Source organism: Gymnodraco acuticeps, unplaced genomic scaffold (assembly GCF_902827175.1).
Source record: "Gymnodraco acuticeps unplaced genomic scaffold, fGymAcu1.1, whole genome shotgun sequence".
Lineage (NCBI taxonomy): Eukaryota > Metazoa > Chordata > Actinopteri > Perciformes > Bathydraconidae > Gymnodraco > Gymnodraco acuticeps.
This window is the reverse complement of record NW_022992250.1, coordinates 1,377,722-1,521,900: the sequence shown is the minus strand read 5'-3', so window position 1 is coordinate 1,521,900 and position 144,179 is coordinate 1,377,722. Positions and strand designations below refer to the sequence as shown.

Here is a 144,179-nt window from a genome sequence, read left to right as displayed (position 1 = left end):
TCGTGGTGCTAGGGCCAGGAACAACCAGGCTGAGTCGGGCTGAGTATGCTAAACTAGAGAGAGAATCGCTGGCAAGGGGGCTACAACTACAACAAGATGAACATATTTGACCGTGATTTAATTGTAATACACGTTTCAAAATGATGCCGAAGTAACAACATACTGATACCGGTTAGTAAAAACCATGAATTAATGCTTTGACAAGTCTGCAGACAGACGGCAGGCGAAAAACCCTTTTAAAATGCGTGTTTTCTAAATGTAGCTTGGCTAAGCTAACGTTATATATGCTCCGACCGTCCACACTCACAACAACGGCCTATACAGACATAAACAAAGCGACTGTATTCGCCATGACACAGACAGTCTGTGGTTTGTACTTGTTTAACTTTTGTCTAGTTTCTGAACAGATATGAAGAGCTGTGAGCTCTGAGTGATAAGAGCTAACGGCTGTGTTGTTTTTTGGGGCGCTCATTGAAGAAGAAAAAACTATTATTAAGAATTTTTTGGTATTTTTTTTAAATACATTACGTTTTTTATTAATCGAACAACAGAAAAATAATCGTCCGATTAATCGTTTTCAAAATAATCGTTTCCCCCCAGCACTAGGTTTTACACATATTTCAAAACGCGAAGTGTAATAACTGCAGAATGACAATGCAGCTAATGTCGTCTTAGTGTTGCATGATGTTAAAATTGGTTTGCCATGAATTTAGTGACGGATTGTTAACATTTGAAATGTAGCATTTAAGTGTTTCTCAGTTACAATGTTGCTGTTTTAATCAATCAGACACTGATGGTGCAGCAGCACTGTACCTCTTTATATAGCCTTTTTTCCCCTAACAAATAGTTTTTGCACTGAATATTTGTTTCAAAGGGGGTACATTATTGAAAAAAGTTTGAGAACCACTGCTCTAAAGTACGCAGTCTCTTCTCCTAAATCCTTTTGAATTCTCCTATCCACTATCCCTTAACCCTGTGACGTTTCACTCAGAGGTCAAGGAATAGGAGATAGGGTTAGACGTTAGGAGCTGATATTTGGATTATCCGACCACAACCCCAGAGCGTCCACAGCGGAGAATAAACAGAAGGGCAACCATGCGCGGGAAGTCTTCTTCGCTGCTTTTGTGGCAGACTACAGCGCCACTTACAGGCCTGGCATATGTACTACAGCGTCTCCAGCGCTTCCGAGCGGCCGTGGCCCAACCCCACATTCCCCTGATAGGTGGAGAGTTGCCCATATAGTTGGAGCACCCCGTTTCTGACGTCAGAACCATTTAAAATCTGTATCAGTCTGTATCAGATCCGTTGCAGCCCAGTTTTTAGAGATTTGGGTATGGAGGAAAAGAGAGAGGGTTGTGTTTTCTGACACACCGGGGACACATATTCATGTATAAAAGTGCATTTTGCATGATAGGTCCCCTTTAAGTCAATATGTCGTATACCAATGCATTCATAGATGGCGTACTGAAGCAATTTCAGTGCAAAGACAAAAACTGGCAGCCAAAGAACCAACCTGGATGGAGGTGAGTATGGACGACACATCGTATGTGGGGCTCCAGCGGTTCTGTAGGATGTCTAAACATATACTGCCATCTGCATAAACTGGGGCACAAGAGAAAACACAGATCCACATCACTACAGCAGTTATGTCACCAAGAAAGATCTCTTTACATTTTTGCTGGGTTTGTTTTGTGCTGTACTTTGCCTGTAATAGTATATCCTCTTAATATGTGTATTGCCTATTGTATGCATCAAACACCAAGGCACACTCCTTGTAAGTGAATATTTGTCAAACATGCATAAATATATCTACTTAAGCTGGAGTTTACTGTCAGCTTCACTGACTAAACGTACTAAAGGGATTTCAATAATGGACGGGGGAAGGAGATGAACGGCAGGAAACCGCTTCAGTGAGAAGGAACTTGAGCTTTGAGATAATGGGAGCACAAACTGTGGACATTTAAAAAAAAAATTTCATAGGCAAGAAAAGGAAAATGTTTTTATACAGTTTATTTTATATCCAAAATGCTTTACAGATAACAGGTAAAACCACAAGAAACTAAGCAGGTAAAACTGCACAAAGGCAAATTAAACACTAACAAATAAGTTTGACGTTAAGGAAAATTCATTAACAACAATGGCCTGTATTTCCATTTACAAATCCATTGCATAAAGAGTGTGTGTGTGTGTGTGTGTGTGTGTGTGTTTGACCTCTTACCATTAGGGTGAAACATTCTGGAGACAAACCGGACTGTGGGAGGCTTGTTTGGGTACTCCTCTGAAAACTCTATCAGCAGCTTAAACGTTCCTGCAGAGAGACAGAGGGGGAGAGATGAGGGGGGAGGAGGATGGTGAGAGACACAGCAAGAACAGTGTGAGCGAGAGTCTGTGGGTAGCTTTTTGAGGAGAATACAGATCGAGGTGGTCAAAGAAGGCGAGATAAACAATTACGTTACTAAAAAGAAAGCTGGCTCGACTACAAAGAGAAGCCAATCCCTCACCGAGGCAGAGATGTCGACTCTGCAGGTTAAAGGGGGAATAAAGGAGCGAGAAGTCTCACAGGAGGAAACAATAAAGCATGAGTCAGCACTTCTCTCGCCTGACTTAAGTCATAATTACAGGCTGAGAAGTGTGTGTATGAGGGGAAAAGCGTGTGTATGTGTGCATTTATCATTAGTGTGTGTGTGTTGTGTTTTACATAGCAGAGCTGCAAGTTTGTTACCAACTGAACAATGTAACTGGTACAGCATTTATACACAAATAAAAACATCATTTACAGATCAGGTTTAATAATTGTAAATATAAGGAAATCTGTCTTGACTTATTTCAATAGTGTTTGAAAGCCGTAAAGAAAGTGTAAACATTTTGGAAATATTGTCTTGGATGTTTTTTAGGCTGTGAGACATGTTTTAACTTGAAATAAATCAAAGATTATGAGGTCAAAGAGTAGAACTGTAGCTTTCATTTGATGGTGTTTTGATGGTAGCTTCAAGATAGTTTAAAACCCCTTTCAGATTATTTCATTAAAAACTACCATGATGTCCCCAAGGTTGTAATTTAACCTTTGAAGAACTTCTTAGAAATATCTAGAGGTGTGCTGATGTTTTTGAGAGTCCCAGCGTAACTCCATCACTTTAACAACACACTGGCAGAAAGGCTGTAATAGATGAGGAATTGAACCTCCACAATAATACCAGTGCAGGAAGAAGTTAAATCAAATCCAGAGCTTCTGATGAATGAGAGCCTGCACTAAATGGGACAAAATGGAGAACTTACCGTCTTCAAACGGTGTCCCCACAGGCCTGCAGAAGCCAAACAGAGAGAAATTCAATTATTTCAAAGTTAAAATTATCTCCAATGCTTCCAATAAGGCCTGTAGGATCCTTCAAGGATTTGTTCTGCACTGACACCAGAGCCTTTATTTACTCAGCTCCTCACAGCTTGTGTAAAGGGGGCAAATTAAAACAGCTGCCCCCACGCTGACTTTGAAAGGTAACTTGCTAATAGTTCCTCACCTGATTCAAAGCCAAGTCCCCTGCTCTTGCTTGTTTTGATGCACCTTGTTGCTTCTTGTCGAGTTCTCAATTACTTGCAGTTATTGCTTGGTGATTTGCTCTTGAGGTTTATTGAGTTCCATATGGCTCATGTGCTCACCTTCTTGCTTTTTATTTTAGTCCTTTCAATTGCACATCAAATTCTGTACTGAGCAATGATGGACAGTTACCATGTATATTTAGTCGAGTTCTGTACTAAGGTAGTCTTACTTTGCTTTAGTATTTTATATACTAAATACTTCTACTCTGCTGCATGTATTTGATGATTTTGAAGCTTCAGATTAATAAAACACACTAAACAAAACATTATTATGTGTTTTTAGAGGTTAAGAGAACACTTTATTGATCCCTCAGTGAAATGAATAAGCTACCCTGCAGTAAACATAGCATTTAAAATAAGCTCTTCATTTAACAGCTGCAAAATTAAAGTGATTAATTCATGTATTAATTATGAACATGAATAATTATAATCCTATAATATAACAAACATTATTCTGAAACGGATCCTAATGCACAATGAGTACTTACTCTACTTCTTGTAATGAAAGTACATTTTGATGCTAATCCTGTAGTACTTTTACTTGTAACACTGTATTTCTACAATCTTGCATTTCTACTTATAAGATATTTAGGATCAATCAAAATCTAATTTGAGTACTTTACCTTCCCAGAAATATCCCAAATCTGAAAAAGAGTCAAAGTGTTGCTATAAGGTTTTTAATTCATACTTCTTCATACCCTTTGTTGACCGGTTAACTCCCTCTGAGTCACTACATGCTGTGTGTACAGACTGTTCTGCGCTACAATCAGGGCTGTAATCAGAAATATTGGTATCGTACCAGCAGGAGAAGGCAGAGGGGTGGTTGAGTTTGGGGACTGTGCATCACAAGCACAGCAGCACAGTAACGACAGCATGACTCACCCAAAAATAACTGCGTTCCAAAGCATGATGTTGTTCTCTGATGGTGCTCCGCTCACACCGGTGGGAGGATCTTCTTGAAGTCTGGGTTGATGGAAAAAGACACAGGGAAAGATACATGATTAGAGAGGGACAAAAGTAAAAAGGCAGAAAGAAAGAGAGACACATAAAATGTGCCAAACAGAGGTTTAAGAGTGAGAAAATATGGAATAATAAGAGGATTGAAGCACAGAGGTGAAAAATCAAGGGTGGAGAGAGCGTGAGGATTTTAATTAACACCTTGACTTCAGAATCATTTTCAGTCAAAACACGACCTGCTGTATCAACAGGAGTTCAGAGGCCTTTACTACGAAGCCGGATTTTTGCTTAGCGAGCTAACTTCAGGGCAAACTCTGGGTTTCCGGTCCTACGACGCTGGTTCACTTCTTACCGGGCTAGATCTCCATGGTAACTTATGCTGAACGGCGGTTAGGTTCCAGGATAAGAGATCAACTCAGTGAAAGCACCGCCTGCTGACCAATCAGAGCTCAGTGTGCGGAGTTTAAAGCGATCAAGTCATATTACAGGAGAAAGGAAATACAGTTTAAACTGCCGTTCAGGAAAGACGGCCGGCAAAAATCACCGACTGTGTGAACGTGAACATTAATAGAATATCACCTCCCATCTTCAGAGCAATCTGACTATTATAACATTAGCGTTAAGAAAGCTTACGTAAATATCTACCACAACATAAGTAACCGGATCAGAGTCACATTAAGTACAGTCTGCACTGTGAGTGCAGACGTCAATGTGTCCCATTATCATTCATATCACATCCAGTGTTTCCCCTATCATTGTCTTGGAGGGGCCCTGCGCCCCGCCAACAGAGCCCCGCACCCCCCTGAAATTCAAGGTGTTTTAAAAAATAGATATAGCACTAAATTGCAACTAATCTATATCTACTGTCACTTTTCACATTGAACATGTGCTCTTTTATTAAATAAACTAAACGCTTTCATTTTAAGTTGTGAGTTTAGTGTTTGTGACCCTAAGAAACACTGATGCATTAATCAATAACAATAACCCACATCTCCTCTCTGTGCTCTAGAGGATTAAAAAAAAAGATATCCCATTGCTGCCCCCCCCCCCCCCGCTCAGGCAGCACCCACCCCCCCAAAGCAGTAAACCTAGGGGAAACACTGACATCATAATGTATCATATATTTCCTTATCTGAGTCAGCTGAGCCGTATCGGGCCGTGCAACACTCAGTGTCACATGAACTGTATGCAGAAGTATTATTTTAAGCAACACATTAAGTTGACGAAACACTCGAGTCATAAACCTGTTAATGTACGCATTCAAACACTTTTTCACCTTGCAGGTACAACTATGTGGCTTTTATCCTGGATAAAGTGTTTAAGTCATGGATGTTTAAAGTCTTCATATTTGTCTAATATTATAGTTCACTTTTCATTCAGGAAGTATGACGCTGCGCTGTCAGTACACTTCTCCAAGTTTGTGATTGGTCAAATGTCGCTAACCCCGCCCCTTTCATGTGAACGCGCACTCAGCCGGACAGAGAAACCCTGGCTTGAGTTACCGAGTTGATAACCAGCGTCGTAGGACCGCTTAGCGAGAGCGCGTTTGTTTTGGATTAGGTAAGCCGGGTAACTCAAACATATCCAGGTTACGTTGAACTGGATTCGTCGTACAGGCCTCTCAGTGTGAGAAAAACTTTTTAGAGAGTACTTGTCCATGGACAAGTGAGTTTGGCAATTTACTTGTCCGAATACATTTTTCACTTGTCCAGAATGGACAAAAATTGGGGCCACTGGAATCTTCTTCTTCGCCATCGTATTTTTCCACGTTTTTTACGACACCGCTAACGTAAGTGAGCGGTAAGCTTTTACTGCATCACACAAAGGGTTGGGTATCGTTTGGATTTTAACGATTCCGGTTATGCTTTTCGATTCCGGTTATTTTCGGTTCTCGATTCCGGTTCTTTGAGAGGGTAAACATAAGTCCCATGACAAACTGGGAGAAAAATATATTTATGAAAACATTAAGTCAAATCTGTATTCCTTTGCATTTACAAATCACTTCATACTGTTGAATTTCGTTACGGTTATTGAATAAAATATATAAAAATAATCTCTGCATTGTTTAGTTAGTTCTAAGTGGTGCAGTTTGAGAATGTACAATTGGCCCAGTCTCCTCTGATGTTACACTGCAACCTGCCTGTGAGACAGAGTCCAACCACACATGTCCAACACATAGGCCTAATAATAATACATTAGATGTATAGGCCTAGCGCTTTTCTACAACTAGAAGACGCTTGCATGCTTACACATGTCCTGCAATACACATGCTGCAGCTGCCCAGCTGCTCACTGTTTGTAAAAGTAAATAAATAGTATTTTCATTTCAATAATGTACTTTCTATACCCTGCTTCATAAACAATACTGACATCCCTGTGCTCCTCTGAGTCTGGGGGTCCGGGGATGTGAGGACAGCGCGAGGACACAGACAGGGAGGCTGCTTTACTTCATAAAGGAAATGGTGGTCAATATTAACAACATAGGAGTTAAAACGCTTAATAACCTTCATTACGTGTTAGAGAAAGAACATAAGAAAGTTTGACAAAGATGAGGCTGTTAAATGGGCAGCGAATCTGCTGTGTGTAGATAGAGAGAAAGACGCTGAGCTGCACCGTGCAGCTGATACAGAGCATAGAGAGAGAGAGCTGCAGTCCGCGGGGCTCGGCCTCGCCTCCTGTCCTCACAACTCTTATTAATCCCGGTACTGGACAATTGTTATTTGTTCTTACTCGGAACCGAGTTTTGCTTCCCAACCCTGCCACTGTGCTACACGTCGTCGTTCTTATTATACATCCATGGTCCCGTCCCGCCCCGCCCCCGTCTAACAGTAGGCCTACAGAAAGCGGCGAGATGCATTTCCTGGGGAATCGACAAGCAGAACCGAAACTAACATTTCTAAACGAACAATGGCGGACACGGACAATTTGCGAATGAATTCTGCCTTTTGTAAACTGAATTTATCAATAATTTGTCAATAAATTAGGGCGAAAAACGTCACTTGTCCACCGGACAAGTCAATTGAAAGATCTACTTGTCCGATATCGTAAATAACACGTCCCGGACGGTGGGACGTGTACTTTTTCGCACACTGCCTCTGGAGACAGCCAGGATCAACTGCACTGTGCCCATCCTGCTGTCACATGGCAGTTCATATCATCTGAAACATGAACTCATCTGAAGCCAAAGTGTATCATGACTCCAGCTTAAAAGCCCCGAGAGCTTTGAGGTAACCTCCACATTAAATGCCCTCTGGGTAACATGGTCATGATTCTGCACAAACGGTGGAATAAACAGACCATGGAAGATAATAAGGGGCATCCTGATGTGTTTCTATCAATGAATGTTTGTTTTGCTAACCTCCATTGCAGGCTGATGTTAATGAAACACTGGTGACTGACGTGGAGTCCAGTTCATAAAGCTCTGTGCCTGTTAAACAATCTGCTGCAGAGGAGCTGATGTGTTTTACATTCCCAGCAGCAGCAATGCCGTGTGTTTGGAATAAATAAAAGCAGGATCAAGGACAGAGATTTAAAGAAAGAAATGCAAGCTTAAATAATGTTTTTTTTTTAAAAGGAGAGATGGTGAATAAATGGTTTGTTGATTGATACGTGATTTTTCCATAAATACATTAATAATTGAGTCTATTAAGAAAATAGAGAAAACTGTTAAGAGCCCAAGATAAACTCTTCAAGTTATTTATTTAGTTTAAACAACAGTCCAAAACACTAAGGGCAGCAAATCCTGACATCTAACAACTTCAAACGTGCTAATATTTCTGCATGAGATAAATGGTTATTCTTAAACGATGATCAAAATATAATTAGCTGGCTACAGAAAAGTTTAATATTGGGTTTGAGGATTCTTTTTGGTTCATTGTGTGGTAACCTGGGAACATGACATTTGTATTTTTCTTGAGGCTACAAAATATGTTGTCATTTTAAGGCCCGAGTGAAGATTAATTGGATTAGAAAAACAAAACAATTAGCTGCAGCTCCACAAAGAAAAAAGCCGTAAGCTATTTGACTGACAAGTGAACGCTGTGTGGTGCAAACACCTCTTGGCAACAACTGCCTGGCAACAAGGACGTCAACAAAATAAAAAAAACACAAGGAAGTTGCAAGTCCACATCTGAAATGAAGTTTCCGACATTAGCCTCTCTGGTTCGTTAAGCTATTGATCAGTGAAGGCAGTAAAACAACGGTGTATCTCTTCTAAAGGCAGTGTGTAGAGTAGACATGAGCCCTTAGTGCTCAGAATAGACTAGAATGTACTCTGTCTGCTGTCACTCAGAGTTTATTATCGAGTTAAATATGTTGCTACAGATCACCAAAGCCAAGTGTAGGACATTTAGATCTACAATCCTAATCCTTCTATAAAAGCTGGTTTAATAAGAGCTTACATCTATAAACAAGGTAGGCTGATTTGTGTGTGGATGTAGATCCATGTCCATGTCCCTAGCTGCAGACAGACCCACTGCAATTAACCTCATTTACTGTAATCTGCCTGAGCTGTCTACTGCAGGAGGGATGCTAAACAAGAAGTCACTACTAACACACAGTGACTTCCTTTAGGAAACATGGGATTACTGAGCAGTCCCCAGACAGCAGATTAAGGGACGCAGTGGACAGTGTGTGATGGCTCACTTTCAAAAAACAAGGATGAATCTATTAGTTCAGTAATAGATTGGTAAGCAAGTAATAGCAAGATGTATGTGTTTTTCATGCTGCATGACTTATCGCTAAGACACTTTTGAACACATCTATGGTAAACAGAAACTACGTTTTACAGATCTGTAGATTAAATCAACTAATCAATTTAGTCAACAAATGAGTTGTTGGACCCAATTATAATAGTCCAAGTTGATGTCCTTAAATCTCTCACTTTGTCAGCAAGAGAAAAGCAGGAAATGGGCTGGAAACTGCTATTTTCTATCATTTTAGCATGAAAAAAAAATACAACAATTATTTTGAATAGTTCTGTTTTTCTGCGAAAGAACTAATCGATAAGAAGACCAATTGTTGCAGCTCTAAAGCTGAATATTCAATAAAATACTCGGGGACGCAAAGATTAAAAATAACTAGTAAGAAGCACAATGTATTGTTAGTGTAAGGTGGTTGTTGTTTGTTTCACAATGTCAAGTGCTTCGAGAAAAATCATTTGGATAGGAAATGAAAGTGATTCTTCACTGTATGTTTTTTTTAAAGCAGCTGTTAAACAAGTGCTGCCAACATACCACACTACAGTATTGTTTCCAAACAATTACCTAGCTCAGTTTCAAGACACGTATTGTGCCAAGATTTTGACTTACAGATCAAACAAGGGATGTTAGGCAATATCACACAAGGCTGAGTTTAATCATCCAGCCTTGGTGGATGCAGGAATGTGCCATTGTGTGTTCCTTGCCTCTGTGCTGTACAGTTTACCACCTGGGGACTGGCACAGGCAGCAGAGTAGAGTTACAGGGACACCTTATCCGCCCTGCTTCAACGGCTGTTCTTAGTAGAACAGCTTAAGATCTTTTTTCCACTGACAGGTGTGTGAATAACACACAAACACACATAGTACTGTAGGATGCCATATGGAGCAAGGCAACAGATTGGGGGTGGCAGGTATTACAAGCAGACTCGTGCCAGGTGTTATTCTCCCAGGACACTTTCTTCACAGCAACAGTTCAACAAAACACACAAAAGGAATATTGAGATAAATATTCCAACATTACGGTGAGGAGGCTGGCACATATTATCAAGCCATCTTAAATATTAACATGGAGCAGCCCCTGACACCACACACACTCCCAACAACACCTGTGAGCCACGTTGCTGCCAGGAGGGATTGAACCCATAAATAATGCTGTCTTGGTAGTTGAATTTAGCTACCTTTATAGCAGCAGCATTTTAACCCACAGCCTGCAGACTGCACGGTGTAATATAGATGAATTATGTCACATGTAGGGCTATTTCAGGCAAGACAACGGTTTTTTTTAATCCCTTGTTAGCCATATTCCAGCCACATCAGCTAACAAAAGTTGCACCTGCACTAACAAACAAGGCAGGGAAACATGTAAAGACTAATTCCTTTGAAAGAAAACACTGCATAAAACCTACGTGCCATCGACACGTTTAATTGAAAAAACACACGCATTCCTTTGTCAACCCTACACATTCTATATGCAGAGATAAAACAAATAAATAACACGTTTATTTCCCAGTCAAGATTTATAAACAGTATTTTCTTTGCACCAGCAGCTAAAGCTAAGCTAACAAGGCTAGCTTCATCGGCTAACGCTGCTAGCTACACACACAAACAGAAGAGATGATTGCCAAAACGTTACGGTACCTTTTAAAATCCCTCATAAGCCGTCTCCTTGCCGGGGTGGACATTGTTCAAAATGTATCTTTTTAAAAAAAACTAACGCAGGACCATAAACTGAATACTACCCGACACCAAATCCGGTGTTTCTTCCGCTTGTTACACTTTTCTTCTTCTCCCAAAACAACTGGCTAGCTAGCTGTTTCTGGTGACGTCACGGTTGCTTACAGTGCTTTATACATGAACGGCTGGCAGCAGAGGTACAGCCCCTTGTTATCAAGAAACAACACACATGAGAGACATTTAAGATTAGTGCTGAGTATCCTTACATTTTCTATAAACTAAATCAATCGATCATTTATTTTATCTGTGTGTGTAAACCAGAACATTTGGGGTGGTTGTTCTTAATAACAGCTTTTTTTTTAACAAAGAAATTGACCAACATGCAGAGGTGGAACTACAGTGTAAAATAACTCAGTTACAAGTTAAAGTCATGCATTAAAAAATGTAAAAGTACAACAATATTAAAGTCTACTTTATGAACCTAAAGTAAAAGTACTTGTTATGCAGAATGGCCCATTTATGCACCATATATTTTAGATTACTTTATTATAATTATTGCTTTAATGTGTTCATCATTTCAATGTTGTACTTGGTAAAGGTGAGGTTTATTTGAATTACTTTAATTAGTCATTTAAGTAATTTCAGAGAACATTTAAAACAATGTGTATTCTTTTGAAAAGTCTATGTTATAGAAGATGCAACCTGTTATCCACCGAATTATAAACCTGCCTTGACTTCTGGACGGCTGACAGATGAAAAATGAAAAGGAATGTGCTTCAGTCTAATAATCTACTCAGCAGTAAGTGGTTTACCCAAAATCTACATAATCCATCAGTAGATAATGCACTGTTCCTACATGGTTCTGCAGGTAAAGTGTTTAATATCAAGTAAAAATATGGACTGACTTTTAAAATAAGTACTGTGGCTTGACATGTTGGTGTTATGATGTTCAACCTTTGAAAAAGGTGATTTGACTTGATGAAAAAAAATGAAGCCACAGTGGGAAAAAATCAAGAATGACTCACAAACTAAAAGAAAACATACTGGAAGAAATCAAAACATACCCAATAAAAGTTTCTCAACCTGCCAGTCATTCCAAATGATGTGATGCTAAGGTTTACCAAAGTTAAGGGGATAACAAATGCTCTCTTGGGCTTCATAAAGCTGAACGCAGGTGGAGAAAAACAAATCTCCAAGTTTACTTCGAAATATATAAAGAGAAACTCTGCATCTATAATCAGGAAATAAAAAGGCACGACAGTCTTTCTTTTCTGACATCATTACCAAAAATAAAAACAACTCACGTGCTTTATTTGCTACCGTCGACAGACTAACTATAACTCCTCAGTGTCAGTAGCCTCAGAATTTCTATCCACCAGGGCCTGCAATGATTTTGCCTCCTTCGTCACTGACAAAATCATGCAAATTAGACAGGCAGTCATTGCCTCTGCATCAGGTACAGCAAATATGTTGTCCCTGTGTCCACCTAAAGCCAATCCAGACATCATGTCACAATTCCGTCTGATAAATGCTGGAAGACATTATTCAACATCTGAAATCCTCCTCCTGTAGCCTCGATATTATTCCGACAGGATTTTTCAAAACAGTTTTTCCCTGTATGGCCTCAGATATACTACACATAGTAAACAACTCTCTTCAATCATGTGTATTTCCACAGGCCCTGAAAACTGCAGTAATTAAACCGCTCCTAAAAAAGCATAACTTGGACACAACCTTAATGAATAATTACAGGCCAATATCAAACCTTCCTTTTTTAAGCAAATTGATTGAAAAAGTTATTTTTCAACAGTTGAGTCATTTCATGTTTTTAAATGACGGTTTTAATGTGTTTCAGTCAGGCTTTAGACCTATTCCACAGCACTGAAACTGCTCTTGTTAAGTTCTTAAATAACATTCATTTAAACAAAGACAGTGGCAGAATATCAGTTTTAGTATTATTAGATCTCAGCGCTGCATTTGACACTGTTGACCAAAACATATTGCTAGACCGTCCAGAAAACTGGGTGGGAGTTTCAGGAACAGCTCTAAATTGGTTTAGTAGCCTATACTTAAAGGACAGAAAAAACGTTGTCTCAATAGGCAATTACAAATCAACTTTGACAAATATGTCATGCAGGGGTTCCTCAAGGCTCCATCTGGCCTTTGCTTTTTAACATTTATATGCTACCTCTGGCTGAAATTATTAAAAAGAGCGATCTAAGTTATCACATCTATGCAGACGACACCCAGATTTATTTTTAAAATCACACCAGGAGTGGAGTGCACCAGCTGGGCGTAACTCTACGTCCGACGTAGAACCGAAGGTTAAGACCAAACAAAAGTTATGACTAGTGCACCACTTAGACTTAAGCCCATATGCGTTGCGCCCGGGTATGGAGTATGGAGCATGCGTAAATCGGAAAGACAGACTAGTATCCATAGTAACGTAAAACAGGCAAGAAGGATATTAACGATGGCAGGGCGTCTTGTTTACATGTTTAACAATGAAAGGGCTTTAAGAAGAGAAAGAGTCGTCCGTGATCGAGCAAACCCACTGGACATCTATTCAGACAGTGAACTGATAGAGAGGTTTCGTTTCGACAGACAAGCCCTTTTTGATTTAATCGAGGAGATCTCCCCTCAACTCCAGCACGGATCAGACCGAAACGCTGCGCTCTCCCCAACCTTGCAGGTGCTGATTGCGCTCAGATTCTACGCGAACGGGGCCTTTCAAAATACTGTGGGAGACATGATTAATGTTCATCGCACAACTGCATGTCGGGCTATAAGACAAGTTTCATTGGCCCTCCAGCACCGCCTTAGGAACTATATTCACCTACCCACACAAGAAGAAGCAGCGAAATCCAGGCAAGATTTTTTGTTAAAATCAGGTAGGCTATTGTCGGATGCATCGATGGTACTCATGTTTGCATTCAGGCCCCCTCTGAACATGAGTATTTGTATGTTAATAGAAAGGGTTACCATTCTATAAATGTTCAAATTGTGTGCAACTCGGACATGGGCATTGTCGACCTCGTTGCAAGATGGCCTGGGTCGACCCATGATGCTCGCATCCTGAGAGAGAGCGCCCTTCAACGGGAATTTGAGGCAGGGAGAGTGAATGGTCTTCTTCTCTGAGACAGTGGATACCCTCTGTGAAGCACTGGCTAATGACACCTGTCATCGCAGAGAGAACTGCACAAGAGCGCCGCTATAACGAGAAGCATACACAAACGAGGAACATTGTAGAGCGCTGCATTGGAGTGCTCAAACGTATAGTAAGTCATTTTTATAATATATAAAAGGCCAGCCTTTTAATGTAGCCTAGATATAGGCTAACATTTTTTTTGCTTTTTTTGTAGGTTTCACTGCCTCCACAGTGAAATGCGAATGCACCCTGAGCGCGTCTGCGTGATCATTGCTGCCACTGCGGTGCTGCAGAACATCTGTGTGAAAAAGAGAATCCCCCTTCCGATGCAAGGAGAATTGGTACTGGAGGCGGATGAGAACCCTGTGGCTCCTGCTGGCATCCGTGAAGATATCGGTGGACGACTTACCCGCAATCATATAATAAACAACCTATAATAGACCTATATTTGTAATATGAACGCTGTTTTTTTGCAATTGCATTTCAATAAGCTCCCTTTGTGACCACATATTTTCATTAGGCCTATTTTATTCAAAGAACACACACAAAAACATTAAATAACAACATTTTGGAGAACTATTAACATGAAATTGAGATAAAAAACAAGTAGGCCTACAACATGATTACAGAATGGTGAACACATTGTCTTCTTCAGTGATTAGTACACCGTAAAATGTTTGGCTGTAAAATTACAGTAAATTACTGGCTACTAGTTGCATGGATTTCACAGTAATTTACTGTAAATATTTCACAGTAATTTACTGTAAATATTTCACAGTAATTTACTGTATATATTGTACAGTTAATTGGAATAAAAGTACAACTAAATACTGTGACTTTACAGTTGCCATGCCCATGGAATTACTGTGATATAGCAGTACAGAGTTGTGGTATTATGGTACCTTGCTGTACATAAATTACAGTAATTACCTGTATGTTCACACTATTACTGAGAAGTAATGCAACACAGTAGCCAGTAATTTACTGTAAATATACAAATCTAAATAATACGATAATATATTGTAAATTTGACTGGGATTGTACCATAATTCAATCAGCTCAATCAACAAAGAAAAACAAAGAAAATGCCCATTTTAACTTTTTATTACTCCATTGAAGTGCAAAGTACATTTGACAGTGTCTTGGAAATGTTGTTACGGCCCCAACCTCTACTCCGTGGTAGTGGCTTGTGCTGAGACCCGTAACATGAAAGAATATACGCAATAACCGGTACTTGGTAACGAGCATTTATTGATAATCAGCCGTTTGCTCACACAAGCGAAATGGGAAACAAAAAGAGGTCTGGAGGACTGGCCAAAAGGAACAAACAGAAGGAGGGAACCCGAGCCAGCCACACCACGGGCCGTAGGACCCAGAACATTCCCCCGCCTAACCAAAAATCAAATATAAACCCTAGGGGAACAAAATAAAGCTGCGAAAACTGGACTACCAGGTCCTCCAGGCTAAACATATCTGCAAAAAATATGGCCTACAGCTCAGAATGGCAAAGAGGTATTCTAAGGACAGTGTCTCCGGCATTAGGATAGGCGAGACATCCTTCTCCTCCAGCTTCTCTTTATATATACACACGGCTAAGTGGAATTTGGAACACCTGGGAAGAGGCGGAGCCAGGGGCAAACCAGGTGCACCTGGGCAGAGGCGGAGCCAGGGAGACAGAAAACAAGGAGGGGACCACTTAACACATGTCTGCACAGACATCCACTCAAAGTCAACCATTTTTCTGAAGAATGTGCTGACATGGGGGTTTAAATTGCCATGCCTCTTTTTGGCTTTCGAGTCCGTCTCAGGATTAATGCCCAGGATGCACCTGAAAACACTAAGCGAAGACAACAATTTCAATTTGACATAGATGTATATATGTTGCCTAATTTATTTTTAAGGCACATGCAGCGGTGCCCCTTTCAATTTAAGTAAAACCTGCACCAAAGAAAATAAATTAGTATTTAAAGCCAAGCAAGAGCGATAAAAGCAAGAAAATCACTTAATTTGTTGTGTTATCACAGAGGATGGTCTGAATACAGTATTTTACTATGAAATAATACAGTAACATGTTGTGAAATCCTGGTAATCATTTATCCTGTACATTCACAGTAATGAACTGTGCCTGTATTTATTTCACTGTGAAATTCTAAATTATAGTGTTATATTGTGAACATTACAGGTAAAGACTGTAAAGTGGTAAAACAGTAATTTATTGTAAAATATTACAGCTAAATATTGTGCAATCATGGTAATATTTTACAGTGTAGCTGATTCTTAAGAATGATTATTTGGAGTCTCAATGTCTCCTTCTCCAGCTCAATTTGTTTGTGTTCCGCTCTCAATTTGACGGTCTCCACCTCCACACGAACGATTTCTTTCTCCGTCAGTTCCCGCTGTAGCTCTGACAAATCCCTCTTTCTCTTTTAGGGTTTTTTATTGTCAGTCAAACAAAGCATGCAGTTGCTTGGGCTTTACTAAATTTGAATGGATGCTTTTCACTATTTACTTACAATAGATCTGTATTTTCACTCTTTGTTTATTCATTTTAATTGTCATAAGTTCTAGCTTGAATGTGTTCTGATATGATTTTCATTTCCACTTGAATGAACTTGATGTCTTAAACATAAAAAAGGGCAAAGTAACTTCATATAATGATCTAAGCAGCTTGATCACACTATTTATTGGTTCATTTGGACCTCTCTGACTTTAAAATAGCTGAAATTGCAGCAGGAATGGACCAATACCAGATTCAATTGACACAGCTCATTGTAAACAACAGTCCCACTGCAGGGCCTCAGTGTTATCCCATTTAAAGCTCCAGCAAATATAAATGTCTATATAATCTAGTTTATCCATTCTCTCAACAAGTTTCCTGAGCGAGTCCAGTTCTATCAATATACCCGCTGCCTTCTTAGCATTTCACTATAGAGAATCTAGGTCATGCAGAGACAATTGGGCGTTAGTCTTTTCTGGTCTTCCCAAATGCCAGGAATGGAAAGCATGCTCTTTATGTAATGCAAAAAACATTTACATGATGTGTTGCAATCTGGGATCTAGGGGGAGGAATCAGGTTTATTTATGAGCTTTTAGAAAACTTGATTTTATCAGCTGGGAAAGGTTGATGAGGACAGAAGAAAGTAAAGGTTTTAATCAGCTATGGCAGTGTTTTTCAATCGTTTTTGAGCTGCGGTAAAAAAATTATATTAGAAAAACCCCGCAGAACAAACAAACAAGAAAGGTTACAAAATTACACATTTTTGCTAAATAAATGTAACGTTCTAAAATGTTGAATTACAATTCTAGAATGTTAAGTTACAGTTCTAGAATGTTCGATTACCATTATAGAATACTCATTTAAAGTTCTAGAATGTTGAAATACAATTCTAGAATGTTAAATTACATTTCTAGAATTTTAATTCAAATTCTAAAATGTTAATTTAAAGTTCTAGAATGTTGAATTACAACTAGAAAATGCATTTCCTGCGGAAAATGCGTGCGAATGCTGTAAGCTGCGTACATTTGTTGCTGAACTCAGCTGAAAATGCAGAAAAAGCAGTTTTTTTCATTAGTTGAATGGTGTCCGTAGCTGATTTTTGCAGCAGAAACCAAGTGTTGCTGAATTTAGCAGAAAAATGCAGAAAGGTGAAAATATTTGATTCAAAATTGTTAAAGCTCAAATGCATTGCACTGACTTTGAAAACTTGAAGGTGAAATGTTAAACTGGAATAGTAGGACAAATTGTGATTTAGCTTAATATATATATATATATATATATATATATATATATATTCAAAGAAAGTTTAAAAAAGGTATAACAACAAACTGTATAGCCTCAATGACCTGAAATAGCTGAATAATTGAATAATTAAATGGTTGCTGTATAGCTGAATAGGCTGAAGGAGTTAGATATCAGATATACACTAAACAAAAATATAAATGCAACACTTTTGTTTTTGCTCCCATTTTTCATGAGATGAACTCAAAGATCTAAAACATTTTCTATATACACAAAATAACAATTTATCTCAAATATTGTTCACAAATCTGAAAAAATCTGTGATAGTGAGCACTTCTCCTTTGCCGAGATAATCCATCCCACCTCACAGGTGTGGCATATCAAGATGCTGATTAGACAGCATGATTATTGCACAGGTGTGTCTTAGGCTGGCCACAATAAAAGGCCACTCTGAAACGTGCAGTTTTGCTTTATTGGGGAGGTCAGTATCTGGTGTGACCACCATTTGCCTCACGCAGTGCAACACATCTCCTTTGAATAGATTCTGGGTAGTGTAGTGTCTTCTGCCATCCTTTACTCCGAAAAAATATTTGTTTCTCCGAATCGAAGGGGAAAAATACAAAAGCATTGCACACAATTTAAACCAATCAATGTTGTGTAATTAACAAGGATAATCTGGTGTTTTTAGTCGATGAGTAGTGCAGATATCACTGTAAAATCAATCGACAGTAAGGGGAATACTTACTTCCGGGTGTACAATTCTCCGTTATCCGATGGGAATGGACGCTCACATTGCCTTTAAGGGCAGCCGACAGAAACGAATGCCGTGCTTCCATGAGCGTCAAATCCCGCCGCAGATGGGAATACATTGCAATCAGTTGAAAGCTATTTGCGTCACTTTAAGAAGCTGAAGGAGCCTAGGAGCGTCACAACTGCACGCCACAGGACCCTGACCAAACGTCGCTCCTGGACGATTATGGAGTGAGAGTGTGTTGTCCCTCCATGCTTCTCTGGTGGGAGGGACTAAACGCAGGGAAAAGACGCAAGTGAGGGAAGCAAGGATTTAATTTAACCGACATGAGACGGGCCCTAGATGATAGGAAAGGAGGTTTCAAACTTCCTTTATAACCTCCTTTAGCTTAGGAACCACTGGACCTCCCTTGACGAAAGGAGAGGAGAAAATGCTGCCCCACAATGCCTTGCGGCCGCAGCATTTGCCGTCACACAACAGTCGGCCGTTCACGGAAACAACCGATTATGACCGAGAAATGATATCATGAAAGTCACGGTGCTTATTAAGCATTTTAAAATGTATGTGGTAAGTTGGCAAAGTGCTTTGTTTTGAACGTTCATCAGTATTATAATCAAAAAGAGAAATATGAACGTTAGTTTTTACTGAAATGATCAAATAAAGTCAACATTTCACAGTCTTTACTGAGCTGTGTGGGGTTTGTTCAACTTTTAAAAGATGTTTAAATGGTGATATACACTGATAGATGTGAAGGACTTACGTTTATAATAAGTACATCTGTATTGATTTTAAGATATTTTCATAGTTCATACGATCATTTGTATTAATGTAGACCGAAGGGAGAGGGTGACGAGCATACATTTCACTTTCCTTTTTTATTTCAATTCCAACTTTGGTCATGAAGAATATGTTTCTCTGTTGTCCACGTTCATAAAGCATAAAGCAACAGCATCAGAGCACGGTGCAGAGTCTCTAGATGAGTTTACAGTAATAATAATAATGTATTTTATTTATATAGCGCTTTTCACAACTCAAAGACGCTTTACAGTATGAGGGAGGGTAGACAAACAAGGACAGGCAAACAAGTAAGTAAAAAATAAAAAGGCAGTCAAGAGGAAGTTGATTGAGACGGGGGGGGGGGGGGCTTATGGGTAGACAGAGTTGAAAAGATGTGTTTTGAGGCGGGACTGAAAGACTGTGAGGGACTCAGAGTCACGGAGATCTTGGGGGAGGGAATTCCAGAGCCTAGGAGCTGCCACTGAGAAGGCTCTGTCCCCAAAGCTGCAGTGTGGATGTGGGAATGGATAGGAGTCCGGCTGCGGTGGATCTGAGGGACCGTGGAGGTTGATAAGGAGTGAGAAGGTTTGTGAGATAAGGGGGGGCCAGATGGTGGAGGGCTTTATAGGTGAGGACCAGAATTTTGTAGTTGATGCGATGGGAGACAGGAAGCCAGTGGAGGTCTTTGAGGACTGGGGTGATGTGATGCCATGATTTGGTATGCGTGAAGAGACGTGCAGCTGCATTTTGAACCCGTTGGAGTCTGTTGAGGGATGTAGTGCTGATGCCGTAAAGAAGTGAGTTGCAGTAGTCGAGGCGGGAGGAAATGAAGGCATGGATTAGTCGTTCGGCTTCGGGGCGGGTGAGAGAGGGTAGGATTTTTGCAATATTGCGGAGGTGGAAAAATGAGGTTTTGACTGTTTGGCGGATGTGAGGTTCGAGGGAGAGGGTGGGGTCAAAGATTACGCCAAGGTTGCGTGCCTGATTGGAGGGGGAAACAATGGTGCCATCGATGGTGAGAGTTATGTTAGTGACCTTGCTGAGGGTGGATTTGGAGCCGATTAGGAGGAGTTCTGTTTTGTTGCTGTTCAGTTTGAGGAGGTTATGTTGCATCTAAGTTTTAATAGCTGTCAGACAGGAATCGATGTGGGTAAGGGGTGGGTCATGGAGGGATTTGGTGCTGAGGTAGATCTGACTGTCATCAGCATAGCAGTGGAAGTCGAGGTTGAAGTGGCGGAGTATCTGACCGAGGGGGAGGATGTAAATGATGAAGAGGAGGGGGCCAAGTACTGATCCTTGAGGAACGCCTTGGGTGACTGAAGCTGTGGCAGAGGAGTGGTTTGGGAGGGAGATGAAGTGGGATCGTTCAGTGAGGTAGGACTGGAGCCATCTGAGTGCAATACCTTCAATACCAATGTCCCTGAGTCGGGTGAGCAGGATGTTGTGGCTCACGGTATTGAAGGCTGCACTCAGGTCGAGGAGGATGAGAATATTGAGGGAACCAGTGTCAGCAGAGGTGAGGAGGTCATTGAGGACTTTGACGAGTGCAGTTTATGTACTGTGGTAGTAGTAGTAGTCCCTCGTTCTTTTTAAACATCCATGTTGTAGTCCGCTGTATAGAAAACTGCAGTTTCCATAGTTTCCCCACAGCAGCAGACGCACATTTAAGACGTCCGCTGGTGCATCATAAACATGTCGGATAGTGAAAGTGCAGTCGGATTCTCTAAAGTACCGGGTTGCGTTCCGATAATCCAAATATCAGCTCCAAAATTCTAACCCTATCTCCTATTCCTTGACCTCTGAGTGAAACGTCACAGGGTTAAGGGATAGTGGATAGGAGAATTCAAATGGACTTAGGAGAAGAGACCGCAGTACTTTAGAGAATCCGAATGCACTTTCACTATCCGACGTGTTTATGATGCGCCAGCGGACGTCATGAATGTGCGTCTGCTGCTGTGGGGAAACTATGGAAATATTACAGTTTTCTATAGCAGACTACAACATGGATGTTTAATAAGAACGAGGGACTACTGTAAACTCATCTAGAGACTCTGCACCGTGCTCTGATGCTGTTGCTTTATGCTTTATGAACGTGGACAACAGAGAAACATATTCTTCATGACCAAAGTTGGAATTGAAATAAAAAAGGAAAGTGAAACTTATGCTTCACCCTCTCCCTCCGGTCCACATTAATACAAATGATCCCAATACGTATGATTGTATGAACTATGAAAATATCTTAAAATCAATACAAATGTATTTATTATAAACGTTAGTCCTCCTTAACATCTATCACTGTGTATATCACCATTCAAACATCTTTTAAAAGTTGAACAAACCCCACACAGCTCAGTAAAGACTGTGAGATGTTGACTTTATTTGATAATTTCAGTAAAAACTAACGTTCATATTTCTCTTTTTGATTATAATACTGATGAACGTTCAGAAAAAAGCACTTTGGCAACTTACCACATACGTTTTAAAATGCTTAATAAGCACCGTAACTTTCATGATATAATTTCTCGGTCATAATCGGTTGTTTCCGTGAACGGCCGACTGTTGTTTGACGGCAAATGCTGCGGCCGCAAGGCATTGTGGGGCAGCATTTTCTCCTCTCCTTTCGTCAAGGGAGGTCCAGTGGTTCCTAAACTAAAGGAAGTTTGAAACCTCCTTTCTTATCATCTAGAGAATTCGAACGGCACTTATCATGGCTGCCACTGAGGGACTTCCGGGTCATTTCACTCCCTTAGGAAGGTTCCTAAGCTAAATGGACTATTCGACTTCAGCCCGGCTCTTTTTCTCCCTCCCCGAGGCAAGTGTTTGCCCCTGCTGCTGTAATTCAATGCAATCCCTCCCTCGCTGTAATTCTCTCCGGTTTGCCACCAACAGATGACAAACACCCACCTCTCCGCCTCTTCCAAGGGACGAGGGGACCGTGCGACAGAGTTTCAGTTAGATTTTTTTTCGCCGGTCAACATGTCCGTTAAAGTTTAAATCTTCCGGACAAAATTAGAAAAGTGCCAGTCAAAGGTCTTCTTTTTTATTTATTGAGCTTTAAAACAAATGAATAACGACTCTTTATAATCATAAGAATTAAAACACGGAGGGCGGAGCCTCTTTTCTATGAAAATATCTTAAAATCAATACAAATGTATTTATTATAAACGTTAGTCCTCCTTAACATCTATCACTGTGTATATCACCATTCAAACATCTTTTAAAAGTTGAACAAACCCCACACAGCTCAGTAAAGACTGTGAGATGTTGACTTTATTTGATCATTTCAGTAAAAACTAACGTTCATATTTCTCTTTTTGATTATAATACTGATGAACGTTCAGAAAAAAGCACTTTGGCAACTTACCACATACGTTTTAAAATGCTTAATAAGCACCGTAACTTTCATGATATCATTTCTCGGTCATAATCGGTTGTTTCCGTGAACGGCCGACTGTTGTGATGGCAAATGCTGCGGCTGCAATGCATTGTGGGGCAGCATTTTCTCCTCTCCTTTCGGTTAGGGAGGTCCAGTGGTTCCTAAGCTAAAGTAGGTTATAAAGGAAGTTTGAAACCTCCTTTCCTTTCATTTGGAGAATTGGAACGGCACTTATCATGGCTGCCAGTGACGTATTTCCGGGTCATTTCACTTGGTTAGGAAGGTTCCTAAGCTAAATGGACTATTGGAATGCAACCCCGCAGTCTCTTCTCCTAAATCCTTTTGAATTCTCCTATCCACTATCCCTTAACCCCGTGACGTTTCACTCAGAGGTCAAGGAGTAGACGATAGGGTTAGAATTTAGGAGCTGATTTTTGGATTATCCGACCGCAACCTAGATGGCTCAAGGGGGAGTTGCCAGCGTAGTTCACCGGCGGCCATCTTGCCACAGTCAACAACTACTGCTACAGCTGTTGTAAGGTGAGTGATCTGCACAGAAATACTCTTAACTCGCTGAAATCTTGACTGATTTACAAACGGTTTGGTTTATTATAAAAGTTATTAGCATGGAGACAGGAGACAACAAGACGTGTAGAAAAAAAAACTTCATGATTATAATTATAAGTATGCATCATAACTAAAGTATAAAGTATAAGTATCATAACTACATATTTGATGTTTATAACAAACCAAACCGTTTGAAAATTGAGCAATCTACGGTTATTTCAATAGTGCACCATAGACATGTTATGACAACACATCCTCACTCCCAGGTCGGCCTATGTTGACGTTATGTCAAGTCCCCTGTCGGCTTTTTCCAACGCAAGGGGGGGGGGGGGCCTTAGCGTCCATTTTCAACGCAAGGGGGGGGGGGGCCCTTATGAATGAGCGAGCTGCCTGTGGCAAGATGGCCGCCATGTGGCAACGTCGGTCTCCATTGGCCAGCAGCGCGGATGAGTCATCTAGTGTTTATCGTGATCGACCGGTCGATCGCGGGGAGATTCCCAGTCGACTGCGAGATGTGTCTAAAAATAGAACAACATTCTAGAATGTTAATTTAAAGTTCTAGAATGTTGAATTACAATTCTAGAATGTTGAATTACAGTTCTAGATTGTTGAATTATAATTCTAGAATGTTGAATTATAATTATGGGAACGTTTGAACGGGTAATCTTCTTGGAGCAGCAACAGTTTGTTTTGTAATTTTCTGTCTGGCTGCTTCATGTAATAAAATGTGACCCCATGTCTGTCTGTCAGTCAGAGGCTGGACAAAGGCCTGTGTTGCATTCCAATAGTCCATTTAGCTTAAGAACCTTCCTAACGGAGTGAAATGACCCGGAAGTACGTCACTGGCAGCCATGATAAGTGCCATTCCAATTCTCCAAATGAAAGGAAAGGAGGTTTCAAACTTCCTTTATAACCTCATTTAGCTTAGGAACCACTGGACCTCCCTAACCGAAAGGAGAGGAGAAAATGCTGCCCCACAATGCATTGCAGCCGCAGCATTTGCCATCACAACAGTCGGCCGTTCACGGAAACAACCGATTATGACCGAGAAATGATATCATGAAAGTTACGGTGCTTATTAAGCATTTTAAAACGTATGTGGTAAGTGCTTTTTTCTGAACGTTCATCAGTATTATAATCAAAAAGAGAAATATGAACGTTAGTTTTTACTGAAATGATCAAATAAAGTCAACATCTCACAGTCTTTACTGAGCTGTGTGGGGTTTGTTCAACTTCTAAAAGATGTTTGAATGGTGATACACACAGTGATAGATGGTAAGGACTAACGTTTATAATAAATACATTTATTATTTTAAGATATTTTCATACAATCATACGTATTGGGATCATTTGTATTAATGTGGACCGGAGGGAGAGGGTGACGAGCATAAGTTTCACTTTCCTTTTTAATTTCAATTCCAACTTTGGTCATGAAGAATATGTTTCTCTGTTGTCCACGTTCATAAAGCATAAAGCAACAGCATCAGAGCACGGTGCAGAGTCTCTAGATGAGTTTACAGTAGTCCCTCGTTCTTATTAAACATCCATGTTGTAGTCCGCTGTATAGAAAAATGTAGTTTCCATCATGGGCGTCGCCTGGGGTAGGCATCCGGGGCTTTAGCCCCGGATGTTTTTTCTTTAGCCCCGGACAACTTCTCCCTCAATAATATAATACATTAACCTACTTTACCTATAGGACAGACGGCAGGAATGTAATTTCCCATGTTCATTGAATGCAACACAGAGGCAAGACGACGCCACCAGACCAATCAGAGAGTTGCATGGACATAAACGTGTTTTATTGGCTGACAGGTACGTACCTCTCCTCTGTGACAATGTTTAAACTTTAAACTGTCAGCCCCGGACGCGGAGATTCTGAAGATGGACATTAGACATTTCTTTAATAAAAAAGACGGCAATTCTCAGGTGGTGGCTCACAACAACCCCAGAGCCACCACCTGAGCCAGATGAACAAGGTATGTACCTGTCAGTAAACTTACAAGTTATGCGAACATGTAAGCAAAGCATAAATTATAGCTACGTTGACGTTACTTTGAATCGCGCGGGTAAGCTAAACCGTTAGCAAGTAGCTATAGCTAGCCAGATATATTAAATAAACACTTTGTCATACAATCTAAATGTTGTGTTTTTTAGCGTTACCTGGTGATTTCAAAGAAAGCTCTCTGGGAAATGTTGACTTACTGTCAGTGTTCGACATGAAGCTAGAAGCTACCTTACAGTACACAGTTGATCCTGATTCCGGAGTCCTGTCAGTTAAAGTGTTTCATAGTTAGCTTAGCTAAGCATCAACCTAGCACTGAAATATATGGATGTTATGTGACAGTATTTCTGAGAAAAAGTCAGCTGAAATGGTGGCATAGTTGCCACTGCTTTACGTTGACAGCATGTTTGAACGTATTTGCAGCAGTAAATGTGGCTGTCTGGCCACTGACGTTGCCATAACAACACCTGCATTTAAATGTGCAACCTCTTTTTGAGACAGATTTTGCATGAAAATATAATTCTTCTGATTGATATTCCTATTGACAGCTAGTTTCTATGTGAACATTATGAGATGGACAGCCAGCTAACAAGCTTTTTATACAAATATTTCAGATCAAAGCTAATCCAGTGGGGCTCCTGAAAGGGGGAAGGGACACTATGCTCCCAAATATGAAGCCTTGACCCCCATCTTAAAATTGATATGATCAAAAAATGATCTGCATTGTCGGAGGCCTTTTTTCCTCATTATCATGTCAAATTGTACAGCTTTCCTTAGTTTTGAATGCAGAAAGATGACTATATTAGAGTATTAAGTGAAAATGACTATATTAAAGTTTTAAGTAAATATATTAAGTGAATTACTCAAACTGCATTTGTATAGGAATGATTCTGTCCTATTGGCAGACACCTACTCTTAACAGTGATATCTACAAGAGGTTTCCAATGTAAATTTAACTATTTTCAATTGGTTAGTATTACATTTTGTGACAGTGTGGTGACACTCATTTGAATGAAGACACATGTGTGTATCTTGAAATTCATTTATTTGACAGATCTGGAAACTGATTGACTTACATACTTGTTTGTGTTTACCTACACAGTCATCACAGATGAGCCAAACAGAGTAGAGGATGAAGAAAAGGAGAACAGGAGAAAGGGACACACAAGAAGGAGAAACAACAGACAAGAGCGACAATGGAGACAACAATGAACAGGAACACCAGAACAGACAAGAGTCAATGAGTAACATGACTGATTTAGGGACTGCAGATACAGGGCCAAGGCAAGTGAGACATCACTGCTTTCCATCCAGCATGTTTGGCCAGCAAAAGAGATCATTTCAACCACAAGCAGCAAGTGATGAGGGATTATTATTTCCTCCTTCCATCCCTGTTTTCTGTTTAATCTGATTACTAACAACTTCTAATCATTTGACATAGTTTATGATTTAATTGGAAAATGAAGTGTGTTTAAATAATAAACCCGTTTCTGATTCTTTGATTTCTTTTTGACATATGGGTGTTGAGAGATGTATCCATATCTCTTAATGTTGCTCTCAAAGTGCACAAGATTGATGCTTTTGACTTCAGTATTTAAAAAAAAGTCTTCCTGGGGGAGCATGGCCCGGCCCCCCCAGAGGAGGTGAGTTCCCCCCAAAAGAGCACTTTATCTCTGCTTATGTAACTCCGGTGTAGTGTCCCCTCGGCAACAGATCACTCAGAGCTGGTGATTACTTTCCTGCATTTCAATGGACAGCATATAAAAAGGACACGTGAGCTGCATTGCTTAAGAGATCCTCTCATGCTATCTCTTTTACAAAATAACAACAAAACAAAACATCAGTGATCGTATAGTGGTAGTATATTTTTCACAAGCAATGTGAAACATTAAACTTATACAAACTGGTGTACAAAACTCACATACCTGCGTTGATCTCCTGGAGTGTCTCTACTCTTTCTTCTCCACATCTCTTGTCCACCATCAGAGATTGCAAACATTTCAGAAGCAGCTAGAGGTAGGGGACAAACAACTTGTTCGCTGGGCATGTCAAAAACCTCCCTGCTTTGATCAAGACTTTAGGGAGCCTTTAGCCCCTCTAGCAAAGGGACTGGAAAGCAAGCTTTGAAAATGCAGTACCTTCTACATGCTGTCATGTTCCAGACACTGCTCTCAACCACTCAGGGCCTGCACAAATACCTGCAGAAAGAAACAATTGACTTGGTGCAGGCTGTAGATTACAAAACAGCAGTTGAGAACACACTGAAAAGTTACCGAAGTAACGAGAAAGCACATGAGGTCTATGACAAGACCAAGGCCCTGTGCAATGATCTTGATATTCCCGAAACTGTGACACAGAGGAAGAAGCGTAGAAACATGGAAGACTTTGTAGTCGAGGCATCATGTGGAGCAATGTGAAACATTAAACATAAATAAACTGGTGTACAAAACTCACATACCTGCATTTCAATGGACAGCATAAAAGGACACGTGAGCTGGGTTCTGGTGCTCAGATTAGCTATTGATGATCATGTTGATAAATCATATAAAACAAATAGCCAATCACACAAAAAACATGTTGCTGTGACTGTGAGCATTACACAATTAACATTAAACTAAACAAACACAACAGTACGTTATTGTCCTTATAAAATAAAAACATACATTTTGTCCACCGAGATAATACAGGCACCTTACCCTCAAGAGATCCTCACGTGCTCTGAGAATCTCCCACAATCCATTGCTGTAACAAAGCTAATGCAGGCACACGTTTGTGACACCAGATGGCGCAATTGTGTATGTGCGTGTGGGGAGTCTTGCAGTAGAAAATTTGACTGTAGTGCCGCCACTGTGGGCTAAGCCCCGAATGTTTCCAGGTCCAGGCAACGCCCCTGGTTTCCATAGTTTCCCCACAGCAGCAGACGCACATTCATGACGTCCGCTGGCGCATCATAAACATGTCGGATAGTGAAAGTGCATTCGGATTCTCTAAAGTACCGCGGTCTCTTCTCCTAAGTCCTTTTGAATTCTCCTATCCACTATCCCTTAACCCCGTGACGTTTCACTCAGAGGTCAAGGAATAGGAGATAGGGTTAGAATTTAGGAGCTGATTTTTGGATTATCGGAACGCAACCCTGGATCCAGCCAAAAATAGGCAGGAAGAGAGTATCGCTGCTGAGCTCAGGTGCTTTTAATAGAAAGGGCAGATAAATGGTACATGGTGCAGATACTAAGAAAGTGTTTCTCTTTGTCTCTTCCTCTCATTATATACCAACATATTTTATATGAAACACGACTAAATGGTCACTATTCAGGGTTATTTTAAGTGAAGATATAAAACTGTGAAGCTTTTGAAATGATTTAACTACAAGGTTATGATAAATGTTGTATAATAGCTCATTGCAAACACAAGTCCCACTACAGGGCCTCATCTGTGTGTTTGTAAATGTTCAATGAAACTTGCATGGATGTTAAATGCCTACATTTTAAAAGTCAAATTGTTTCATCATGTCTCGCTGCAGCTGAACAGTTTACAAATATCAGTACTTTAACACACTCAGAGTGAGTCTGTTAATGCCCCGGCCACACGAGGACGAAAACGGCCGTTTGCGTTACTGTTTAGTGTCATATAGACCATTCGGCCACACGAGGACGACCGCATACGGCACTAAACGACTGAGGAAACGATAACGGGTCCCAAGGTGGATAGAACGGCATACGCAACGCTCTGGGGGGTCAAACAGCTCCGTGTGTGCGCCCTATACGATCATTTTCTGATAATGATTGCGCAATAGCCCCGCCTCTCCCCACCTCTGCTGCTCACCTCCGCGTACCCCGCGCCATTGCTGATGTGTTTCGCCACCAACAACAACAACAATGGCGGATCGCAGAGTTGCTATCGTGCTCCGGACGCTACTGACCATGCTACAGTTCTTTGTGCAACATCTACAGCAGACTTACACATCCGGGGGGGATCTTACTCGCTGCTTTTGTGGATATGTACTGCAGCTTCAGCGATCATTTTCTGATAATGATTGCGCAATAGCCCCGCCTCTCCCCACCTCTGCTGCTCACCCCCGCGTCAAAGTAAACTGCACACTGAATTCAGATTATTTATCTTTCTCTCGATATGGACATAAACGCGAGTGAAGTCTAATCTGACAGGACGGAGACACCTCTCAAACTACCTAAACTAGTTATAAATATGTTTATTTTTACTGTCGGCCGGGTCACTCACTGGATCAGTTGCTGCATGAAACAGACACTGGCGCTGTCCGAAGAGAGGGAGGAAAAAGAGAGGCTCCGTGTATTTATATTATTATATTATATAGAGTCATTATTCATTTGTTTTAAAGCTCAATAAATAACAAAGAAGACCTTTGACCAGCACTTTTATAATTTTTTCGGAAGATTTCAACTTTAATACACGTTGACTGGCGAAAAACTCTGCCCGGTTCCCTCGGCCCCCACCGCGGAGAATAAACAGAAGGGCAACCATGACAACCATGCTTCTTCGCTGCTTTTGTGGAGGAAGTTACAGCGCCACGTACAGGCTCCTGCATATGTACTGCAGCTTCTCCAGCCGGAAGCTTGTTTGCGTTTTCGTTAATCCTATGCGTTTAGCCGTTTTCGTCCTCGTGTGGCCGGGGTCTAAATGTCATTGTGGCCTAATGTTTCCCTCCCTATCTCTCCCTCATGTTTTGTGGATGGAGAGGTCACTCAGGCCTTTTTGCTTCACTCATCACTCTTACACTCTAATGACCCATTAGTCTCCACAGAAAGCTGAAGGCAGCGGCCAACAGACTCCACTCTGAGTGTTCGGTTGGGGCTGTGATGGTGCCATCACATGTACTGTAGCCATCCGTTCTAATGAGGAGAGAGGCTTTAAGGTGCTGCAAGCTAATTTTCTCATTATACCTGCAATGTCAGGTTACATCTGCATGGTGATGGTGGTCATTAAATTACACAGCTGACTGGTGTTGGGAGTGTTTGGGCAGTCGGTCAAGCCTGCAGTACTTTGGAGCATCTCGGTCAAATGTTAGGATCTGTGAAGGGCAATGGTGCTGTCAGTGACGGTGATGTAGTTCAACGTGATTACAATGGTGCTGTCATAGGATCTGTGCCAAATTAGGCAGAATATTTTCGTGTGATGGTGTGTGAGAGAGACGATGTTCAAACAGGGTTTTTTGGTGCACAAACTGCAATTTTATCAGATTTAACTGTCTCCTACATTTCTGGTTTAAAGGGGAAACAAGTTATCAGTGAGGCCACGATTTTGGTTCAGTCTGAAAAGTATTAACAGCTATGAGATAAGCTGTCATGCAATTTGGTACAAACATTAATGTCCCCCGAGAAATGAAATGCAATAAGTTAGATTATCAGCAAATCCTTCCACAGCAGGTTGTTTTAGGTAGGTAGTCAAGTGTAAAACGATTTCACTTGACTTATTATTATTGAATATGACTACTATGGATGCAGACTCGACAGTCTTGTTATCATGTGTCTTTCAGAATGTCTTGATCTCTGTCGTCCAGTTCAAAACCACAAGAGGAGATTAAGAGATGATACCATTTGATCTCATTGTTGATGTCTGAAATTGGCTTCATCCAGAGTGAAGAGGCAAACCAAAGTATTTTGGTAAGAATAATGACGGACGAAACAAAATTAATAAAATGTCTATTTAGGGTTTTCAAATGCAGTTTTTTGTTAAATCTCCACAAAGACATTGGCCTTCACCTCTTTTGCATTGGTCAGTGTGTTGGCAGCAGTCCAAGAGATGAGGATCGGTCAGGCAAGATACCACCATGTAATTATGTGTTTTTGTGATTTGAGTGAAGTTATCCTTTAAAACACATTCTGATATAGTGTCTCTGTATCTAATGTAGCATATGAGGGTTTTGGATGCTTTTCTTTTAAGTTAAGTGAAGATCATGCAAATTCAATTGTTGGAAGCACTTTGCTTGCAAAACTGAAAAACATGTATTTCAGCTTCTAATTTGCTGAAATCACTGCATCATTACAGAGAGAATAAAACACAAAAGTGTCTGCCAGAGAGATGCAGACAGGGAAAGGCAGCACATTATAAAAAAACGTATTTCATGTGAGACCAGTCATTTTCTCTTCATCAGGGCTGAGTTTGTGCTTTCAGGGCAACCCTCAGACCATGCCCTTGGATCTGATGACTCCCACTAATTCAACCCAAAGTAGACAGTTCCTGTGCATGAAAGTTTATTATTGACTGGGGAAAGTAGTTAGTAAGTGGACTTTGAGTTACAATTATTTTTTCACTCATGCCGACTGATGCTAAGTCAGTAAAATTGCAATCTGTAATGTATGTGTCATTTTCAAAAGCATAACAACAGGTGGTGCAAAGTGCACATTTTCAGTCAAAACACACTCAAGTAAATAAAAAGCACTAGTGGATAAACAAACTGCTTTTCGTCACATTTATAATTGCTAATGCTATACTTTGGTTTATCAAAAACATCAAACTGCATGTTTTGTGGACTCTTTTGTGGACTTTAATAAGTGTAACTGAATTAATCATATACAAATTTTGTTTTTTATATAAGAAGGCTTTAGGCTCCAGTCTTCTCCTCAGTTTTGTCCTCAAAGTGATTGACTTTCCTATTTGCCAACACCAGATGGAGCTCAAGATCTCGCATTGAAGGTAACCTGCTGTTGTCATGGTTTCAGGTGGCCTGGAGACACAATACTGCAAGCTAATTGGTAGAAAGAGAAATAGAGAGGTACTTTTTGGTTTTATATCACTATCTCTATATTTAGTCTGACATCACTTACATTTACTCAAAAAGACAAATTGCTTTTAACACATTTAACCTTAGATTTTTGTCTTATTTATGTTTTTCTTAAATGGATCATGTGTTTAATAGAAGTAAATGTAGACATTCATACTCAAAATGTACTATGTTAATTGTTTGTATCCACAACTGAATAGTTGTATATGTACAATGTCTATGTCCACCTCTTGCCATCAGCTTTTCTTTCCTTATTTTGAGTTGCTGAAGGGGAATCTGAGGGTAATCATCACATGACCATGCAGCACTGATGTAATGTTAATACAAGTCAGATCTTTTGGTGGGGAATGCACATCATCTCTCTGTCCCACCCTGTGTTCATTTTGACTTCTCCTCCTCTCCTCCGACAGCACAAACAGTATCATCAGCTAACTATCCAAAAACAAGCCATTAATCATGATCCTTTCCTCCGCCACATCACAGACAAACACACATCACTGATGTTGTTTACAAGCGAGTTCAGCCGTTTTTATTCCGATAGCTTGGCCTCGGAATCAAGCATGCGGTCTGCATCTGCTTGCCTGGAATTAAAAGGGCTTTTATCCAAACCTTCTTGGCACACACAGAGGATTTAATTTTAGATTTGAACACCAGCAGTAGCCCAAATTGCTTCCATTACTAAATAGGCTCAGAAACAAAGAATAGGCCCACTGATAAACTGCAGTAATTTAAAGGGTGTTGATGAAAGAATCATGTATCCTGGCACATCATTAATGGCATGTTGGGGCTCACTATGGCTCCGTCCCGCCTCAGTGGCGTTGAGAGATGTGTTCATTTGGATTATCTTTTGTATCGTGTTACCTGTCATTGTCTCCTGCCTCTGTATGCAGTAATGGTCCACATGTCAGCACAGCCATATCTACAAACAAACGTTTGGGACACTCCATCAACACTGGAGACATGCACAAGGTTGGGTAAAGCTCATTGCTTGAATGGGACTAACTGTGTAATCCACCCGTTGAAAATATATGTTCCTCTGATTCAGTTGTATTTACATTTTGCCACTTTGCTGTGTAGTGTGAGTCATGAACACACGGATATCACTGGCGTAAATCTGCATAAACTGGAGAAGGACTCAAAAGCAGAGACAGAAAAAAACTTGTATTCTTCTATTACTTTGCACTGGGATATGTGCACGTCATTTCAAGTTGGGAACAATCTAAATGTTTCCATTATGCATCATCAAATGAAATGCAGGCGGGTCCCATGAGGAGGGTGAATGAGTTGCTGGGGTGTGCCAGGTTGGAAGTAGGCCCGTTCCACTGGTTGGGGAACAAGGGCAACAACAATCAGAAGTGATATATGAAATGATAATGTAGTAAACAACAATCCAGATGATGTTTATCATGATCTAAAATAAGCTCTTTTTAAGTTCACTTTTTAAGATAAACGTCAGACAGTTGTGAAGTCTTATTCAGAAATCTGAATCATGGTCCAGATTGTTTTAAGAATAATGAATACAAACCTAACTGAGAGAATGAAGATAAATCAACTGCAGTTCAAAGCTGAAACTGATTATCATGATCAAGTGAGTGTAAGGTTTTCTAATTCAATGTTGTTTCTAGTCTGTGCAAAGCAGAAAAAGGGTTGCCTGTTTTCACTGTGAACCAGCAAACAAAGATGTTCAATTATGAGAAGAGCACTCTTGAAAATATGGATGATTACATGGTTTATTTTTGCAGAAGAGGCTTAATCAGGAATAAGGAAAAAGTGCAGCAGCGCCTGGTATATTTCAATCTGTTTTTCAATAAAGAACTGTGAGAGGTGTCAAAACAGCACACACACGCACCTCAGTGGGTCTGTGTGATGGCTGCAGAAAGAAAATATATTGGATATATTTTTTAAATAGAGCTAATCCAAAGATATTGATGCATTTATTTCTATTTCAGAGGGATAATTTCATCATCGATTACAAAAATGATTACTGTAATATTCAGGAAAATGGTGGTTGAAACTCAAGTTTACACTGTTTTAAAGATATTCTTATTTGTTGAGCTAATTATTGATGTTTGTTAATGATAACAAGATGACTTTTCAAATAAATGTTCTGCACACTTTAAGAGCTTCCTATCTTAGGGTCAGCAGTAGAACATTGAGAGAAAGCGACCTTCCATCTTATTAAATGTAGGCATATTGCCTCCTCCATTTGTCCCTCTCTTTGATCTTGCCTGCATGGTGTTTCATCGTATTTGCAAAGGGTCCTTACAAGTTTAATTTAAGTCACGATAAACATTAATTAACATGATACATGTCTCTTTGCTTCAGTGATGGGCTCTGAAAGGCAGAACAGATTCAGTCTTTGATCGCTGCTTTTGTTTGATGTGTGGTGTATTTTGTGGCAGAGACCGAGGATTGCTATTTCAATGGTGGGCCAAATTGATTAAGAAATATATGCTTAGCTGGACACACACACACACACACACACACACACACACACACACACACACACACACACACACACACACACACACACACGATTATATAGAGATGTGTTCTTACTGTCTGTGACAGCTTATTTTGAATAAATGGAAAGGGTTTAAGGGCTTCTGTCAACCTCTACTTACCCTGACAAGTCTAATTATGTCAAATTTGATTAGCTCTAAAACTCAAGCCCATTAGTTCCCTCTGATATCAATATTTACAAATCTGTCAAAAAGTAGTGTCATTTAAAAAAAGAGTTTTAACATCTAGAATTTGTACGTTTTTAGCTAAAGTCCCCCAAGCTGTACTCAATAGTGCAATTATAAGGACTATTTTAAGAAAATAAACTACAACGCTCGTGTGAATAACAGAAGAAACATGTCACCTGGGTGTGGCTCAATGATGTCTAATAGTGTATAGTAATAGTTTTTGGACAACAATAAAGGTCTAGGCACAGTGGAATTAACTGCATCACTTATTGGATATAATGACAACATTTCAGACATTTATCTAATCTATTCAAATCATGGCTTCTTCTGAATGAATTTCAAGCTAAGGAATAAATATGACTGGGCATTATGATTATTGGGTAACTGAATGTTATCAATGAATAACACACTAAAAATAAAAAAATAATAGGCTACATCTACTAATGAGAGTGTGTGGAGTGGGGATTGAATAACTTATATTTAGAAATAAACTGAACCTTGTAGACACAATTGTATCAGAGGGGAAAGGTTTTTTCTGTCTTATGGTTTGTTTACCCAGTCTCCCTGTAAAATCTCTGACATCATTGCCGCACCAAAAATTCACACCATGCTTCCCTGGAGCGATGATGTATTCTCTCTGTTGTGTGTTGGCAACTTTTCTATGAAACCAAGAGCCAATACAACTGCAGAGAAAGTAACCATGATAGCCAATGAACATGTTACCATCACCGGTTGCTATTTGCGGCCGGGCGTCGCTGTGTTGTAAAGCTGAACATGACCAACCATAGTGAAAGCGGAAGTAGAGTTATATAATGGCGGGAAACTTTACCACATGAATACATAATCTGTTATGGCTGCAGGGGCGCCGTAAGGGGGTGAAAAGTTAGGACGATTCTAAGGGCCCGTGACTGACAGGGGCCCCAAAATGTTCAGAACATTAAGAAAAAAAATGTAAGTAACCTTTTATCAATCCTCAATAATTAACATTAATAGAACGTTATATTGATAAATTACTCACTAAACTTACGATTCATTTAACTTATTTTCTTCCAAAAGTTAATTACCCAAAGCCTCTGTACACCCCCTTCTATGTACATGTAATGGTTTGGTCCTGCCTCCAAACGCAGTGCGGCACCTGCACTTGCAGAGAGTGATTGATTGATTGAAAAGTTTATTAACAGCTTGTATATTGGGTACAGTACAGTACAGCTCAAAACATACAATTGTTAAGGGGATGCAGACCAGAGAAAGACTTTCGTCTTGTTTACATCAGGGTCCCCCATTTCCAATTCATCATATCATTTAAGACATATAAGACATATTTGACATACAGATGGCTTATTTACAATTTACATACAGGTGGTTTTTTACATACAGATTGCTTATTTACAATTTTCATTTTAGATTTCGTTCTAATACATCCTAACCGGACATTTAAGACATACCTTGGGACGGGTGGCGCAGTGATCTGTGCATCCGATCATCAGATCAAGGGGGAGTGCTGGGGAACTCCAGTTCGAAACCCGCTCCTGCCGCCACTGCATCAGGCCGTTGTGTCCTTGGGCAAGACACTTCACCCGGATTTGCTCCTGTGGGTAATGTCCACAGTACATGTATAATACCAATGTGTACTTGTAAAAGTGCCTCGATGACCTCGAGGCGTGAAGATGGACGGTGTGGCGCAGTGCGCTGTGCAATGATCAAGGGGTGAAACCCGCCGCTGCTGCGTCTGTAAAGCCGGTGTGTCCTTGGGCAAGACACTTCACCTGAACTTGCTCCTGTGGGTATTGTCCACAGTATCTGACCATTGCATGTATGATATATGTGTAATGTGTGTATATGTAAAGTGCTTTGAGTCATTGAAAAAGCGCTATAATAAATGTAAGGAATTATTATTAATTATTATACCAAGTCTACAGATATACAGTTAGTAACAGAGTCTAAAATGCGAGTATATACATAGATGGGGGGGGGGGAAGCTGTCCATTGAACGACAGGTTGAGATTTGTACCATTACCGGGGCCAGTTTTGCAATGCTCTCCCCCGAAGGTGCTCTTTAAGAGAGGTTTTGAAGGTAAGTATAGTTTTACTTTCCTTTACAGTTGTGGGAAGAGCGTTCCACCTTGATGTGGCATAATTGCGAAACGTGTATTCCCCCTTTTTTGTGCCAAATCTGGGTTTCACATGATTTGTGGAGCTCCCTCTGGTGTTATGATCATGGTATTCCTTGACCTTTGGGAATAATTTTGACATGTACATGGGTACCATAGAGGTGTAGTGGATCTTATAGACCAGGCCCATTGCAAGTAGCTGTACTCTGTCGTCTACTCTAAGCCATCCTAGGTTGTCAAAGTGGGCAGAGGTGAGGTGGGTTCTAGATGAAAGGTCAAGTAGTAGTCTGACCAGTTTATTTTGCGATGTTTGAAGTTTTATTTTTAGCGCCTTGGAGGTGCTATGGTACCATGACGTGCAAGCATAGTCATAGTACCCTTGAATGAGTGCTCCTGCCAGAGTTTTCAGGGTGTTTTTGTTTACCAGAGAGGAGATCCGGTATAGGAATCTAGTTCTTTGATTGATTTTTTGTATTACATTGGATGCCATTTTGTCACAGGAGAGGTTGGCCTCAAGAATAGATCCTAGGTATGTAATTTCCTTCTTACTTGTGACAATAATGTCACCCACTGCAACTGAGAAGTCGTCGGATTTGCTGAGATTATGTTTCGAACCGAAGAGAATGGACTCTGTTTTACCCAGGTGTAATGATAATTTATTATCGACGAGCCAGGTGCAGATTCTGCCGAGCTCGGAGCTGAGGGTTTTTTCAACCTGCAACCTGTTCCTGTCAGAGACCAGCAGGGCTGAGTCATCCGCGAACAGGAACAAGTTGCAGTCACATGCTGATGACATGTCATTTACATAAATTAGGAACAGTAACGGACCTAATATGCTCCCTTGTGGAACACCACAGCTCACTGGGAGGGGGGGGGGGACAGAGTACCGTTTACCTCCACCATCTGTTCTCTCCCCTCCAGGTAGGATTGCATCCAGCTCACCGATATGACCAATGAGGGCACGAGATAAGTTTGTGCACAGATGGAAGGCTGACAGGCAGGTAGGCCATCCAGTTATTTAGCCGGGCCGGCTAAAATGATTGGTCGTGCTTTTTACAGTAGGCTACTACGCGGCTTCCACAGATGACATTTTGTTATGGATTTTTTGTCAAAGCACTTAAGATATTCATTGCTATCGGGATGTTAAGAGCATTCCATGGAATATAACAAAAAGTGTATCTCGAGCCGGTTTCTCAAACTTACCTACCCCACCTTTAAGTCATAGTAGAAGTACCAGAGTGTAGGAATACTCTTCAAAATAAGTAAAAGTACAAAAGTATCAGCATCAAAATATACTATAATATAGTAACAAACAAAAAGCGCTCATTAAGCATTTGGCCCATTTCAGAATGACATTATGTGTTTGATTATAATTATTCATTGCTATCGGGATCTTAAGAGCATTCCATGGAATATAACAAAAAGTGTATCTCGAGCCGGTTTCTCAAACTTAACTACCCCCCAACTAAAGTCACATCTGCAAATCTGCAAAGTAACTAAAGGTAAGAAGATGGAGTAAAAGTACCACATTTACTACAGTGTGGTAGAATTACAAAGTAGCAAGCAATTGAAATACTCAAGTAAAGTACAAGTCACTCAAAATTGTACTTAAGTATAGTTCATGAGAAAATGTACTTAGTTACTTAACATCACACAGCAAATTGATTGTACCTGTGAGTAGGGCGTCTGAATACTTCCTACATCGGTGCTCAGTATCAATGCTTTTGTTTTGAAGGTCAAACACGGAAATGCTGTGCATTATTTTGAAGAGCTCGACACAAACACATTTTCAGGGTGGATCACAAACTGACGTCTCTCCCTCCTCCCTCTACTTACAATTCAGTGAAATTATAGCGATCGGACGAAGTACATGCGTCTTAACAAGAGAGTAGCAGGCACCCTGTGTGAGCTCCGGAAGACACCATAACATCTGGGGGAGTCGTCTCTTAACTGAAATTAACTAACCCCAAATACCGACAGAAATGGACGAAAAGGCTTTTACGAAAGAAATTGATCTGTGGATCGAGCAGCTCAACGAGTGCAAGCAGCTATCGGAGGGACAAGTGAAGTCACTTTGTGAAAAGGTGAGATATTTAAATAAAATTCCTCTCATATGTGAGGTCACGTAACCGTTAACGTCTTCTGTCTCCTTAACGACGCCTTCTAGACATTCTAAAATGGCGTCTATAGGGTACATTTCACTCCGCGGTGCCTGTATTTCTCTATCATTCTAAAAGTACTTTTGTTTTTGGGAGTTTGAATCGTAGCTTGTCTGAAATGTCTGGAAAACAACACATTACAAGCACATGTTGTCGTGTAGCTGTGGCTCTCCTAATCCAGCCATGCTGTGGATTCAAGTCACATACCACATTTACAGCCCCCTAATTCAGACTGTCAGTGTGACCTGTAGCATCTCTTTTAGCTAGCTTAGCATGGGCAGAAAAAATACCCTCACGTTTAAATTACAGTGTGTGACATACTACTTAATGTTGTCTGCATATAAGCAAGTACATGGGAGGAAATCAATGAGTAGGTGAATTGCAGTGTTGGAAGAAGTACTCAGAACAAATCTAAGTGCTGCATTATAAATGTTACTTGAGTAAAAGTTCAAAAGTATTAGCATCATAATATACTTAAATTACAAAAAGCAAAAGTACTCATTCTGCACAATGGCCAATTTCAGAATAATATAAAGTAAATAAGTATTATCAGCTAGATGTACTTCAAGAGTAGAAGTACTTGTTTTGATAAATGGATATCTTCACATTACTATGCTTTTATGGTTATTAATTTATCCTGTTTGTATTACTAACAAATATATGTAAGAGCATTTCAGCCTTGATACAGTAGGCTACTGCATTGGAATGTTATATGAATGTAGCAGAGTAAAAAGTACGATATTTGCCTATGAAATTGCTGGAGTAAAGTTGGTTTATCCTACTTTATGTTTGTATGCCATGGAATTTCTCTATTTTAATGTACAGGTAGTCAAACAAATTGCATTTATCCTCTGACCCCTGCCCTTCATCTAGCTTCTTATTCACTTCTCTAGTCAATAAGTAGTGAGACTGACTTGTTTTAGGGCAATTTTCAAACTAACATGAGATTATATGGCTTAATTGGTCATAGGTTTGGTGGGAACTTTAAATATTAACCCTCACCTCTTGTATGTTTACTCGTGTTTTAGTACAGTTGGTGAACATGTTCTGACTTGTACAGGGAAACTTAGTTCATGCAAACAAAAGATGGGGGGGGACTGAGCTAATTTCAGATACTCTTTAGTAGGGCTTTGACCTTATAGCCACTTAACAGGTAATTGCTTGATGCTGAGCCAGGTATTTAATCTTATTTAAATGTAATGTAATGATGCACATGTATAGATGTACAATGTATAGATGTACAATGTTATTTAAGTATCCCCATGTTCCTGCTCCTGCCTTGCCTGACAACTGGCCATTCACTTTGCAGACTTTTGGGATCTGAGCTTAACACCACTTTCTCTTCAAAATCCTTCTGCTCCGACCACCTGCTGATTTCCAGCTCTGTATTTCAGGGCTAAACGAAAACTATTTACACTTACAGTTAAACAATTAATTTTCTATCATCCCTCCAGTGTTTATTATGAGAAGGTGTGCTTTGAAATTAAATGAAATGTATTAGTTGAGTTTTTCTTTTTTATATACTTAATGAAAACACAATATTTGTTGATCTTCCTAAACCATTAAAAAAAAAAAAAAAAACTTTTTTCAATGAGTCACACTAATAGTTTGTGGTGGTTAAATTAGCTGTTATCTTTCTGGTGGCCTGGTTTTCTTCAAGTTTGCCGTTAAGCTTATCCCTGATAAAGAGCATACATTTGGACCAATGTTTTTTTTTCTTTTTGAGTGCCATTCGCTAAATCATTCTTCAGTGCAGCTCTGTCCCTCTCAGCTCGTAAAAGGACTTGAAAACTACCATGTTTGGAGTTCTGTGCGCTGGAGGTAATGGCATGCTATTTTCGAATGGCTTGTTAATCCCAGCAATTTTATTGTTTTCCTGTTAATATTGATAACGTCAGTTCCAGTATTTTAAAATGCCCTGTTTTCTGCTCTGTGGTTCAAAATTGTGGATGAAAACTGAAAATGTCAGTTCTTATTGGATTTATTTTTGACTTTACAGCAAACAACAGATCCGAACAGGACAGCAAATGACAGATAAAAGCAGGAACTGCAAAAATAAGTGTTTTTTCTTTCCTGCTGCCCCCTCACTGTTTCCTTCCAAATGCTGAAACTATGCCATAAAAAGAGTGGAGAGGAAAAAGGAAACGTACACAGTTTCCTCACCCTGAGGCTGTTTCATTGTCACAACTCATGAACTCAACTTCTCCAAACTGCTGTCTACCTGCACCTATCCCCCCACCGCACTGTGACTTCTGTTATATAATCTGCAGATTGCTCCCACTCAACCTCCTCGCTGATTTAAAAATAGCAGAGGATGATTGATTTTGAGTTGCATCAATATCACTGTGAAACCCATTGTTAGTGTGTGTGTGACTCAGGATAATACGGTTCATTGTGACTCAGAGCGGCCGTCTCTGTTTTGGGATGCACGGGGGTGTGGAGGAATGTTATGTGCTGTGTAATCCGACTTTAGTCTTTCATTCCTGCTTTCCAGCTTTCTCAGAAAAGCCAGAACAGAACAGACCAGAATTTCTGGTGTGTGTATATAAAGGCAGGAATACTTAAGAGCTTAAACATTTTTATCAAAATCAAAGCACATGTTTTACTATTCCCCCTCTTAGGGCTGTAGATGTGGTGTTTGTTTACAGAGTAGCGATGTCATCTGCTTAATTTACATTACATTACATTTAGCTGACGCTTTTATCCAAAGCGACTTACAATAAGTGCGTTCGACCAACAAAATACAAACTTGAAGAAAACAGAATCATATAAGTACATCAGGCTTCATAGAGCAAAAACATTTCAAGTTCTACTCAACTGGCTTTAGGTAAGCCAGCCCTTTATTAGTATATAAGTGCATTGATACAGAGTACACACACTGAAACAGAGAAGTCTAAAAACAGAATGTTACTCACACAATTCTAGAAGTCTCCAGTTGCTTTCCTGTCAAAATCGAGTTGCACACTTAATAATTTAATTGTGTTTAAACAAGTTACCATGTTTAAATTAAGTCAGTGGAGAGACAATGCTCTGTTCACTGGAAATTGGTTTTGTGTTCCTGTCAATTAACTGAGTCAATTTAATTAAACGTACAACGCAGACATTTCTCTGACCTTGTCAGTTCAAAAATAACCCTTCAGAGAGTTGCACAAAAATTCAGACATCCCCTATGGAGCAGTGTTTGCTAACCATTAAGCTAGATCCAGTTCACTTTTCTATTAAGCCAAGCAAAGGGCTTTGTATACAAAAGATCCATATCTAGTGCTAAGAGATAAGCAACAAAATAACAGCGTCTATATGAAATGTGCTTAATAAACGTAAGAAGATTTATGCAATATGACATATAAGTATGTCAGAATTATGTAATTATTTTTGTCACGCTGCGATGCACTTCCTGCAGCTAAAGTGTACTGACCTCTGTCTATGTTGAAACCAGTCTAATGCAGTTAGCTCTGCAGCTGAGGTCACTGTTTTTACACAATGAGTCATGAGAGAGAGAGACTGCTCCACGTGATGGTTTGTTTTCATACACCAACGTCTGATATAGTAAATTAAATTGGCATAATCTATTCATCAACAGAAATCTCATGATGGTGTTCTAAAGATATCCTCAAAGCTGTACAAATGGATATCAAAAACACAGATGATAAAAATGCAAAAATACAGCTGTCCCTGTGAACACACTCCAACCAAAAACACTGACGGTGACTAAAGGTTGTTAAATGTATCTCAGCAAACACATAAACCTTCATAGTAAAAACACTCGTGCTGCTGTCAGGGAGATGATTGTCTTCCATCTTGAGAGAGGTCATTGTTTGTGGTTGTAGTTGTGCCTAGTCGTCAAGCTTAATGACCACATGGAAACCTTTGATGGGATTATAAAGCAGCAGCTCTTAAAAGGCTGACATCACTCCTCAGTACTTGACTAAGCAGTTTGTTGAATGTGTGACGTCTGACTTCTTGGCACGGCCGTAATATAGGCAGAGTTCCCTCCCTGTGGCATTTCTGCTTCAGGTGTGGTCTCTACTTTTCCCGGAGTGCTGACGCCAGCTCTGCCGTCATCCTGTTTCATTTACAGCTGGACTGGCATCCACAATGTGAGCTGCTGTCTCACAGGTCTCTCTCACAGGTTATCGCTAAATCCAAGCTTAAATATGCTATAAAGGCAAATCAAATCAGTTGTTTAATACATTATACAATGAGAGAGATAACTCGTATAAGTTGTCAGTGCTCTTCACACAAAGTGCATGCTAACGGAGTTAAAATCGGCTGAGCAAATTTAGGACACAGATGATATTTGATGCGTCACTTAACACATTACTCATACAGTTCAGTGTGAGGGTTACAGAGCTATAGGCCATTAAGCACTGTGTATAATGCACTGGCAAAGAAACTTAGTTGTGGACTTGGCAGTACTTGGTCATTCTACTTTTGCTTTTTTAATCCTGAACTAATCCAAAAATAGCCCAAAATAAATATGGACCATGATGAAAACATGTCAGGGTTCAACGCCCTACCCAAATTAGATTTAATAAAATGATGTTGCAATTGAATCAGTTTCTTAATGAGGTTAAGTAAGAAGGAGCGCAGACGGACTGTCTTAGTCCAAATAAAATGCAGATTGGTTCATTTGTCCAAAGTAATCAGGAGGGGCGAGGCCAAAAATATATTTCTGTTCTACCATAATGCAGGCATAAACAGTCAAGAGGCCCTGATCAATCTGTCCTCTACAGCCCAGTCATTGGAAGGCCTCCTGCCCCCCCCCCCCCCCCCCCCCCCCCCCCCCCCCCCCCCCCCGCACTATGGGCATGTGGAGTGTAATGTAGGTCAGCTTTGTGCAGTGCTGCAGTCCTCTCCACAGGTCACTCTGGGTCTGTCTCTCTCTGTCCAATCTGCCAGGATGACAGGCCAACTCTAGCACTCTGTCCATGTCAATTATCTCTTTCACTCACTGAGGACGCATTTGTTGAGGAAACGGTATGAAAAAAGCTGATGAGAAAGTCAAACACCAGGCATTTATTCTGGAGCAGATAACCCCCACTCTGTTTCACCCTACTTTCATTTTGTACACGCCTTACTCTGTCTTTTTTCTCCAGCACATCAGACATGTCTGGTGGTCTTTCGGGTCAGACCCTTTTTACTTTCAGCCTGAGGATTTGTTCAAAGCTCCTTTTTTTTTAAAGAGCTCATCCAGCTGATTGAGCCCTTGTCTGACCAGCCTCTAAAGCTACACTCAGTACAGAGTTATGGCCTTGTTGTGTGTCTGCAGTTGTTGTATTAGTGTGGTTTAAAGCTTTCCCATAATTTTAAAGGGCTAAATACAAGAAACAATTTATTTAACCTGAGAAATGCTTGTTTTGAAATTCTATTCTGAGGTATAACTCCTATAAGCTTGCTATACAACTCCATACATAACCTAAGGAGAGTCTGGCGGTGGATTTCAATTAAGCCAATTTATGCCAGGTACACTTTCCTGCAACAGCAAAAGACAATCCACAGTTTTAATCCGTGTGACCTGTTTGGGTTGAGTCAGCAGACAACAGTAACCAAGTGTTTTCTTTACAAACAATTGACTGAGTCATACCCTGCTGCGGCAACTTTAAGACCACGCCAAAAAGAGTCTCTAGGAAAAACATTTTCTTGACAGTTCCACTTTTAGTCTTTTAATAACTGACTGTTGTGTTGCCTTAGCCCTCCTAGCTTTAACAGTGCTCTCAGTAATAATTTGAAAAAATATTTCATCCACAGACACCAGGCCCCGGTTTCCACTCATAACTCACTCTGTTATCGACTTCTAGGGCATCCCAAAAATTTATTTTAAGATGAGATGGTACTTTATTTATCCCCTTGGGGAAATTCGGGTGTTTAATATAATTAATAATAATAATTCCTTACATTTATTATAGCGCTTTTTCAATGACTCAAAGCGCTTTACATATACACACATTACACATATATCATACATGCAATGGTCACTGTGGACAATACCCACTGGAGCAAGTTCAGGTGAAGTGTCTTGCCCAAGGACACACCGGCTTTACAGACGCAGCAGCGGCGGGTTTCACCCCTTGATCATTGCACAGCGCACTGCGCCACACCGTCCATCTTCACGCCTCGAGGTCATCAAGGCGCTTTTACAAGTACACATTGGTATCATACATGTACTGTGGACAATACCCACAGGAGCAAATCCGGGTGAAGTGTCTTGCCCAAGGACACAACGGCCTGACGCAGTGGCGGCAGGAGCGGGTTTCGAACTGGAGTTCCCCAGCACTCCCCCTTGATCTGATGATCGGATGCACAGACCACTGCGCCACCCGTCCCAATATAGCAGCAGCAGGGTCAGAGTGAAAAACAGGATTCACACAAGTAAAAATAAAGATAACTTTTAAAATTAAAATAATAATACAAAAATAAAGTAACTGTTAAAACAAGACATTTTGCATTGCAACAACAGCCGTCATTTGAAGCTCTGCAAGCCGCGACAACAGGAATCTAGACATCTAGACTCTGAAGGGGGCTTATTCCCTTGAAGAGATAATGTCAGAGATGTCTGGGATTGAGTTGTAATCACTGAAGCATCTTAATTTAAGACCCACTAGAGGCTGATGTGAAAATTGAGACTTTGGCAGGAAATTGTCTGTTCCGGAAATAAAGTCCTCGTTGGTTTTAACCTCACCTGCAATTTCTTTGTTTTTCACTCTATGAACAACAGCTTAATGTTTTTTTCTTTCTACAGGCAAAAGAGATCCTGACCAAGGAGTCAAATGTCCAGGAGGTGAGATGTCCGGTGACGGTGTGCGGCGACGTGCACGGCCAGTTCCACGACCTCATGGAGCTGTTTAAGATCGGAGGGAAATCTCCAGACACAAACTATTTGTTCATGGGAGACTACGTAGACCGAGGGTACTACTCTGTAGAAACCGTCAGTTTACTAGTAGCACTTAAGGTTAGCATTGATTTTGAAAAGACCAATCATTTGCTCCATAACTGACAACTCTTTAAGGAATATAGTTAATTTATAGCTCTGTTTTTTCCTTGTGTTTCAGGTACGCTATCGTGAGCGCATCACAATCCTGAGAGGGAACCACGAGAGCAGACAGATCACACAAGTTTACGGCTTCTATGATGAGTGTCTAAGGAAATATGGAAACGCCAACGTGTGGAAGTCCTTCACAGACCTTTTCGATTATCTCCCCCTCACTGCCTTGGTAGACTCTCAGGTGAGAATCTGCGTTGGTTGGTGTTAGATAAATGTACAGTTTGTTGTAGAATGAAATGCATAATGTTGCTAGTATGGGAAACAATATTTTGATGATGTAATGGAAACGGAAGCTGAAGGTCCTTGATGTCGTTGTTTTAATACTGAAAATGTTGTTTCATTCTCCCAGATTTTCTGCCTTCATGGAGGCCTTTCCCCGTCCATAGATACTTTGGATCACATCAGAGCACTGGACCGTTTACAGGAAGTGCCGCACGAGGTAAATATAAAAGTTTATTTTTATGTTCCTGTACATGAGTCCAAAAAAACAACATATAGAACAGAAAACGATCAATAATTGTCTGTCAGTACAATTAACCTGATCATGACCAATACTAAAAGCAGAAAGGAAGCAATGTGTTTATATTCTCTTTTCTCCATAATTCAGTTTATTTGCAATTAAAATGTTAATGTCTATTGCACTACAGCCCTGTATTGACTGTATATGATTGCTTTCTTGACATGTGTGTTGGTGTTTCCTCTCTAAAACGCTCCTCTTCCTCATGTCTCCTTCAGGGTCCCATGTGCGACCTGCTGTGGTCGGACCCTGACGATCGCGGCGGCTGGGGCATCTCCCCCCGAGGAGCCGGCTACACTTTTGGCCAGGACATCTCTGAGACCTTCAACCACGCCAACCGCCTCACTCTGGTGTCCCGAGCCCACCAGCTGGTTATGGAGGTGCGTGTCTGTCATTTTACCAGACAAACGCACCCTTTTTGGTTTGAACCAGGGTTATGGCTGTTACAATAAATAGACCTCCTAGATGCAGTCAAGAATGACCTACAATGTTTATTTATTCAAGTAATGCTTAAAGGGGAATTATTAGGTTATTTTTAGGTTCATACTTGTGTTAAGGGTTACTACTAGAACATGTTTTCATGCATTCATGTTAAAAAAACACATGGTTGTTTTCATACTGTCCATCTGAAGACACCTGTATAGACCCTTTCTCCTTACATTTGGATAAGTTCCAAATGAAATGGGTTCTGCCTTGGCCCGAGCTACATCCTTCTACCATGTTAGAGGAAAATCAGGCTAGTGATTTAACATAATCCTGTAACATAAAACAGACAACTAAACAAACCAAACCTAACTGAAAAACTAAAGAAATATACCAACCACTGCTGCTACAGAACACAACAGCACACATGGATATACCAACAGCTAGCACTCTAGTTTAAAAAATGTACATTAGCATGACAGTAGCACTTTAACTCTGGTAATTAATACATCTGCTTCTTTCAGGGTTACAACTGGTGCCATGAGAGGAATGTGGTGACAATATTTAGTGCTCCTAACTACTGCTACCGCTGTGGCAACCAGGCAGCTATCATGGAACTAGACGACACCCTCAAATACTCATTGTAAGTATAACAAAAAACACCTTAATTGTGTACAATGTACAACTTGTCTTATTTATTATATTTACAACACTTTTGTTTCAATTTAATGATGAATTGACAAATCTATTTGTTTTGTTATTTTCCTAACCAGCTTGCAGTTTGACCCTGCGCCTCGCAGAGGAGAGCCTCATGTCACTCGCCGCACCCCCGATTACTTCCTGTAAACTCGCTGGCCTTTCACGCTTGTACAGTCAGTTCCAGTATTGCCATGACTTTCACTGAAAAGAATAAGAATAAGGAAGGGGAGGGTTGGAGTCTGACGGGCTACACAGCAGTGCACATTGTATATCAACACAAAGATCTATTTAAGCATTTATCAAAAAAACAATGTCTGTTTATTTAGGCATTAAGCAAAAGTTGGGTGTCATAATCGTCTCAATATTCATTGCTGAGGACTTGTATTTAAAAAAAAAAAACAACAACCTTGCTATGTAAAACAGTTTAAATTCCTCATTCTCTACCTGGTGTAGCTGGACTGAAGATGAAACTTTGCTACTGTTTGAACCCCACATGCCATGGCTGACATTTAGAGATCTGAACATTATCTATTTGCACTTTTGTAAATCTCAACAAATGTAACATATGTCAAAAGATGAAAATTATTTCACACTACAGATGTTCTTGTTTTTTTCCCCTTTTTTGATTTTTGTAAATGACAACTAAAGCCCCCATCATTCAACTTTTACAAACGTTTTCTGTCCTGTGTAACTTCTAAAATAAACCGTCATTATGCAGTCACACAGCTTGGTTTATAAGATGTTTCAGATGATCCACATCAACCCACTGACTCCCTCTGAACGGCAGTCTGTTCACCAAAACATTTGAATAATAAAGACATGAAGGTGGCTCCTTGATTGTGTTTGAATTTCCTTTTTTGTATTTTTACGATACTATTTCTTGACATTGTTTTTGACATACTATACAATGACTTTTTTGTGAATTTATTTTTTAAACACCATGTCATTAAGAAATGAGGTCAGCATTGAACTGGTTGTTTGGATGACCTTAGGTTCTTTACTAAGCCATAAGATTAAGGTGTATGTAACAAACACACCTAATTTTAGAGCAACCCTTTTGTAAATAAATAAATGTACTCTTTAATCTAATCACAAGTGACTGTCTGATTTTCTTTTACTGATTTTTTTATAAATATTATACTAGGAATATTTCCTTTCATCACATTTTATAACATACTTTACTACTAGCCTACTTTTAATGACTTTTTATAAACATAGGCTACTGTTTATAGTAATGAGTATAGTACAATACTCCCAGACAAATATTTCCAATTAATTAAATAACGTGAAGTTCATCCAACAAAATGTGCTAGATCTAATGCAAGTTTAAAAAAAATAAAGACCAAATTAATAAAACGTATGCCAAAACGGACAGAAAACCTGTGCCTTGTTATTTAACATGCTTTGCACCTAATCAAATCAAGTGAATACGAGGAATAAAAACACATTTTAACACAATTAATGTTCACTTCCATAGACAACATTTTACATTTTGTTATTTATAAGTAGGCCTATTAGCAATTAAAATGTATTTGAATAATTATGATAATCGTATAATGACAGCATTGGTCTCATAGTTTGTGTCGATTTATATTTTGTATTAACCTAAATCTGTAACTAGTATATACATATCTAAAATAAATGTAGTCTATTAAAAAGTTTAAAGTAGCATAAAGCGAAAGTACTCAAGTAAAGTACAAGTACCTACATACAGAATTTGAGTAAATGGGTGGTTATCACTTGTGGTTACTAAAGGTCGGATACATCTCGGAATCTTTATTTTTGTGTGTACATTTAAACATATTTGGAACAGAGTTAGACCATAGACTGTATAAAGAGTTAGACCAACAGGAAAAGCAGCATCCCCCCTCGCTCCCCCGCTCTCTGACAAAGCGCTCCACAGCCGCCGGGAGCAGCAGACTCATAAACCAAACAGCCCCGCGTCTGTCAGGCCCTGCTGATCAACACAGAGGAACCTTACCTCTGGATCTGAGGAAAAACATTTACGGTACGTAGCTTCCCAACGCGAAATGTGATTTTAGTTTTACACGTTGTTTATCTTTGAAAATTGAAGTCAAACCGCCACTCAGGTTTTGTTTACATCTTTGTTTCAGTAGCATCGGTGTTGGTTGCTAAGAGGCCTCACTTCATCGCAGGGCGCTAGCTTACTGTCAAGCTAAATGCTAGCATAGTGCATGGTAATGCTAGCTCATATTTATTTAACCTTAGCTATTGGGCAATTGTTTTGGTTGTACTAACATACAAGTCGGGGTTTGTTGCTTAAAATGTGGATCTAATACTTAATGCAGTAACAATGCATCTATTTAATGTAAGTTGATTATCCACCTTATAGCAACTAGCTATTTGGTTAGCATTACCGTCGTTTAGCCTGTGTTAACAGTTGACTAGCGTTAGCTTAATGTGTCGTTTGTTAGGTTGAAAAGTATCGCTATAGAGCTACATATTTATACTTAGAAATGCTAATAACATCACCCTCACAGGTAAGGTTGAAGTATATTAATCCCTGTAGCAGTTTTAACCTCACTAATATAGCAAGCTGATCATTAACGATGTAAACTGACAAGCTAGCAGTCACGTAAATACAGGATTAGCTAGCTGCAGAGTTAGCAGACCAGACGGGACATTTTTGGGAAAACTGTGACTGTTGTTACTTTTTTGAACAGTTGGTTATATTTATTTACTTAATAATGTCATTGTTTGTCTTTACAGATAATGCCCACGATAAAATTACAGAGCTCTGATGGGGAAATCTTCGAGGTGGATGTGGAGATCGCCAAACAGTCTGTCACCATCAAGACTATGTTAGAAGGTATCTCAAATCATTGCACTCTTTTGAGTCCATTTCAACTTGATGCTAACTTTGTGTAATAAGTTGTCTTCTTTGCCCTATTTATATCGTTGTATTGTAATATTTGCAATTGTTTGTAGATATAACTGACTAATGTAAGTCACTCATTGATTCTTTGACAGATTTGGGAATGGATGATGAAGGAGACGATGACCCAGTTCCTCTCCCTAATGTTAACGCTGCCATCCTCAAGAAGGTACAGAACACACACACACAAAGAAAAACAAACACACACACATGTTATAGGTGTGTTGATTGAACTTTTCCCTGGTTAAATGTCTAATGGCCAGTTAATCACATTGTGTGAAAGTTGCTTATTTCTGCCTCTTCAATGGTATGCTTGTGCACCAGAGCTGCAGTTATTTCAAACAAGGTTTTTCCTGCAGTATGTTGGTTAAAGTGGTATGTGTGTGTTCCCCTCAGGTGATTCAGTGGTGCACCCACCACAAAGATGACCCTCCTCCTCCTGAGGACGATGAGAACAAGGAGAAGAGGACAGATGACATTCCTGTATGGGACCAAGAGTTCCTCAAAGTGGACCAAGGCACCTTGTTTGAACTCATTCTGGTAAATACAGTTGACATTATATTACACTCACTTGCATTCATAGAGGTTGAAAATCATTTAAACTACAACCATTAACCTGCTAAACCACTGAACTTCAACCACATCAAATAAGACAGTCAAACCAACGTCATGTGACCAGCGTTAGAAATGTTTATTGGTTACATATTTGATTAAGCATGCAGTCAGTAACTAAACCTTTTTGGTATTCTATAATTTGATTTCTCTAGAGATTTACTTTGAAAGCTTTGTCATTGCAGGAGTTCTCTTTTACTTTTAGCCTCTTATTGACATATTTGTTATATTTGAATGTGCATATTTAGTTTGAAATGTCCTTCCCTGCTCTGATGCAGTGGTGAGCGGTTTCATTTGGTTGCCAGAGATGCTAAACTTGCTTAGCAACAGCTAGAAGATAGATGGTTGGCTGTTTTTAAGGATTTAAAACGATACCGTTTTTAAAGTTATAACCCACATGAAGGGATCTTTGGCTTACATGCATTTACTCTGTGGACGATCTGAAGGAAAACAAGAGAGCATGTGACAGGTAACACAGGCAGTTCCTGGGAAAGATTAGGAAATAAGTGTTGGACAAGCTGTGGGCTTCCAGGAAGTGAAACCCAAGTGGAGTGTCGTCATTTGAGTTTATAAGAATGTGTTTACAAGCACACGGTTACTTCATGCTTTAGGTCCAATCCCAAACCACTCCCTCGACCCTACCCCTCCGTGACGGAGTGAACTCCGTCTGTAGCCACACTCGCAGCTCAACGAGGCTCCTCCTGTCATATGGAGGGAGTAAATACAGCAGCAAGCTTTAGGACGGCCTCCCCTCTCTCCGGCAGAAACAGGAAATGCCGTAACTGTATGTAACAACGGTTTCAAATCAGCTTCTCTTTGACAAAAAGTTTAAATTAATAACTCAACTAAAACTCTAAACATCTTTCATTGTGTTTCAAAGCTCTTTTTAGTTTTAAACCTGATGTTTATAAGCTTCTTAGTTTTTGCAACGGTCTGTAAATATACACAACTTTATAATAAAATGCAGACATTTATCTTTTTCTAGACTAAACACAGGTATGATCCTAAGTTAAAAACATATGAGGTTATCATGAGGTTGTTAACATCGCAGTTTATCAGTGGATGTTTGCTGGAACTACTTGTAAACAGCGTGTTTCCTGACGGACACACACAGCGTTGAGACGGGTCAGGTAGAGACCGGTCTCAAGTCAGCACCGCTGCAGACTCGCTGTTTGAGGGCTTGATAGCCCACTCCCCCTCCACACTCGTTGCTTTGGAACAGCCCTCAATATGGCGAACACGCAAACGGAGGGGTAGTGTGTAGAGGGCGGTTTGGGAATGGGCCGATGTGAGGAGTGCGAGGCTTTTTCAGTGACCACCACATGGCTTATGTGAGGTTTAACCGGTATTATGGGATTTGTTATCTGAACACAGCAGGCTTTGATCAATCTGATCAGTGTTTACTTCTAGTTGCAAATGATCTGATCAGATTTGTGTGTCCAAAAATCCCTGTGTCCAGATTTTCATTTAAAAAAATCTTGATTTTCCTGGGCTGGTCTTAACAAGGCCGTACTAATTTATACTGCTTTACTTTGGCTTATATCTAATAAGCATTCAAATTGCCTGGCCTTCTTGGTTATAACACACAATACATTTACACTTTGTGTTCTGTATCTGAATACAATCTCTGAAAGACGAATGATTTTTCGTCTTTTGCTTTTTCATTGTCTCGATTTGGCCTACAATGTAATCAAATCTCAATATGCACAAGGACTGTCCGATAACAAGAAGACGATCACTGCTACTATTTGTAGCTTTCTTAAGTTAGCAGCTGTTTGCATTTACACCAGAGCTTTTTTCTAACATGCTTATAATTCTCAGTGGCATTAACCTTGACGACATCAGTGCAAATCCTTAGCTTCAAGCATTGTAGTCCCTGACATAAACTGAAAACAAAATAGAATTGGCTCACTGTTAATATACCTTGATGTGTAGCTTGAAATGCTAAAGTCTAACAATAATCTCCTTCCTCTCTCTGTTGTGTTTCCTTCCAGGCCGCTAACTATTTGGACATCAAAGGTCTGTTAGACGTCACCTGCAAGACGGTTGCCAACATGATTAAAGGCAAAACCCCGGAGGAGATCAGGAAGACTTTTAACATCAAGAACGATTTCACAGAGGAGGAAGAAGCCCAGGTAGTGAATCCACCCATCAGTCATAACACAAGAAGAAAAGCCTTAATTGTTTAGGAAATGATGTCACTTTTGAGTGATGCTGAAGGTGAACAGCTTTGAGAGTTGACCTGTTACTCATCCCGTTTCTCCTGTCTGTCGTCCACAGGTACGCAAAGAGAACCAGTGGTGTGAAGAGAAGTAAAGGGGAGGGTCCGGCCAACACTACCACCCTGAAAAGGAATCGTCCCGCTAACTGGTTGCACTGGCGTTGTTCATACTTGTCAATATTTACAATTTAGTATATTTAGAGCTACACACTCCCCCTCCTCTCAAGTTCTGTATTCCAATAGCATGACCATTTTAATCTGCCTGTGTGTTGTTAATAATTTAAACAAAAAAAGCTTTTTTCTGTTTCCACACACGTTGTGTATTCACTAGAACCAGGTGTCATGGCTTTCTATCCTTAAAGATTAGACGTCTCCCCGTTATAATTGCTATGGTTGTCTTTTTTACTGGACATGTTTGTTTTTCATTTAGATTAAATAAATTGCTTTTTTTTTTGACAATGGAGATGAACGGGTGGATATTTTATTTTTGCTCTGTAAATGCAACCGTTCTGTGAAAGTGCTTTCAGAGAGGACGGCTTGTTTTTAAAGGAAAAGTTCGAGTTGGAAAGTTGTTTGTTTTGCGCGATGTCCTTTATGCATCGAGTATCTCTAATTCCTAATTCATGTTGTTTTGAATTGGAAACTTTTCTCAGATAAAGCTCTGATGCTGTTTTTTGGGATGATCAATCGTATATTGAAGGAGTAAATAAAACTCATAAAAAGGCTGCCGTCTGTTTTTGTGTTTCTCTTTAAAAGGAAAAGTCTCACTGGAATCATTTTTGAAATATTCAAAACACTTTAATACATCAAACGAAAACAAGTAATACATCAGAGGTGTAAAAAATACAGAAGACATCTTTGAGGTGTTCCCACTACTGATGTAGACATCCTCAAAATCAAACAAGCTATTTCTAGCACAAGAGCTCTCTCTGCTGGAGGAAAACAGTTTTGCTGTACAAAGTTTAGTTTGTCCGTTGAAGCGGCAAGCAGAGCGGTAACTTAAAGCCTTTTCAGTCAGAAATCAATTATTGTTACACTGAAGTTGGAACATGCACAGATTGAGAAGGTATCATTTGAACGCTGCTGCAGTAACACTTGATCAAAACAAAACGCATAACGCTGCACAAGAGGACAAAATGTATTGCTTTAAGAAATGGTAGAAACTAAAAGAATCTTCTTTTTTTTGTTATGTATTTTTTTTTTTTACATAAAAACATATAAAAGTTTAATTATAATAGGGAATTCCAACATTTATAAAACTTTACAACACAATATAATAGTACCCATTTGGTCTCAGATTAGTTTATGGAGCTGCAAAAATATTGAGTCAAAGGAAAACAACCAAAGGGTTTCCCCACCAGCTTCTGACCTTTTAAAGATCACAACCTCATACAAAAATATCAAAAACAGGAGAAAAATGTAACGGTTGATATAGTGAGAGACTGAAAGTGCCTAAAAATGTAACTTGCAGGTGGGGAGGCTGTCATGTGAGACCTTTTTTAAACTGTTTAAAAGGTAGCTTTAAAATGTTTGGAAATTGAATGAAAATGAAGTCGAGTTGATTAAAAATAAATGAACACTCTTTCGAGGTTCTGCTGGTGTTTGTCTCCCCTCGGCTGGTCTGAGTCATGGTGATGGATGATGTGTCCAAGAGACGGATCTGATTTGAAGGAAAGTGTAAATGTCCTGTAAAGACATTTAGTTTGTGATTGTCATTTAGGTCAAAGCACAGGGTAAGAAGAAAGCACTGAGTGGGGCTTAGGATTTGTATTTCTAAAATCAACAGGTATCCTAAAAGGAAGTATTTTAGTTTAGCTGCAGCAGATGGAGCCAAACAACTCCAGAATAACTGCCTCCACTGCAGGCCTGCCTCTTTATAACGGGAACTGTTTTGGTACGTGGCGGAGAGCCCAATCGGGCGGGATCCTCCAACAACGAGGCTCTAAAGCCGAGCTCTTCTTCCAGAGCTTAGCATCAGACTCTGTAACACTTGTGGGTTCAACACACGTGTAAAACAACTCAGGTAATGACCGTGAAGTCACGCATTTACAGTTGTGGTCAAAAGTTTACATACATTTGTAAAGAACATGTATTTCATGACAGTCTTGACTTTTCAATCATTTCTACAACTCTTATTTTTCTGTGATAGAGTGATTGGAGCACATACCACTTAAAAATCACAAAAATAAAAGAACCAAACTTCATGATTTTGTTTTGTGACACAGTAGTATGTGCTCCAATCACTATCACAGAAAAATAAGAGTTGTAGAAATTATTGAAAAGTCAAACTTTTGACCAAACTGTAAATTATGATAAGGTTAGTAGTTAAGCTAACTAACATGTGCAGGCTGGTATGATTTACCACACATCTGACCAATAATAAGATCAGATAACCTTTTATTATCCCAAATGTCCAGACTTTTAGCTTGCCTGGATGCTTGATTGTATAATTGATCATTTAAAGAAGATTAGTAAAAGGCCTCAGTGATCTGTTACTGATGTATTTTGTCTTGAAACGGGTGTGGAGAAACCCCTGAACTGAGACACAGCCAGTAATTTTACTCCATGGCTTCCTCTTCTTCGCTGCACCACCCTCAGTCTTCTTCTTTAGTTTTATTTAACAAAAAGGAGCACATAATATAGTTAAAAATGAGATGATTGGAGAGATGATGCTCTTGGTGGCTCTGGAGGAATCACTGCGACTCTGTTAGCACTTTGAGAGAAAGTCCTGCTGCCTTGGCGACGGACAGCGTTGCCGTGTCTCCGTGTGAGGCCCTGCCGCTCAGGTCCAGGTGTGTGTAGGTGTGTGTAGAGGTGTGTGTGTAGCTGTGTTTGGGCTGACGGGGGTCTCCGCGCTTGCTGGCGGTCTGCAGCGGGGGTAAGCGCGTATGTGAGCGTGTGTGTGTCGGCGGAGACAGTGGGAGGTGTGTTGATGGAGAGCCGGGGGGCGGCGGCGGGGGGGAGCAGCCCGGGGAGGGGGGGAGCTGGTGCTGCTGGTACAGGTGGTGGCGGGTGGGGGAGGGGGAGTGGGAGGGGGGAGAGTCTATGGCACTTAAATCTGAAGAAGTTGGACTGGGACAGCCTCCTCCTTGAAGGTAGCGAATGCACTTCTTTTTCCTCCTAGGGACAGTCAGAGAGAGTTATCTGTGAATAGAGTGTGGATGGTAAACGTCAGCAGGCTGTAATGAAGATGCAGCATTCACACTGATGTCACAAACAGGAACACACACTGATGTCACAAACAGGAACACACACGGTCGTCACGAACAACACACACATATTAGTGACGAGCTCTGTACACTATGTCAATGAAGATACAAAAACACACAACAATATATTTATGGAGTTTTAGGATCCTGACTATTTTATAGATTCAAAATACATTAAATGGAAATATCAGTGGACTTCTACGTCTTTTAGTAGGGTAAAATAAAAGTAATACTGGTGTCAATCTAAAGAAAATACAACATTTTGTGAAATTTACTTTGATTTCTTGCTGAGAACATATTCATATTCATGTCTATGCCAAATTTGTGTTATTAAACTAGGGCCAGAAGGTTTAGCTTAGCTTAGCATAAAGACTGGAGTCAGGGACATCTAGCCTAACCTGTCCAAAGTACAAAATGGCACCCATCAACACCTTCACAAACTGACCGGTTAACATGTTGAATCTTGTTGGATTGAGAGAGATGTTAAAGCAACCTTTTTGGTTTTAAGGATTTCAACACGATAGAAGTAATCTAGGCGAACAACATTGGGACCTCCTGGAGTTGTGTGAATTCTTTACATTAATGCTTGTGTTCCAGCTAAACAATTAAAAAAACTAAATAATAAGTGAGCTTTCGAGATGTTAGAAGGTGCATTTTTGAACTTTGGAAAGAGTCAGGCTAGCTGTTTCCAGGCGTCATGCTATGAGGATTGCTTTAAAGGTCCCATGTCATGCTTTTCCGGTTATTACCCGTCCCCTTGTGTGTTATGTAGCTTTTTCTGCATGTAAACGGTCTGAGTCAAAAACCCTCAAAGTACATCCTGTAGCGAGTAAAACTCTAACACAGAAAATACCTGTCTATGCTGCCCCAGAACGCCTCGTTGGACATTGTTTACTTCTTGGGTATAGTGACGTATTTCGGGTATAGTGACGTAACGTATTGGACCAACCTGCGGAGCCGTTACGTTACATCCGCGGAGCCATTACGTTTGGACTAGGGCTGAACGATTAATCGATTTTAAATCGAAATCGCGATTTTAAATGATGCGATTATCAAATCGATTTTTTTAAACATTTTTTATTTTTTTAACTTTTTTTTTCTACAATTTTTTTCTTTTTCTTTCTTGTGTGTCAGTCATACACACCAATCAGAAGTGCTGTGCTCCACATGTACCAGCCATTGTTAATCCATCAGAAGTAGCCCATGATAGAAGGTGATAGACAGATTGATCCAATCACCTGCCAAGTGCTTCTGAAAGTGCCTGCCCTTTCCAAATGGCTTCCAATGGAGCTTCAGACCCCGGTCACACGAGGACGAAAACGGCTAAACGCATAGGATTAACGCAAACGCAATCGCAAACAAGCTTCCGTCCACACGCAATAGTTATCCGGATAGTGTCTGCCCACACGAGACCGCTCCGTTTAGCTCCAACCGCTGGAGAAGCTGCAGTACATATGCAGGAGCCTGTACGTGGCGCTGTAACTTCCTCCACAAAAGCAGCGAAGAAGCATGGTTGTCATGGTTGCCCTTCTGTTTATTCTCCGCGGTGGGGGCCGAGGGAACCGGGCAGAGTTTTTCGCCAGTCAACGTGTATTAAAGTTTAAACCTTCCGACAAAATTATAAAAGTGCCGGTCAAAGGTCTTCTTTGTTATTTATTGAGCTTTAAAACAAATGAATAATGACTCTATATAATATAATAATAAAAATACACGGAGCCTCTCTTTTTCCACCCTCTCTTTGGACAGCGTCAGTGTCTGTCTCATGCAGCAGCTGATCCAGTAATGAGTGACCCGGCCAACAGTAAAAATAAACATATTTATAACTAGTTTAGGTAGTTTGAGAGGTGTCTCCGTCCTGTCAGATTAGACTTCTCTCGCGTTTATGTCCATATCGAGAGAAAGATAAATAATCTGAATTCGGTGTGCAGTTTACTTTAACGCGGGGGTGAGCAGCAGAGGTGGGGAGAGGCGGGGCTATTGCGCAAGGCCGAGACTATACAGGACGGTCCTGTACACAACGCCAAATGGCTATATACAGGACCGTCCTGTACACAGCTCTCTGAAATGGCTATATACAGGACGGTCCTGCACAGAAGCCCTGAAATGGCTATATACAGGACGGTCCTGTATATAAGGTCTCTGAAATGGCTATATACAGGACGGTCCTGTATATAGCCATTTCGGAGCTTGTATACAGGACGGTCCTGTATATAGCCATTTCAGAGACCTTATATACAGGACCGTCCTGTATATAGCCATTTCAGGGCTACTGTGCAGGACCGTCCTGTATATAGCCATTTCAGAGGGTTGTGTACAGGACGGTCCTGTATATAGTCATTTGGCGTTGTGTACAGGACGGTCCTGTATATAGCCATTTCGGAGCTTGTATACAGGACGGTCCTGTATATAGCCATTTCAGAGACCTTATATACAGGACCGTCCTGTATATAGCCATTTCAGAGACCTTATATACAGGACCGTCCTGTATATAGCCATTTCAGGGCTTCTGTGCAGGACCGTCCTGTATATAGCCATTTCAGAGGGTTGTGTACAGGACGGTCCTGTATATAGTCATTTGGCGTTGTGTACAGGACGGTCCTGTATATAGCCATTTCGGAGCTTGTATACAGGACGGTCCTGTATATAGCCATTTCAGAGACCTTATATACAGGACCGTCCTGTATATAGCCATTTCAGAGACCTTATATACAGGACCGTCCTGTATATAGCCATTTCAGGGCTTCTGTGCAGGACCGTCCTGTATATAGCCATTTCAGAGGGTTGTGTACAGGACGGTCCTGTATATAGTCATTTGGCGTTGTGTACAGGACGGTCCTGTATATAGCCATTTCGGAGCTTGTATACAGGACGGTCCTGTATATAGCCATTTCAGAGACCTTATATACAGGACCGTCCTGTATATAGCCATTTCAGAGACCTTATATACAGGACCGTCCTGTATATAGCCATTTCAGGGCTTCTGTGCAGGAACGTCCTGTATATAGCCATTTCAGAGGGTTGTGTACAGGACGGTCCTGTATATAGTCATTTGGCGTTGTGTACAGGACGGTCCTGTATATAGCCATTTCGGAGCTTGTATACAGGACGGTCCTGTATATAGCCATTTCAGAGACCTTATATACAGGACCGTCCTGTATATAGCCATTTCAGAGACCTTATATACAGGACCGTCCTGTATATAGCCATTTCAGGGCTTCTGTGCAGGACCGTCCTGTATATAGCCATTTCAGAGGGTTGTGTACAGGACGGTCCTGTATATAGTCATTTGGCGTTGTGTACAGGACGGTCCTGTATATAGCCACTCCCATTGCGCAATCATTATCAGAAAATGATCGCTGAAGCTGCAGTACATATCCACAAAAGCAGCGAGTAAGATCCCCCCCGGATGTGTAAGTCTGCTGTAGATGTTGCACAAAGAACTGTAGCATGGTCAGTAGCGTCCGGAGCACGATAGCAACTCTGTGATCCGCCATTGTTGTTGTTGTTGTTGGTGGCGAAACACATCAGCAATGGCGCGGGGTAAGCGGAGGTGAGCAGAAGAGGTGGGGAGAGGCGGGGCTATTGCTATTGCGCAATCACTATCAGAAAATGTTCGTATAGGGCGCACACATGGAGCCGTTTGACCCCCCAGAGCGTTGCGTATGCCGTTCTATCCACCTTGGGACCCGTTATCGTTTCCTCAGTCGTTTAGTGCCGTATTCGGTCGTCCTCGTATGGCCGAATGGTCTATATGACACTAAACAGTAACGCAAACGGCCGTTTTCGTCCTCGTGTGGCCGGGGCATTAGATGGTTTGGTGAAACAAAGCATCTGAGTCAGATTAGTAATGCTCCATCACATGTTTTACATCTATTACAGGGTGAACCTTAAACTGAAGCTTGACTTTAAAGCAACCCAACGGAAGTTTCATGTAAGTTTAGTTCTTTCACTCGTAGCTCGGGCTGCGGGGGTGCTAGAGACGGGAGTACGTTGATACGACCTTCCTAGCCGGAGATATGGCCGCATTTTACAATAAACTTCCATTGGGTCGCTTAAAAACAAATATCGCAATTCGAATCGCAATATTTGTCAGAAAAATCGCAATTAGATTTTTTCCCAAAATCGTGCAGCCCTAGTTTGGACCAATCCGCGGACTTCCTCACACACACACACACACACACACACTCGGCGGGACGTTGCGAGGCTCGCTGCTGCGAGGAGCGGGACAGTGTGAGCTGGCTCACTGGTGTGGGGTCGGCGAGACAGCGAGACACCGCGGAACTGTTTCGGGCTGGGTTTCGCTTTGTCTCGCTGTCTTGCAGACGGCCACTGGGCTCATAGGGAGAGGGGAGGCAGGAGCTCCAACAAGCCGTGTAGGACAGAGAGTGAATACACATACTATACAGAGATGCTGTATGAGAAACCAATGTGATTTTGGAAAATTGCACACTATAAATCTATTTTAGCATACCTCAACAATGGAATTATGATCAGTAGAAATGGCCATGACATGGGACCTTTAACACTGTATTTAACTGCAGGGACTACCACTGAAATGTACATTTAATCACCTTAATTACTCCGTTTTTGTTTGTCATGGTGGTAAACAATGAACACCTCTTGAAATAAGATAATTGGATGATCCTCTAGTCGGCAGCAGACATATTGCCTGTCTCTGAGCAGCGATGAGCTTCTCGAGGTGTTATACTCTGAGCGCAGCATCAAAGCAGTCAACAGGATCCCATGATCATTACCAGAATATGATATGAGTCACCGGGTCTAACCGCAAGGAAAGGCGCTAGGCCAAATTTAGAGAGGGGGGAGGCAGAGTGCGATAGAAAGTGATTTCTAAATGTCAGAGTTCACCATCAAAAGGCGCCTGTTACCGCATCGCATGAATGGAGAGAGTTGAAAGCAGATGGGCATGAGAACGCCGTCAAAATGCAAAGCTGCAGGGAGTGTGTGTGTGTGGAGCTGTGGTGATAAGGATATGCTGTAACCACATTCACCCCCCTTTGTTCTCTCAAAGTGAAACACACAGTGAGATTTCCATGACGTGACGGCGGGGAAGACGCTGCGAGCTGCAGACCCCGACTCTGCAGAGAAGCTGCCCTCGCCTACTGTAAATCCTGCTGAGGCTGAGACGGGGGGGGGGGGGGTGGGGCGAGGGGCTGCGGCTGATTTATAACGTATCATAACCATGTTTCTGATTCATTACAGAGAAACAGGTTGTTGCAATTTGCAGGAAAAGTCAGGAATGAAAAACACTGGGGTCAATGTTGGAGTAAATACGTGTTGGTGAACAGCTCTGAAAGATACTTTATTAACTTTACACAAAACATTGTAAACCAGGTATTCTGTTTTGAAATTTATTTATCTTTTAAGAATTTCAAACAAATGATTCCAGCTTGTATTCAAAGCAGGAAAACTGAGAAATATGGTTTCCAGCATGATTTCATCAATTCAATTTTGCAATCTTGGTTACTGAAACACATTAGAGCTTTAGCTGCCATAGCTTCAATTACAACATTTGAATATTTTGTGAACGCACATGTACTGCAAGCTGGTAAAAAAAAGCTGATTATTATGTATAGTGTCTGTCTACTATCCGAACAATGTTTGACGATTATAACACCTTTATTTTGTTTAAATGTCCCAGCCGAACTCTAACCTTTGTTTGACAATGCAATAACGAGTTGGACGTCCTTACTTTTACGACTCAGACATGTTCTGAGTTCAATTCTAATAATAAAAAATCAACACAATATTTGAATGTTTCTCTCTGATATCACTTCCTTGCAGTACTTAAATGTTATTCCCTTTAAAATACATCGAGGGCCCGTATGCTGCAATGCAAGCTAACAGCAGCCCAAACTCACTCTGTCCTTTAAAGAGAATATTTTAAAACTTAATTTTGGTAACAAATTAAAGCGTTGTCTTTACCTGGGAAGCCTCACCTAATATCAGAGGAAACAGATTACTCTTCTATATTTAGCCAATTACTGACTGAGGGTAATATCATGTTGCTGCAAGAATGTTGGGATGTTTTGGTACTTCTTTTCCAGCCGTGTAAATGTGCATATACTACGTCTCTTCTATTACTATATAACTACATGTCTATGGCTATAAGGCTTACATTTGCAGAGCAACACGTAAGTGACAGACGACATGCAGAGAACAGGCTGGATGTCAAACTTTCTTTCAAGGCGGAGCTTGTCTTGAGGCAAACAATATCATTGGTTGAGATAATCAAAAGTGGGTTGTGCTTAGTAACTTGAGTATTAAAATAAGGCTTGAATGCTTGGTGAATTTGGAGGATACTGTTCACCTCTAGGGAAGCTCCGCCTTTGAGAAATGTTTGCATAACTGCCTCCATCAGAGGGAGGTGGTGCTCTGATGGACAGGTGGTTAGATGGGAGGAAAGATGGGGGTTTGCCTGCTGGACGACGGCAGTGCGTTGCTATGGAGATGGTGGAGCTGGATGTTTGGTTACACACCTGCAGGGACCGCACCAGTCCGTTTGTTGGTTCAGGCCGAAGCGAGCCCGGCATTTCTTAGGAGAGCCCGGGTCTGAGCACAACGCACAGCATGCACATAACAAGATGGAGGAAAAGCAGAAGTAGAGAGGAGCAGAAGAAGAAGAGAGGAAAGAGGGTTAGAGAGGAGAGAGGTAAAGGAAGAGACACAAGAGCATGTCAGGAAGACAGAGAGCCGTCAGGTCAAACTGTTAGTAGCCGCTTTCAGCACAGCAAAACATCAACAACCACCAGAATAACCGCACAACAACAGACCCACACAACTGAGTCAAACAAGCAAGTCACACACCCTGGAAATAAGCTGTTAGGACGCACAGTTAGCAGGGGGAGGGGGTGGGGGGGTCGTGCTTTGACACTCTGTTTGTGCAGGAAGGATCAAGAGGTCAGCAAGCTTGATTTTTAGAACAACATTTCACTACTTTGTAGGAGGCTCATGTTTGCCCTCTATGGATGACAACTGAAATAGCATCAGATATTTTAGTAGAAAATCACAATATTCATGTATAGAGTATTTATTATCTACAAAGTTGTTAGGAAGTGGAACATAACTTTAGTTTGTGAGAAACACTGAACGTGACCTTACATTGGATCATGAGCATTTTTCATTCTTTTGCATCGGTTGCCCATTCATCAGCGGAATATTGTTTTACAAATCTACTCTATGACATACCAGAGTTGCCTTTATTTAGTGTTACCATCATTTCATATTTGTTTAATCCAGCTTTACTGCCTAAAATGGCAACTTTCTCAATGTTGCTGCTACCTGCTAATGCTAGTTTCTACTACAGTGTTAGCATTAGCACTCAGGTACAGGGATTGCTCTTCTTTTGGAGGACTTCTGTGTGTGTTTTCATTGGTTGATATAACAGATTGGAAAGTTGGCCAGGGAAAAGGGAAATGACCATGATGTCTGACATGTTAAACTTGGACAGCTGAGAGCAGGACAGAACGTGTTGTTCTCCGGGGATTTAAGTGTTTATAATTCAGGTTAGGTGGAAAGCAGAGTGGGTGGTTTGACGTTAAAGACACATCCTGCCTCAGAGACACCATGATGTCGAGCTACAGAGCGCCAACGCAAGCTCAGACTCAACCCAATCCTCTTGAACAGTTGACAGTGTACATTTGTTTTTAGTACTTAAGCATAGCACTGTGGTTTCTGTCTGATCAGATACATATATTATGAATATGTTTACCTGTGTTGGAGTCCTGCAGCTTCTCCCTTTTTCTCCTCTTCTTTTTGCCCTGTGGGAGAAAAAACAAAAGAAATCCCCCCAATTAAATGAGACTGGCTCAGCTTTTAAAAATAATTATATTGCTATTAATTCAAAATCAAACACATTCTGTTGATCTGGCTTGTACTCATATTAGTTATCAGCCATCATTTGTAAAAACAAGTAATAGGATTGTGCAGCTGTTTTATAAACATCTATATGATTTTGTCTGAAAGGTTCCCAGTAAAAATAAAATCTGGTTTTATCTTTTATCTTTTAATCTGCATTCCCGGCTAGCTTAATATGTTTTTTAAACCACCCTTGATTGCCTTTCCTCTTTATATTGATGAAATATAGTCCCAAAGTGTATTCTTTGATCAACAGAAATCTCCATCTTAAGTAACATTTGTATGTGACATGTAAATCCATTGGAAATAAAAAAGTGCAAAGTTAAAAGCGGCAACCAGGTCAAGCAACCGTCTGTAATGCTCTACGGAAGCAAGAGAAAAAGCAGGAAAGATCAAAACAAAGTAGAAAAGATGTTGCACCACTAATGTCGTTCATGCAAATTCTGATGAACCATCGCCAAAAATGTCTCAACAATCTCATTCACATATTTGCCTTCATTTCCCACTATCTCCAGGCTAATTGTAAAGTGAGTGTTGAGGTAAACATCAGAGTTGCTCAGGCAGGTTCTGTGATGGTGGAGTGAGGCCTCATATTGGGGGAGATGGAGGATGTGGGTGCAGAGATCCACCGCCTGCGCCTCCACGTCTGCCTCCTCGACTCGCTGTCAGCGTGTCCATGTGGTTAAAACAACTCCTCTTGCAACTGCTCTTCTCTGAAGCTTTGTGTCTGTGGGTGTACGTACGTTGTGCGTACGTGCGTGTGTGTGTGTGTGTTATGTTTGGGCTCGGAGGAGAAACCCTCCTGCGGGGGAGGTATGTGGAACTTTGCTTCCTGTTTTGCTGGTAGGTCCACTAGTGTAGTCGTTTTTTTAAACCCCAGGAGAAGAGAGGTGGTGATGGGGAGGGGGGTTTCTTTAGGCCAAGTGTCGTCATTACACAGTTTGTGTTTTTCTATTCTTTATCGGACTGTGTCGCCCTGTGCCTAAGATGAAGATTTTGGATTCATATATTTGGTTTCTTTACACTCATGGAGTTGTGATTCAATAAGTGTACTTTACAACTACAACATTTAGAGCGATAATATATCAATATCCCGATATGAGACTACATATCGTCTTCAATTTAAACCTACAATATCCTTGCATTATCAATATTGGGGTATTTGATCAGTAATAGTGTGAAGTTTACTGTCTCCATATTGCCCAGCCATATTTAGAGCTGCAGAATGATCACATGAAAGTGGTCGCTAAATGTTTGTCTTTAAGTTACAATGCCCCTACAGTAAAAACGGTAAAAACACTACTGTTGCCGTCAGTAAGCCACCATGTGTGGATGATACACAGGAGGACTCAGTCATGACATTTTTCCATTTGAAGTAATCATATCAGACAGCATCCACCGTGTTGTGCCGTGCGTAGAAAATGCTTAAAGCTCCATGCAAACAGCAATAGCTCCTATACACACAGTTTACTGGAGCTCTGGTTTATAACATATCAAAACATCATGAGGTTATCCAACTGTGAGCCTGGAATTTACTCTCTACGGAAACGGGAGAGTAAAAGAAAGTATTTTCTCAGTAAACTCGCATGGTGCTGCGCAGTCAGATGCAACATTAAAGAGACAGAAACCAGATGAGACATTAGAGCTGAATCCGTGTGCATGTTTGTGACATGAAGCACTCGTTCAGAAGTTAGAGAACGTGTTATAAACCACAGCCCGAATAAAGTGTCACCGTAACTCATGTGCCATGCCTGCCCGCCCACAGAGTTCAGCTCAGGTAGAGAGAAGATAGAAGAGCAGAGAGAAGCGTAGACAGGTAATCACTCGATCTAACGTCACTGAAAAGCAGCCTCTGTTGCAACCAAAGCCTTTACTTCACCTGATTATGACACAATTTGCTCCTCCTTTTCTACTAGAAAGTATTCATACATTTACTTAAACCTTCAAATATTAGAAAAACAAATGACTACTATGTGAGAAAGTTGTGTTTCTGTACAACATGTGTTAAGCTTTACAAATAACAAAAATGAAGGTGCTGTATTTGAAAAGGGATGCCCACCAAAAAAGTAGATACAAATCTAAGGCAGCGAGGCCAGCCATGCGGCCCTGCTCTCTGTTAGTGGAGCAAAGGGGGTTGATTTATACCTCTGTGTGATTCAGTGTTTTACACTAGTAGTCATAACCATGGCAACGTGCAAGACTTGGTGAAATGCTTTCAAAAGTGACCAATCAGATCTGCTTTTGCAGCTCATGTGAGGCTGGAGTGTGTGAGTCATTAAGATTTTTGGAAGTTGCATGCAAACTTTGCACAGGAATACCCACAACCCCTTTCATGCAGCTCTTCACATATTTTCCCACCACAGAGGCATAAATCCACCATAAGACGTGTCCCTACCCAATCAGCTTTACTCTTTTCCCCTGCGACCCCGCTAAGGCCCGCCTCCTGCAAGAGTTCAACAGCAAACTGACAGATCAGAGGCACACAGCAGCCCAGATACAGCACATCCCAAAACATTAGACTACAACACATGCACCACACAGGTTTGACTCGTATTCTGGGAGACTTCTTTAATCATGCTATCAAAGTCTGTGCTATGTTTAAAGGCTTTTGACTGACAGGCCTGAGAGCCAATAATCATGCAGGTTGTTGAGACAGTAGCCCGTAAAGGAGATAGGTTTATTCATTTCTTTCAGTTTCAAGGTAAGAACAATAAATATGATCAAACCCAGTTCAGGAAGTTATGGCTGATGAATACATCTCGTTTCATTTTGGTTTTATTGACAGGGAATCAAACCAGCGAGGAAGAAGTAAAGAGGCTGGACTGACTCCTGCTGTATGTTGCATCAAATGTTTTGTCCTTTTTATGATTTTGACAATTTGTATTCTTCTCAAAAGTAGCATTCTCCTTCCTTGAACTGCTTCATAATAATGTTATTATAATAATTTAACCTATCAATGTTAAAATGCCTCTCATGCTGTCTTACTCTTATTTTGAAAGGAACTTATTGGTGGTTATTTTCATTTGAAAGAAAATGAAAATCAGTTCTTGCATCCAAGGGGAAAATTGAATTGTAATACCACCACATGCAGCACAAATATTGTAGTTTTAATTACTTTAAAGGACACTTTTTCAGTAAGTAATTATTCAAAAGTAGTGTAATAACATATATGATTATTAAATAAACTATAGGAGGTTATTAAACTACTTAATTTGTCATTTTAGTGTCCAAATGACGTCTTTATTCTAAAAGGTGGCTCGCACTAGAGCCCAGGTATAGGAATCATGCCTTTTCCATAACAAGTGAGAGCGCCTCCTTTAGATCAACTTATCAGCTCAGAGAAGTTGTAGATGTAAAAATGAAGAGGAGAAAAGATGACGAGGCGTGGATAAGAAGTACTCACGTAGTTGTCTCTGGCAGACCAGGTGGGGTAGAGCTGCATGTGGAGTTGTCTCTCTTTCCGGGCCAACTCGTAGTATTTGGCCTGTTCCTCCCGGGTCAGTGCGTGCCACTGCAGACACACACAACAAGCAGAAATCAAGAGAGAAACTATTAGTATATCCATTTCATGATAACACATTAGATATTTACATATACCACTCCTGTTTCAAATAGTCAATCAAATAGTATTTATACATATATACCAATAATATATCTACATATACTTTCTATACAAATAGTATGCAAAGGTGCAGCAGCAGTCATTGAAGGGTTCAAACCTTTATGATTCGCCTCACATTTTATGTGAACAATGGGGACATGCAGTGATCGTACCAGGTCTCCTGTCTCTACCTCTGCCCAGCTCCCGGCAAATTGAGCAAAACATAACATAGCATGTAATGCTACATAGGCCACGCCCACTTTCATCAATCATTATGACACTTTAGCTCTAAGTTAATATCCATAGAGCATGCGATTTTGGGCGTTAAAATACATTTAGCCTATGTATCTCTGTCTGTACACACAAACTGGAAGATTGACAATAAAGTTGTCTTTGACTTTGATATAGAAATGTCTAGATCTATTTCCACCAATACAAAAGGTTTCACAGTTGAGTACCATACACCATGATCTGCAGCTGGACTGTAACAATAGCATAACACACTTCAATCTCTTATCATTCTTGTGGATCCCAGGACCACCAGTCACTGTTGTTATGGTTTAGCAGCACCAGTGTGTGAGGGGAGCGCAGATCACGTTACCACAGTCCTCTCATGTTCCTCATGTGTACAAATTACACACTGACCTGGAAACAGGATTAGTCTGCCCTCAGTTATGTGTGTGTGTGTGTCTGTGTGTGTGTGTGTCTGTGTGTGTGTGTGTGTATGTGTGTGTGCATGTGTGTGTGCATGTGTGAGAAACTCTCACCCTTCGTCCCAGGATCTGATTGATGGCGGCGCTCTCCTTTAATGTGCACTCTGCGATGACCTTCGCCCTCATCTCCTTCATGTACAGCATGAAGGCGTTCAGGGGTTTCTTGATGACCGGCTTCTTGGGCTCCTTCTCCCGCTTGGCTTCCACCTGCGGCTTCCTGAGGACGGAGGAGGAAGAGAGTGTGGACGTTATATATAGAGCTACAGCCAGAAGACATTTGTTACATTTTAGGTAGGGAGGATTAGAGAGGCTGCTATGTGGATGTTGTTATCATTGGATAGAACCATGCTACCTGTTTCCCTGTTTCTAATCTATGTGCTAAGCTAAGCTAAGTGTCTCCCGGCTGTAGCTTCATATATCTAATGCATCCTCCTCTTTAAACTTTCGGCATAAAGCGACATATTTTACAACATAACAAACTATTCCTATAGGGTGAAATGCATGTCCTCTACAATTGAAAAGATGAGATTTCCTCATTTTTGCACCCAATAATTCCTAATAATTAAATGTACTGTATATCCAATTACTGAAATAGCTCAGTACCCTCCCCTAACTAGTCAAAATGTCTACTTGAGTTCATTAGCATGAAATAAAGTGAGTCAACTTTGCAATATACTAAATATTGCCACACAAAAGCAGCCATTTCTGCCTCAAATTATATACAAATCCTGCTGGAGAAAAAAAACTGAAGGATAAACAAACAAGGAAATGGTGAAGAGTTATGGAGAATGGAGGCAATACTTACATGTACATGCTCCTGTCATAATGATCGTGCTCCTGTTTGCCTGAAGGGGGCACTATGGCTGGGTGGGGGATCCCTGTGGGATGCATGCCTGATGGGCCAAGCATCAGAGAGTGAGGGAACCTGGTGGAGTTGAAAAAACGAGACAGATAGAGAGCAACAAAAAAAAAGTTCAGGGAAATGCTTTGAGTCAGGGTCAGAGAGGACGATGAGCGTTAAAGCAAGAGCGACTATTTTGGTAAGCAAAGAGCTTTAAAGCATGGAAAAGTCAATCGATTAAGAACCACATTGTACTCACTGAAAGCAAGATTCCTGCCTGTGTGAACAAAGGCTCTTAAAGCAGCAAACACAAATATTGGTTGATGGTATTTATGTTGAGCAAGGCACTTAGAATGTTTGATTTGGTTTTTTCTTAGATCTTCAGTAAAGATGTAACCATCTGTCACCACTAGAGGGCGTCATCGCATTACAGAGAGTGAACATATTGCTACACACCCTATGTTCACACCTAGAGGCTGCCTGTGTTGGAAGTACACTGACTGAAAACAGACTTCACATCTTACATTTGCAATTAATAGTGTAACCATGCGCCATATGATCCAAATGGCTTTAAGCATTATAGAACACCATTTTAGGAATTTTGTTTGAAACAAAGAAAAATAAGTATAACTGACGATAAAGCAGCAGCTGCTGGAGTGAGGATCTTATTTTCATATATGAACATTTTCATAGTGTTTGTTTTAAACCTGCACAGAGTAATGTCCCTAGGTGGGATTTACTGAACCTTACAGCTCCTTACAGGAGGATCTGAAGATTAAGGATCCATATCATATGACTTGATTTGACTTTAATGACTTGATTTGACTTTTGAGTCTCCCTGATTTATTTAATAGAAAGTATACACTCCAGGTGGAAATGCCCACCTGTGTTTCACAATGCAGGTTTGAAACCAACTATATGAGAGGCTGTTTGAACTTCAGTGTCTGTGTGATGAGGCTGTGTGTATGAGACAACAGACGAACTTGCAAAGCGCACTGTGGCAAGAAAGCATTGGTCTGCTGCAAGCGCCGACTTACACTGTACTGAGAGTAGAGTCACAGCTTGAGCAAAAAAAAACAAAAACCTGGCTGAACAATATAAAGACACTGCTCTCTAAATCTCACAGCTGGATGCAGAGGATCACACTTTTATTTCTATGGGTCTCCTTGAAAAACTAACACTCTTGCTGCATGGGACAGCATAACAGGATGTCACACGTTTTAATGGTAAGTGTCGTGGGTCAGGAACACACAAAAAACACATGTTAGTGATGGCAAGGACAAAGCAACTAATATCCTGATGGTACTCAAGAGAGTGTGTTTCTGCAGCAGCGTCTAGCGTGGCCCGGCTCAGTTTGCCTCGACTCGGCTTGTGTCCTAACTTCTGGCGTAACACTGAACTCGTCCTGTTTACAGCACACTGACTCCAATCGGACTTTATAACAGCAGCTGACCAATGAGAGCTGACATAGAAGCTGAACAGGGGAAAGTCCTGTTCAGGCATTTTGAAATGTGCTGTAAAAAGGAGTAGGTGATGCAGAGCGTAGCTTGTTGTTTTAGCTTTTTTTTACTTTCTTGGCTGCATCTGGCTTGGTCCGCCCAGCAGGCTACGATACCTGGAGTAGGAGGAGGCGCTGGAGAGGTTGGAGGAGTAGGGCTGCCTGAAGCCGCAGGGGGGGAGGGAGGGATAGACGGGCTGACTCTGCCTGCCACAGCACAGCAGAGGGGGAGACACGGCAACAGTGGGGCCTTTTAATTAGGTGCCTTTTAATAACAATTGTAATGTACATATCATTATTTGACTGTAGTATATTTCTATAGATTTCTGTAGCTTAGTGAGATTGTGTATTGTAGAGTATTCAATGTATTATTTTATTTGTATATCTATCTATCTATCTGCTTTACAGGTGGAAACGTGATAATCCTTCTGAGGATGTTTAGCCCTTAAGATCAATTGATTTCCACTACAGCTGCAATTATGAGATTTCCAACTTTTACACAATGTATCAGTTCCCATAACATTCCTAATATATTCAATAACTGAAACTGTGTCATCCCGATCCAATCTATTCAAGAATGAAGGGAGATTAGCATTAAAATAGTAACATTAAGTGTAACTGTGAAATACATCAAACACCACATTTGAATTCATCATTGTGTTTGATCAACAAAACAGTCATCACTTTTAACAACAATTTATCACCCGTTTTGGTTTTTAAAACATTTAAAATCTCTTATCATTCGTGTGGATCCCAGTACCACCAGTCACTGTTATGATTTAGCAAAGGTTTTGTTCTTAGTTCTGATATTTATTCTTAGTCACAGTAATAATATTTAATACCTCATTTTCTCTACATGTTCCTCTTATTTGTTGTCCTGTGACTCATGATCTAGCCTGCATTATTTACAGCTTTCATAACTAGTTTGTTTTGTTTTTTAGTTTTCCACCTCTCCTGTTCAAGTGTTTTAATATATATGCATTCAAATATGTGTATATATATTTTAATATATTTATAATTTGCCTTGCCGTTTTTGTAAAATGCAAACAAACAACTAATTACAATTTTAAAGATCACAGTTCAATAAAGTGAAATCTCATGGTTTAATGCTTCCTTGCATCCATAGAAGTCTCTTTTTGAGAATATTCTGTGATGCACGTCGGTGATTCCCCCCCGGAGAGTGTGTATCAGCACTGTTGACAGCTGTGTGTCAATACTTGGCTTACCGGGAACAGAAACACACACACTCACACACCACGGGAGGTCGAGGGTGGGGGTGGGATCATGTAAGCAAGGAGCCTTTGATATGTAGAAAAAAACCACACTTCTACCTCCTGAGAGCCAATACCACCATCCCCCCCTTCAACTGACTCATCCTAACGTTTCAGCAAATGCAAACACACGCACTCCAATCCACATTCAAACTATTGTTACGATCGTCATGATCACCACACACACTTCCTCCTTTTCTCCACTGCATCCCTCCTCTGGCTCCAGGAGGAGGCAGCGCTGCATGGACAGTGAAGCCCAGCAGCAGAGGCCTTCGGCGGGGAAGAGACTCAGAGATCCCTGGGCTCAGCTCCTGGAGCAATGACGCTGTAATCCTGTTTTAACTGAGGTCCCACTACAACACGGGTCAGATTAAGGCAAACTAAACAACAAGTCTGCTTTTTATCTCACGAGGAAGCTGCCCACACCATGTCTTATAATCCACATGCGTCAATCAATCCAAATCAGTGTGGTTTCATTTAGTTTACATTTAAAAACACCAGTGCTCTCACACACCATCGTACAGGTCACAAATCATAATCTTTGCGAAAAACAGCCGCTCTTGAGTGTGACGCCACTCTCAAACAGAAAAATACCTCCTGTGTGACAGGCATGGCTGGACAGAGGTATGCTGGGAATGAGATGAAAAACTAGGCGACCTGCTCCATTGTGCAGCGCTTTGTGCAATTTCTTTGTTACATTTTGACTACAATTGACAAAGTAATTACATCCCAACAGACTGATAAGTCAAAGGTCATGAGTTTAAAAATGTCACTGAATGACGACAAAGACGAATAGCTGTCATGCTCGCAGTAACTGTTTGATCTGACACAGAAGACCCCAAAAAGACCGCCTTCCTGCTCTTCGTGTTTTTCATCATGTAGGACCAATAAGTGGGAAATAAACGAAAGCCATTCAATTTGGGATTTTCTTAGTTTCTGGCCATCACTAGCCATAGTAGAGAAAAGAGTTTAGTGGATGGGCAGGGTTTTAAACGTGTCTCCAGTCAGTAGCTCTCTTTTTGTATTTGTCACACAACTAGTTCTGTCACTTTTCGTGTGAACCACAGAGTGCAACACTATGAATGTCATCCAGAGAAGATTATCTGAAATTCTGGGCTGTTATCCCAGTATTTTAACAACATCAAGTCTTTCCCTCTTCTCTATGATGACCAGCCCTTTTGCAGACGTCCGACATCACCTTAACAAACTAGCTTTTTTCCCCCAGCACAACTGGATATTCACAGGAAAGAAGAGGCTGTGCTACACTCTCACTCTGCTTTCGTTAATAGAAGTTAAAGAGGCTTCATAACACTCCCTTCAGCTCTCACTGTATTTAATAATGCAACATGTTTGTGAGACTCATGTTCTACAAGGCTGCATCCTCACAAAACAGCACAACACATCTGAAATCATTCCTGCGCTCCGCCTGGGCTGTAGCAACCAATCAGTGAACAGGCCCAGGAGACATGAAGAGGTGGTCATGGAGGAACAGGAGGAGCGACCAGGCTAATGGTAAAAAGCAACAGAACAGTTTGACATTTACCACTTATTCTCTATGCCGGCCCCTCCTCCTCCTTCAACAAAGAAGCACACTACAAGGCGCCAAAACAAGCAGATAATCTGGGAGGAGGAGATTAGCTGTTAATAATATTTGTGGAAATCCATAGTGAAGTGTCTGAAAAAGATAAAACGCCTTTCAATCACAGACTTGAGAAACGTCTTGGGACACACAGCACGTCCTACAGAGACATAAACACACTTGGTATGTGTACAAACGCACAAAGTTTTTAAGCTTCCCTTCCAAATCTCCATGACATTTGATGTAAGCCTTTAACTGTTCCCGCAGGGGATTTTGTCCAGGCACAGATACTGTAGGTTGTAATAAATGGATTTGTGTTGATCCATAAATCAATGGACGTCTGACATTATGAGTTCACAATCAACCAGCATGACATCGCAAGCTCACGATCCACGCAGAATAGATGTAAACTCTTAATGGAATGACTTAATATGGAGCAGATGTCCCAAACTGCTGCTACTGCTTTATTACTATAAAGGAACTAACGGAAACATCAAGACAGGCTGAGATCCAAACAACATGTAGTGGATCAAAGCCACAACAAACATGTACATTTTCAATTATGTGGTTTTTGCTCGTTAATGTAAGGCTGACATCTTCCTAAACCCACTACATCTGGACAAATACTGCAAGTTACACATTTAGATATGAAGAGTACTCTATTTTAGGCAGGGGACAATATGAAAATGTAACTCATTGCTTAAAAATCTTAAGAATTACTTAAAATGGCACTGAACAATACTGAAACAACATAACCTTACATTTAATCACTTAACATATTAATTCAATCATGCTACAAAATGTTTTTTAAGCAACCTAAAATGAATCATAAATCACAAGTTCATCATGTTAAAAGAAAGCACACATTGCATTAGAATTCAAAGTAAGACTTTATTTGTCACTTCTATACTTATAGCAAGTAAGATAACTTCTTTGATTCACTCAGGTGAGGATATTTACGGTTATCTTGAAGTATGAAATTCAACCCTATTGTGATTGTTTTGAAATGTTTCGAACTTCTTCTGGGAACTTTTAATAATTCCAGGTCAAATGTGCTTTAAGAAGAAGTAAAAACATGCTTGTGACTACATGGATTAGCCAGTAATGCTATTTGTTTGTTACTCAAGACTATTTTAAGTTGAAGTTTTTTCTGAATGTTTCTGTTGTCCACATTCCTTTACCAGATGCCACAAAAGTTGAAGTGAGATTCCCAAACACATGTGATCAAAGGAAGTGGCGTCCATGAAAACAGAGCCTTGGGTCAGCCCCTTTTGACACCATGTGAGACAGTGATGTATCATACACTAACCTGGGTCCACGTGTGTGTGTGTGCGTGTGTGTGTGTGTGTGTGTATATGCAACAATGGGGAGATGACGACGATTAATAAGGTGATAGGACGGTAAAGGTGATTTGTGAAGATGATCAGAAGACCTTCTTTAGATGTTTGAGGGTTAGTTGTTAAATCAGATGTGAATTAATGGTACAAATTCAGTTACAAGCTACTTAACAGCAGAAGTATATGTGTAGGCCTGGGGAAAAAGGATATTTTCATTATTGATGAATTTTGTTCCCGTTTTCTTTCAATAAGATATAAAAAAGAAAAAAAAACGACATACTTAAATTCAAACTTTACTCCAAAATGTAAAGATATTAAGGTTACTGTCACAGAAGCAAACCAGGAAAATCAGAAAGGAGCCTTTTAAAAAACACGAAAAAAGGATAAATCTATTATCAAATGTATTATATATTTTTTTATAGATTACTCAATTATTAAATATTTGTAGCTCTCAGTTTTCATTATGTTAGAGAAATCATGGCGATTCCTTTAAAGTTAGGGAAGAGTTATACAGTAACAAGGTCATCACAAGTACACAAGGACTGTATGTACAGATATACCTGTGCGTGTGTGTGCGTGCATGTGTGTGTGTGTGTGTGTGTGTGAGAGACTCACCAGCCCATGGAGGGACTGATCTGTCCGACGCCGCCTGGAGGGAGGGAGTAATAGCCCGAGAGGTCCTGGGACTGGTGCCTGTGAATGCCTGAAGGACACACACACACACACACACACATATATATTAACATCCATGTAATCACTCTTTCCTGTGTTGTTTGTTTCCATCAGTTAAGACATCATAAGTACACACACACACACTGAATAAATGATGCCGCATCTCTGGTTTTTGCTTTTTAAAACACAAACATGTCAGGTCATGTCAGCAGCCCCCAGGCTGGCCCCGGGTCTGATGGGCTATTAGTGCTATTAGTAGTCTGGGAACCTGGTATTAAACACAAAGATACTCTTAAAACAGATCACAGACCTCTGTTCCCATCCTTTGTGAACCTGTGAGTGTATGTGTGTTAAACCCTATTTGCATTCAAAGTAGTGCGTATTTACAGGTTTTTTTAAACACTCGAAAACCCGTAAAAAACATAGGAGATGATTCCCATAGTGGTCGAGGGTCTTTTTATGGTGAGTCATGTTTGACGTCTGGAATGAGGGATGGTGCAGAGAAAATGTTCAGTTGTTACTTATTTTCTGTAAATGATCCGGTATCTTTTTCAAACTCTCAAAACAACCATGATGATTGTATAGAAACACTAAGAAAATATGATTTTGAGAATCACGTGTTTTATATCTTGTCCATTCAATGTTTGGATTATTTAAAGCTAAGGTACTTGCAGGACTCTTGCTGTACTGAATTTGTATCCCGTTGGTTGATTGCACTTATTGTAAGTAGCTTTGAATAAAAGCATCAGCTAAATTAAATGTAACAATGATCAGTGAAGTTTTTCTGACAATGGAGTCTGGTTGCTTTAAAGAAGAGAATATTAATTGTATGTTGTGTACATTAATAATCTATAAGAATAGTCCAAATCCCTGCTTCACATACTATCGTCCTGGAAAAACTAGGAAAATGTGCGTTTTCGCCCGTGTGCTGATGCAGATAGGACTTATATCCGCGATTACTGCAGGTTCATTTGTCCCGGTACTGAGAGCAGATTGTAACCGTCTCAACGAAGACAAAAGCCAGATGTTACTGTGTTTTCCTCCATTGGTAAAGGGGATTTAGTGTATCATGATGCTGTGTGCGAGTGTGTGTGCATGGGACCCTCCACGGGGCGCTGATGTCGCCAGTTGGTTTCACTGGTTTACTCTACACAAGCGAAGTCCCCACATAAAAACACACACAGAGATACAGATAGACACACACACCCAAACAAACCATCTCATATTCTTCTTCTACTTTTAGCCATATTGTTTTCCATCAAAAAGACACACAGACTGCTTGACTCTGTGCCCTCGTGAGTAAATATCCAGTCTCTCTCTGTCTCTGTCTTTGTGCCCTTCAAAGGAAGTCATTTGTCAACAGGCAGCACCTAGCACTTAGCGCGGCCCGGCTGCTAACCTGTGTTTGCAGCACAGGAATGCTGTAGATGACTGTAATTTGGCCGTGGCTCCGGGCCTGTTTCAGGACCCCGAGCCACTATAAATCTGGACGACAGGAATGTGACTGAGTCAGTCGAGCTATCTCCGATCCTCCCTCCACTCCTCCCTTCTCTCCTCTCCCATTCTCTTCTCTTCATTCCATTCTTCCTTTCCCCTCTGCATCTAGACAAAGACAAGTTAATTGAGTGTCCAGTCAACAAAATATGTTTGTGCTTAGTCATTTATCTATCTAATCTTTATTGCATGTATTTAGTGTTTTAAAAATGTGGCTATAAATCAGCTTTAAGCCAAAGTCACTGAAGGCATGTTCACCAGACAAGCAGAACTAGCTAAGGGCTTTCACCTATACGCATAGCATTTTCATTACTCTATAGATAAGTGATGAATCCATTCAAAAAGAAATACAGGAGAACTCAAAGAGTTTGAAGAGATTTTTGGCAACTTCCCCTCACTGTTCCATCAGTATCATGTGAGACACATACAGTGCACAAGGTTCAACATATAGAGGTCTTTATCAGGGTAAATTCCACTTATTACCAACAACAACAACAACAACAAACTGACGAAAGTTTTAGCCCAAAAAACAAGTGCAAGATTTTGTGTCTATAGAGCTGTGAAGAGCCATATATTTTCCCGGGACAATCATTATATCATAAAACCTTTAAAGTATAAGCTAAATTCAACACCCTTATTTGTGGCGGGGTATTTTTAAATGAAATAGAGGTGTGGTCCTGCCTCAGTGTTTAAACAGCAGTGCAGTATACTTGCCTCTGCTTTTAAACTAGACTATAGCACATGCTGTAAGCCATTTTCTTGTTTTGCCTGAGGGCTAATATCAGGCTGAATGTGCCCTTAGGGTTAGAAAATATGTTTCTGTCTGTGTTAATATTGAACAGGATAAAATAACTCAACAGATTGCCCCATTAAGCCATATATTATAGATATTACCCGTAAGGAATACTGATGAATGTATTCATAGTACAGTATTGTACATTTTAGTTTTACATTCTGTCCACGGTTTTCTATTTGACATGTACATGGTTTATTTTTGTATTGCATTTTACTTGGACTATTTTATGTATTTTTCTTTCAATGTCTTAATTGTATTGCATGTTGCACTGTTGGAGTACGCTATAGCTGTTATGCATATGAAAATAAAGCCTTTGAACGCCATTAGTAACGATGACAACTTGTTTTGATACAGAGGGTGTTTCTCAATGTCGAGGAAGGCTCCTCCAGAGCCACTATTTCAAGGATGCTACGTCATCGAGTCCCGCCAAAGGACTGTTCCAATGTCCAGGCTCCTTGGAATTCTACCAAGCGTCCTTCGTAGCGACACATTTCGAGGCTGCACACGTGTATCCTCCGCGGTCTTAAAATCCCCACAATGCTTTGCGCACGGACTAATTTCCCCAAATCTGTGGCGGAAAATTGAAGACGGGGCCTCTCATATGACGCACACCTGCACACTTGCTCGTCTGTTCCACTCTTCGTTTTCCGAATGCCAGGACGGATTCTTGCCTAGCTTCTGAAGGAAGTGACTCGGAAGACATGTCCTACCAAGGAAGCGTCCTCGACATTGAGAAACACCCAGAGATGGAGAACTTTGCATCCTTTTTCGAAATCCGCCATGTTCCTTGAAATGACTGTAGGCTACGATTAAGATCAAAACAAACGCATGTTAATTTAACTGTTAATCGTTCACACTTGCATTTGAAGGAAACGTTGTGCTGGTTTCGGTAAGTCACGTTTGTATGCAGCCGTGTTTGCTGTTGGGAAACCTGCAGGGGAAAACGAGCAGCAGTAATGGGGTAGTTTTCTTTGGAATGCCCCTTTTAAAGCATCCATCTAATGACAGCTAACGCAACTATCTCACGCTCTCCATGTCAGCGTCTCGGGAAACAACTTAAAAGGGAAACCATTTGAGTCAAACCGGCTCTGCGTGAGCTCGGTATCAGAATGTGTGCATGTTAAATAAGAGTCGAAGAGCTGAAAATAGCATTCCTGCACTGATAATGTGCTGTGGTGGTTACAACCACTGAGAGTGAAAGTGCTGCAGCATCTGAGCATTAAAATGACTTGACATGCAGCCTGTGTGGTGTACATAAAAGAGCCCAAGACCAGAAGAAACTTTGTAGTGTTTGGTTACAGTAAGAGCGGTAATGAGTGCTACATTAGTACAGGAACTTTTGTTAAGAGCAAACACTCAAAAGACCCAGTAAAAGCTAAACTTGTTTTTGTAGTGTAAAACAACAGATTATGAAAAGCCATGTCTATTATGACTCTTAGTATGTGCCTTATAATTCATCATATTTCATTTACAATACAGTCTCCCTTTTTCCTCATGCTGATTTAAATAGTGACTCACTCTCCCAATCAGTCATCTGAAGGTGTTTTTTTTACTTTCGTCAAAAAATTACTTCATGAGGAAGTTACTTTCAGGCATTTGTTATTCCAGGAAGTATGTTCTTAATCAATAGTCTAGCAGCAAGTCCTCAAGAAAGGCTTTAGTTTTCGAGATACCCCTACCCGAGGTAGGACAAATGACAACAATTATTTTTCTTATCTTTAGGGTCTCCCATTAGTCAGACAATTATAGTCCTGTAAATGTAGCTTTAGTTTAGACGGAAATTGTACTTTTTGGTGATAGGAACATAGGACTCCATCACTTTTCTCTCATTTATCAGAAAAACAGTAATCCCTAAATAATATACCATTACTGAATTGTCTAGGGTGCTATTGAACACTAACCAGTAGTTGTATGGAAATATCTGGTACAGTTCTATTGCAAATGAGATTTCTTTAGACATAGGCCTACCTCTTCTCTGAGACAGTCAAACTCCGAATGGGGGATAAGTGGCATAATAGCCTATAAGTTAAGAATGCTCACTCTGATGGTCTATATTTGGAGAGGGAAATACCAGGTGACTGAACTACATCACCAACTAGTCAGAATAAGATTAGCCCAATAAAATAAAGTGTATTAGTTCTAAATTGCAAGCCTCTAAAACATAGGTGTAAATAGTACATGTTTTATTGAAACTGGAACCTTCATTTAAAGTACAGTATACAAATCATCAAATAATTCTGTGAGAGGTCAAGTATAGAGATACTAGAATATAATGTTAAATGTCAGGTTCCTCAGAAACGTTAGGGGACACATTTTGACATTGTGCACAGCAGGTGCAGAACTCCGTACAGGGAAGGCCAACAGAGAGGCACTGGCACTGCATGCAAGTACACTAGAGATGAACCAAACATGTATTTGCTTGCATAATATATGAGCAGTACTTCCACACCTGTATCATCAGACCTCACAATGATGCGGGAATATGACTCTGCAAGATGTATGGCATGGAGCACCATCTTTGTGTCTGCCTCCTCCTGATCACTGTGTACAGTGATGTCAAACTGCTGACTCCTGCTGTGCAGATGCTCTTCACCTCCTCCCTTTCGTCAAATCCTGAGTGTAGTCTCTGTGGGGCAGCAGTGACAATGTAGTGGCTCACAAACATGCACAGTGCAGTCTTGTTTCCACTACTCCTCAAGTACTTCCTGTAGTTTGGGACATTTGTTTTGCCAGTGATAACATGTGTAGGCCTTCCAGCACTTGCACCTCTCCTTTGCCTCTACAGGTCTTTGATTGACTGTGGGCCGTCATACCTGTCAAATACCATAACCACACATTTCATTTCTTGTTTTCTATATATATATATATATATATATATATAATATGTGCCAAACACTCAGTATGATTTTGTGAACGGGTGTGTCAATGCAGGTGCATTTAAAAAAGTGCAGATCTGTAATGAGGACCCAGCTCTGAAGAATAACACAAGTGTTATAACCTAGAGCAAAACAAATGTCCCAAACCAGCTTGGAAGAGTCTTTGCCAGTCGCAAGATAATTTGCGCTTCTGCTATATGGAAAAAAGGAAATTGGACTGATGTGCACACACTTGGATGAACTGAGGTTCAGAATTGCATCAACAACAGATGCAGCCTCGGAAAATCTGCCGCCAACAGAGGATGCATTTCAACAACATGTAAAGAGCAATGTTTCAGACAGCGATATGGTGTCACAGGCCGAACCCAAACACTTGTTATGGAGTCCTGTTGGCAAGGGGTGGACTGTCAGAGATGGGGCCATTCAACCAGTGCTATTTACAAAAAACCCAGCACCTAGAGAAGTGAGAGACATTACTCACTTGTATTGCAAAGATGCAAAGTGTGGAGAGAGTAGAAAGTGCCTCTCTGTTGGCCTTCCCTGTACGGAGTTCTGCACCTGCTGTGCAGAATGTCAAAATGTGTCCCCAAATGTTTCTGAGGAACCTGACATTTAACATTATATTCTAGTATCTCTATACTTGACCTCTCACAGAATTATTTGATGATTTGTATACTGTACTTTAAATGAAGGTTCCAGTTTCAATAAAACATGTACTATTTACACCTATGTTTTAGAGGCTTGCAATTTAGAACTAATACACTTTATTTTATTGGGCTAATCTTATTCTGACTATTTGGTGATGTAGTTCAGTCACCTGGTATTTCCCTCTCCAAATATAGACCATCAGAGTGAGCATTCTTAACTTATAGGCTATTATGCCACTTATCCCCCATTCGGAGTTTGACTGTCTCAGAGAAGAGATAGGCCTATGTCTAAAGAAATCTCATTTGCAATAGAACTGTACCAGATATTTCCATACAACTACTGGTTAGTGTTCAATAGCACCCTAGACAATTCAGTAATGGTATATTATTTAGGGATTACTGTTTTTCTGATAAATGAGAGAAAAGTGATGGAGTCCTATGTTCCTATCACCAAAAAGTACAATTTCCGTCTAAACTAAAGCTAAGTTTACAGGACTATAATTCAGTATTCTGTTAGGTAAATAATTGTCTGACTATTTGGTGATGTAGGACATCTACCTGGTTCATACCTCAGCAAATCTGAGGAGGGAAAGAGTGATCATTCTCAAGTTATGGGCTTTTTTGTCACCTTTCCCACATTCGGCCTGGTCTAATTTGGCTCTTTTTCAGGGATTTGGGTAGTTCTAAAGAACAACCCAAAAACATTTTGTTCCCCCAAAATAAAATTTGACAACAATCAATTTCATTAATGGGAGACCCTAAAGATAAGAAAAATCATTGTTGTCATTTGCTCTAACTCGAGTAGGGGTATCTCAACATCTGAGGGCCCTTCCTGCTAGACTACAAGTAAATACAAATAAATCATAAATATAGTTCAACAAAATGTGTTTCCTTAAGCAGCTGGGTAATGCAGTTTTAAGGAAACATTACATTAACAGGAATCAAATGAGCATTTGATAAGGATTTATAATCATTTTTTGTAATTTTGTGAGTATTTACAGCAGGAGGATGTTTATTGGTCTGACCCAAAATAAACTACACTGTCAGTGTTCATGGTAAAAACACTGATGTGTTTAAAATTGTTTTAGGATAACTAAATGGACGATATATCTTAAGCATAGAGGAAAGAGATGTATTTGGCTTTACATGGAAACTAGTAGTTAGGATTAATTCATTGTTATCTTTGTTTTTTTTCATTAATTAGTAGACGATAAGAAGAATACAGGATACCACTAGCTTATTTTTAAATTATACTCAGAAATGCAGTTAGAATGCAGAGTGCTGAGGTAACTGAAAGATGCTGTTTGCACCTATTTATTCTCACCCAGTAACACCTGGCGCTCATACGGGACCCTACAGAAAGTGTTAATGCGTGTTCATCTTGCACATTAAAGTGTGACTGGGAGTTTCATTTCCACTCTTTCTTTCTGTATTTTGCACTCTATTGTCTGAGCCAACAGTCAGATCTGAGAACCAGTCAAAGCAAAGTGACGGTGGAGGATCGACTTGACTTTTGTGTGGCATGTTAAATGTGTTCTGGTCAGGTGACTGAACTGACTGGACGGACCAGCTGGCTCCCATAATAGACAAACATAGACCTACAGGAGGACAACTCATACAGTGTGATATTAGTCATCATTTCCTGACTACAATTATCATTAATCAAATCTTATTCAACTTAAACTCTCAGATAAATGTCATGTTTTCAAACCCCTATCAGCAAATCTAAAGCATTGTACCTTCAATTTTCAATTATCTAGAATTCTATTAAAGTTAAAGTAAAACTTGATAGGTAAATCAAAGACATATGTTAACAAATTTGTAAAAATGAATCCTAAAGTTATAAAGATATGACTTTTATTTGATCCTGATCAAAGTACTGTGCTTACTGTAGTAGCTGAGATCACAGAAACTATGAGTACCACAGAAGCTGTCATCCTTGCAGGATCGGAGGTGGAAGGGATTAAAGTCTCAAACTCCACTGTCATGTTTTGAAACTGCAGCTACATTTAGAATCAGGATTAGGCAAATGTTTATTCTACCACACTTCTGCAAAGGTACGTTCACTTGGCTGGATTATTGTGTTACTTATGATGCTGTGATTTACTACATGTTGTCAGTTTGCGCCAGTAGATCTCTTGGAAATGTACATTATATATATTTTTTAACAAAGGAGTTTGTTCTCATTCTGAGCTAAAAATGTTTACCTTAGAAAGACTTGCATGTAGCAACAGGGTATATGCAGGAATCCTGAAGTCACATTTAATACATTTTAAGACCTTTTTAAGACCCTTTCCATACATTTTAAGACCTCATCGCCACTTCGAGTTTTAACCGGTTACATTGGCGACACACTTTACCTCACATTTACTATATACAGTATTGATTGTCCTTCCTCCTTATCTTCCAACCATTTGGACGCAAACTTGCATTTCCCCATAACGATGTTGTTTAACAACCGGCGTAAACAGAGCTTTGCGCGCTATCAAGCAGTGAGCGCGCGATGTCCGGTTCAGATGACGTCAAATCCAACGGGATGCCATCAATAAACGACACAGAATCACACTACACACCTACGCAATGATTACATTCAGGCTAACTGTAGAATACAACCTCTTTGGACAATTTATATACTTATTGAAAACAAGCTACAAAATGTAATACCTTGAAAGATGCCGTTTAATACTTTTTAATAGCCTTAACTTTTAATACTTTTTAAGACCCCGCGGACACCCTGAGCAAACATATTTTCTAAAGTTGTTTCAATAGAGGGGTTTTTCATATATCAGGCATACATGATTTATAACATTTGTATTCCTAAAACATGATTGCTGTTGACAGTATTGTGCTTTATAAAGTGATGCAAAGAAATCTTCCCCAGAAACGTTTTGTAATTTTAAACAGTCAGACAGTGGGCGCTGACGGTAGCAACACAGGAAGTAAACTGAAATGTGAGAAAAAGTGAGATCTCACGGCACAACAAAGGGTTAAAGGAAGAGTTGCAAACTGTGAGCAGAAATATAACAAGCAAAAGAACACTTATGCACAAATATACCACTACAGTTATTACAGTAAGTGCCTGTCATCTACAATGAGCTGAGTTCACAGGAACATCCCAACATGAAGCCTCTGAATGCAGAATAAAAGGAGTTACATTTAAAATGTTATACTCATGGTTCACAAATCATTGTTGCGACCATGTAGAACACAAAAGGCTCAAAAAAGATTAGAGAAGTAAAGAAGGAAAATGGTAATCACATCTTTGATTTTCTTTAACGTTTACATTGAAGTCATGCATGAGTGGTATAATTATAGGCTGCGGAGTGAGACAAAGGAACTGGCAGAGCACAGAAATGACAAGAGATGATAATAGGAGGAGATATACGGTGAACCCTGAGGAAATGTATAATTGTTCACAGAAAACATTTTAAATCATAATATCTTTTGATCTATTAACAAACATTAAAGTTACTTTATTGTTAAAGTGGAAGAGAAGTAAACCTGGAATTTGTTTAGCAGGATAACGTAAACACTACCGGACATTTGGGGAAGCTGTTAAGCATGGACCAACGAAGAATCCGTCAAACTTTGGAGCAATTTGGTCGAACTGGTCACAAATTGCAGAAACAAACCTGTGACTACTCCCATGAAATATCACATAGCTCTTTGAAAATATGATTTAAAATTGGACAAAACATCAGGTTTTAGTTTATACATTAAACTATGTTCCTAAAACTTGAATCAGTTCTCCTACTGCAGACACCTAGGACCCAAGAGCCTTTGATCGGCTTTTGATACACTTCAGCTTTTATCTTCTTATTTTCTGCTAGCAGACCAACTATGATGAGCTCAGTGATGCAGCAGGACAGAAGAGTAGATATAGGTGTGCCGAAAAATGACGTCATAGATATGAGGTGTGTATGCGTGTGTACTGTAAAATGTTCCTGACTGGAAATCCAGTCAGTATTCAGGTGAGATCGTGTTAGAAAGGTTACGTGTAGCAGTGTTTGAGTGTGCGTGTGTGTGCGCGCGTGTGTGTGTGTATGTGTAAGGATTTGTTAGAAGCAGGTGGCTCAGTCTGTCATTAAGGGCTGAGTCACTGTGCTAGCGTCAGTCCTGGACACACACACACACACACACACACACACACACACACACACACACACACACACACACACACACACACACACACACACACACACACACACACACACACACACACACACACACACACACACACACACACACACACACACACACACACACACACACACACACACACACACCACACACACACACACACACACACACACACACACACACACACACACACACACACACACACACACACCACACACACACACACCACACACACACACACACACACACACACAAAGATTCTAGACGGGACAATGGTGCTTTTTTTTTTTGGATAACGGGGGTTTTCCAGACGGAGCAGACGATTGCCTGAGGTCCCACTCCAATATCTAATCAGAGCCGGGAAAATACTTTTGTCCAACTCAAGATTCGTTTTTTCCAACCTTTTAATCTCATCCCGTTTTATCACTCTTCTCAGAAAAAGAAGAGTCTTCATCATCACTGTCGAAATCCTTCAATTACAGTCGTTCTTACAAACTGATGCTTTATAAACTCTGTGAAGTTTTCAGGAAGTGTCAATGGATCAATGACTTTCACCTCACCATATCAGGGAGTGATCTCATGGCTGTCAGCTGTATGAAGATGTGACTTATAAGCTGTTGACCGTGAGCCTTTTCTTGGTTTACCCCCTCTTTCCGCATCCAACGACAGCGCATTAGAATAAAAAATGCCTTTCAGAGAGGTTTGTACCAAAGATGTCATGCAATACAAATACAATGGTACGAAAAAGGTAGGTTTTAAGACGTTTGAGTGGCTCAAACTCATACACACACACACACACACACACACACACACACACACACACACACACACACACACACACACACACACACACACACACCACACACACACACACACACACACACAACACACACACACACAACACACACACACACACCACCACACACACACACACACACACACACACACCACACACACACACACACACACCACACACACACACACACACACAACACACACACACACACACACACACACACACACAACACACACACACACACACATGGCAATTGAGGCAATGTATCCTTCAGATTTGTATCAAAGACTCTTCAACGTGTGGAAAGGAGAAGCCATGTATTGAACCACCATCTTTGATATTAATGGACAACCAGCAAGGCGTTGACATGTATTCATGAACAAGTACTCAACAGATATATTATCACATTAACATAACATCATCAGACTCAGGATGGTCAGTTGAAATAAAAAAAACAAAGACAATAGAATCAGAGATACCACTATGTTATTCGACATATTTTCAGAGCTGTCTATAAGCTGCTTATTTAGCTGCTAGCCGCTAGCCTCAGGCAGAACTGATATCTGAACTAATGTGATGTTTTGAACTCTAGATCTCTGTTGCTTAGCTCCCTCTGGAGCCAGAAAAATGCTGTATACATCTTTCTCAACATGCAGCAGAACTCCCCAAGACCTAAAAACTGACTTTGATGTGTAAAATCTGTGTGGCTCCATGAAAGATGATGAGGTTGCCAAATCCTATGGAGTTCATTAATACATTCAGCAAATGTAACAGTAATGTGGTGAACAGTTGAGATTTTTTGTTGGACGAGTCTTGGACAATCCAAAACTGCCATACTTTTAGCCCCGCCTCTCGAAAAGGCACAAATCCTACTGTGTTTAAATGTCAGGGTGTGTTTGTTTGTGACTTTCAAACAGAGTGCAGTGTGTGTTTGTATGTTCAGCGCCGGCTAAAGAGAACCGTGTGTGTGCTGCAGCAGCGATGGCTTGTGCGATTGTCACTCTAATTGTTTCCATCTTTGAGTGTGTGTGTGTGTGTGTGTGTGTGTGTGTGTGTGTGTGTGTGTGTGTGTGTGGCTGGCAGTCCCTTCAGAGGAGCAGGCCACTTCAGAGCAGCCATGGAACCACCACAGGCTGACAGTGCCTGTGCTGCCACTTCACACACTGTGTGCGTGCCATGCTGTGTGTGTGTGTGTGTGTGTGTGTGAGTGTGTGTGTGTTTAAAAGAGGGACAGGAAAAGAAATAGCAAGAATATGAATATATTGGTATATTAAATTGATTTGTGTGTGTGCCAATGAGATGAATGATGTGTTGACAGTACAAACAGTGTGTGTGTGGAAGAGGGTTTCAGAAACAATTCAGCAGCTCTCTGGAGTATGGCTGTGTGTGTGTGTGTGTGTGTGTGTGTGTGTGTGTGTGTGTGTGTGTGACACTCTTAAAAGTGTGAAACTATAAAAAAATAAACCCAACATAAGTACAAAAGGCTGTGTTATGTAATATGTGTGAACATCTCTCTTTTGTGTTTGCGTCCAGGTTAACAGCTGTATATAAATATGTGTGTGTGTGTGTGTGTGTGTGTGTGTGTACTCACCTGTCTTTTGGCTCATGTCTGTGGGCAGATGTGGAGGACTTGGGTTGAAGTGCTCGTTGCTGTAGGGCAGGAGTGACGTCAGGGGGTGCATCCCGTGAGACTGCTGCACCACCGACACTTTGTTGGACTGTGGACAAGACACAGAGATACAAAATCAGTTAAGATAATATTATTTCTTTCATGATTCTCTACATGTTCCATGATATAGGGTTGCAGAGCTCTGTTTAAGGAGGTAGGATTCAACACAGATGCCAATGTTATTTCCCTAGTCGCTACTGGGGACATTGGCTGTCATATACACAAATCCAGCTGAAAACACACACACATTAAGGACCAAAATGAAAGATAGGGGAAGAAAGCTGGACATCTTAAACCTGGTTTTGAACAAACCTGGGCTGTACTTTGCTGCTGTTGGTGGGGAGGAGAGCGGCGAGGAGGAGAGGAGGAGGTCCATTTGATCGATAAGCCTTTGATGATCAAGTGAGGCTGCGTGCAAGTTTGTTTGCTTTCATGTTGCTGTTTACAAATGGCTTTCAATAACTCAAGTGAAATCCAGCTAATGCTCACAGCATGCTGGCCGACAGACGATATGTCACAGCGGTTTGAAATGTCGGAGGCAGCTTACCAGACTTGTACACTGTATAAGTCTGAAACACGACATACTGTATGTGTGCATTCATGTGTGTCTGTGTGCATGTGTGTGTGTGTGTTAGGACTGTGCAATGAAACGTTTCTTTTGGTATGATTATGCATCTTGCTCTATGAGTATGAATGTGTGTTTGTCTATGTGTGCGTCAAAGCTGTATTAAGTCTTTGAAAGCTTGGCTGAAGTGCGGATTGCATGAATATATCTGAAAAAAGTTTTTTAAGTTATTTTATTTTGTACACTGAGATGGACACGCCTGTGTGTGTGTGTGTGTGTGTGTGTGTGTGTGTGCGCGCGTGTATCAGCACTACAGAGGGGCAGATCTGGTGCTACTTGCGGGGCCACCTGCTGTGTTACAAAGTGAATACCTTATCACTTAAAGGCAGAGCTTCAACGTGCTCCACTCCACATTAACACACACACACACACACACACACACACACACACACACACACACACACACACACACACACACACACACACACACACCACACACACACACACACACACACACACACACACACACACACACACACACACACACACACACACACACACACACACACACACACACACACACACACACACACACACACACACACACACACACACACACACACACACCACACACACACCACACACACACACAACACACACACACACACACACACGGCTAGCTGTGAAGCTAAGATCAAACTGCGAACCCACATCTAATGTGGAGACACGTGAAAATAAAACGCACTGCTTCTGTACCGGAGAGTCGAAGGGTGGGAGGTTTGGGGGTGGGGGAGGAGATGGTGTGGGAGTAGGGTGGAGGGGGTTACGTTAGAGATAAGGTGGTCTGCATTCATTAAAACGTGAAGAAGCCCTCAGATTTGCGGTAGGGATTTTGAAAATGTTAACAAATTTGAGAAAAATGATCAGGATCAGAACAAAGGCAGCTCAATCACCTGAACGTCCCACAACACGTCATGTGGGATGGAAGTTAGCCGTGGTCAAGACTATCTAAGATTTACTTATTAAATATATATATAATAATGTAATATGTAATGTAAAGCGCTTTGAGCATTCGGAAAAGCGCTCTAATAAATGTAATTAATTATTATTATTGTTAATATGAATCCCTATCCTGGAGTTTTTCTTTCACAAATTGCTAGAAAGTGTTTTCATGCAAAAGCACCTCTGTAGATTCTGATTGTGCTTATACACATTACTGATTGACTTATTTTCGGGAAATCAGCATAAAACAATGATTTAATAAATACCCGTTGACTTTCTCAATGCTTGTTCATGGGAGAGTATTATCATTGGTACCTTCGAATTACAAAGTACAGTTTAGATCTAAAGATATGCCAATTGTTATGAAGAAAATCGTCCCATACGACTTGAAAAGCCCAATTGTACTCTTGAAACCACTTCACCTGAAAACACCCGACACACAATCCAGCCGATGTGATTATTACACACACATACACAAGTGTGAACAAATGCACACACATCACACCTCACCTTCAGTGCATGTACAGACACAAACACACATTTTGCTTCTTGACAGATTCTACACATATGGCTGAAAACACACACACACACACCAACATCTGTGCAGGGCTGCTCGGAGCCTTCAAAAGTAGCTGCGGCTCCGTTTCACATGCTGAGGTCGATGTAGCCGTTTTGCTGTAACATTATAGCCGCAAAAACGTCCATTTATGTTTCCTCTCTTCCTCGGGGTAATTAGCTGGCCTTGAAGTGGCTTTCGCTGTGCCTTCCTTTTTTTACACACACTCAGGGAGGCTGACTGAGAGCACTCATTTAACCCATAATTATCAACCCCTCTGTATTTAAAAAAAAAATAATCCCCCCCCCCTTCTCATCCCACCACAAACATACACTCACACAACTTAAACATAATTACCTTAGCTGAAACAGACGAGTGTGTACATGCATGTGAGGGACACACACACTCGCAAAAGATCAAATGACGCTTGGGCATCTTTTGAAACGGAAACTAGCTCAGTGTTTTTGGTATAAGAAGAGTAACACATATGGTCAGGTGCACACACACACTTACACACATATAAACACATGCAATGGGGGAAAAGTGCATACTCCCTTTAATTAACAGAAGTACAGTTACCCACCCTTAAAGGGAGACGTTAATCACTAGAGAGCAAATTCAGAGTACAAATCCATAGTAAATACAGGTTTTTTGGAATGTGACCAATTTAAACTTCGGGTTCATTTCTGGAATATTAAAATAGTATGCACACGAGGCTCTGAATAAAGACCACTGTGCTACTTCAGATGTGTTAGGAAAGTGGGAAATAAAGTAAGATGGAAGATCTTCACATTTTGAATGTTTCTGAAATTAACAATATTCCCGACTGGACCTTTTCCTTCCCTTTATTCCCTCATATTCTTCACTTTCAGAAAATCCAAACATCTGGAATTTCAGAAAGGATGAGGTTCAAATGTGCTGCTTTACTGGATCACTGATAATGACAGAGGCATGTTGTGATGCAGTACTGCACACAAACACTAAGAAATGCGGATGAGAAGTAGAAATGTTTCTCACATTTGAACCGCATGCAAATGTAATTGTGACCATCATTAAGTGGTAGGTGTATCATCCTGATGTGTGGTCCTCAGCAACATTCCTCTGTTGGTTTGCAAATGAAGTCAAATAGCCTCCTTTAAATCCTCTGCAGGAAATATTAATCGTATGTCTTGAATGAACTCTAAATATAAGGTGACATTGGTATCAGCAGATAAAGGCTTAGTTGAGAAGTTTCCCAGAAAACACATTTGATCTCTGCATCTAGGATCAGGTGGGAAAAACTGTCGGTACCGTCGGCCATCAGCCACAACGGATGAAAAATATTATCATCCCGATTACAAACGTTTCATGAGGTGGGAAATCCATGTTTCAGGCCTCAAGGATACACACACAATGCATGTCCGTTAGAAAATAGAAATATATATGTTAGTTGTAATCTCCACTAGTTGGTGCATAATGGTGGTTGTTTGAAACATTCATACATGAGAAGGGTCAGAGCCCGTATCACTGTGCACACATTAATCATGTAAGCAGCCGTAAACATGAAGAACCTCACTGTCAGACAGCAGCAGCACTGAATAATAAATGATCTGTTTGTTTGATTACATCAAAGACGTGATTTCTTCAAAGACGCGATTACTTAAAAAATTTCAATTAGATATTAACACCTTTTTAAGTGCGTCAGGAAATCGTACTTGTAGCCCTCCGTCTCTCTGTAGTCTAATTTCACTTGAAAGGCCTTTGATTCATCTGGATATTGTTGCTGCCTTTTATCTCCACTCTATTTGAACAGAAATCTGCCGCTGAATACAAGAGTTAATGGGATCTCAGACATCACTTGTTTGTAATGACGGCCCTCCACCTTGACCCTGACACACACACACACACACACACAAAAACACTTGTACGTATGCATTTCACATACACAAGCGTGCGAAGAAACGCAGTTGCATGCTTATGAGTGCACACAAACACACACACGAGCACGCTTTCATTTAGAGGACCTTATGCTGATAAAACACCTCTAATGTATTCTCCAGCCTTCAGATGACACACTAAGTAGATCCGTCTCTTTTTTTACATTTGAAGCGGAAATTAAAGCGTCCTCTCTTTTGTTCGCCCCCTTCAAAATGCTTTTGAGACTAATGTCTTTAATCTCAATTTTCACGGAGATGGCACATTCAAAACACTCATTCACTTTCTTCCTTTCTTTCACGGTCATCCTTGCCTTGTGTGGAGGAAATAAAAAAGCATTAATGTGGAATTCACCTTGCTCTCTGCAATCCTTTCAAGTGGCTGCAATCAAACTGTGTTGCAGGGAAGAGATTTCCCACAAAGAGATCTGAGCTCCACGGCGTCATGTTTTGTCATCAAATGAATCGAGGTTGCACTTAATACATCGTACGTCAAAGACAAATGAAAACAACCATTTGTATACATGTTTTAGTATGTGAACTAGCTCAGATCTGTGAAACGGGTGGCACCTTTAAAGGAATAATTGGTTTGGTTTTAATAATATATAAATTGCAGACATATATTTCGAAGTGGAGGGTAATTCACATCCTTCATACCATGCAATATATATATCATTTTACTTGCTATGTTTAAGCAATAAATTAAAGCTGATATAAAAATTGTGATTCAAATCTTAAAGACACAATTTGGACGTTTCATAACATTTTTGTACCTTCTGAACTTCCTGGATCGTCTGAATTTAAAGTAGAAAAGAAATCTTATAAAAGGCAAATTTTTCCGTTTCCACCTTTTTAAATTCTCTTGAGCTCGACTTTCATACGCTCCTGTGCAATATGTCTGTGGTCAAATTGAATGACTGACTGTTTTGTTTCTCTGAAAAACTTTAATCTGAGCATTTGATCACAGGTCAAAGGCTCAATCATTAAACATGTATCTATCAAAAAGCGCTTTACATATGCTTCACGTGAATCTGTGGCTGACAGTGTATATGTCACTGCACACGGGCAGAACATGGATTTCAGGGGCTATTCAGTGGAGAAAACCCATTTCATCAATGACTATTTCTCACAACGCAGATGCTTTACTTTGTCAAAGAAGCAGTTGTCAAATGTCAAGGTAGATGGAAGTGGACCTCTGCAGTGTCCTTTAAAAGACACGAGTGTACTGCTCTAAAGATAATGCTTCATCTGAGAGGGTAGAGCTGCTTGCATGCTATATAACTATACACACACACACACACACACACACACACACACACACACACACACACACACACACACACACACACACACACACACACACACACACACACACACACACACACACACACACACACACACACACACACACACACACACACACACACACACACACACACACACACACACACACACACACACACACACACACACACACACACACACACACACACACACCACACACACACACACACCACACACACACACACACACACACACACACACACACACACACACAAACAGAGTGTTTCCTCACACACACACACACACACTGAGTGTTGGGGTTTTTGTGGGTGAACAAGAGGGAAAAAAACGGTTAGCCAGAGTAAAATTCCCCGCACCTGCACGCAGAGAAAGAACAAACAAACATAGAGAGAAAGACGTGCGAATATTAAGTGGCACAAAGAGAACTGAGACTCTCACGGAGCATTCGGTCCCATTGAAGCTTTCAGCCTAGATCCGACTGATTTGAGATGTTATCGATATAGGTTTGATTTGATCGACTCCCAACAGGAGGTTGAATGCATTTAAAGCTAATGGCTGACTGTGGGAAAAAACCTGAACTGCTTGCCATGCGTAAACCAATTCTGAAACTGCGCCATATGACTAATACAACTTTGATATGAATAATATTCTGAAAAGAAAAAGTCTCTGTCTTTGCCGAGAGGAAACGGCTATACAAGGATGGCATTTCATGTCTGAGGATTATGCCAGACATTTTTTTGTTGTGGACAGACTGCAAAATGACTGTTCATGCAAAAGAAAGTTAATAATGTGTTTTAACATTTGAAATGTTTCATCCAAAGATTTATTCAAGTTTTCCTTTGACTTACTCCCTTTGAATAAATAACACTGCTTGATGGATATATCTAAGGCTGGATTATATCGTAAATATGAACCATATTTCTTTAATTGAATTGTTTTATTGTCTTATCCCCTGATGCTTCTTTAATACTCTCTTTGATACAGAGTAGAACTCAGACACATGACGCTCATATGCAACTTATTTGCATTAGTAAATGTAATGCTCTTTTGATTACATTTCTTTAAACTGACATAGCGAGAAACGTTTATATCGAATGCATCTGCAAACTGCTCACTGCCAATGCAAATGGGAATGTTTTTATAGTTGTGTCCAGGGTCCTTAATGCACTAAGTTCCCTTTAGGAAAAGATGATGGTCTTTCTAAGGCATAGTCAATGTCAATTAAAGCATAACACAACATACTTTTTGAATATTTAACTGAAAACAGGATCTTTTCCCAAAATGTCTTAACCAAAAAAAACAATGGATGCAATGTCCTTATACATGGACTGTTTTTCACCCAGTACCACCAGGGTGACCTGCTCTGCCCGTCGTGACCCCCCACAGCCCATCCCACCCCGACACTTGAGTGGGTGTCCCAATCTGGAAGTCATTGCCTTCTCCAGAGTCAGGAGCCCAAAATGAAAGCCTCTTAGTTGGAGGTTTGGGCAACATCAAAGCCAAGGCAACCATAACAACGCAGCTATGTTTAAAAAAGGGCCAAACACCCCCCAACAAGCCCGCCCACTCCCCAATTACACACACACACACACACACACATAACTCGAATGCAAGGACACGCCCAGTGGTGTGCATGTAAATACACACACAAACCATGGTCCACTGCTGCCACACACCACTGGAACATCTGGGCCGCGGCCATGACGAATCAGTTACACTTCTAGTTACTAACAGACAAACACTTTGAGCATATGACTTAGCATACTACATCTAAATGTAAGAGGACAATGATCCCAGAGTTTACTCTTAACATAGTTGTTTGCATCAAGATAAGAGAAGCATCAAATCTGATCATTATTTACACCATGCTTCAGGATATTATATTTATATATTTTGTGTTGCTTCTGCTTAGCCAGGGAAGACAGTGAGGTTGTGTGTTCTGTATTTTGGGAAGAATCTGGGGGTTTAGCAATATTGGAAGCATTTATATATCTACTTGCTAGATTTGCTACTTTATATCTGATTCAAGTACGTTTTAGAGTAATTTATTATAATTATCCAACATCCTTTTCAGGGAAATAAGTGAATTTCAGCATTTTGTTGAACGAGGCTTTGGATCTAAACCTGAATGCATTAGATCTTTAAATTGTAACATTTGAAAACAAGTTCATCCTGTCGTGTATTTAGTTGACTTTCCATCTTTTCAGATGTTAATGTCATTTCTTTGGACAAGCCTTGAGCATCCCAGCGGTCGCGCACAGGTTGTCTTCATGCATCTCTATTAATGCATATGATGACAATGCAATCACTACGTGGTCATTTTAGCAAAACTGCTGGTGTAAACTATAACAGTGGAGTTTAAGCAGCAGTAGTTCTTGTTTTAAAGGCGGTTTTATTGACCAAAGTTGAGAGGAAGAGAGAAGAGAAACAGGAAGAAGAGCAGATTCACTTTTCACACTTAATCTGAAATCACAGCTCAGGCTCGGTGCGGTGAGAAAAACCTCTTCATGAGAGACTGCACTCTGCAGCTGGCTCCAGGCCATGGATATGACAGGGTTGCAAAATCAAATCCAACCGTAGCGATGGCATTTAGAGATGAGTTGTATCACTCCCTAATGAGTGGACGGAGACAGACAAGCAGGCAACTTTCTCTTCCAGACTGCGGCGACAGCAGAAATGATCTCTAATGATCGGTCCTGAAGGGAGCTAATTAATGGTGTACTTGTTTATTTTGATCAGAAAGTTCCACAATTAACAACTTGTTTATGACATTTGGGCAATCATCCGCAACAAAAATATTGACACAGGGAGACGAGAGGAAATGAGGCGACCACAGAGGACATAAATCCTCTTTGAGACACACTTCCTTTTGGTTTACTCAAACAATAGATTCTACGACTTCTTCACGCCACAGCCATATTTATCTGTCTTGTGGGAGCCGGCTAGCAGAAGCAAAAAAAAGATCTTCTAGCAGTTGGATAAGACTATTGTCAAGAAGGCACCGAGGGCTTGCCGAGGCGAAAAAGGCGTCTGTGTGCTTTCATTCTCAGACAAGACGGGCATGACTTCTGCTGTGAAATGTCAAACTTCTCTGGCTGCACTTTGGGAGGAACAAAATAGCCTCATGAGTGATCTTTAGTGAATCTCCACTTTCCTGCTGAATTGTAAGAGGTAAGGAAAGGCCAGGCCTTAAAACCTTTTGTTTTTCGTTGTCTTGAAGGTCCCCAGGGTGGTTGCCATGCTGTCCGGAGGTTATGTGGTCCCGTCCCCTGCTGAGATGACTGAGCATGTCTACCGCTCACTCATTGTGAAACGTTTGCCCTACAGAGCACAGATTTCACTCTTACAGCCTAAACCCCAAACCATGTGCCCAAATGGGAAATGCCCCCACAGATTAAAAAAAAAAAAAAAAAACCCATGCATTGACGCGTTTCCTCTGTGACAGTTTCTATTTAACACGCAAATATTGTCAAAGAAAACCACTATAAGGGATAAAACAGGTTGTTTTAGATACACAGATAATGTCAAACTCCTGAAATGTCAAATATGTTAGCATGGATACTAAAGTCTCGGATATTGAACACATTGAAACAGTTTAAATCAATAAGTGCATTAACAGGACATCACTTTGTAAATGATTACTAAAGCAATATGTGCATGTAAGTGTGATTCTGCTTTTCCCTTTTATTAAATTGTAAATTGCATTTCTTTGAACTGAACAAGATGTTGGGCTTATTTGATGCTTTGTTGACATATTTGTCAATTCAAAAAATGTCTAACTAAACCATTTATATTTCCTCTTTACATCTACATGTGTTATTTTTGATATACCTTTACATGTTCATAAAGGTACAAAAAAAACACAATTTGTAAATGAACACATTTAGACCAGAATGTGTGATATCCTTTCTCTTTGTGTCGATGCAGTTTTATTCTTACATGTACAATACCTTGAATAGGTGTTTTCCGAGCAGCGCATGTGACTCTCATGTGTTTGTATGTGTGTGATTGTGTGTTATTGTGTGTTTGTAGTGATCCATGTGTTGACAAAGCAGTGGCTGACTCACATGTATGTAACTGTTGGTTGAGTCAAGTTTTTGGGGAAGCAGACAAGTCAATCAGCTTTCAAGCTTCCTGCCCTCTGGGCCAGCAGTTCACTTCACGTGCTGCTCTCTGTCTGATGTCTGCTTTGATGTTTCTATCAGAATAATCTCATCACTGGGTGTTAGGGGCGCATTGAAGGCCATGCAAAAGAAATATCTGGAGGGCAGAGAACGCTCAATGGCCTTAACATCCCAACCCAAACATGAATATTTTTGGAATTTGCCTAAAAATATATATTCGCAGACATATACAGTATATAAGAAATATCAAAGGCAACCTGCTTTTGATGTTGAAATCTTTTTCAAAAAGTTGCATTTATATTGTATACTTTAAAAAGAACCAAACTACAATGATTATCATATATTATTCATGATCAAAGTAGTTGCAGTTGATGAAAAGTTAAGCAGAGATATTTAACTCAATCCCAGCCAGACCAAATGCAAACCAATGGACATTCAAACTGTCAGAAAGAGGAGACACAACCAATAATATCTGGGACAAACCGGAGCCCCGAGGCCTCTGTCCAATCAGCTCCTTCCTTTCATCGTCTCTGGGAGATCATGCAGGTCAACTCAGGACCGTTTTAAAAACCATCCTTCACCAAAGATTACAGTCGTCTCAACACTTCTGAGAACCGGTTGTTAATCAGCGCTGATGACTGGTGTTCACGCTGGGGGCTCAAACATTTAAAAAAAGGTCTTCTCGGAAGTCTTAAGGCTTGACACTATTCTTCATCTTCGGGCCGAGGGCAAAGGCTCAATGTTGGTGCCCTTTGACCCTTACAAACTGGCTGAAGACCAACATTCATGTCAATAACCCCAACTCAGTTTATCTTTGTAGTCTTTACATTGCATCGAGCTTTGCTTCATCCACTTGTTCGTTTTTTCCATTCTTTACAAAACACGTACTCGTGTATTCAATACTTCAGTCTTCTTACACGGCAGAAAAGAAAAGGTTAGCCTTACACTTTTCATGGTTAAGGGAAAAAACATGAATCTTTTTAACTCCTTAAAAGATCCTTCTAGAGATTCAAAGTCTCTGCAGAATAAACAACAGCCTTCCTGATCAATACCTTTATATTTCAGAACCACCATGTCTGTTGCAGACTCTCCAGGCTTTGTTTTCTTTTTGCTTCAGTGAAAGAATGCTTTTCCTGCCAATGAAGCCCACTTGAAAAAAGCTAACTACAGAAAGGGATCACTGGAAAGAGAGAAGATGAAAGAGACGCTTGTTTTTTTCTCTCCAAACAATCCTAACTAACCCTAACCCTAACCAGTCTAAAACCCCCAAAATATACATCATTAATTGATTTATCATCATATAAGTCTAAGAAAAACGGCTAACAAGGATGGAAGCTAGGTTCAGTGAAACTCTGACATTTATTATCCTTTAAAAAGGGTGTAATGATGAATAATCGTAACGGCGATTGATTTTTTGGATTTTTTCTAATTAGTGTCCAAGAAGAAGAATAAAAAAAACCCACAAATGTAAGACCAGGAGAGAAGCACTGACTGATGGATGTGGAGAGATTGATGGATGGGCTGATGGTGTATAGAGAGCTGGTGGATGCTGCTATGTTTCCCTCCATCTCCTTTCATGTCCTAATTTATTCTGTATGATTAATTCCCGTTACCCCTCTGGATGTGCAGTGCGCCCCAACTCCCAGCAGCCCCTGCTCTCTCCTCTCTCTCTGCGTTTCTACTGTACCTTTATTCTTATATCTCTCTATCTCTCTGTTGGCCCTCCTGCTGGGATGGTCCCCTCTTTACATGGCCATGCAGCACTGAGGACACCGAGCAGGCATGCCGTAACCATGGTAACGGCAGCACCACTCCCACCGCATGACGCAAATAAGAAGTCCCAACGCTACATCTTTTCAAAGCTACATCAAGATCTGTTGCTCCACTTATTTAATGTGTATGTGCAGAATGCAAACAATCCAAAAAGCAACATGGATGCTGATCACATGACATTTTACCATCATTTACAGGATTAAAATCACATTTCACTTAAACTTGTATCCATTTAGATGGGTTTGGTTTCTGTGACAAAGTTTGGTTTGATTTGACTCGGTGTAAGTGTTAAAAACTGTACGTTTTGAGTGTAGTACCAGAACTGACCCTTTGAAACAGCTCTTTTTAGCCGCAGCTACTATAGTTTGATCAAACACAATCCCAAACTATTGACTTTGAAGCTTCTCAGAATAGTAGAATTGGCTTTTTCATAGTTTTCAGTCATAATTAATTTAATATACTGGGATTTTAATATTGATTTGAGGGAAAAAAGAGCAATACATTATATATGTTTCCCAGCATGAACATGACTTTTTTGAAGCTTTAAACGGAACAATTGATTAATCAAGGGAACCATCTGCAGATTGAGATGTCTGTTCATGTGTTATGAAAGAAATGTTCAAATGTTACACCAAAAATAAGAAATCTCTCCCTGACAGACAGTTCCAGAGGGCAAGAGGTTAAATGAGTTCAACGAGACGCATACGATCCTCTGGGACCATGATGACCTTCCACACAGTGCCCACAAAACTGTGTCTTTAATGTTACACTCAACCAAAATAAACTGATTTCACAGTTAAACCCGAATAATTTTAAAGTACATACATTTTATAGCTTCTGGGACCGTGTGCAGTCATATGTTTAAAAGGCTCAAAAGAAATAAATTGAATGTTACAAGACTCCCTTTCACCAGAAGTGAACGGTTTCTGCCAGAGAACATCTGATGGACTTGAAAACTATACGCTGGAGTTTCGTCCAAACACCTGGAAAAACAGCTTTGGTTTTCTTCTCGACTCTCATTTATGGTTATAAGTGGTTGTAACCACAAGTGGTTTGGCTTGGTCTCAGGGGGGATATGATGCTTTTCTGTATGATGGATAAGTCAGTTACTGTAACGCAGCTGCATCAATGTGCTTTAGCAAGACGCAGAAGCCCTGAAGTAAAATAAAGTATATCTTTTCCTTTGCAAATGTGTATCAATTCAATGCATTTCTTCAGGTTGTCTTTGCATTGAGTTGAAAGTGCTGACAGAGTATTATAGCTCACTGCTGGACATCTTTTACGGTGGTTTGTTTCAATGGTCAAAAAGCAGATCACATTTTTGTGGAACTACCTTTATGTTCATTTCAAGTATGAAGCAATTGGTTTGGCTAGTTTTTAAACATGTGATCCCTATGGCATCATCCCTACCCTTCCCTGGTGTGTTTTCTATCAAGATAAAGCAGAACTACCAAACGAATAATTGTAATCTTTCAGTTTAACGTCGGGATACCCGCTGTGTATTGAGTCCAAGTCACGATGGTAAAACATATTTCTTTTTTCTCCCTCTACGATGTCTAGAGATGCTCTTCATGTGTTTGGCAAACATCCTCGCTGTAGTTTGACTGTCTTGAATTATAGATAGGAGACGCAAACCACCCACTGCTTGTTTGTTTGGTTAAGACTTTGAGTAAGCAGAGGGAATGCAAGAGGAGTAAGAGAGAGATGAAATAGGAGAGAGCAAAGGGAGATGGAGGGGAGGATGAATACAAAAAGAGATAGAAAGCAAAAGAAGATGGGGGATAGAGAGACAGAAGGACCAAATAAGACAGTAACAGAAAAGGAGGGAAACCAAATCCATAATGAGATTATGAGGGAGTTCAACTCGTTCAATGTATTGACTATAACCGTGGAAACCCTTTGACATTAAACAGATGCTCTAACAGCGTGTATTAGATACAAGACATTGTACTGACACATCCTTAGTTGAAGAAATACAAACAAAGTATTGAAAATGATTAGTGAAAGACTCAGTGAAATGCAACCCTCCATCATGGGGGCAGAAAACATCACGTTAAAAAGTCACCAGCCATAATTGTTTGTTGCAAAGCGCTGCCTTACATCATTGACCACCCGCCCCTGGTCTGCACCTCAGCGGCGGTTCTTCTGACTCCAAGGGGGAACCCTCCTCTGCCCGTCCAGATCGCATTACACAGGGCTCATCCCTCTGATGTGGCTTCAGATAGAGAGCGTACAAACCCCGGCCCACAACCACACAGACCAGCTCCGCACAGGCCCCGTCCTGTGGTCTCCTCCATATGAAAGAATATTTTTGAATGCCGTGTACATTCCCTTCTATATTCCCCCCCCCCCCCCCCACATGCTGCTCTCATTTGAAGGGGTTTTTATGGAGGGGGTGCAAAGTATGGCAGTGGTTGTGACAAGTTGTTCTGAAGAGATGCACAAAGCAATTCATTGGGTCAAACTTTAAGACTGAGAATAAATAATCCTTGTCAGAGAACAGGGTGGTGAGGAGCAGATTGTAGTTTTAGGTTGAAGAAATAAAGTTATTGCTAAAGACTAAGACCCTTCTTTGATCACAACTAATGCCAAGAAACTGACATAAATCATGTCGGAATTTAATGTTGTTTTCATTTTAATAATTCATATTTTGATTGTCTTGTGAGTGGAAAACATTTCTATAGCTATTATAGGGACATTATCAGATATCAGTCCAAACTCAAACTCAGGTGGATAAATGATTGAAAAGTTACAGTTATATTTAAACAAACGGACTGGATGCTAATGGTTGAAGACAAAGATATGGAACCTGCACACCCACACACTATAACCCCAATACAACGTGATCCCCCCTCCGATTTTCATCCACCTCTGTTCTACAAATCAATTAACACTCTCTCCATGGCCAGGGTGCTACCATATTAGCGCCCTTCCGTCCCTCTCTGTCTATGAGCCGGTTTCTCTTTAATCTTCAGGAGATGTTCCCATTGATGGGTCTATTGATTTGATGTTGCGCCAGCTGCTTTTATCTCCAGGAACTCAAAGAGGTGTTGGAGAGGAAAAAAGCTGCTCTGCCCACCAGGTTTTACCACGCAGAATCTGGCGTGTAGGTCAGCCTTATGGGTGGGGATACATCTTTGAAATGTGCAGGAATAAAGAAATGACACCTCAAAGAGTGACCCTAAACTTTTGTATCTTTTTGAATCTCGTGTTTTACACAGAAAAAAAGAAAACTGCTCATTTTGGTGCAATAAATTGTGTTGCGGGTTTTTGACATGGCACAACTCCACTGGAGTCTTATGTGTACGTTGGGAGAGTGAAGCGAGGGCGCTACCATCCAGCTGACCACATGTGGAGAAGGTCCAAAACCCAGAGCCAGTGCGCTCCACCACAGAGCTGCATCCACAGGCCCAGGGGGCCTTGCTGTGCAGCAGCATCAGAGAAACCGCCTGTCACCACACACCATCGCTTTTCCGTACTATGCATTTGAACAATACATGTATGTTCATGTGCTTGTGTGTGTACCTATTTATGTCCTTTTGTATATTGAGGAAAGAGTGCATCCCTGATTTTGAAGAAAATTCAGAATGCGTCCCTTCGTTTGTTTGTGTCTCGCCTAAAGAGCAGGGCAGGCCTGTGGTGTGCGGAGCGCCTGCCAAACTGCCCGGTTGGCTCAGAGAGGGGGTTGATATTCTGCTATCGATCATCTGAACTAATAACATGGTGACTTTCCCACACTTGTAATTAGCACCCCAAAATAAAGTGTCTGGTTCTACTTAGGGCCCTCTGCCTTTAAATCAGCTTTCGTCAAGTGCTCCCTCCTTCGCTCTCTGCTTCTTCTTGTGCCCCTCATATATAAAGAGTTCACTCTGTGCACCTTAAAGCGTAAATACTTAGGAAAGTTTCCCTGTCGGTGTCATGTGGGAGCCGAGGCCATGGACCATTTTCTTATGTGGAACACTCCTGCAAGTTTCCGTCTATGCAACGTATGAGATTTCTGTTAAGGCTTCCTCTAAGCATAATTAAGCCCATTTTTACACATAACCTACACCCCCAGTAAACCACTTTGTGAAGTATATGGTTGTTGTTTAACAGCTGATTCCAGCATTTTAAATGGGACTTGCTTATTTCCTAATATTTTATTGAAGTACATTTTTCTATGGTTACATTTTGATCAAACATTACAAGCAATATAAAGACATTTCCTTCGGTTCTGGACATCTTATGTGCACATATTATATACACATATTGAAATGAATCATTGGTTATAGCCCTAAATGACTGTTGACTCTGTGCTCACCGTGAAGGTTTAAAGTTAGCTAATTGTTTTCATATTTCAAGAAATGGTGCATGATACAAACAAAACAAAAAAGAAGATATAATCTGGATGCAAAACTGTTACGAATAAAACTCGGTATGGTCCTTTTAAAGTATTTTCTTGTCACTAATCCATAAATAAACGCATTCTTTTTTCTTTGTGCCCTCATCCCTGAATTCTTCCATCATTTGTATCCATCCCGTCTTTATGAAATCGTCTGATGTTTGCGTCTGTGGTCTGCTGAATTGTTTAGTTGTGATTTGTAATGTAAATATGTGGCTGCGTGTGAGAGCACCGCTCCCTCTGGATGCCCCCTGAACACACAAAAACACACTCTTAGTCATACACACACACACACACACATACACTGCATATTCAGAGAACAACCAGCAGCTGCCTGACTGGCTCAGCTCTGTTACTCCTGCTAAGCCATAATTGTTCCCGGACCTCTGCTCTCTAAGCGCTGGTTCGCCCGAGCCAAGCGGCTAACCATCAGCAGCCCTTACAGCTCGCTCGCTCGCCTCCAGGCCCCAACCGCCCAGTGGATGAAGACCATGGTCTTTGCGAAAGATACAGAATGTAGGGCGGCTAATACTCGAGAAGAAAAAGGATGCATGTTCCATTATTAGATGATTTAATCATTTGATAACTTCTGCTTTTTGGCTACAGTGAATATGCTGTTTGGAATTTAAATCTAAAAAAATACGGACATCTAAACTTGGAGAGTTTACAAAGACCAACTGTGATGCATCTGAAAAGCTTCTAAGGACATTTTGAGTTTAATTCTTCATCTTCGAAACAGCAATTAACAAAACACTCTTTCCAGGAGCTCTCGATCATATCACATGCTCTTTTTCAGTATACAACGTTTTCCCAGCTGCCATTGAATCGTTTGTTACCGAGTTCTTAGGACTATTAAACAGACTTTGACATGAAATTGTCCTGTAAACATCTTTCAACTGAGAGAATGAGTGGAAATAGAGCTTTTCATAAAAGGGAAGAACAAGGTTGTGTGAAAGTGCTAGAATAAAAACGTACACATTGGAGTCAATCAACGATAAATAACTCCACGTAAGCAAGTCCTTTTAAGTACAACATTACCAATAAAACAAGATCTATTTGTTCTCCCCTCTCCCCAGACCTCTCTACCAATCCTCTACTCTCATGATGTCTCCCTTTATTTGTTTGCATCTGTTTCTTAGTCCAACCGTTTCTTCCTATCTCTCTTTCCCTCGCAGCCTCACTCCTTTAATCTCGGTCCAAGAGAAACATGTCGGGAAACCAAAAAGCCGAGCAGCCTGACGGAGGCCAAACCAGGGATCACTTCTCCCATCCTGGACTCCTTCCCTCGTCTCCAAGCTACTGCCTGTGATGCCGCTGTGAAGTACGAAAAAGGCTTTCAACCCATTACTTCAATGTTCATGAACTCCATGATTTTTCCATGACTGGTTCATGACGAAGCGCCTCATCCACAGCCAACATGTCATAAGATAATTTCATGTCGTGCAACAATAATTTCCAAAACGTCGGCTTTGCTCAACTGCTTATCTTTTCTTTTATGCAACACTTCAGCACCTGGGAAATGCAGCCTTAAATGAGAGTTTTTTCCATGACGACAGATAGTGCATGTGCTAATTTGGGACGCCTGGAGTTTCCTTTGCCTGTTTGATAAGCACAGAGCTGCACACACATAATTATAGCACTGATGCAACACATTAGACATCTTTGATGTGACTTTTTAAATGCATGTTGAAGCCGGAATTGTAATTTATCTTATATGAAAAACACATCACTTTCTACAACCTTATTCTCTCCATTCATATGTTTTCCACTGTAGGTCTGAAGCTTTTGCAAACAGTAACTTCTCCATTTAAAGCGAGATGCAGCTGAGCATAACAAGTTTCCACTAAGGGAGGAGCAGCAGTGTGTGTGTGTGTGTGTGTGTTTATGTTCTTCAGGTGACAATATGACTTGAGGCCTTTATTTTCCATGGTAAACCACAACAGGCTTAAGCTCGCCTAACTGTACACAGTGAAGACACACACACACACACACACACACACACCTTTGTCAAAAGGAGTAAAGATGTTTGCCCCAAGTACATTTGTGTACCGCTAATATATAAAACAAATCCTTGCTCCACACCCAGCTACATATTTCCCTTAGACGCTCTTCTGAGCTCTACAGAAAGTAGCTTAAAATGTTTCTATTACAGAAGGACAACAAATATTTTATTTTATGCAAAAGTATCATCTTGGCCACTGGGAGTCTCCGAGGACATTTGGGAACTTTATGGTGAAATTCCCAAAAGAAAACCCTAACCCTAAATCAACAATCTTCTCGCTTGCTTCCTCTAATCAAAACAGCATACCACTGACTTGATGTTTAACTAATGGATGCTTAATTGAAACCAGTATTCCCTCAGCTGGCCTGGGATTAATGGGCTCTGTGGGGGGTGAACTGGAGTCGGCATGGCACTCACGCTGCGCCGCTTGTTTGTGACAGTGTCAGAGTTATGGCTGCCTTTAATTGGCAGCATTTAGACCCCGGGCGCATTTTGAAAGACAAACAGAAGAGAAATGAGAGCGGGAGATGGGGTGAAGGAGAGAGACCAAGGCCGAAATGCGAGACAGGAGGAGAGTTGAGGAAGAGTTACAGATTGAAGGGTTCTCTGGGGTCCTGACAATGGGCTGGCTGTGCCTGTGCCTGCTGTAAATCTGCTTCTGTCTGGAGGGGGATTCAGCGAGGAGGGGTAGAAACATCATGGAGGGAGTCCGTCTGACTGACTGAATGTCTGTCTGGCTTATTGATGGCGCCAGTTTCTCCACAAGAATTACAGTGAGACGATGGGGATACATTGTTGCCAAACAAATCATCAATGCATTCAATTATTGTTTGTTTCTTCGTGATTAACTTTAGTTTGAGGTTTTCACACTTACAAAGTTTATTAGACATGAATAATGATATCTTGACTGGCAAATGTTTTCAGATGTAACTGAAAACAGGAAGGCAAAAATCACAAAAGTTGATATCTGTAGCAGACACTGAATGCATATGAACAATCAATGTGTAAGAAACGTAATCTTAATAATTATGTAATGAATAATAGAAGCTACAAAAACAAATTGATTCTGTAACTCGGTTCAGGCCAGGAAAATATAAATGGAATCTATGATTTAGTCTCGATCATTTTGGCTGTGGCAGCTATGCTGCCCACTTTGGTTTCTGCCAAGAAATCCACTTCCTGTTGTTGAAAGTGTTTGCATTAGCCCTGGATTTGTTCATTTTCCTTGAGGTGGTGAAACAGTTAAAGGTGTTCTTCGGGTGTCAGAGTCTGTTTCAACTGAGGCTGTGGTTTAGTTTTACCAGGTGCACAGCGCGGTTACCGCTTCTCATTGTTTACTGCTCCCTCCCTTCCGCTACTGCACTTATCTTCCTTCATTGTTCTCTCACACTCTGTCAATCTCTCTGCCTCTCCATTTCTGTCAGACTAGTTTGTACTCCTGTACTCCTATTTGTCCATCTTCATCCTCCTCAATCTGATCAACCCAATCTGTGCCCGTCTGAAGAATCAGATGTTTTGTTTTGTTTGTTCTTCACTTCCTGCCCACCCACCTCTGCCCTTTCATCTGTCCTGGGTGTGCATACAGTGTTTCCCACATACATGTCCTGTACTATGTGCAACACCTTCACACACACACACACACACACACACACACACACACACACACACACACACACACACACACACACACACACACACACACACACACACACACACAACACACACACACACACACACACACACCACACACACACACACACACACACACACACACACACACACACACACACACACACACACACACACCACACACACACACACACACACACACACACACACACACCACACACACACACACACACACACACACACACACACACACACACACACACACACACACACACACACACACACACACACACACACACACACACACACACACACACACACACACACACACACACACACACACACACACACACACACACACACACTTGCTCTAGTTTTCAGTTTGGCCCTGAAAATGCACACACAAGTCGATGTACCACAACACCTTCTCACACACCCACACAACACTGATAAAAAGAAAACTCTCTATGAGCTCCATTACTTCCTCAAACTAAAGATATTTGCTGTCAGTAACAAAGTATGTGCCTGAATATGTAAATAAATCAGTTTGTTTTTCCATATTCCTTTTAGACTCCTTCTGCTTTCCTTTCTTCTACTCCCTCAATCCCTCCCATCCTCTTTTGAGACATCACCTTTTCCTCAAGGCCGCCTCTTCTTCCTTGCCTCTCGTTTCCAACAACTTTTAATTCCTGACGCGCTAATCGGATGCATAATCAACATTTTCGCCATGTCCTATCACTCCATTATAGCACCAAGGCCAATGGGAACAAGACGTTGTGGCTGTGTTTGTGCGTGTTGCATCTCTTAAAAGTGTCCCATGGCCACAAAATGTGGGCATGGGTATCTTTCCTATAGCAACAAAACAGGGCAAAACAAAGGTAGGAAACCAATTTGACGCATGGCCCAGCTCCTTTGGAGGAAACCTGTTGATGAGGGAATTCCTCCCTCTCCCTTTTCTGGCTTCAAAACGACATTAACACATGGACGCAGTGCAAAAACATATGACACATACCCAAGACATCACGGCAGACACACCTCTGACAGTAAACTGTAACACATTCAGCCGGGACTCTCCTTTACGGAAAAACATCATTTTAACATGTAGCCCGAAACTAATGACACGGTCCCCGATACACCAGAATTGTGGTCTCATTTATTAAAAGTAATTTATATGTAAATTGTTCATGAGGTGTTTACTACATCATCGTGATAAGAGAGAATATTAACATGATTTGTTCTCTGCATAGTAGTCTTGTCTATGAACAATGCACAATGTCTGTTAGTGTGTCAGTGTGCATGAAGAGGAAGAAGGAAGTGAAGACAGCTTACCACTCTGAGGGGTATGTACTACTTCTCTGTGTAGTAAACATGTGTGTGTGTGCGTGTGTGTGTGTGTGTGTGTGTGTGTGTGTGTGTGTGTGTGTGTGTAGGAACAGTATTAGGGGTCTTAAGCATGCATGTGTGTCATGTGTGTGTATACAGTATACTGTATAAGTATGAATAACGTAAGGCGGAGGCTGCTTCCTTTCTTTAGCAGATGAGTATCAAATGAGGGAGGATTAGACTTATGCTCCTGTGTGTGTGTGTGTGTGTGTGTGTGTGTGTGCGTGCATGTGTGATCACAGCCATGTGTGCCGGGCTGCTTCATGCGGCTGTGGAGGCTCCAGCTGGTCTGGGCAGAGCCACTGGCATTGGGGCGGAGAGGGGTGGAGGAGGAGGAGGAAGGGGTTTGAGTTTCATTTAGGCGGCTATTTTTATGAACACTATTTTTAATAAAGTGCATATTAAAATGATGATAAAGGTTGGGGCGAGGTTTTGAGGGCGAGATGAGCCGGTGGTGGAGTTGAAGGTTATCAATTACTAACAAATGTGGAAATATGTTTGATGTTTTTTCACATATTACTAATTATTAATGAACAATTCTTTCAAATGAGAAAGTCATAAACAAGACCTTAAGCACACCACTAAGTTGCTATGGTCGGACATCTGCAACACATTACATTTAAGCATCAACTTGAATGAATGAAAATGATTCATGTAATGAGGTAATTAAGTATTCTTTCTGGTGCTGGCTACGTTTTGATATGTTTGATTGGATTGATGCAATACTTTGACATTTAATGAAATGTGTTCTGTGGTGATGAGTTGGATCAGAACACCTACGTAAGTTAGAAAGTCACAGTGCCCTTTAAAACCTCCTACAGAGAAGACATTGGGAAGTAAGAGCATTTTTATTATTAAACATATATCATTGTGCCTAACATTGAGGTAACTGATGATAGAGGAATCCTCAAGTACAAAATGTAAGGGCTTGAGTTGTCCTTGTGCTAATGCCACAACAAACTGCGTACATTAACATACATAAATACAAATAGGCCACATGCACACGCTATTGCAAACATACATGTGGGAACACACTCAAACAGACACACAACATTGACACTGTTAAAACAGTATGAGTTGTTTTGTTGTTGCACAAAAAATGTATTAACATTTATTTCTATTTATTTTTTCCTTTAATCATATTATTTATTTTGTATACAAACAATCCTATTATCTGATTCTGTTATATCACCTATCACATGTGTCATTAAAGACTCAGATACTTTATATCTGTTGTTGCAAATTAAATATATAAAAGAACAAGAAGTACCAACTGAGACACGCACATACAAGATAAAAGTACCATCCTGTACCACACACACACACACACACACACACACACACACACACACACACACACACACACACACACACACACACACACACACACACACACACACACACACACACACACACACACACACACACACACACACACACACACACACACACACACACACACACACACACACACACACACACACACACACACACACACACACACACACACACACACACACACACACACACACACACACACACACACACACACACACACACACACACACACACACACACACACACACACACACACACACACACACACACACACACACACACACACACACACACACACACACACACACACACACACACACACACACACACACACACACACACACACACACACACACACACACACACACACACACACACACACACAGAGTGTAACCAGGTTGTAAATCTCCCTCACAGCGACAGATGAAAGAGGCAGAGCACATACTCACTGTGTGTGAGACTGCATGCTTGTAAGATGTTAAATCATTGGAGGTTAATGGCTAATACACTCACTCTGATGTGCTGTTTTAGTAGAATAATCTACTCAGTACAGTACTGACCCATCCTAGTGTTAGGGGCAGTGTGCTGCCATTATGTACGGCGCCCGGGGAGCAGTGTAGGGAACGGTGCCTTGCTCAGGGACACCTCACTTGGTCTTTCCGGGACTTGAACTGGTGACCTTCCATTTGCAGTCCCTATGGACTTCGCCACCACCGCCCCTTGTGTTACAGTTAGAACTTGTTCTGAATTTCCTCCAGTACAGCTGTGCATAATGCAAGTCATACTTGTTTGCTGGGTGTATGAGCAGAGATGTGACCTCATGACCAAAGTAACACATGAGACTAACTCTGACCTTTGTCCCTGTGCTGATCTTGACCAGGTCATTCTATAGAGTTGAACTTGTTTAGTCCAAAGTTTGGCAATAATGATATCAGGGTATATGCAGGAATCCTGAAGTCAAATGTAAGACCTTTTAAGACCTTTTTTAAGACTCTTTCCATACATTTTAAGACCCCATCGCCACTTCGAGTTTTAACCGGTTACATTGGCGACACACTTTACCTCACATTGACTATATACAGTATTGATTGTCCTTCCTCCTTATCTTCCAACCATTTGGAATGAAAGCAAACTTGCATTTCCCCATAACGATGTTGTTTAAAAACCGACGTAAACGGACCTTCGCGCGCTATCAAGCAGTGAACGCACGATGTCCGGTTCAGGTGACGTCAAACCCAACGGGATGCCATCAATAAACTACACAGAATCACACTACACACCTACGCAATGATTACATTCAGGCAGACTGTAGAATACAACCTCTTTGGACCATTTATATACTTATTGAAAACAAGCTACAAAATGTAATACCTTGAAAAATGCCGTTTAATAGCCTTAATTTTCGCTAAATTGATTTATCAACTTTTAATACATTTTAAGACCCCGCGGACAGCCTGGATATATCGTGGATATTTATAACATCTAATGAATCTAATAATTAAGTGTCAATTTCATACAGTGCATATTTAAATGTTACTTGGCCTCTTTTTTATTAATGTGAGTTTATCGAGGACATTGATGAGATGTATTCTTGTTATTCTCTCTGGTGATGCTAATTATTTGTTAGTTTTTGGAAACTACAGAGTTACTATGTGTAAACCACGAGGGTAATAGCATCCGCTAAGTCACTAAGTAGGGACCGCTTTGTGAAACTGTTCAACAGTCTGATTATTGACAGTTATCAACAGGAAATGAAACAAGACTTTAATTCCCATAGGTCATGTGACTTCTTAAAAAAGAAAAAAAACTCTCACTCTGACAGAAACAAACAAAGTAACATGACCTTTATATCACTTAACTTCCCACAATGACGACTGCAAAATAATTAGATTTTCCCCATTGACATAAATGTGCAGCGTGACAGTAAAGCGTCAGAACTGGATTAAGCACAAATACATATGTATTCAAACAAACTCATCGTGCTGTGTGTAATAAGAAAAGCAGCTTCATTGATATAGAAAGACATGAAACTGCTTTTAATCAAGAAAGACAGCTAATTCAGCAGTGTACTTTGAAGCTCCTCACTAACCAGGGATTCAACATATGTATCATATTTACAGGTTGTGGCCCACTAACCTACAAGCTTATTGTTGTGGGTCTGTGTGCGTGCAGATCTTTTTTTAAATGCCCAGCTACATGCAACATGAACACAATGAGAGAGTAAGCTGCAAAGCGTGAAGCCGTTTTTGGAACTGCAGACTCTTTAAACGCTCTGTATTTCCATGTCTAAGTTAAATGTTCAGAGTTTGCTCTCGTTTGTTGGATGTTTGCATGACATTTCTTCTTTACATTGCCTTGCCTGCCGTGTATAGCTCAACCACACTGTTTAAGATAGCTACTTTTCCTATAAAGGTCTCACAGTATTTAGGAACCAGTTCCAATCCAGAACCTAAAAAAATGTTTTTTATGTTTTGAAATGATTCAAAGATCAGTTAAAGGTGGGGTAGGTCAGTTTGAGAAACCGGCTCGAGATACACTTTGTGTTATATTCCATGGAATGCTCTTAACACCCGATAGCAATGAATATCTTAAGCTGCTTTGACAAAAAATCCATTAAAAAATGTCATCTGTGGAAGCCGTGGTACTGTAAAAAGCACGACCAATCATTTTAGCCGGCCCGGCTAAAGTAACTGGATGGCCTACCTGCCTGTCAGCCTTCCATCTGTGCACAAACTTATCTCGTGCCCTCATTGGTCATGTGCGCGTTCGTGTGTGTTGGAGGAGGGGCTCTGTAAGGAAGTGGCAGATTTGTTCCTGCTGTGTATTTTCAAATTCTAGCGCACTCGAGCTGGTTTCTCCAAAATTACCTACCCCACCTTTAAGCTTTATAATTGAGTATATATTGGGGGTATTCTGATAACACATTGGTTTGAGAAAGACAATGCTGCCACTGATTAACTTTGAACTGAGGATACACATCGGGGGGGCCCAGACACTCGCTCTGTAAACAACGACAGAGGAGAAACTGAACGGTTTCGTTCCACAGGCCAATGACTCACCTGAGTGCAACAATATCCCCACACACACACACACACACACACACACACACACACACACACACACACACACACACACACACACACACACACACACACACACACACACACACACACACACACACACACACACACACACACACACACACACACACACACACACACACACACACACACACACACACACACACACACACACACACACACACACACACACACACACACACACACACACACACACACACACACACACACACACACACACACACACACACACACACACACACACACACACACACACACACACACACACACACACACACACACACACACACACACACACACACACACACACACACACACACACACACACACGTTGTGCTCTCTTCTCTTATGAACGTTTCACAAAAGACAACAACATTGAAATGAGGAGGTTTTATATTCCAGTTAGTTCCTGTTGTGTTGGAAGCTGGAACCAGTTGATATGGACATTTTATTGATTAATGACTTAAATAATTAACAAAAACATAGGAATTCTGTCTGACCTGCATGTGCTAATGCTACATTCTGCTTTACGGCACAACGGGAGATAACTTTGCAGCATGAACATTGAATATGCTCACGCAAAGGGGCTCGAACTCTATGTCAATTTCAAAGGCCGATAGCGGTAACAGTAAAGGGCAGATGGAAAAAAAACATGTTCGACCTCTAGCATCCTCTGGGTGCCGGGAAGCGTGGGAGGAATTATGGGAAATGTGGTCTTAATTTAGAGCAACACTAGCACCACACGAGGTTAAAAACTGTCTCAACCTCTCGTTCTCAAGTTATTTTTACTCCAGAAAGCATCGCAGTTATCTGAGGTTATACTCAGTGGGTTCACACATCTGCATTAAACATGTCTGGAAGTATCGAAAAAGCAGACTTAATAATATCAATCAAACATCCCACACTTCCTTTGCCAACACCTGTCTTTTACGGCTCGATTTTTCCCCCCGTCCCACCTTCCCTCTGCACCGGAAAGAAATAAGTGGATGAATAATTACAGGTATAAACACCTCGGGGCCATCTGAAGGGGTTTTTTCCTCTCCTTCTGATATTCTTTTAAACATTTCCGCCTCTTGAATTAGTCTTCTGAACAGTTTTTCTTTAGGTGCCTTCACAGCCCGCTACTTCAAAGCCGACATGAGGGGGGCTCTTGTGGTCATTTGTATTTTTATCCAACCCCCCCCTCCCTCTCTATATAATGCTCTCTTTACCATAGCCCTCCCTCTTCACAGTTTATCTATCTGTCTTCATCCACTTACCATTTGAGTGGCCATCATTTCTGTCCCTCTTTGATGCAGCTAGGGGCCACAGTTTACGCTTGACAATATGTGAAATAATACACACGAATACTCAGGTATGAAAAAATGAAAGGTGTATTTGTGAAGTATATCTTTAGGTATTGTAATTGACACGTTACACTCATTTTATGATATTTGACAGAATAAACAAACCGTTATCAAAGCAATACTTGAAGTGATCCTGGAAATGATCCTCTGACACCACGGAAACTGGCTCATATTACAGATAGATACATTTGATCTACACTTATCTAGCACATCGGAGGATATCCAACATGTATTAACTGTTTTTGTTCTTACTTCCGCGGACACATTTTTTTAGGTATAAAAGCCAAGTATTGCCATTTTAGTAGCATTTAAATGTATCAGTGAAACACTACAACATAGAAAAATGACATGCCACTAGGAAGAGGCAACTTCTCCTGTGTTCTTGTTGTCTCAACACAAAGAAGAAGGATTTGTGCATGTCTGCAAACATGGAGACTTGCTGTCCAATCATCATCCTCCTTTCACCTGATAATTTTAGACGACCATAATCTTGCGCTTACATACATCACAACAATGGCAAGTTAAAACTCTGCCTGTTTCTACATTCCATAGCACTCATCCACAGTGGAAACATCCAACTATTATCAGCTTTTTAAAGTATTTGTTATCCTTTATTGTTAAGTAACATGAATGTAACTTGAAACTTCTTGGCGTATTTAGGAATGTATTTAAAAAGCAAAACATCCTTAAAAAGACATGCAAGATTGTCGACCCGAGCTTTTTGCTGCCTTCTAGTGAAAGCTGCTTTTCTTTTAGGCCTCTTAAATCGTAGCGGCGGGGTCCTTATCGTAGCCAGTCAGAAGCTGGGAGGCCCCCGTGTCGCTCATCCCAGCCCCTGGGTCTGTATGAGGGGGGGGGATTAGGGAGGCCTCAGCCTGTGTTGCTGCCATTGTTTACAAGGGGACTAGGGGCTGAGCAGCCCCCATGTCAGCACAGCGATACAATAGGAAACAAGGAAGTGGCAAGATCCTAGAGACTCGCACACACACATGCCATTCCCTTGATCTTGGAGGATCAACTTTGTATTATTTGGGAGATACAAGGAGGAAAAGAGCAGAGGTAGGGGAGCTTGTTAGCGACAACAGCTGATTTCTGAATGTGAGAAAAAGGAGGAGGCATATGACAAAGTTTACAGGCTTAAGACATGAAACTTTACACTCCGCCTCTACCCTTCCCAGCCATGTTTACTGTCGCTCAGCAGTGTTCCGGTCAATTTTCAATTTCAGTCGGTGGAATGAAATGTCAAACAAGCAGGAAAGTCCCTCAACCAAGAGAATGACACCGAGCTGTTAAATTCCAGTGACTAAATGTACACAGCCAAATACAACACACATGATATTGGATTCCCAAAGTGACTGGTTAGTACAGTAAACCCGTTACAGTCGGTGAGCAGGTAAAGAGAGCAGGAAAGTGTTTCAGAGCGGTGTGTTGTCCTCACAGCTTGTTGACGTCTTTGTGTGACCACAGTTTCCACATCACAGGGAGTTTCACAGCTTCTCTGACAGTGAGGAAAACGCATACAGCCGAATATCAGATGTTAGTTTTTATTGCTTGGTAGTTTTCAGACAATGATCTGCAAACAGCTGACCGTCTCTCACACCGACGGCAAAGTGACCTAACAACCAACTGTTATGAGTCCACAGAGAGCTTCAGCAATACTCATCACGTTAGGTCCTTTTTAGACTTTCACATTCAGAATTGAGATATTTCAATGTGTAAAAGCTGCTTTAAATGCCAACTTCAATCCAAAACAGTAACGGTGGACACGCTGAATATGGTTATTATTGATTAAAGTCGGACTACTGGAAACATATACACCAATCAGTCTTTATGAGCAGTTTCTTGACCATTTGAAAAAGCCCCTTCCTCACTGATACCTCATTCACACCAACGCAACTCCGGTTCAAACTCCGTGCTAGAGCTTTTCAGGTTCAGAACCGGTTCTTCGGTTTAGCTCCGATTCTTTTCACACCGCCCAGAGTCCGACTGGTGCTGCGTCATCGTTTGCGTCATGACGTAACCGTTTGCGTGCCTGCTTCATAAAGCCAAACCGGGCGGAAACCCCTCAGAGCTGACACCGACAACAACAACAATGGCCGATTGTGCTCCAGCTTCCTCTGTACCTCTTCGGAAGACCAGATTCCCAGTAGGTAGCTGGTCTCTTCAGTGGACCACTGCTGCTTGTTAAGTTTCTCCATCGTTGTGTACAAGCTGGATAAAACGTGGGCTTGTTGTTGTTGTTCAGGAGTTGATCCCGCCCCTGCCCCTGCCCCCGCCTCGACGTAAGCGTGACGTATGCGGTGCTTTTGCTCTGGCCAGACAATTTTTTGGTGCTTGAAACGAACCGGATTCCGGAGCTAAGAGGCTGCTACCGCTGCGGTGTGAACAGGAAAAGCCGGTGCTTTTCAAGCTCCAGCTCCGAACCGGCCCTGAAACACCGTTGGTGTGAATGAGGTATAATAAGACTCAATAAGCAAACTTTATCTCTGCTCTTACTTTGGTCCGAAACACCGTTGCTATGTTCTGCTCTGTTTGGTCTACATGTGTGCCTCCTCCAAGGCCATAAATAACCAATATCGCCCACATATACTAGATGTTTAAGGGACAATTGCACTCATCTATGTAAGAGAAAATATCTTAATTTAAAGGCATGGTCATGAGATGAAGTCAGCTGATATTAAAGAGGCCACAACATAGAAACAAGACTCCTTTGTGATGCAGAGTTACAGTCTCAATCGATTCCCAGCGTTTTCTCTCTTTTTATACAATCCATTATCAAGCATTGAACGACAGCAGCTACTTTATATTATAGATAACTTTATAACAGATCCACATGACTTCATATGTATTTCTTCCGCTACACTGCAGCGTTCAATGAGCTGGCAGAAGTTCTGTAGGTCGCTCAGAACCCCTTCAGCAGGACAGACTCATTCTGACACACAGGTCCTCAGGTTAAATGTTGCTTAAACTCAACATTGAAAATCGCTTCTCGATCTTATGACATCTTTGGAGCTCGGAAGTATCATGGAGTTATTGCAAAGAAATTAAATATAGAGAGTTGAATTGAAGAAGAGCGATGCTTATAAACAGCCAAGATGATGAAAGAAGCACAGGAAAGAAAATAAAATGGATAGTTGGAAATGCTAAAGAGGAAAATACTCTGACTATCTCCCCTCTGCTGGGGTTTGACTTCTTAAGACAATAGAGCCTTGTTAAGCACTGGCTAATGTTAATCCACAGCATAATACACACAGCCAGCAAAAGTTTATCATATATAACAACAACACTGGCGAAAAGCACACAAACACACCATTCAGTAAACGTTAGCAAACCACAAAAGGCAAGCCTACGAAGAAACACATGCAGATTAAGATTAACACTCAGAAAACATTAGTTACAAACAAATGACTTAATGTAATGCACTGCCTTACATGCTGCAGATAAAGCTTTATCCAAAGACAACACCAGAGGGAGTTGCTCATGCTTGAATCCCACTAATCGTATTCTTTGGCCCCTTCCTCTGAAAGGACAGCTGATATCTACATGAATCTAACAACAGGGAAATGTCACATGAAAAGCACAATAGGAGTTATATTTATCACTGAATGGGATAAGGAGGGAATTCTCTTTTCAGCAGCGATTAGAAGCGTTTTTTTCACGAGATGTTAACATTAATAATAAGGGCCGTCTTTTTGTTTATTACAGTCAGTCAGTTTCTATAATTACAGTTTCAAAAACGTCTTTCAGAACAGCCCAGGGATTCTTTTTTCTTCACGTTCTCATTTGGAGCTTTATTTTTCAGATGTACTTTATATACTGTATTTTCAAAAAGGCATGAACTATGAAATAATACAAATAGTGTTCCCAGGGGAAGTAAGAAGAATGAAACGGACAAATATTACAAATCATATCTGCCTTTCAGTCATTCAGAGGATGCTCTCACAATGAGTCCGACAGTTCAAAGCAGTTTACGGGAACACACAAAGCTTTTGAGAAATTGTTTCTTTTGGCTGGTAAACGCTGACAACATCCAGCCTCCCACTAATTTTGAGTGATAATCTGACAGGGAAGTTATCAGCTCGGGAAGACATGACGACAGAATGTGTGCGGCATCTAACGATTATCTTAATTATTGATTCATCTACAGATTTTCTTTTAAATACTAAAACTATCCCTGACAATTTCTTCGAGCCCAAAGTTATATTTATTTGCTCAGGTAAAATATGTCCTTATTTTTGAAAATCTATTTTATCTTTTGAATTTGTAATCTTTGACATGAAGTGTAGAAGCCCATGAACTTATAATGGAACAGGTATGTTGAACATAAATATAACCAAGCGCTTAACAACTCTGTCAACTGCAGAAAAGTCATCAACAATTGAAAAGAAAAGGCTTGTATGTGCTTAAATGAGAGTATTTACTGACCTTACATCATTATTACATTACATATCATTGGGTGTTAGCTTGTCAGATTAAAAAAGCAACCTGAAGGCATTACTAAGGGACTCATAGGAAATCATCACTTTTATCTGACATTGAAGAAACAAAATGAACACTGAAAAGCATACTCTTCACACCACTTCCCAGATTGACCAGCAGCACAGTAAGGAAAGAGTGATCCTCTCAGTCGAGGCAGACAGAGACGTGACATGGGTTGCCTTGTCACACATTAAAACCACAACAGTAGGAAAACACCTAACAGCCCCGTCTTCTGTAGGGCTCCCAGGCCTATAGTTTCCGATCCATCTCTCCCATCCATAATCAACCCCCCCCTCCACCCTACACCCTCTAGTCTAAACCACCATGCTCAGCCCTTTCAAGTGGCAGGTAGACGGGGCCTGATACGCCGCTACCGCCTCACAACCAGCGGGCTAATTACAAGGGAAGCAGCAACAAGTGAGCATTGTGTGGAGTCTCCAAGACACACGGGGAAAGAAAGTGCTCTTTATCTTGCCACCACCAACCCGCCCCCCCGCCCCCCCCCCCCCCCCCCCCCCCCCAATCCCACCCTCAACAAAAACAATCTCTGAGAGGCTTTGCGGTTGGCACTCCAGGGTTGGAGAAAGAGAAGAGAAGATTTGGAGACGAAGGTGAAAGAAGTGGAGGCACATCGATGAGAGACACATACCATAACACGACGCGATGCCGGATGTGTCGTGTTATGCTACGACGAGTATTAAGATGTTTAAGGAAATACGCTCTTTCTAGTACTAGTAGTTCATTTAGATTATATTCTCAATCACAGTGTAGGGTAACTCATTTAGAGAGGATGTGGTTCCCTGGGAGATGTATGTCCATCTGCCTCTTTTCACAAGTAAATACAACTTTTATGTGCAAAAGTGAAAGGAAATAAATATTGTCTAGGATATTCTTTCTAAGAAAAACTGTAAAAAGTCTGTAACATGTTGACTACCCTAACTTTTGTAGGCATAGTTCGAATCTGGTGGCTTGAAGTTAAACAAGGGTAGAACAAAAATATACAAAGAAAGTCAAAACAAAGAATTCCTACATTTATTTATTTTAAAACAATTCTCAGTTTCTATTGTCTAACTGTGGTGGAGCAAAGAAGACACTTCACAGGAGCCGTTGCATTGAAACTTAAGCTTATTTCCCCATTAACTAGTGCTAATGTGGTGAGTTTGAGGTATTTTTGGAGGAATTATTTCACCAGGAGATAGTCTCTAACAACAGCCATCTATTTTTCACCCTTCAGCGACCCATTTAAAATCTCCCATGACCAACAGCTGGGTCATTACACATTAAGACAGCGGGGTGAAACACACGAGCAAATCACATTCTCCAGCCAGAAAGTAGATGTTGTGATACAGCAGATTCCCAATTCACTGTGCCTCATGTTGGATCAGCCCAGTAAGTGTGATCTCATAAACATGCATGTCTGCTGTTTAGCAACGTCTTGTCTGCAGGAGCAGGGGGTTAATTCAGGCAACAGGATTACACAGCACGTGAAAAATGAATTAGGCACAACCACTCATGTTTGGTGCAATTAGTCAGCCTATCCATGGATATTGGTTCTCATGGATGACTTGAAGGGATTTTATGATAAATTATTTTTAAGGCCTGTCTGGCTGGATGAGTGATACTACATACTTGACATTTTTCCCTGAGCCTTTCAGATGTTTGTTTTAGCGGTTTAACACTCAGAACAGCTATTAAGGCAGCAACAACCCTCTTGCCATTCACGCACGGTGCAAACAGATGGGAAACGTCATGTGAAGCGCTTCACGGTGACGGCATCAATCAGATTCCAACTTCAGCAAAGGCGTCAACAAAAACAAGGTCTTTTTTCGGCTGCGTCTCTCGTGAGGGAAAGTAAAGCTTCGTTTCATAAGGCAGTTAGGCGGGAAACAGCACAGTTCAAAGTCAAATCAGAGCACATGTAACGTTTGAGAAGGATCTGCAGTGCTGTGACTGATCTCACACTAACGCTCCTCTTTAAAACTAAATCGATTTCAGATGTATTAAAGTAAAGGGGCGTCAAATGTCTCTGTTTTGCAACTGAACATAAAAAGTAATGGTTTTGGGGCTTAAACTGCAGAGGTGTACTCATTGTAGATCTCAATCACATTTGACTATACTTAAAGAAGCATAACTGGCAAAAAAGCCTAACTATTAGCCTCTAAATGTGTTAAAGAAATGTGTCCAACCCCTCAAAATGACTTTTTCCATGAAACACACATTTTCAAGACCATGCAAAACAAATTAAGTACACATTATGCAGAAATGCCCAGAAGTAATATTCAAGCCTTAATCCAAATAGACTATAAAAAACACCAGCACTTTCATGCCCAATATCATGCCATCGCCGTTTGGTACGCATACAAATCTGACTACTGAGGACTTTTTGCTTCAGCCCAAAAAATAAGATACTAGTCATCGGCCACTGGACATGAAACAATTCCATCCCTGAGTGTGTGTTTCTGTCTTTCTTCTTATGTCCTTAGCAGTGGTGGGGTAATAAGAAAAGAGTATCACCACTAAAATGTAATATTATAAAAACATAATTATGTATTCCAGAATATGTACTGAAGCACAAAACCATGATTTATGAGTTTGGACTTGATACTGAAGATCTTTAAATAGCAGCTAAATGGCATAAACTTCCACTGGAGTCCAAAGTAGGACGTAAGCATTAGGACCTCAGACACCTCTGAGCTACTGACACAAAAAACCTTTTGGAGAAAAACAACGGCCAGCAGAGAATAAAAACAGAAGCTGACTTACAGATGGAGAAATGGAGCCGTTGGGGAGGTAGGGGTCAGGCAGCATCAGGAATGGATACCCCGGATACGCCTGCGTCTTGTACATGCCTCCATCTTGGTGCTTCGACACTGCCAGGACATGAAGAACAGCAAGCAAGATTTAGAAACTCAATAACTCGAAGAATGTTTTAATGGGACTTTTAATAGAGCCACTTTGTAGAAGTTGTTTTCTATAACTCCTTTGATTTGTTGGCTGAGAGTAAGGGCATTATTCGAAATTAATAGAAGTTAAAAACCATGTGTTTAAGGAATAAAACTAAAATGTGATACTCACTCCCACAATGCTAAAAGATTCAACTGTGTGTCTCAGAACAAAAAGGAAAGACCTGACATCCGAAATAAACGTGCATACAAAGTAGGGCAAGTATTTACAAGTGTTGTAGTTACTACATGTTATATCCTTGTGTGGGCACACTGCAATACTTGAGACAAAAGCATTACAAGCGTCACCTGAGAGGCGTGAACTCCTGTAGCCTATGTGTTAATTTATCTCTCACCACCAGCCATATTAAGCATCAGAGGCCTCTCTGTGGGTCAGCTGTAACTAGGTTATACCGGCTCTGTATGAAAACAGACACACACTAAACTTTTTTACCGTTTCAAAGCCCAATTCCTTGTCATGGAAGGTGCCCAAACTTTTAATATAACCAAGGTGACGGAAAACTAAATAATCCAATCACGCAAGCACAATCCGTCTTTTCTGTGGGTTTCATTTTTTCCAAATAGACACATTTGAAACCACAAATCCAAATTTAAGGAAGATTTTGCTCATAGGAACACAATGCTAGAATATTTGTTCCCTTTCAGAAACCATTGGAATGAGTTACACAACTTGAGTACAGCCTACAGTGACGCCTATAATTAAAACTGCCATGTATACATTCTCTAAATGTGCCTTATCCTTGGGAGGGAAAGTTAAATTGCCCTGTTCTTTTTGGGTGGCAACCCTTAAGAAATAAAATAAACCTCTCAAGGACCCTGGTTGACCCCACTTTTGGCTAAGTATGGCAACAGCTTCACTGCAAAAAATATCAAGGGTTGAGAGTAAAGTGGAAAAAAGTATGTAGATCTAAAATTGGGGAGATAAAACTAGCTGCCAGTATGAGGAGAATATCTTGAACATCTTTTATACATGATAATATAGCAAACATTGTTACATGAGCTCATCTTTATAACTATATAAAACATAAAAGTACTTCCAGAGTCCATATTTCCCCAGTTAACATGTTAATACAGATATTTAAATAGTTTTTGTTTTTAAATAGCTGTCATAACAGTTTTTGTTGCTACGTATTTTTCTTTCACCGTCTTTGTGTATGCCCCACATATACCAAACCAAATTCCTCGTATGCCTATGTGTTAACATACTTGGTAATAAAATAAATCTTAAACAATACTCTATGTGAATGCTGAAAAGAAACACAGGAAATGCCCTCAACAAAGTTATGTTTCGAGAGATAAACTGGAGAGCTGCCTACGGTGGACCTCTTTTGCAGTGTGCACCTGAACACAAGTCTTTGAAGTTTGTTTTAATGCAGCAACACGTGTCCTGCTGACCAAAATACTCCATAGTTTGACACGGTGGGGGGGGGCTTTTCTTTATCGCTTCTCAGCTGTTTTCTGAGATAGCAGTGGATACTCAAACCCACAAGACAGCGAGTGTGTCTTCTTCTCACCTCCGTCGTGATGCTCCCGGTGCTTTTCTTGGTAGCCCCTCTGCTCGCCCTGCTGTCCCCGTCTCACCGCCTGCAAGGCACCGACAACAAACACGGGGTCAAAAAGTACATAAATATAAGCACACAAGTGTCAAAAAAAGTGTTTTGGTTCCAATGTGTTATCCCTTCCCTTTAATAAACCCCTGGTAGCCTGTGCATTTTACTACTGTAACCCCTGAAGGCAGTCTCATTCAACGCTTGTCAGCAGCGTGTAAAATAAAACAAGCTTCCTCACACACTCTTCCCGTGTTACATCCACACACACTCCGTGCCACCTACCGCTGAGTTCGGACTTTGATTTATTTCCGACTCGTTCACCAGAGAGGACTTGAGGTCGGCCAGGTCTCTCTCTGTAAACGCGTTTTCTTGGATTTTCTCCTCTTGCTCCCCTTCGTCTTTGAACGCTATCATCTCATCATTCGCTCCCAGGTCGTCCCCGCCGCCGCTGCTGAGCTGAGGCATGTCTACTTCTCCCACCTCCTTTTGCGGATGTTTAATAAGTTAAAAAAAGACGAACAACAAAAAGAAAAAGTATAAATAAAGAGAATGTACGGAGTTTCTCTCCTCTGTCTGGGGCGCCTCTAAAAGTGTAGAAACCCCAACCACATACAAGGGAAAAAAAGTTGAGATTTCTCGTCCCCCCGGCTGGCTGCTTTAGAGGAGACTAATGTTTCCCTACAACAGCAAACAGCTCATTTGAGCCCAAGACAAGGCGAGGAGTCCCGACATCAAAGGGCGCCGACCGGATGATTGACAGGTCCGATGACTTGTTGGGGGGTTGGAGCCTACGATTGTTTCTGTGGAGGGTTGAGCCCATGGTTTGGTTGAGCCTCTTAAAGAGACATCACCTCCCTTTGCTTAGCTGAACAGCATTATTCATGACTTCCAGGGGCGCGTTCACGCCGTCCTCGGTCCCTCGGCTGCAGACTGCTGCTGCTTTTTGCCACCAAAACTTCATCTAAGTCAAATAATCAGCAAAAGCAGCATTGCAGATGAGAAGGTGTGCATTTAAATGATGATTTCTGATATTTTTGTTAAATGGCCTTGCAACTTTCTCTTGCACTATTTTATTTATATTCTGTTATATATTGCAATATATTCGTAGTATTTTATTTGTTGCATTGTTTGAGGATCCTTGGACTTAAACATGTCATTGCTATAACTACACTGTAGCTACTGTGCTTATGACAATAAAGCCTTTGCATTTGGGAAAATTGAATATTTAAATCAATAATGGAATGCTTGTTTCAGAATATGTTTTTTCCCCCTTATATCCATTGGGGTTTTCAAGTCACTTTATATCACAACTCTACTATATTCATCCAACACCTGTAATTACTTTACAGTTTGTAACTGTACATTTTGCACTAAAAAGCAAACAATGAGCTTAAAAAATACATTGATTAACTATACCAACAATGATTGAAATAGGTGAAATACTAACTAGACATTTATTAAAATATTTGAATAATCCTGATATGCAGGGACATATTTAAATAATTGAATCATGTGATTATTATACAATTATTTTTATTTAATTAATATGTTTCAGTAAGAAATGTATTAAATATTTTTACAGTGTGACATTGCACAAAATACCTCCTTGACCACTGCATATTTCTTAAAGTAGCTGCAGCTGGATTTTTTTACAGTTTCATTTATATTTGAATACTTAATTGCAGATTTGAAATCTTAATCACTACCTCATTAGTTAGGATATCAACTATGATCCTAAAGCAACATTTGCACAGATACTTTTTTTTCCTGTCACCACCAGGTTTAAAATCAAATCCTCTCCATATGACAATTATACACTTTGAGGAGCTAAAACACATTTTGACAATCAAATATTGGGAAGATGATTATCTCCTCTGAGCATGTTCATTACTGTCTATGTTGCCCTTTAAAGAGTTTTCCCAAAGGTGGTTTACATAATGTTGGAAAATGTGCCATCTGAACTTTATTTCTGGTCACATCAGTGCACATTAACCAGGATTTTCATTAAACGTATACCAGACTTCCAGTATACTGATAGATGCAGGATTCAATCGTGGTGAATGTTTTTATTTTTCATGAGCACTGGATTTAAGGTCGCCCTTTTCTCATTAACAAACTGTTGGTGATTTGTAACTACCATACTGCTCTAGTAAGAAAAATGTAACATTTCTGGTATCAAATGTAACTGTTTTCTCAGGGTGTCATCATCAAGTTAGTTCATACATTTGGTAATTTTGCATTGTGAGTTTTTTCCTATCCCAACTGTCCTTTTGTAGCGTCTGTTCTCACACTGTTCAGTTTTTTTCACATTGTGGAACAAAAGCTCCTCGTTTGCATGGGCAAGTGGCATCTCAGGCGAGAAACTGCAAAATGTAGGACATTCTGTGAAAAAACATCAGAAGGCACGGCATGCTCATCAATAACAGATGCACTGCATGTTTTTGACTGGTCCTTACATCCCTCAGATGTTGTAACAGTCTCCAAAACAGCGAAAAGTGTTAGCTGTTGCAACTACTTGATTTGAGGAGGGGAAAGAAGATACAAAACAAAGTTCAAAGATGTAGACTTGTAGTTCTGATGTCTTGTCAAACTCGTAACTTGCCTTCCCTTATTTTCCTCCCAATGCCAATGCATTTTTAATGCTGAGACAGTAGCATAGCTGGTCTTCAGAGTTTTTAATTGAGAAATATTTATACACTCCCATGCTGTGACTTAATACTTGACTTAATCTGAGTCGGTTGCCTTGAATGAAAATGATGATCCACAGCTGGGAAACAGAATTAAATACAAACAGAAAATGGGTCCAGTATTTGCATAAAACTGCATATTTATACAATATCTTCGATGCATATTAATAAAAAGATTAAAATGAGCGGTTTTAATGTATGCAAATCTAAATTATAAATGAGTTGTTTAAACTCCTTGTTTATTCGCCTTGATTAAATATAGACAGCTGTTTTTCCAGAGAGACAGCACTTCTCCTGTGCGGGCCACGCTGCCTCGTGAGCTCGCCGCGCTCTTATCTCAACACAGTTTCCCATGGATCTGTGCTGATAGTTTTCGCATCATCGTCACATGGTTCACAGGTTCACCTAAGGCTAAAGTCAGCCTGTCTGTCTTTCTCTTATACAGATACACAAATCCAGAAACTATCTCTCTCTCTGTACACATGCTGTCTTTGTTGAAATGCTTATGTAAGTGCTTTTAATTGGGCATATGTGCCTTTAATTGTGTGTCAATTGTGCTCATGTGTTTTAACCTGTTCTTATGCTTATGGGTTTGTCTGTGCTTATGTGATCGTATACAGTGTCTTCTTTTAATGCCATCAATCTTCCCTTGACTGCAGAGAAATCTGGCACATTTATATGATATATATAAATCTACAATATCCCTTTTAAATATATTAATTTCAAAAAACAAAACAAATACTTTGATACTATCTGACCTACAAACACTTTTTTTTTCTCTTTGTATATATCTCTCTTTCTCCCTCTATTTTGATTTGGATTATTCCTGTCGGATCAGAGTCATATTTGAAATTCACACTACACCGTCTTATCAGTCCACAGTTTTTGTGACACACACACACCCTGAGCATCCTTTCCTTTGTCATCATGTTTGATCTCAAACTCTAATGACTGTCGTGACAACACAAATGGCAACGAAAGGCCAAATAAGGAAACATGATCAGATAGAAAAGATAAGCAGCCCACACAGAAAATAAGAGGATGTTGCTGCTGTGACCCCAGAAAGTGAGCTCTTCACATACAAGTGCTATCTCTGAACAAGACAACGCCTGTAGTTGTTCTGATAAAGGAAGTGCACATATCTTATTGTTTTATTAATCTAAAGCATCTAGCAGAGTGTAACACACATGACTGCGCAGTAATGCTAACATTTAGAATATGTCAGAAAGCAAAGCACTGTTGATTCAACAACACTGTCATTGCAGTACTGAGACAACAAAATGCAGTTTAGTGTAAAGTGTGCATTATGTACAGTGGGCTATAAACAGTTCAGGATGAGAAGTATGCATATACAATATAAAATGGGGAATTCTTGGTATTTAGATATGTTCTAGCTACAACATGCTGTTCTTAAATGTATAGCAAAAATAAAATGTCGATAAGGAAAGTGTTTATTGACAACATAGTTAATGGTCTGGACTAGTTTTGGGATGAATCTAAGCTGTTACAAGACAGGATAGGACAACAGAATACATACTTTCTGCTTCCTAAAATCGTTCAGACTTTTTAATGTAATAAAATAACCGTAAATGGTGAGATCCTCACTGTAGGGATAGATAATAAGGGGAAACATCATACATTAACCAATTTTTATTTATGAAGACTAACAGGGAAAATAAATGATGTCACTCAATGCAAGACACCAAATATCCACTTCACTGTCAGCGTGTCAAGGACTCATTTTTTTATAGGAGAACATCATTACAATGAGTCCTTTTCCATTGCTTAATCATTGGTGGGGGAAACGTTCCTTCTTTAACACGCTTTATTTTTTATTTTTCATACATAGATGAATCACAGTTGGTTCAAAAAAAGATTATATACTCTGCTTTCTAAAGAAACATCAGGCGCATTAAAGCGGCAGAGTAATTAAATCATGTCCTTTCATTGGGGTTAAACCACATCCAAGCAAACTGCTCTTAACTGGAACCACTTGTGTGCTTTTTATTGGTAGTTTTCCTACAATCAAAACCATGTTCTTCTAGGCAGCAACAAGCCAGCAGTGTGGAACCTGAACAAATCTTTTCAACAGTTTTATTTTTCGACCGACGTTTTTCAGAGAAACAGTTAACTTTTCTATTGTAACGTCAAATACTCAAAGTGGTTTTAGTGAGATTGTGACTGACTTATGTTTAGTTGGACCACCACCAATCCGCATGCAACAAAAATATTTAAAGGTTATGGATAGATGATGTTTAATACTGTGCAAAATATTATTAAATTAATCATGTCTTTAAGCTTTCACTAGATGTTTTGCCCTACTTTCCTCTTATCTGTGATAATGTCTTTAGGTAGAGCCTGTATTTAAAATGAATAACAGCAGTAACCACCACCAAGAATAGATGTTACATTCACACCAAGATTTTATTGAAATGTAAGAGAGAAATGGTGTTTCTTTTCCTGAAAGATGTCCTTGCACCTGCATTGAAACCACATACTGGCCAAATACAGTATACAAAACAAGTTTCTGCCCTCATGTAGCTGAGCACTCGAACCCGATGCTCAGCCAAATAAACCCTAATAAAACCCCTAATATGTTGTGCCAGATAATGAGTCGTATTCAAGTTCTACTTTGCTGAGTGCTTGCTGATTTGAATGTGTCTGTCTCTTTTGATCCAGTGGAGTCCCTTCACCTCTTCGTTAGCTTCTTATCAAACATTTATAAGCTGATATCTCAGATCTGGGCAGGGCTTTGGGTGTGAAATCAACAAACATAAGCAGTGGAGGTTGGAAAATACATCGCTGGTCTTCAGGAGAGGATCAAGATGCAAAACGCTCTATTTGTGACTTTGTGTTCAGATTGCAAGATTGACATTTTATCAATGTACAAATTGATCCTATCTTGAGCCATTTTAAACAATTGAAAGTAACTTTATCATTCACATAAGACTGAATAACAGCATAAAGAGCTATGGACCCCTTTCCTACATTTACTCTGAAGAAATTACAATATAGACAATTCCGGCTCAATTGAATGAATGACCGTTCAAGCACACATTTAAAGAACTTTTTCTTTTTTTTTGCAAATGAGGATTTCATTGAATTTTCAGAGAAGCTGCTCCAAGGATCATCTTGTGCCTTCCATGTTTCATTATGTGCAAGCAGTCACTGTGTAATAAAGATAACCCCTTTTTTGTTTTTAACCGTCTGTATCTCTGTTCGGAACTAAATCTTTGAAATGCCTGCGCTCTTGTCCCTGTGTGCTCAGAGGAAAGAACAAGTGAGCTGTGGTTGGAACAGCTCCATCTTCGCTCCAGTTCATGAACTTTTTAAAGACGTGCATTAACAAATCATGCCCCGGCTTATGAAAAACAGGGCTGATAGTGACTGGAAATAGCAGCAAAAAGAGCTTCTGCGTCACGCCATGTCACCACCAACACAAACACACCGCAAGCTTTCTCTCAGTGTGTCGCTGAGCTGATGGGGGTGAGTCGAGGTGATTTGCAGGTTTATGCACGGGGTGTGAAGACAGGTCTAGAGGTTGGAAGATTATGTTCAACATGGATCCCATGAGTAGTAAACCAACAAATAAGCTGTGTGGGACTCACACTGAGGGGCCTTGTCATTGCAGATTCAGTCAGGATTCAACATATGGCTCGTTCTGAATAAGAAACAGATCGATACTAATCATTCATCGTTTCCAAATGCCTTATTGCTGTTTGCTTTTTGTATGCATATTGTTGTGCTGTCACGCTTGACTTTGCCTGTGATAAATATCACGGTGCAAACAAAACGTTAGACACAAGATAGACAACAAATAAGTGGCATGAATAAATTAGGGGACAATTAGTGAGGGATGTTATGATTTGATAACATCTACATCTACAATGATGTTGTGTGACAAGACATTTTTAATAAATCGTGAAAAGTAAAAAAAAAAGTAAAAAGTTAGTTTACTTCTATCAGCCTTCATTTTGATTACATTAGATAAGAACGAGATGATGAGGAGGATCAGACCTTGGCCTTTTGGTCTGCAGGTTAACGTGCCCTCAGCACACACACACACACACACACACACACACACACACACACACACACACACACACACACACACACACACACACACACACACACACACACACACACACACACACACACACACACACACACACACACACACACACACACACACACACACACACACACACACACACACACACACACACACACACACACACACACACACACACACACACACACACACACACACACACACACACAGCACGGGGAGAGACGTGCTGTAATCTGGGAGGCAGGGAACAAAGGGCCTCGTTAATGCAGAGACTCGCAGGGGCCTTTGATGTGGAGCCAAGCCATTCACTCCTCTCTCTCTCTCTCTCTCTCTCACACACACACACACACACACACACACACACACACACACACACACACACACACACACACACACACACACACACACACACACACACACACACACACACACACACACACACACACACACACACACACACACACACACACACACACACACACACACACACACACACACACACACACACACACACACACACACACACACACACACAGGAAGACAGAAACATGCATATGCGTACACAGAGACACGCACGAGGACTTGCTCATGCAGCCTCTTACCACAAAACGCCTCAAACACATACTTTTTTTGGAGAAGAATGCTAAAAAGAGTGTAATCTCCCTGAGTTGAGGCAACGTGCCTGCTATTTAAAGCTTGATACATTAGATCAGGCGACACTACACACGCTCATACACTGATGAACCACAATACTGCAGCTTAGCTCAATGGAAATAATCTTTTTTTCCCCTCCATTGCACATTTTAACCCGTGTATTATAAAGTCCCAACATTCAGACAACTGAGAAAAAAGTTAATTTTAGCTTGTAAAATTAAAAAAAGAAGGCTTAGGTGGCTAAAAACGTTAATATCAGTTAGTAGTATGAAGCAGTAGTTGTGGTAGTAGAGGTAATGATTAAAATGGTGTTTTATGAGGTGTAAATATTTGACATTTTCACACATGTATAAGACTTGGTGATGTGTGGTTCAATTACCTCTTTTTCAGGCTTTGTACAGTATTTCTGTGTAGCAGCTGGACTTAGTGTAATTATGCAAATTATTAGTACGAGTGTCATCAGTATTGTTGTTGTTGTTTTTATTATGGTTTCTGAGTGGCTAATCCCTCTCGTAGCCTATTTTGATGCCGGGATGCGAAGCTGTCTGGTTAGTGTGGCCGTGCTGTTGTTCTCCTCTGCAGAGCCAACCTGATATTAGTGGTGAGTGTGTGCACCGCAGCAGAGAGGCCCGGTTCGTCTCTGATCAAGGTTCTGAGCAGAGCTTCACCGACCAGAACACAACACACTGCATGAAACAGGACATTAATAATCACAGTCGGAATCTGGTTAGAAAATATTTGCCTTTCTGCTTTGGTCTCATATTTACGGATTGATTTAAAAGATTTACTACATATTCTAGATCTTATATTGCTTCTGCATACATTTCCTTGCTGGTTTGGGTCAATAGAATTTACAAAAAAAAGAAGCGAAACATACAATCATTCGCTTTCGATGGTAAAAGCACATCGAAATTTACAAAATTGGAATTGATGTGACCAACTTAACAATATGATATATGTTTTCTGACACACCCTTCCTCTGTGATATAAATCAACTGTAGGGCTCTGTCGTCTTTAGATAAATAGAAGAAAAGACTACTTGGCAGAGAAAAACATGTATTTGAAGGCAGTAAAAACTGTGCTTTTTATCTGCAATAGCCTTCAAAAACTTTAGATTTGCTCTCTTATAGTTTTTTTATTGTAGTTTACCCACCTTGCAGAAGCAGTAACGTTGAAATAGATATACAATACTTTTAGAATAAACTCACTAGCAGGCTTCACACTCCCCGTTCCTACTGTAGCTTTTCATGAAAACCATGTTGTTTAAAATTGTCACCGAACCAAATCTCAACATTTATCCTAGCCGCGTCCACCTTTACATGATGGTCGACATGGCTGCCGAGACGTTGCAAAAAAAGGAGAAGAAATCACTTTGTAACTGGCACAAAGAGGAACTTGCGGTGATGCTAATGAGTTAGCCACACAGAGTCCACAGATGGTCCATTATGTGTGGAGTTTGATATCAATGGTAGAACAGGGCAGAGAGAGTGGGTGGCCACGTCCATACTGAAGCAATGGGCAGCTCAAGGACACACACACACACACACACACACACACACACACACACACACACACACACACACACACACACACACACACACACACACACACACACACACACACACACACACACACACACACACACACACACACACACACACACACACACACACACACACACACACACACACACTCACACACACACACCTTGATTCCTTGAGCTTTTTCTCATCACTTAAACTGAAAATAACTCTGATTTCATTTAAAGGATGTAATGGCAAATCAGATGGTGTCTGAGGTAAGATCTCAATTTGGATTGAAACTGTTCTTAATGTTTCCTGACAGCCACCTAATGGTTACACAGGAAATAACAGAGACCAACATGTAGGCCCTATGCAAACACACACACATGCAAATACACCCACCACACACTGACAGCTGCGACACGCCAGACAATTCACCTACAATGACAAGGAACAAAACTAAAACTAAAAACACAATTACAGGCTCGACAAATACACCATTGTATTCGCTCTTCTCTTGGTTTTTCAAAAAGAGGAGCGTCACAAATCCAGAGAGAGATCAGAGCGCTCTCGAACTAAGCCTCCATTTACTCTGATGGCAGGTCTATTAAATGCGTGCGTCCACAGTGGTCTCTTTCTAGTGGTGAGTGGGCGGCTCAGAGTCCTGCAGTTGACAGTTAGCAGCCGATTCTGGGCTCAGTTTTTCCGCAGTAAAGGGACTGATGTGGCCCAGAGGAGGATGTGGAATGGTATGATGGATCATTGTTTAGGTTTGGGGAGTGGGTGTGAGCCTATGTGTGTGTGAGTGTGTGTACACGTATGTGTTTCCATGCTAGTTCATGCAGTGGAAGATCAAGGATTCAGGATTGGCCCCACAGTACGTGCATACATGTGTGCAGTCACACATCTGCATGGAGGCAGCAAACACATGTGCTGTGTGCACATTACATGTATATGCATGCATGTGCACACACTTACTTAAATATAACTAAGGATAGGAAGTCATTAGTGGCAAAAGTTTTAAAAAAGTGTAATTTCCTCATCTTCAATCAGGACTAGTTTTCCCACACAAAGCATTAATTCAAGCAGGACTGGCAGTGTGACCCAATAAAATAACATTTGGCTCCATATTTTAAAGATTTCAGATCAACTTTTGGAATCAAAAAATGTTTTAATAAATAACTTCAATCTACTGCTTCAGATTGTTGTAAAGGTTGTCGTCAAACCAATTAAAACAGAATTTTATAACAAGCAAAATGAACGCAAATGATGTGCTGCTTATTTACAGTTTTTTGAAAGTCTGCAGTAAAATCTTCCCGACAACTCTTGGAATTTTCTATAAAATGTATTTTTACTAAGTTTTTCTCCTTTCAGAAGTTGATGATTTGTCATGACCTGAGGGTATGAGGGTGAAATGCAAGCTACTGTTTGTATCAATTTATTTCACAGAAATAAATCATTGCATAACAGATATGGGGGAAATGGATTGATTGATATGAGACTTCATGAGAATCAAAGTTAAACACTGTCTTTTTTCTTAATTGATGTTGGGTATAATCCAATTAAAGGAGGAACATCATGCTGATCATATTTGCTATATAACAAGTGTCTTTTACATGAATAAAATATTTCAGACTGCTGATAAAACATTGCAAATTGTCAGAATCCACAAAAGGCTAAAAGGAAAATCAACATGTTTGTCCCTTTTGATGAACTGATATTTAACATTTGTGACATATTATGTCAGTTTGCAGATCTGGTTCTTTTCCTATTGTGATTCCTGTAGAAATCAAGTGTCTTTTAAAGGGTGTTTCCTGACAAGTTCATTCTTTCTACATATGCTTATATAGTGAAAATAAAAGTTTGAAATGTAAAAATACAAAATCTCTAGCTTTTCCCCCTGCTTATGTTAAAGATGTGTGCTATGTTATTGCTAGATACCACCAAGATGTTTACTGTAAAGATTACATGGGAGAAGAGATACAACTCTGTAACAGACAGAGAATACTTACAGCTCCCTGTGATGTTGTTGAATTTCCTTACCATTACTGAGAGCCCCAACAGCCTCATCTGAAGCCAAGGTCAAATGTAGGGAGTATCGTGCAGGACAAAGAAAACATCCTGGCCTTTTTTTTCCTCCTCAGTAAACTGGCAGCAGAAATGGAAAGACTTAAAGAGAGGACTTTCACTAACTGCGTTGCCTTAAGAAAAGCACAGAAAGACTGCTTAGAGAGACATTTTCAGTCTCTTATTATTCAAGGCTCCTTATGAACATCGTTTGTGTGTTTTTAACCATTTTGCATCCCTGAGCAAAATTTATCAAGAACGTGTTCTCTTTAAGGTCAGAAAATAATTACTTCCCAGAAAGCCTGCATAGGTTTGCACTATAATTTAAGCATTATCAGACAGAAAGAGTAGTATATTTTTTACATAAAAACAAGCAGCTATCTTTCCCAACTGTCACATGTCTTGTAGCAGAATTGCTTTCAGGTCTATCAAAGATTTTGAGGGTGGAAACATGTTTGTCTGAACATATTCTTTGATGGATTTCTCCCTGTACATTCGTTGGACATCAAAGGATTCATTTTTGTTCCTGTTCTGATCTGTTTCTTCTACTGATGTTTCAGATTGTTGACAAATGTTTTGTTATCAAACTCAATGAAAGTTACCCTGTAAAAACAAATATATTAGATCATCCTAGGAAAGCACCAAGGATGTTTCATACATTTAAAATAATCGGGTGATTATCCGCTTCAAATTAATGAGTTCTTCCAAGGACCACGATACACCCTCGAACACATTTCACAAAAGCAGGCCAGTAGTTTCTTACATAACACAGTTTTAAAAAACAGACACAAGGCAATCAATAACAGACCAAACAATATTAAAATATATTCCTCGGTGAATGTAAAAAGTTGATCTCATATCCTCTTAATTTGACCAAATATAATATATAATACAAATCCATTAAACAACAAAATGACCTGCAACAATGATATGTATTTTTCACAGCATCACACTGTTTCATGATTTATCCTTTAATAATTTGTTGGGGGGTTGAGCATCAAAGGAGCAGATAAAACAGTAATGTTTTTTAAGTCAGAAGATTTAAAATAACTTTTAAAAAGACAAATCACAGGAAAAGAGAGGATAACTTATCACATTGTACTGTAGTGACTTATTTTGTGAAGAAAAAACACAGTATTTGAATGACATGCACTTCTAAAGATGTTTCTGTTTCTTGGCGTAGGACAATTCTGTCTGCAGCACAGAGTTTCAGGTTTCTGCTTCTCCAGAGATCAGCTTCTGTTGGTCATTAGTTCGGTCTAACTGGTCAGCTGCTGCTGGCGAGGGGAGCGAGACTGACCTCTTGAGGTACAAAATGGAAATGTAATGAATGAAGGACTTCAGAAGAAGGTGTGAGCCCACACATCAATACAACATGAAGATGAGACGAGGCTTAGGTTGTTTGTGTGTAGAAAAAGCAGCAGTAGCTCTGATCTAATCTCCATTGAATGTTAAAGTTGCCTATTGGTTTTTTAAGGGCACCTCACCGATATTATACATATATTATTTTATATTCAGCTGGAAAAACTAGTTCTACTTACTTTATAGATGTATCATGATTTAAAAAAAGTAAAATAAAGTACTGTCCGAGTTCCACTTCATAAATTGTTGTTAAAATGGTCAAACCATGACTTGTCTTTCTTAGAACCTATCATTATTCTAACTTGTGCAAAACCAAAAAGCTCATTTGACATTGTACCAGACTTTTGAAAAATGATTTGGTCCCATCTGGGTTTGATCGCCAAATCTTCTCAATACTTAGCAGATTTTGTTCTTCTTCTACTGCCCATGATGGGACTCAGAGTGTATGAAACAGAAAACCCTAAGGCTTTATGGGACATTTTATTACGACTGGAACACTAATGTATTACATACTCACATTATTTTACTGTGACTTCTGTCTCATTAAAAAATATGGACGCCAGAAGAGTTACAGCTTTGGGGCTTTTGAAGAGGCGGCTGAGTTAGTTTGCGAATACCTGGTTTATACATGAAATGAAGTTTTATACAAACTATTATTGAGTAAGTAAGTTTTATGATCTAAGTCAAGAACCTTTAAAAACCACTTAAAACACACAGTATGATCTCAGATGTTTGTTGCACGTTGATGACACAAGTCAGCAGGGGTTTTCTTTGTTAGAATAGAAGATTTAGAGATTTAAGACGTTCAAATGACTCAACGCTGCACACATGAATGGAAATCTTGTGATTAACAATTTTTTAAGCTGCGATTTCTTTTGACATAAACTCCTCAGAGGAATGTTAATTGTGACTCATAATATTTCGATCATCATTTGGGGAACAACATAATGTTATTGGCTTTCTTTTCTTTCAAACAACTTTTTACTTGTATATGCTTTATCTAATTCATTATAAAGCCTTAGCACGAAGTAAATAAGGTAACATATAACACCTGCAGTATGCACATGAGTTGTAAAAGAGGACAAACAATACAATAAATACCCAGTTATGTCACAAATCAAACTTCAGAACTGGAAGAAGCTTTGTGAAAGTGGCTGTTATTTTGGCAAAAAGCAGGACATTCTTCATTCCTCTGCTGAAATTGATCCTTTTACTGCAAAGTGTTTGCTGATGTGCTCGTGAGAACTGTCAGAGGGAGATTTACACGTCAAGCTAAAGCAAAAATATAATCCAGCAACATGAAATCTGTGAGCCACTGTGTCGGGGCTGGTTGGGCTGGATGTATGAGAAACAGAGGCCTCGTAATCTTTTCACTGTGACTCGCTTCTTGTGTGCGACACTGGGAATGGGGGGTTAATTACATTAATCCAAAACAAATAAACGTTTGGCAGCCCTTGAAAGGCTGTGGGAAATGGTTGGAGATTGAACCGACTTTTGAGTCCCCAAACCTCAAGCTTTGATGGTTTTTATTCGACTCAGAGACGGAGAACACAGATTGGATATCCAACTGGAACTGAGTTACTCCTCTTGGCTCTCTCTCCTCCCCGGTCCCGGTCCCCCTTTAAGTTTTGTCCTTTCCTATCTTCCTCAACCTCTTGCTTTTCCCCTTTTTGCAATTGTTCTACTTCCTTAAGGCTTTTTTTCATCCCTTTCTCTCAGTTCAAACACCATTTTTCTTTATCTTAGTTTACGTTCATCTTTACAAAACATATGGAAAATTAAGTTGAATTTTTGTTGTGTTGCTTTCTCGCGCGCCCACATTTCAATAGTTGCGCGGGCTATCTGCTCTCATTATTTCGGCCCCTTTTTCTGTGCCCATCGTTTTCCCTGATTAGTGTGTGTTTTCATGTTCATGACAATAGGGTCTCTGGTCTCAGACCCTAATTGGCAAATATTAGCATGGTAATATTCCAAATGGGTAAACAGAGTTAGCTTTCTAAGTGCTAAACAGGAATGAAGACTCTCGTCTGTTTAGCCTCTGAGAAATGTTCATTGCCAAAAAAAGCGCAATATTATTTATGTAACTCTAGTTGTCAGGTCTTAGTTGTTTTTGTGTTTTTTGGTGGCTTCATGCTTTCTCACTATAACAGTAAACAATCACAATGACTTCCCCAATGCTTGTTCACAGACAACAAACCCTGTAATGAAAAAGGCTGGGAGCCAATCCCAAACCCTGCAGATTCTGTAACCTATGGTTGTGACATACTTTCACTCCAACATACAATAAGCGTGTGGGAAATGGATGTGAATGGGACTCTTCTCACAGTATATCATCCAAGTCCTGTGGACCAATCTTGGGAACAAACATTATTCTCCCAGGCCCTGTTGTTACGGAGTGTACTTGTACATGTTCGGGGTCATGATGGTGATTTATAGTGATGGCACATGGAAGCGCTGCACAGCCTAATTTGTTCTGGTTTTCCTGATTGGGAAGATTATAGGGCCCTTGTTGCAATGGCGACAAATGTGTCACCGCACATATCTCCCCATCCACTCTGTCTCCTCGTCGTTTCAAACACACAGGAAACAATCGGAAATATTTAAAACATAGCTTCTGGTGGGATTCCACTCTAATTTGAATGTCGCAGTGATGTATAGCTGTTGAGGGTTTTTAACATTTTTGCGTTAAGCCTTTATTTGGGGTTCTGTCATGTAGGCCCTACTGCTTTTTTTGTGAATGACAAAATGTATTTGTCTGGGAAGAGTAACTGAGGTTTGAGGTCGCATTATCTGAAATAAAGTCAGTGGGATCAAAGAAAGAGCTGGTCTTTTCTCATTGAGCTGAAAGATAATAATGTAGTTCCTCACAGCTAACGGAGCCCGACTGAATGGAGATGTGACTTTGACGGCTTGAATTACATCCGCCACAACATGTAATTACAGTTTTATTGTGTTATATGAGATTTGTTTGTCATATATTCTTAGATAACTCTGCATTAAAAAAACTTTAATCTTTTGTTTTGTAGTTTTACTGTCTTTTCACGTGTTAATTATTTTTTTGTTTTGGATCCAACTAAAATGTGTTCATAGGTCACAAATAGACATCAAAAACTTCCATCGAGTGTGAGCTCCAAAACGGCACCATTTAAATGAAGTAGTGAAAACAAGTCAAATATACACATTATTGTATATGCATTGCACTTGAACATGCAGTGTTTTCAATCTAATTGTAATTCAAAAACTACAGTAGGTAGAATTTACAAAAAAATAACTGTGAAACATACAATGAGTGGAACAAGAGCTAGATGAAATAAATGGCAATTTTAGATAATTCTTAAAAAGGAAAGCAAAAGTTCCCCATGCCAGTTTGTAATTCCACACATTTTTCTTCACCATTGGTTTGGACAATACATCATATTTAATTAGAGGAGCCAAAAGTATCACTATTTTCTAAATATAATCTTAAATCCCACCTCTTTATTTAGTTTAATAATTTCATAATGGCAATGTTGTTGTATCTAGCTTTCTTGTGATCCCCATAGTAGAAAAAACGATATCACATAATACGATCAAATAAAAAATATTTTTGAAAAAATAAATGTTGGATGATATGATATAGAGAAAAGACATGGCAAAGCATCCACTGTGGACATGTAAATGGTTATGAATTCATGTTCTTCTTTTTTAACCAAAAGTTATCTGAAAATATTATATAAAGTTTGTTTGTCGTTTTATGGAGAACTTTCTTCTGTTGAAGATGGAGACAAGAGAGAGACAGAACTCTGTGTCTTTTTTATGTGAGTGCTTGTATGTGTGTATATGCTTGAATAAGTCTCTGTGGGTGTGTAAGGGGCTTGTTCTTGTACATCTGTGTGTGTGTGTGTGTGTGTGTGTGTGTGTGTGTGTGTGTGTGTGTGTGTGTGTGTGTGTGTGTGTGTGTGTCTGTACATTTTATCTTGAGGTGGGCATGGCATTTAGATTTAACCGTCAGCAACACAACAAACAGCTTTGTTTTACGCCCAGACAACAGTTCTGTCTGATTGCTTCACATCTTCCAGTTGAAAGCGCTCTTCATATCTACAGTAGATTTTTTGTGAAGACACTGAGGCCGGCGGTCTTCTTAAGGACACACAGAGTTTCACAACCAGTGAAACATCTAAGCTTCGATCAGAAAACACTCCATGGAAAATGTCTTTTTAGCACCTCAGTATCACAAACTGTAACCTCCTGTGTTCTCTGAATGGAAATTATTTTAGGTAGAAGTGTGTTAAGTTTTATTAACTATTTTGTATTAACTTAACATAAAAAATGGATAAAGGGAATAAAAGCTTGGATTTACTATTATAAACTTAGCATCAACTGAATAAATACGGACATTTAAGCTAAAATATTACAGTATATCTTAGAATTAAGACTCACATCGAGTTGAAAATATCAAGGGGGGAACAATAGCTGGGAACTTAAAATCTAAAATGCATGAGCAACCATTCAAACATCTGTGCCTACATTTGCTGTTTATTTAGAGTTTTCCATAATTTTCCAGAAGAAAAATAATTACAGCTGGTAATAAAAGCATTCATCTGCCTTTCAGTGTCTGGCTGTGCTGTGCATTTTCTGATGTGAAATTCAAGTCAGGATCAGAAGCACCAAGGTTACTCGCTCGGGGCTCGGCGTTCGGTGCCAGGGATTTTCAGTTCAGCTTCTCTCTCTGGGCCTTTGCAGCAGCAACCACCCCATATCTTCAATATTTGAGCAAGTGTTGCACAGCGGCAATTAAACAAACCACACGGGTGAGAATCAATCCTGCTTATGATAAACCACTGAATGATTTCAGACAAATATTTTTGTATCAGTGAATGAGATATGGAAGGTGAAGTTATTTAATGGCCATTTACAAGCATTAAAACACAGTTTAGTATCAAAAGACGGAGCAACAAAAGAGAAAAATAACTTATCTGATTTAGCAGAAATTATGTGTGGGGATCAAAAGGTAATATGCTTGAGAATAAGAAGATTTTTTTTTTTTACAGCTGGAGGAAGTATTTTAGTTGTTGATAAATGTTTGAAACCAGTTTGACTCAAGGAGAATTTTCCTAGATTTTGAATGGCATAAATTACAGCGTAAACCAGGGCTTTCCATAAGAATGATTTACAAATCTGAAATGTTCTATAACATGTGAAATTAGAAAAGTTATCACACTTCATAAACTCACCCTTTTGTTGGCTTGTAAATTGCTTGAATTGGGCTTTGTGTTGATGTATACTGATGCTTATGTTTAATTTCATAGATGTTTTTACACTGTTTATGTCCCAAAATGCTGTTCAACTAATAGTCTAAATGAGACATTTTGGTACTTTTTCCACTTTTGCTCTGTACATATCTGATCCTCTCGTTTGGTGTGATCATCTCCTAACCAGGTGCAGGCAAAACCTACTAAACTACAAACAAAATGAACCACAGCCCTACCTGCCAGGTAGCAACGTGGTAGTCATGAAATTCAATTTGCTCGGCTGCTCCCCGCCTGCGTCTCTCGGGGCTGTTTCATTCAGTAGAAGGCACAGGCACACAGAGATACCACACCATCCTTTACCTCCTTTGATGTTGGCGAGGCACCTGGGGGGGGGGAATATGGAGAATTTGTTGATTACAGGGTCCTGTATTCAGTACACACATTGATGCTGGGTGCAGCGAGGTGGGGTATAGCAGGGGGCTCGGCGTGGCAGTTTGATAGCTTGTGGTATCTCCCCTCACTCTGCCAAGCCTGTGGTTTCATACTGGGATTATTGACGGCAGATGTGAATCAGAATATATACGTTTTTTTCTGATCAATGTGGTCAAACATAGGCTTTACTGGGATGACTTTGGAGAACTCTGTCTCAAAGCTTTTATCCAAAGTGCCTTAAACAACCACGGGTGTTTCCCAGCCAGAGCTCTGTCATTACTTACAGGAGGTTTGTCTTTAAAAGGTGCCATCTATATAGGTGACTACAAAGAAGAAACTACCAGTGTTCATTTAACTCTGACAGTGTCACAATTAGCACTTTACCTGTGTTTATATGTGAAGTCTACATTTAGTTTAGAACAAAGCCAGATGTGAGCATAAAAACTGTTAAGGCAACACTCCGGATGAGGAAGATATAAAGACACATTATAAAGGCAAATTTATAGTGTCTTTAAATGTACTATAGTATTAGGTTGTGTTCTTGCAAATTTCCCCAAATGTGTAATTTCATTCTTTTACTGAACTTTAACTCGATCTAGGGCTGAGCTTTATGTCAGAAATCTCCCAATATAGGTAATTGTATATCTCGATAAAACTTGTATTCTTGTTATTAGATAAATAAATGGTCTGTTTATGAGAAAAAACACATGGCGAGGCTTTTTTTATTTGTTAAATGTAATAATTAAACCCATTTTATTTGGAAACTCAAGTGCAAAATTGAAAGTGAAATTACAAAGAAAAAGATAATATTTCCAGACTATGACACACATGCATATAAATAGCATATATCAGAATGACTCAATATTCAATTGGATTAGATTTGAACTCATTTTCTGATGAATTTGTATGTGCTTGTTATTATGAATTATGAAGACGTCATTGTATATTACAATATCTAATCTGATTAATGAGTAAAAATGGTCATGTTGTTATCAATTTAGACGACGTCATTGTATATCACAATATATTGAAACATGATTTGATCAGGACATGATTCCATTGAAAGATGATAAATGATTGAAAGACGACCACATTGAGAAATTGCCCAGCTTTAAATTGATCTATAGGAGAATATAACTTATTTCCCTAAATGAAAAGCTGCAGTGAGTTCCATCCTATTGGGTAATACTGCTTTCACAGAGCCACCTTGTAGCATTTAAAAGTCAATCAATGCTGTCAGCAGTATTGGGCAACGCTGCAGCATCACCTCAGTTTCCACACAACAAGGCGCCAGGTGTCTGCATGACTATCAGCACATCTCTGCCACGCAGATACTGAGAAAATGACTGTTAACCAGCGTACGCTACATTTCCTTGGACGCCATGAATGAGAGATAAAGATCGCTGCATCTGCTACATACTAACGCTACACCTCTCTCTCTCTCTCACACACATATATGACACACACACACACTCACAGTGAGAGTGAGTCACTGCTCCGACCACAGTTGAGCCTTGACATTTTCTCATGCCTCCAATCTATTTACCAAAGTTCAGACAGGAAGGACGCATCTCTCACTTTTCCTATGGTGTCTACCACGTATAAACAGAGATGCTGATGAAAACAAAACAAGCAAAATAAATATACAGACATTTTAAAATAGGTGTTAATTGAAAGCCACAGCTACAAACTGCTTGTTCCAAACTTATTTTCCACTTTGTAGAGAACTTTTGCAATTGAGCAACCACCTGACTTTACTGTTATCTTCATGGCATTTAAGGGCTTCTTAAAAGAGTTCAATACACAACATGAGCTTAAAGCCTTTTTTTCCATGATTCAAAGATGAAATGGCTTTATTGAAATGTGCACAATACAGCACAGTATTGGTAAAGAAAATGTTAAGTCCCAGGATCCTACCTGCACTGAAATAATGAAACGTTGACTTTAATAAAATATATTATGTCAACAGATTACACATAACTATATTAGGTTAGTTGAAACAATTATATTAAGGTGAACTTTCAAAATCTTTTATTTGAACTTAATATTATTGCTTTCAACTAACCTAATACAATTACATGTAATCTGTTAATGAAATACATCAAATTCAAGTCAACGTTTACATATATTCAGTGTTTAACAATTACAAATAATAGGTTTATGGTGGAAAAATTAGGAAAGACATAAAATAGCAATACAAATGCATAGTTGAAGAGGAACTTGAGAAACAGCAGTAATCGACCACACATATTGGTTTTGAATAATTTTCCCAAGAGAACAATGGCTCCCTGATACTTCTCTCAACAATGTGAAGAGG

General features: G+C 40.3%; 4 protein-coding genes across 15 annotated transcripts in view; 2 read left to right on the top strand and 2 right to left on the bottom strand.

Annotated features, from left to right (window-relative positions):
* The window catches only part of ube2b (ubiquitin-conjugating enzyme E2B (RAD6 homolog)), a 16,256-nt gene extending 5,202 nt beyond the window's left edge, over window positions 1-11,054 (bottom strand). The window contains exons 1-6 of one of the 2 annotated variants that reach the window (XM_034206757.1): window positions 10,888-11,054; window positions 4,477-4,557; window positions 4,218-4,238; window positions 3,277-3,302; window positions 2,219-2,308; window positions 1,514-1,602 (exon numbers count right to left, since the gene is read on the bottom strand). In XM_034206757.1, the coding sequence (XP_034062648.1) occupies window positions 1,514-1,602; window positions 2,219-2,308; window positions 3,277-3,302; window positions 4,218-4,238; window positions 4,477-4,557; window positions 10,888-10,931 (351 nt within the window). In that variant the 5' untranslated portion in view covers window positions 10,932-11,054. The remainder of the gene's footprint in view (window positions 1-1,513; window positions 1,603-2,218; window positions 2,309-3,276; window positions 3,303-4,217; window positions 4,239-4,476; window positions 4,558-10,887) is intronic. The other variant, XM_034206758.1, reaches the window with a different exon arrangement.
* Window positions 11,055-38,616: 27,562 nt separating this feature from the next.
* On the top strand, window positions 38,617-48,518 carry ppp2cab (protein phosphatase 2 catalytic subunit alpha b). The gene is made up of 7 exons (XM_034206702.1): window positions 38,617-38,925; window positions 45,740-45,949; window positions 46,050-46,223; window positions 46,392-46,481; window positions 46,778-46,939; window positions 47,507-47,625; window positions 47,756-48,518. Exons 1-7 carry the CDS (start codon window positions 38,824-38,826, stop codon window positions 47,826-47,828), a joined length of 930 nt encoding a protein of 309 aa, XP_034062593.1. The 5' UTR covers window positions 38,617-38,823; the 3' UTR covers window positions 47,829-48,518.
* Window positions 48,519-49,500: 982 nt separating this feature from the next.
* On the top strand, window positions 49,501-54,135 carry skp1 (S-phase kinase-associated protein 1). Of its 2 annotated transcripts, XM_034206778.1 has the most exons (7): window positions 49,607-49,689; window positions 49,799-49,879; window positions 50,412-50,511; window positions 50,673-50,746; window positions 50,974-51,117; window positions 53,184-53,324; window positions 53,470-54,135. In XM_034206778.1, the coding sequence occupies exons 2-7, from the start codon at window positions 49,877-49,879 to the stop codon at window positions 53,503-53,505; spliced, it is 498 nt and encodes a 165-aa protein (XP_034062669.1). In that variant the 5' UTR covers window positions 49,607-49,689; window positions 49,799-49,876; the 3' UTR covers window positions 53,506-54,135. The 2 variants fall into 2 exon arrangements, with proteins under 2 accessions (XP_034062670.1, XP_034062669.1); XM_034206779.1 differs by lacking the exon at window positions 49,799-49,879 and having other exon boundaries at window positions 49,501-49,689.
* Window positions 54,136-54,186: 51 nt separating this feature from the next.
* tcf7 (transcription factor 7) lies at window positions 54,187-124,630 on the bottom strand. 10 transcript variants are annotated; one of them, XM_034206767.1, is made up of 13 exons: window positions 124,117-124,630; window positions 123,799-123,868; window positions 122,085-122,191; window positions 88,347-88,473; window positions 75,950-76,037; window positions 71,220-71,354; window positions 69,614-69,733; window positions 68,863-69,025; window positions 67,898-68,005; window positions 66,890-66,937; window positions 64,349-64,397; window positions 63,117-63,189; window positions 54,187-56,530 (listed from the first exon to the last, which is right to left on the bottom strand). In XM_034206767.1, exons 1-13 carry the CDS (start codon window positions 124,297-124,299, stop codon window positions 56,104-56,106), a joined length of 1,698 nt encoding a protein of 565 aa, XP_034062658.1. In that variant the 5' UTR covers window positions 124,300-124,630; the 3' UTR covers window positions 54,187-56,103. The 10 variants fall into 10 exon arrangements, with proteins under 10 accessions (XP_034062658.1, XP_034062659.1, XP_034062660.1 ...); XM_034206768.1 differs by having other exon boundaries at window positions 64,349-64,388; XM_034206769.1 differs by having other exon boundaries at window positions 64,349-64,385.
* Window positions 124,631-144,179: the final 19,549 nt, after the last annotated feature.

Excerpts from the sequence above, each read along its gene's own strand:
- skp1 (XM_034206778.1), top strand. Across the intron at positions 50,512-50,672 it reads CATCAAGACTATGTTAGAAG|ATTTGGGAATGGATGATGAA; the intron begins GTATCTCAAATC and ends ATTCTTTGACAG. Across the intron at positions 50,747-50,973 it reads ACGCTGCCATCCTCAAGAAG|GTGATTCAGTGGTGCACCCA; the intron begins GTACAGAACACA and ends TGTTCCCCTCAG.
- ppp2cab (XM_034206702.1), top strand. The coding sequence starts at position 38,824 with ATGGACGAAAAGGCTTTTACGAAAGAAATTGATCTGTGGATCGAGCAG. Across the intron at positions 46,940-47,506 it reads CCCACCAGCTGGTTATGGAG|GGTTACAACTGGTGCCATGA; the intron begins GTGCGTGTCTGT and ends TGCTTCTTTCAG. Across the intron at positions 47,626-47,755 it reads GACACCCTCAAATACTCATT|CTTGCAGTTTGACCCTGCGC; the intron begins GTAAGTATAACA and ends TTTCCTAACCAG.
- tcf7 (XM_034206767.1), bottom strand. The coding sequence starts at position 124,299 with ATGCCTCAGCTCAGCAGCGGCGGCGGGGACGACCTGGGAGCGAATGAT. Across the intron at positions 69,734-71,219 it reads AGCCAGATGCAGCCAAGAAA|GTTCCCTCACTCTCTGATGC; the intron begins GTAAAAAAAAGC and ends CAACTCCACCAG. Across the intron at positions 63,190-64,348 it reads GCTGCAGGACTCCAACACAG|ACCCGGGCTCTCCTAAGAAA; the intron begins GTAAACATATTC and ends CGTTGTGCTCAG.